Source organism: Oncorhynchus mykiss, chromosome 6, assembly GCF_013265735.2.
Source record: "Oncorhynchus mykiss isolate Arlee chromosome 6, USDA_OmykA_1.1, whole genome shotgun sequence".
Lineage (NCBI taxonomy): Eukaryota > Metazoa > Chordata > Actinopteri > Salmoniformes > Salmonidae > Oncorhynchus > Oncorhynchus mykiss.
Genome location: NC_048570.1, coordinates 29,517,450 through 29,649,601, shown reverse-complemented (window position 1 = coordinate 29,649,601; position 132,152 = coordinate 29,517,450). Strand labels below are relative to the sequence as shown.

General features: G+C 42.6%; 7 protein-coding genes, 1 non-coding gene and 2 pseudogenes across 17 annotated transcripts in view; 3 read left to right on the top strand and 7 right to left on the bottom strand.

Moving 5' to 3' along the window:
• Nucleotides 1-2,849: 2,849 nt before the first annotated feature.
• LOC110525691 (B-cell CLL/lymphoma 7 protein family member A) lies at nucleotides 2,850-11,808 on the bottom strand. Of its 3 annotated transcripts, none has more exons than XM_021606039.2 (6): nucleotides 11,523-11,808; nucleotides 10,575-10,656; nucleotides 10,232-10,328; nucleotides 9,949-10,128; nucleotides 6,637-6,740; nucleotides 2,850-3,845 (listed from the first exon to the last, which is right to left on the bottom strand). In XM_021606039.2, the coding sequence occupies exons 1-6, from the start codon at nucleotides 11,612-11,614 to the stop codon at nucleotides 3,771-3,773; spliced, it is 630 nt and encodes a 209-aa protein (XP_021461714.1). In that variant the 5' UTR covers nucleotides 11,615-11,808; the 3' UTR covers nucleotides 2,850-3,770. The 3 variants fall into 3 exon arrangements, with proteins under 3 accessions (XP_021461714.1, XP_036835697.1, XP_036835696.1); XM_036979802.1 differs by lacking the exon at nucleotides 11,523-11,808 and adding an exon at nucleotides 11,336-11,462; XM_036979801.1 differs by lacking the exon at nucleotides 11,523-11,808 and adding an exon at nucleotides 11,305-11,450.
• Nucleotides 11,809-28,174: 16,366 nt separating this feature from the next.
• On the bottom strand, nucleotides 28,175-33,092 carry psmd9 (proteasome 26S subunit, non-ATPase 9). The gene is made up of 6 exons (XM_021606038.2): nucleotides 32,827-33,092; nucleotides 32,471-32,570; nucleotides 32,102-32,295; nucleotides 31,854-31,955; nucleotides 31,603-31,691; nucleotides 28,175-28,373 (listed from the first exon to the last, which is right to left on the bottom strand). Exons 1-6 carry the CDS (start codon nucleotides 32,950-32,952, stop codon nucleotides 28,346-28,348), a joined length of 639 nt encoding a protein of 212 aa, XP_021461713.1. The 5' UTR covers nucleotides 32,953-33,092; the 3' UTR covers nucleotides 28,175-28,345.
• Nucleotides 33,093-40,042: 6,950 nt separating this feature from the next.
• On the bottom strand, nucleotides 40,043-41,869 carry LOC110526542 (annotated as a pseudogene).
• Nucleotides 41,870-46,831: 4,962 nt separating this feature from the next.
• gtf2h3 (general transcription factor IIH, polypeptide 3) lies at nucleotides 46,832-51,544 on the bottom strand. The gene is made up of 13 exons (XM_021606037.2): nucleotides 51,393-51,544; nucleotides 50,981-51,060; nucleotides 50,771-50,877; nucleotides 50,505-50,650; nucleotides 50,329-50,391; nucleotides 48,716-48,745; nucleotides 48,559-48,587; nucleotides 48,394-48,468; nucleotides 48,252-48,305; nucleotides 48,100-48,168; nucleotides 47,875-48,010; nucleotides 47,757-47,793; nucleotides 46,832-47,635 (listed from the first exon to the last, which is right to left on the bottom strand). The coding sequence occupies exons 1-13, from the start codon at nucleotides 51,406-51,408 to the stop codon at nucleotides 47,566-47,568; spliced, it is 912 nt and encodes a 303-aa protein (XP_021461712.1). The 5' UTR covers nucleotides 51,409-51,544; the 3' UTR covers nucleotides 46,832-47,565.
• Nucleotides 51,545-52,792: 1,248 nt separating this feature from the next.
• On the top strand, nucleotides 52,793-54,186 carry LOC110526522 (annotated as a pseudogene).
• Nucleotides 54,187-55,034: 848 nt separating this feature from the next.
• On the bottom strand, nucleotides 55,035-60,122 carry LOC110525687 (transmembrane emp24 domain-containing protein 2). 4 transcript variants are annotated; one of them, XM_021606034.2, is made up of 6 exons: nucleotides 59,627-60,122; nucleotides 57,572-57,764; nucleotides 57,362-57,382; nucleotides 56,457-56,564; nucleotides 56,107-56,257; nucleotides 55,135-55,985 (listed from the first exon to the last, which is right to left on the bottom strand). In XM_021606034.2, the coding sequence occupies exons 1-5, from the start codon at nucleotides 59,804-59,806 to the stop codon at nucleotides 56,133-56,135; spliced, it is 627 nt and encodes a 208-aa protein (XP_021461709.1). In that variant the 5' UTR covers nucleotides 59,807-60,122; the 3' UTR covers nucleotides 55,135-55,985; nucleotides 56,107-56,132. The 4 variants fall into 4 exon arrangements, with proteins under 4 accessions (XP_021461710.1, XP_021461709.1, XP_021461708.1 ...); XM_021606033.2 differs by having other exon boundaries at nucleotides 55,135-56,257; nucleotides 59,627-60,117; XM_021606036.2 differs by lacking the exon at nucleotides 57,362-57,382 and having other exon boundaries at nucleotides 59,627-60,102.
• Nucleotides 60,123-62,741: 2,619 nt separating this feature from the next.
• On the bottom strand, nucleotides 62,742-73,571 carry LOC110525686 (vacuolar protein sorting-associated protein 33A). Its single transcript, XM_021606032.2, has 13 exons — nucleotides 73,368-73,571; nucleotides 73,052-73,117; nucleotides 72,736-72,863; nucleotides 72,417-72,603; nucleotides 72,160-72,276; nucleotides 71,864-72,038; nucleotides 71,490-71,686; nucleotides 66,498-66,624; nucleotides 66,202-66,269; nucleotides 65,130-65,267; nucleotides 64,871-65,008; nucleotides 64,399-64,567; nucleotides 62,742-63,412 (listed from the first exon to the last, which is right to left on the bottom strand). The coding sequence occupies exons 1-13, from the start codon at nucleotides 73,467-73,469 to the stop codon at nucleotides 63,219-63,221; spliced, it is 1,806 nt and encodes a 601-aa protein (XP_021461707.1). The 5' UTR covers nucleotides 73,470-73,571; the 3' UTR covers nucleotides 62,742-63,218.
• A 432-nt stretch (nucleotides 73,572-74,003) lies between these two features.
• LOC110525685 (rabphilin-3A) lies at nucleotides 74,004-122,819 on the top strand. 2 transcript variants are annotated; one of them, XM_021606031.2, is made up of 19 exons: nucleotides 74,004-74,306; nucleotides 109,946-110,126; nucleotides 110,913-111,006; nucleotides 112,274-112,285; nucleotides 112,695-112,823; nucleotides 113,038-113,167; nucleotides 113,353-113,436; nucleotides 113,731-113,896; nucleotides 115,553-115,738; nucleotides 115,873-116,052; nucleotides 118,104-118,183; nucleotides 118,349-118,423; nucleotides 118,684-118,793; nucleotides 118,973-119,099; nucleotides 119,201-119,257; nucleotides 119,391-119,545; nucleotides 119,762-119,843; nucleotides 120,031-120,127; nucleotides 120,235-122,819. In XM_021606031.2, the coding sequence occupies exons 3-19, from the start codon at nucleotides 110,933-110,935 to the stop codon at nucleotides 120,363-120,365; spliced, it is 1,875 nt and encodes a 624-aa protein (XP_021461706.1). In that variant the 5' UTR covers nucleotides 74,004-74,306; nucleotides 109,946-110,126; nucleotides 110,913-110,932; the 3' UTR covers nucleotides 120,366-122,819. The 2 variants fall into 2 exon arrangements, with proteins under 2 accessions (XP_021461706.1, XP_021461703.1); XM_021606028.2 differs by having other exon boundaries at nucleotides 115,550-115,738.
• trnaa-ugc lies at nucleotides 84,400-84,475 on the bottom strand. The gene has a single exon. It is a non-coding gene; the product is annotated as a tRNA-Ala (tRNA).
• A 5,802-nt stretch (nucleotides 122,820-128,621) lies between the features above and the next one.
• Nucleotides 128,622-132,152, top strand: part of LOC110525684 (group 3 secretory phospholipase A2) — an 18,789-nt gene continuing 15,258 nt past the window's right edge. For 2 of the 4 annotated variants that reach the window (XM_036979798.1, XM_036979797.1), the window contains exon 1: nucleotides 128,925-129,558. In XM_036979798.1, coding sequence (XP_036835693.1) covers nucleotides 129,039-129,558 — 520 coding nt within the window. In that variant the 5' untranslated portion in view covers nucleotides 128,925-129,038. Of the gene's footprint in view, nucleotides 128,790-128,913; nucleotides 129,559-132,152 lie in introns of those variants that run through there. The other 2 variants (XM_036979799.1, XM_036979800.1) reach the window with 2 other exon arrangements.

Here is a 132,152-nt window from a genome sequence, read left to right as displayed (position 1 = left end):
CATTGGCCATGCTGTCAATGAAGCATGATTTGTGCCACGCACAAAACAACTTAATTTGGAAATGCAAAATCTGACTTTAGTGAGTTTAAGACAACTGGGAACTCTGGAAAAATTAACCGAGACTGGGAAAATACGTTTTGAACTTTCATCCAACTCCGAATTGTAAATCCGGAACTCTGCCTCTTTTTAGAGATCCTGGTTTGAGTCCAGGCTCTGTCGCAGCTGTCTGCGACCCAGAGACCCATGGGGCGGCGCATAATCGGCCCAGAATCGTCAGGATTAGGAAAGGGTTTGGCCTGCAGGGATGTCCTTGTCCCATTGCACTGTAGCCTTACTTGTGGCGGGCCAGGTGTAAGCACGCTGACACTGTCGCCAGGTGCACAGTGTTTCCTCCGACACATTGGTGCGGCTGGTTTCCGGGTTAAGTGGGCATTGTGTCAAGAAGCAGTGCGACTTGGTTGGATCGTGTTTCGGAGGACACATGGCTCTCGACCTTGGCCTCTCCCGAGTCCGTACAGTAGTTGCAGCGATGAGACAAGACTAACTTCCAATTGGGGAGAAAAAGGGGTAAAAGTAAAAATAAATAAAAGTTATACTAAGTGTATGTTGTGTAGTAAGCTGTTAGTAGCCTATGTGCTTCACCCTAATAATTTGGCCTATTTCCACCTCTTAATTTCAAATACTGTTTTGACATGGTGGTGCACATGTAGCCTATAACCTGTTTTTGAGAAATGTAATTATTGAAAATTGTAAGAGATTTCATTGTCTGCTTGTAAGACCCCTTTATTTATCTTATGGTTCTGACTTGGTGTACAGGGATAACACTAAGAACCGCCCATGTTCTGAATTCTGTCGCTTTACATTTGAAAAGTGCTGAACAAATAGTTATATTGACTATATCCGCCCTAGCTCGCTCATTAATGTCTTAATCGAAATTACAGATTGCCTCATCTGCTTTTCGTCCCATTATGCCACAGTTTGTACATCTCAATTGTCAGTAGAAACCACATTTGTTTAAGCAAGTCAGCCATATCAGCCATGTTTTTTTAAAGTCAGTAAATGATGCTGAATGAACTGTTTTGCTGCCAGACAAGGCTCCGATTATAGCCAGGTGTGGCAGTGGTAAGGTGTTGGGACAACTCGTGGGCACTGTTTGTCACTGTTATAGTGAAATGAATGTAATGTTTAGTGTTGTGTGGTGACTTTGCTGGCATGCATCCCACATTTCTTCATGCTTCATCGTCACTGATATCCTCAAAGATGGAAGGCAGGTGGGAGGCAAGATCAGGTGGGACCATTCTAGCCAATGACAGGGCAAATAAGTGTGTGAACAGGCTATAGAGCTAAGATCTTTGTATCTGTGCCATTACAGCGTCTGAGACAACCTCAATGGTGCTGCCTATGCTGTCTCCATTTTAAAGTAGCGCATTCTTCTTCATTGGCTGATTGCTCCCAACTCAGGAATTCCCACCCAGTTGACTACTTAAATCAACATGCATTTGTCACATGCTTCGCAAACAGGGTAGACAAGGAATAAATACACAATGAATAAATACAACTTGGCTATATACACAGGGTACCAGTACCGAGTCGATGTGCAGGTGTAAAGGGTAATTGAGGTAGATACAAGATGCCCTCAATGGTGCAGCTGTAGAACTTTGAGGATCTGAGGGCCCATGATAAATCTTTTCAGCCTCCTGAAGGGAAAGAAGCATCGTCATGCCTTCTTCGCGACTGTGTTGGTGTGTGTGGACCATGTTAAATTCCTTAGTGATGTGGACACAGAGGAACTTGATCTCAACCCACTCCACTATTGCCTCATCGATGTGAATGGGGGCGTGCGTTGCCCTCCGTTTCCTGTAGTCAACGATAAGCACCTTTGTCTTGTGGACGTTGAGGGGAAGGTTGTTGTCCTAGGCACCACACTGGCAGGTCACGGACCTCGTCCTTATAGGCTGTCTCACCATCGTCGGCGATCAGGCTTACCACCGTCTTGTCGTCAGCAAACTAAATGGTGTTGAAGATAGGTGCGGCTACGCAATCATGGGTAAACAGGGAGCACAGGAGGGGCCTAAGCACGCACCCCTGAGGGGCCCCCGTGTTGAGGGCCATTGTGGTTGATGTGTTGTTGCCTACCCTCACCACCTGGGGGCGGCCCATCAGGAGGTCCAGGATCCAGTTGCAGAGGGAGGTGTTCAGTCCCAGGGTCAAGCTTTGTGATGAGCTTGGAGGGCAGTATGGTGTTAAGTACACATCCTGGTAATCCATCTGGCCTTGTTAATGTTAACCTGTTTGAAGGTCTTACATCGGCTAAAGAGAGCGAGATCAGTCACCCGGAACAGAGTCACTGGTCACATACACATATTTAACATGTTATTGCCGGTGTAGCAAAATGCTTGTAAAAACAAAATACTGCAAAGTTGCTTAGGAGCTTGAAGCAGAGCTGCCATGTCTGTTGGCGCCAGCATGCATGGTTCAGTGTTGCTTGCCTCGAAGCAAGCATAGAAGGCATTTAGCTCATCTGGTAAACTCAAGTTACTAAGCAGCTCAAGGCTGGGTTTCCCTTTGTAATCCGTGACAGTTTGCAAGCCCTCAATGGCAATGTCCTCCATCTCTATGACAGGCACAACTCCATTAGTCTTTTTTTCCCCTAAAGTTTCCAAAATGCCATGTGCATCTACTTATCAGTGCATTCATAAACTAACCATTACAAAAAACTTTTATTTGATCAAATAAGCCTTACATTAGCCTCTTCCTCTCTGACTCAATTCTGGAAGATATCCATATTACAGGTTTCTAAACTAGAGCTATGTGCATTGTAGCTTTATATCGGTGGCAGCTGCATAACAAGTTTTTTTTTTTTGTAGAATTGTTTTATTTTAAAACCTTTTACATGACGAAAACAATTAATATTTGTGGAATAAATTATGCTAGTTAAACCCCACTCAAATGTATTCCAACACTAATAAAATAATAATACAAATAAGGGTCCCAAAAGAAGACATTCAACATTTGACTTTGTAGGACTAATTGAATAAGGCATTTTTAGTTGGGCAAAGGCTGACGAGGAAACAACTATTTAGGCCACTTACACTTCGCAAGTAGAGGTTATACTTATTGTTTAATCTATACATAGTGTTGCCAGCACTGCTGGACTTCAGTGAGGTATTCAAAGAGCTATAACCAAGCAGCCTACATTTGCACTGAAAAATGCTTTGAAAAGGTTAACAAAAACTGGGCAATGGGCACTTGATATACCAGAGTGAAGTATACACACACACTATAGAAACAAATCTACACACATTATTCTGGCAATTCAAGGCACACAAACCTGGAAGTAGGCCTATGCTACAAGCTACAGCTTTCACACAAGGAGAAAGGGAAACCAATATGCAACCAAGTGCCACTAATTAATAAAAAATGTAGGTGTTGTCTTATAGTTAAATTAACTAATGTCTAACTGTCAAAGTAATAAAAAGGTTCCAAAAACAGCAGAACCAACAGATCATAAAAGGATTCAAACAGTGTGTTGACCCTCCTGAGCAAAACAACAAAAGTGACTAAATCAAAATACTGTATGTACATACACTTTGGCGAAGAACCAAAACAATAGCAGGTGTTAGTGGCAAAATGAGAGGGGGGTGGGGGTGCTGGACTCCTCTGGGACCATTGCAGAAGAAGAAAGAGATGAAGACACGGGAGAGGTTAGGACACCTGAAGTGATTAGGAAATAGCGACAGGTTGAGGAATTGCTGATGGGAGAAGATAAGTTAGATTTCCTCAAAATCAGCTGAGGGAGTTTCCAACTTGCCCTTCTTATTGGGAGGAGTGCCATCTTCAGATTCCTGCAAAAAATAAAACAAATCATTTCAGAAAAAGTAAGCTTTTCATATTAAAATACTTGCTGTCAAACGAGTTTCATTATACTGCATCAATAAAATGTATAATTGACAAGCATACAGTACCAGTCAAAAGTTATTTGTACTATTTTCTACATTATAGAATAATAGTGAAGACATAAAAACTATGAAATAACACATATGGAATGATTTAGTCCACAAAAAAATGTGCTAAACAAATCAAAATATTTCAATTAATAGGTGCCTTTGTGGAATTTCTTTCCTTAATGCGTTTGAGCCAATCAGTTGTGTTGTGACAAGGTAGGAGTGGTACACAGAAGATGGTCTTTTGCCAAATAAGGCTAAGTCTGTATTGTGGCAACAGCTCAAATAAGCAAAGAGAAACAACAGTCTATCATTACTTTAAGACATGAAGGTCAGTCAATCTGGAAAATGTAAAGAACTTTGAAAGTTTGTTCAAGTGCAGTCGCAAAAACCATCAAGCGCAATGATGAAACTGGCTCTCATGAGGACGGCCACAGGAAAGGAGGTATATCTGCTGCAGAAGAGAACTTCATTAGTTACCAGCCTCTGAAATTGCAGCCCAAATAAATTCTTCAGAGTTCAGTAACAGACATCTCAACATCAACTGTTCAGAGGAGACTGTGTGAATCAGGCCTTCATGGTCAAAATGTGGCAAAGAGACCACTACCAAAGGTCACCAATAAGAAGAAGAGACTTGCTTGGGCCAAGAAACACAAGCAATGGACATTAGACCGGTGGAAATCTGTCCTTTAGTTTGATGAGTCCAAATTTTTTATCTTTGGTTCCAACTGCCATGTCTTTGTGAGACGCAGAGTAGGTGAACTGATGATCTCCGCATGTGTGGTTCCCACAGTGAAGCATGGAGGTGGTGGTGTAATGGTGCTTTGCTGGTGACACTGTCTGTGATTTATTTAGAATTCAAGGCACACTTCATTTACAAAATAGCTTCCAATACTCTACTCAGCAAACTGGATGCAGTCTATCACAGTGCCATCCGTTTTGTCACCAAAGCCCCTTATACCACCCACCACTGCGACCTGTATGCTCTAGTCGGCTGGCCCTCGCTACATATTCGTCGCCAGACCCACTGGCTCCAGGTCATCTATAAGTCTATGCTAGGTAAAGCTCTGCCTTATCTCAGCTCACTGGTCATGATAACAACACCCACCCGTAGCACGTACTCCAGCAGGTACTGGTCATCCCGAAAGCCAACACCTCCTTTGGCCGCCTTTCCTTCCAGTTCCATGACTGGAATGAATTGCAAAAGTCGCTGAAACTGAAGACTTATATTTCCCTCACTAACTTCAAACATCAGCTATCTGAACAACTAACCGATCGCTGCAGCTGTACATAGCTCATCTGTAAATAGCCCACCCAATCTACCTACCTCATCTCCATATTGTTTTTATTTACTTTCCTGCTCTTTTGCATACCAGTAATTCTACTTGCATATCATCATCTGCTATTTATCACGCCAGTGTTAATTTGCTAAACTGTAATTACTTCGCTACTATGGCCTATTTATTGCCTTACCCCCTCATGCCATTTGCACACACTGTATATAGACTTTCCCCCCTATTGTGTTATTGACTGTACGCTTGTTTATTCCATGTGTAACTCTGTTGTTGTGTTGCTCTGCTTTGCTTTATCTTGGCCAGGTTGCAGTTGTAAATGAGAACTTGTTCTCATTAGCTTACCTGGTTAAATAAAGGTGAAATAAAAAATAATAATATATTTTTTTAAAGGCACACTTAACAAGCATGGATCCCACAGCATTCTGCGGCGATACGCCATCCCATCTGGTTTGCCCGTAGTGGGACTATTTGTTTTTCAACAGGACAATGACCCAACAACTCCAGGCTGTGTAATTTGACCAAGAAGGAGAGTGATGAAGTGCTGCATCAGATGACCTGGCCTCCACAATCACCCAACCTCAATCCAATTGAGATGGTTTGGAATAAATTGGACAGCAGAGTGAAGGAAAAGCAGCCAACAAGTGCTCAGCATATGTGGGAACTCCTTCAAGACTGAAAAGCAGTCCTCATGAAGCTGGTTGAGAGAATGCCAAGAGTGTGCAAAGCTTTCATCAAGGCAAAGGGTGGCTACTTTGAAGAATCTCAAATATAAAATATATTTTGATTTGTTTAACACTTTTATAGTTACTACATTATTCCATGTGTGTTATTTCATGGGTTTGATGTCTTTAGCCAGCAGCATACCACCGCTGGCTTGCGTCTGAAGCTAAGCAGGGTTGGTCCTGGTCAGTCCCTGGATGGGAGACCAGATGCTGCTGGAAGTGGTGTTGGAGGGCCAGTAGGAGGCACTCTTTCCTGTGGTCTAAAAAAATATCCCAATACCCCAGGGCAGTGACTGGTGACACTGCCCTGTGTAGGGTGCAGTCTTTTGGATGGGACTTTAAACGGGTGTCCTGACTCTCTGAGGTCATTAAAGATCCCATGGCACTTATAGTATGAGTAGGGGTGTTAAACCCGGTGTCCTGGCCCTCAAACCATCATGGTCACCTAATAATCCTCAGTTTACAATTGGCTCATCCCTCTCCTCTGTTACCATTCCCCAGGTCGTTGCTGTAAATGAGAATGTGTTCTCAGTCAACTTACCTGGTAAAATAACATATAAATGTACTATTATTTTACAATGTAGAAAAACCCTTGAATGAGTAGGTGTATCCAAACTTTTGACTGGTACTGTATACAAAGACATTCAAGTCTTGGATGGTTGTGGAAGGGAGGACCTGAGAATCTTGAGGAGTGTCTGAAGATGGTTCATTCCCCCCTGTGGACCTTCCGTCCCTCTTGGGTGTGCTTGTGTTGGAATACTCTGAGGAGTGAACATTTCCTGCAATAACAGAAAGTATGTTTCAGGCATAACCATGGCAGACATGATGATTTAAGGAATTCGTTAAGGAAAAGAAGGACAAGGCACTACTTCTGTAACAGTTCTGATTAAAAGTGAATTATTAAAATAGGCAAGTACATTTTCTGTTACATGCAGACTACACGCGTGCATCCGTCATTACTGTTTTGTCCATCCACACCAGACGCAATCATGACACGGAGGTTAAAATATCAAAACCAACTGTGAACCAACTACAATGCCATTGGAAAGTAATCAGGCCCCTTGACTTTTTCTACGTTACAGCCTTATTCTAAAATGGATTAAATCGTTTCCCCCCCTCAATCTACACACAATACTCCATAATAACAAAGAAAAAATTGGGTTTTTAGACATTTTTACAAATTACAAATTATTTTAAAAAGTATCACATTTATATAAGTATTCAGACCATTTACTCAGTACTTTGTTGAAGCACCCTTGGCAGTGATTACAGCATTGAGACGCTATAACCGTGGCACACCTGTATTTGGGGAGTTTCTCCCATTCTTCTCTGCAGATCCTCTCAATCTCTGTCAGGTTAGAATGGGAGCGTTGCTACACAGCAGGTCTCTCCAGAGATGTTTGATCGGGTTCAAATCCAGGCTCTGGCTGGGCCACTCAAGGACATTCATTCAGAGACTTGTCCCGAAGCCACTCCTGCATTGTCTTGGCTGTGTGCTTAGGGTTGTTGTCCTGTTAGGTGAACCTTCGCTCCAATCTGAGGTCCTGGGCTGGTTTTCATCAAGGATCGCTCTGCTCCGTTCATCTTTTCCTCGATCCTGACTAGTCTCCCAGTCACGGCCCCTGAAAAACATCCCCACAGCATGATGCTGCCACCACCATTCTTCACCTTAGGGATGGTGCCAGGTTTCCTCCAGATGTGATGCTTGGCATTCAGGCCAAAGAGTTCAATCTTGGTTTCATCAGACCAGAGAGACTTTCTCATGGTCAGAGTCCTTTAGGTGCCTTTTGGCAAACTCCAAGCGGGCTGTCATGTGACTTATGAGGTGTGGCTTCCGTCTGGCCACACTACCATAAAGACCTGATTGGTGGAGTGCTGCAGAGATGGTTGTCCTTCTGGAAGTTTCTCCCATCTCCACAGAGACACTCTGGAGCTCTGTCAGAGTGACCATTGGGTTCTTGGTCACCTCCCTGATCAAGGCCCTTCTCCCCTGATTGCTCAGTTTGGCCAGGCAGCCAGTTCTAGGAAGAGCCTAGGTGGTTCCAAACTTATCCATTTAAGAATGATGAAGGCCACTGTGTTCTTGGAGACCTTCAATGCTGCATACATTTTTTGGTAACCTTCCTCAGATCTGTGCCTTGACACAATCCTGTCTCTGAGCTCAGTTTGTCCGGGGAGATAAACATTGGGTTGTTATTTTACCTGACATAATTATGGTTCTCTTTTCAGCTGACTCTTTGTAGAATTTCTACCCATAGTCATGTTTCTCTACTCTGACTATTAATCCACAGAAAAAGTGAAACCTAGTTAGTTTTCTTTAATTTATCTCTCCTCTTGTCTTTCAAGCATCCACGTGGATTTGAATCTTCCTGATATCCAATGAGGGGACTTGCAGCGTGTGGAACGTCATAAATAGAACAAAATTATATTTTAGCGTTTGGCTTTGCAGACACGTTCGCACGAGCGGTGTGGGTTAAATTATTGAATAACATGTGTAAATGTATTTTGCAACACTCATGCAACTTGGCCGTTGAGGGTTGCATGTTATTCTTCTCTTTACTATCCACAATACTTTCAACTTCAGACGTGGCATGAGTGACCTTGCCCGGGGTGTATTATCACAGATCTTGGTAGACGAGGTCTGATTGCAGCATGACCTAGCAAGATTTATTTACCTGTGTTTTTTCCAAAATAATATCACCAAATCTGAGTGATAACACAAATACCTTATTGTAACTGACTTAAAACTCTACATGACAGAACCATCTTGTGGCAAAAAAGCAAAGTTGTGTGTATGTACAGAACTGGCTGCGTCACGTGATATATTGTTGTCTCTACCTTCTTGCCCTTTGTGGTGTTGTCTATGGCCAATATTGTTTGTACCATGTTGTGTTGCTGCCTTGCCATGTTGTCTCTCTTGTCGTGATGTGTGTTTTCTCCTTTATATGTTATTTATTTTAATCCCAGCCCCAGTCCCCACAGGAGGTCTTTTGCCTTTTGGTAGGCCGCCACGGTAAGAATTTGTTCTTTAACTGATTTGCCTAGTTAAATAAATAAATAAAAGAACAAGGGGTTGGTATTGAATTATGCAAAATACTACTCACGGGTGTTTAGCTTGCTACTTGGTGAAAACTACATCAATGACAAGTTAGCACACTGTAGTTTGAGGAGTTTTGCACTCCGTCCTGAAACGGCATTGGCATGGCAAACCGATTTACCAGCTCATTACACCAAAAACTACAGTAGGCCTTAGTGAAATCCTCTGTTCAACCCCACAAGAGGAAACAATCTGTTTGCCTGTCTAGTACATAACAGCTAAACTTTTATCAAAATATATGAGAAACTCGTTGCCCAGAGTACATGCTCAGACGTGAATAAATCTCTCTCGGTAGATGCCCATTTTTACAATACTGTTATGAGGCATGTTTAGCATTTCATATCTTCCATACCCCCATCGTTGATTATGGTTTGTCAATATGTATCGCTAGCCTGAAAATCTTTAACAAAAACTTGATAAATTGTTTCAAGCCATTCTCTGTATGCTGATGGGTTAATTCATAGAACTGTTCCCAATGCTGCCATTGACATTGGTGAAGATGAAATAACATTTGTTTTCACGCATGACTAAGTCACTTTGGGGGGGGGGGGGGAGGAGAGTGATAAATGGCATATTATTTTGTTCACCAAATGTTCCTTATGAATGCCATCTCTATAAGCCATAATATGTACACTTTTGACCTTGACAGCTGTGCAATTGCCTTTTTTTTTTACTATTCCGGGATTATGTGGGCTGTATAAAAGCATTCTGCCTCAAGTTAAGTCTTATTGTTTGACAAGTTGACACTAGTCTTAGAAAATACCTCAAGGTAAGACAAGAGCACAGCTTTAATGAGGACAATATGCTGTATGCATGGTATAGTTTCATATAGTTTAGTTGAAACTAAGGCAATGCTCTCCCTTTCTGTGCTAGGTAGCATATTGACTGACCACTCTTGCTGTCTGTGCTCTTCAGCTGCTCTTTGCCAGGGGACTGGCTCTGGTCGCTCTTAGCCTCGTTGCTGTCACTCTGGGAAGTTGCCGTGGCCTCTGGGGCAGGGCTGGCACTGTTGCTGTTTTCCTGCTTCATCGGGGAGCAGTCAGCAATGGAGCTCTGGTTACTGTTATCATCTAAGAGATACGGAAAGTAAAATTAAGATGTTTACAACTATTATTGAACATCAGTTTGAAGTATTTTGCTCTTTGTTGGCACAAGGTGTGAATTGGCTCTTACCATGCATGTCCATCATTCCAGGAGAGGAGCTGTTTTCTGGTGTTGTGACCTCCGACCCATACTTGTCATCCTTGCCTTTCTTCTTATTTTTGCTCTTCTGCAAGATTGCACATACAATGCTGTAGTTGTGCTATTTATTATGTATAACATATTACATTGTATTTTATCTCAATATAATCACTTTGTATAGGTCATATCAGAAGGAATTTGAAAGGAGATGAAAAAAGGAAGCATAATGGTGATCAACCACCTTACTTCTGTAATTTAACTGTTTCTAGTTTCATTCTACACTCACCATAAAAATAAAAATAAATTGGTGCCCCCAAACACCCTGCGGACTTACATCATTTGACTTGGGTTCGGTTACTGGCACCCACTTGTAGATTCGCAAGGATGTGTCACCGACTGTTACCCATTTCTTCTCCCTGCATTAGATACACAAGGAATGAGGAACACTTGTTTGCATTTGTGTATTAATTTCAAAATGTCAACAAAACACCACAATAATATTTTTGTTTGCTATCACTTTAAATGTCAATTCCCCGTAGAAAATGCCCTTCAATATTTCTGTGGAAAGTTCATTTGAAAGTTAGGAATGTACGTACTCGTAGCCATTTGAGATATATACCAACGAGTGAGCCTACAGGCGAATAGCCTAAACTAAATTATTTAAATTAAATTTAGTGGTGATTACATTTAGGCTACTAACACATCCACATTAATGCAAATCTATAAATTGCAATTTTATTAAACTATAGGACCATCCAAAATAAAATTGTTAAGCAATTCGGTCTTCGCACAGTTCCTCTTCCCACCAGCACCCCACGCGCTCCCTATATTTGTAGGACACAAAAACCTCTCCAAGCGCTAAATTTAAAACCCCGCGAACATAGAAACTATTCTAACTATTGACCGCTGTCGTCGAACGGCGGCTGTGATGTTATTATTGATAACATTCGAGCGGTGAAAAACCAGTAGCCGACAAAGCTTCTCAAGCCGGCAGTACATGTACTATGCTAGAACGGCAAAGGCTTCATGTGACTGCAACGAAATGGCTTCTAGGTTCAACCCACAATATTTTCTGAATAGATGTAATATTCCCACATGATACGTGTTTAAGCGACCTCCTCCTCTGACCAGGGCACGGGAGCGCAGCGCACATGAGCCGGGATATCATCCGACCGAATTTCATTCAATATATCTTTCGTTTCATAAATTTGTTCTTCTCCCGGTCTCTCCTCCCCCACTAGCAATGCTGCTCTCGGGTCTTAGATAACGCGTTCCCTCTTACCAATTTCGTACTTTATCAACAGCAGCCATAACCCGCTTGATGTCATCTTTCGCCCTACTCCGTGTCTCCGCGCGGACCGACCTGCCCGACATAGCTGCTATAGGTAAAATATTTTCTTAAACTCGCCGGCAGTTTAGACACAATGCAAACACACTGAAACGAGCTGTAGGAGGAAGTAACGCGCCTGCGCCAAGGACAGCGTTCAGAACAAGCAAAGCGCGTGCACGCCCAATTTTTTTTGTGTTTTGTAGACAGACAGCCTGAACAGAAGTTCCACTACTTCAGACAAAAGTTTTACAGTATTTAAGTCTCCCAGAAAACAAAAGTTAATGCATAGACTATACATTAATTTTAAAAAGTATAATTACTTGGAACAAAACAATTAAAAACATTTGCAATAAAATGTGTCATTTAATTTCTCATGTCATAACATATGCTGTATTCAATTGATCTTTATTAGCCAATCATAGCCAATAAAAGGTCACATCAAACTGCACCCATGAGGAAACCTGTATGTGTGTGCTTCATGAACTAGATATTTCCCATGAGTCTTTTACAGCACTCTTGCCACCTCTCCGTCATGATTTACATCTCACTCTTGCCACCTCCCCGGTCAACAACAAGACCCAGGCCCTCGCACGGTTCTGCCTGGGATCTTACCTCAGAACCCCGAGGCTGATCCCAGTCAACCTGCGAGCCCCAGTCTATTTTCTGCTCCCCACACACTATGTCCAGCTCCAGAAGTTAAGACATTTTAAACTGGAAAAAGAAGCAGTCACGGTTTTAACTAAACACGGCTCTCTTCTTTCTCTTGTGCAGGAGCGGGAACCAATGTGTACAGCTTGCTATAGGTGAGCCCACAACGGTTTGGCGCAACGTGGCCCATCTTACTCTGCTGAATTGGCACCAGGACCTGTCCTGGATGGTCACCCACAAGATCCTCCCAGTCAGGGCCGTTATGCACTCCCGGGGCATTGCGAGGACATCCGCGTGCCCCTGAACAGGCTGTGGCTAAGGTGAGTAGGTGAGGCACTTGCTCTGGGAGTGCGGAGCCGCCAGGGACCTGTGAAGGAAAAAGGCCCCTGATCTCCCTGTGTCTGCCAGCAGGGGAGGACCTAACGCACCAGCTCGTGCTGTATGGGGTGGGCTGAAGGCCTATTCCACAAAGGGCCTTCACCAAGCTCTGGCCCACCCTTATGTCTCAAGGAAGCACTGTGGTCCTCCCACAAACTGCTGGTAGCGAAACGAGTAGAGACTACCCCCAAGGCAGTGGCCATGGTAGCCACGGAAGCCCTGTGGTGGTATAGAAGAAAGGGAGCCTCGACACCAGGCGAAGGGTCCCCCACATCACCCAAGGTCCCGGCGGCCACGACCTGACAGCGCTGCGGCACCTAGAGCGATGCGCCTAGGGGAGGGATCTCCTCTGGGCCCCGACAGACAGGACTTTGTTTTTTACATGTACTTTTTTAACCTTTATTTAACCAGGTAGTCTAGTTGAGAACAAGTTCTCATTTGCAACTGCGACCTGACCAAGATAAAGCAAAGCAGTTTGACACATCGACACAGAGTTACACATTGAATAAACAAACATACAGTCAATAATATAGTAGAAAAAAAGTCTATACAGTAGGTGCAAATGAAGTAGGATAAGGGAGGTAAGGCAATAAATAGGCCATGGTGGCAAAGTAATTACAATATAGCAATTAAACACTGGAATGGTAGATGTGCAGATGAATGTGCAAGTAGAAATACTGGGCTGCAAAGGAGCAAGATAAATACACTGCTCAAAAAATAAAGGGAACACTAAAATAACACATCCTATATCTGAATGAATGAAATATTCTTATTAAATACTTTCTTTACATAGTTAAATGTGCTGACAACAAAATCACAAAAATTATCAATGGAAATCAAATTTATCAACCCATGGAGGTCTGGATTTGGAGTCACACTCAAAATTAAAGTGGAAAACCACACTACAGGCTGATCCAACTTTGATGTAATGTCCTTAAAACAAGTCAAAATGAGGCTCAGGAGTGTGTGGCCTCCACGTGCCTGTATTACCTCCCTACAACGCCTGGGCATGCTCCTGATGAGGTGGCGGATGGTCTCCTGAGGGATCTCCTCCCAGACCTGGACTAAAGCATCCGCCAACTCCTGGACAGTCTGTGGTGCAACGTGGCGTTGGTGGATGGAGCGAGACATGATGTCCCAGATGTGCTCAATTGGATTCAGGTCTGGGGAACGGGCGGGCCAGTCCATAGCATCAATGCCTTCCTCTTGCAGGAACTGCTGACACACTCCAGCCACATGAAGTCTAGCATTATCTTGCATTAGGAGGAACCCAGGGCCAACCGCACCAGCATATGGTCTCACAAGGGTTCTGAGGATCTCATCTCGGTACCTAATGGCAGTCAGGCTACCTCTGGCGAGCACATGGAGGGCTGTGCGGCCCCCTAAAGAAATGCCACCCCACACCATGACTGACCCACCGCCAAACCGGTCATGTTGGAGGATGTTGCAGGCAGCAGAACGTTCTCCACGGCGTCTCTAGACTGTCACGTCTGTCACATGTGCTCAGTGTGAACCTGCTTTCATCTGTGAAGAGCACAGGGCGCCAGTGGCGAATTTGCCAATCTTGGTGTTCTCTGGCAAATGAAAAACGTCCTGCACGGTGTTGGGCTGTAAGCACAACCCCCACCTGTGGACGACGGGCCCTCATACCACCCTCATGGAGTCTGTTTCTGACCGTTTGAGCAGACACATGCACATTTGTGGCCTGCTGGAGGTCATTTTGCAGGGCTCTGGCAGTGCTCCTCCTTGCACAAAGGCGGAGGTAGCGGTCCTACTGCTGGGTTGTTGCCCTCCTACGGCCTCCTCCACGTCTCCTGATGTACTGGCCTGTCTCCTGGTAGCGCCTCCATGCTTTGGACACTACGCTGACAGACACAGCAAACCTTCTTGCCACAACTCACTTGTGTGGGTTGTAGACTACGTCTCATGCTACCACTAGAATGAAAGCACCGCCAGCATTCAAAAGTGACCAAAACATCAGCCAGGAAGCATAGGAACTGAGAAGTGGTATGTGGTTATCACCTGCAGAACCACTCCTATATTGGGGGTGTCTTGCTAATTGCCTATAATTTCCACCTGTTGTCTATTCCATTTGCACAAGAGCATGTGAAATTCATTGTCAATCAGTGTTGCTTCCTAAGTGAACAGTTTGATTTCACAGAAATGTGATTGACTTGGAGTTACATTGTGTTGTTTAAGTGTTCCATTTATATTTTTGAGCAGTGTAAATAAATACAGTATGAGGATGTGGTAGTTGGATGGGCTATTTACAGATGCAGTGATCTGTGAGCTGCTCTGACAGCTGGTGCTTAAAGTTAATGAGGAAGATATGAGTCTCCAGCTTCAGGGATTTTTGCAGTTTGTTCCAGTCATTGGCAGCAGAGAACTGGAAAGAAAGGCGGCCAAAGGAAGTGTTGGCTTTGGGGATGAACAGTGAAATATACTTGCTGGAGTCCGTGCTATGGGTGGGTGTTGCTATCGTGACCAGTGAGCTGAGATAAGGCAGGGCTTTACCTAGCAGAGACTTGTAGATGACCTGGAGCCAGTGTGTTTGGCGACAAGTATGAAGCGAGGGCCAGCCAACGAGAGCGTACAGGTCACAGTGGTGGGTAGTATATGGGGCTTTGGTGACAAAACGGATGGCACTGTGATAGACTGCATTCAATTTGTTGAGTAGAGTGTTGGAGGCTATTTTGTAAATGACATCGTCGAAGTCGAGGATCGGTAGGATGGTCAGTTTTATGTGGGTATGTTTGGCAGCATGAGTGAAGGATGCTTTGTTGCGAAATAGGAAGCCAATTCTAGATTTAGTTTTAGATTGGAGATGCTTAATGTGAGTCTGGAAGGAGAGTTTACAGTCTAACCAGACACCTAGGTATTTGTAGTTGTCCACATATTCTAAGTCGGAACCGTCCAGAGTAGTGATGCTGGATGGGCGGGCAGGTGCAGGCAGCGATCGGTTGAAGAGCATGCATTTAGTTTTACTTGCATTTAAGAGCAGTTGGAGGTCACGGAAGGAGAGTTGTATGGCATTGAAGCTTGTCTGGAGGTTAGTTAACATAGTGTCCAAAGAAGAACCAGAGGTATACAGAATGGTGTCGTCAGCGTAGAGGTGGATCAGAGAATCACCAGCAGCAAGAGCAACATCATTGATGTATACAGAGAAGAGAGTCGGCCCGAGAATTGAACCCTGTGGCACCCCTATAGAGACTGCCAGAGGCCCGGACAACAGGCCCTCCGATTTGACACACTGAACTCTGTCTGAGAAGTAGTTGGTGAACCAGGCGAGGCATTCATTTGAGAAACCAAGGCTGTTGAGTCTGCTGATAAGAATGTGGTGATTGACTGAGTCGCAAGCCTTGGCCAGGTCGGTGAATACGGCTGCACAGTAATGTTTCTTATCGATGGCGGTTATGATATCGTTTAGGACCTTGAGCGTGGCTGAGGTGCACCCATGACCAGCTCTGAAACCAGATTGCATAGCGGAGAAGGTACGGTGGGATTCGAAATGGTCGGTAATCTGTTAATTAACTTGGCTTTCGAAGACCTTAGAAAGACAGGGTAGGTTAGATATAGGTCTGTAGCAGTTTGGGTCTAGAGTGTCTCCCCCTTTGAAGAGGGTGATGACCGCGGCAGCTTTCCAATCTTTGGGAATCTCAAGCGATACAAAAGACAGGTTGAACAGGCTAGTAATAGGGGTTGCAAAAATTTCGGCAGATAATTTTAGAAAGAGGGTCCAGATTGTCTAGCCGGGCTGATTTGTAGGGGTCCAGATTTTGCAGCTCTTTCAGAACATCAGCTATCTGGATTCGGGTGAAGGTAAAATGGGGAGGCTTGGGCGAGTTGCTGTGGGTGGTGGAGGGCTGTTGATCGGGGTAGCCTCAGTGCAGCTGGGCAGGAGGTGCTCTTATTCTTCATGGACTTTAGTGTCCCAGAACTTTTTTGAGTTTGTGCTACAAGATGCACATTTCTGCTTGAAAAAGCTAGCCTTAGCTTTCCTAACTGCCTGTGTATATTGGTTCCTAACTTCACTGAAAAGTTGCATATCACGGGAGCTATTCGATGCTAATGCAGAACGCCACAGGATGTTTTTGTGCTGGTCAAGGGCAATATCTGTTCCTGGTTCTACATTTTTTGAATGGGACATGCTTATTTAAGATGGTGGGGAGGGCACTTTTAAAGAATAACCAGGCATTCTCTACTGACGGGATGAGGTCAATATCCTTCCAGGATACCCGAGGCAGGTTGATTAGAAAGGCCTGCTCGCTGAAGTGTTTTAGGGAGTGTTTGACAGTGATGAGTGGTAGTCGTTTGACCGCAGACCCATTACGGATGCAGGCAATGAGGCAGTGATCGCTGAGATCTTGGTGGAAGACAGCTGAGGTGTATTTGGAAGGCAAGTTGGTTAAGATGATATCTATGAGGGTGGGGTTTCGGGTTGTACCTGGTGGGTTCATTGATCATTTGTGTGAGATTGATGGTATCTAGCTTAGAATGTAGGATGGCCGGGGTGTTAAGCATGTCCCAGTTTAGGTCACCTAGCAGCACGATCTCTGTAGATAGAAGATTTTTAACAAATTTAAATGTAATACTCGAATGCTGTTTTATGCCGTTTTTATGTGTATAAACGATGTAAATGAAAATGAGCTGTTTTTAAAGGAAATTGATAAATATAAACTTTTCCAAAAGAAAAAAACATGTAATTTCTATACAACTTCTGACCCTGAGGGGGGGACAACATTCCCTCTTGGGAGGAGGGAACAATCCCCAGGAAATCATTAGAAAATGTTTCCATGCAAATCTCCTCCAGGATCTCACAATCCAGCATGTCTTCTGAATCTGTCCCACACACACACACTTTTAATGGTGGACTATCAAAGCTGTGTAGTTTCCGTCTCATTTTCACATTTTTAGACACTACTCTGAGCTCAACATTGTGATACATACCATAACATTCAATGGCTTCCAGCTCAGATCTCCCCCTCTCTAGATACTGACACTACCCTGCATAAAAATATACAGGCACAGCAAACAGGCTTGTGGAGACTAAGAAAATGCAGATTTACAGGCAGCTAGCCTAGCACATCAATGTCCTGGAAGAGTTCCAGCAGCTCGTCCCTGTTCACTACATGCTCTCTCATCACCCAGGACCTGGAAAGTGTGAAGCAACTACTTCCTGGAGATGCCAAATGCTGGCAGTTGGTTGACGTACACCTTAATAAACTCCTTCAGGTCTATGTCGGTCACATATTTCACAGTCTCAGCATACCTGCTGAACTTTACTTCGTTCTGCATGTCCTCCAGCTGGAGAGAGTCATGATCAACAAACATTATTTCTATACTGAACCTAACTCATTGTTATAACTCATTATAACTTAAAACATAGTATAACAAAATGAGTAACGAAAACAGAAAATTATCAGTAATAAATTAATCAATCGTTTCCCACATTAGCCTAGTCATTGGATTTGTCCTCATTAAGGACTTTGTACCTCTTGCTCAATGGGGAGGAAGCCCAGAGCCCTCATGATAAAGGGGACCTTTGCTAGTGGGATTCGGGTGGACACCTGTCGGATCTCCATGGAGTCAATGCCTTGTTTACACAGCTGACAGTAATAGAAAAAGTCCTCCATTTCCTAAAGGCAAAAATGTAAGTGTCAGAACAAACGCACAAGTATTGTACAGCCATAACTGATGTACCCACTCTATACAATTCTGACTATTGATGGTTACATGGTAAAGATATCAGTTTGACCTACTTTAAAGGAGTTCTGTTTCTAATGCACTAAACTCACTTTAAACAAATCTCCCATGAGAGAACTTCAGTCAGACCCCCAGCAGTGAAGACATTTAGAATGTCATTGGAGCAGGCCATAGCAGATACCCCTGTTGGGTGGCAAAAGAACTTGGGGGTTCCCATCAATGGGCAGAGTCTCGAGATCCACCTTGAAAAAGAAGACATTATGACAAGTGACAATGAAACCAGTATCTCTTTATTAGGCAAGAAATACACACAAGCCTGGCCCCTAAAATAAAGACTTTCATACATATTTGGTCTGACTGAGGAGGTAGTTTGATACAATTGGGCGTGAATCAACACTTACCTTGTCTTTTGTAATGTATGCCATTTAATGAGAGCTAGGGTCATGATCCTTCATTTGTGGCCTTCATACTACATCCCAGTGACACAGAGATGCCGTGAAATAAGAGGACTAATCATATTTTTACAGGGTGCTGACCTGCACATCTTGGTGATGCTGTTGAAAAGCTTCACTTTGTAGAGGCCAGAGGCGGTGAGCAGGAAATCCTCTGTGGTGAGGGGTGTGCACCAAGCCATACAGGTGGGCCCAACGCTCTGCTCAATGCGCTCAGGATCATCAGCTCATTCTCATTGCTATTCTCCAGGTCATTCTCCACCTAATGAATCACCACACACCAAAGCAAAGTTATCCAACGTGATTCAGCATGCCTAGTGGTTCAGCAAGTAAAGAACCACTGCATGTAAGTAAACCAGAGCCCTACTAAGTGTGAGGGTCTGGTCCATGCCCAGGGAGAATAGTCTGGGTTGGGTGCTGTCCAGGTACACCCCAATTAGGAAGTCCCTGATGGGCTCATAGTGGGAGTGATGCCTCACCAGGTACTTCCAGCACTGCACGCTCCTACCAGTGTACAAGCCAAACACCATCACCGCTTTTCCAGCATCCTGACAGTAGCAACAAAACACGAGGAAAACGTGCAATTTGTTAGCTTCAGTTTGATGATAATGCTTCAAGGTAGAGGGCTCAAACCTGTTACTTTCCAATCCCAATGCCAGAACCACAGTGTCTGCTCACTGCTGTGGCCAGGTAGAGGGAGTCTGGAGAGAAGGTAATGTGAGTGGCTGTAGTTGAGTAGCTCCTCTGCCTCACTCTGCAATGTGCAAGCATCCATATACATGGACATCACCACTTGCAAATCCAACTGCCAAGTATAATCCTGTTCACTGACACACAGGATAGCCTGGTCAAAGCTGAGCCAACTCAAACAGAGAATGTTGTTTTTAAGGGGAGTTCTCTGTATACCACAAATCAAATGTGAGAATATCAATGTGAGATCTTTCTTCATATGCATATAGTTTTACTTATAGGAAATTAAACTGACAAAAGCCTCTGGCCTGCTAGGTCACCTTGGGGGGGGGGGGGGGTCATAGGCGATGCACTGAATCTGCCTCTCCTTCTCAAAGACCCTGCTGCAGATGGACACCTTGCGCTCATAGTCCCACGCCTTCAGGGTGCCACTGTGGCTGCCCAAGGCAACAACTGGTTGCTGGGGGTGACATGCCACAGCATGCATTGCCTCGCAATGCTTTCGCAGCAGCGGCTCCATCACACTGCCCTGTGCTTTCACATGTATCACCCTCGAGCTGACTGTAGACAGGACAAAATTCCTACAGACAAGAGAGGGATTAGGACAAAGCAGATACGTTTCACATACACTGGGGCACCAGCTGGCATCACACTGATTCTCACCGGATAAAAAACATCTTGGCTTACTTACAAGCCCTTAACCAACAATGCAGTTTTAAGAAAAATAATAGTTATGAAAAATATTTACTAAATAAACTAAGTAAAAAATAAAAGAGCAACAATAAAATAACATATGGAAATTGCTCCCCAGGACAAACCAGACTTGTCGGTCTGCAATTTATTTTCTGAGGTCTTGGCTGATTTCTTTGGATTTTCCCACCATGTCAAGCAAAGAGGCACTGAGTTTGAAGGTAGGCCTTGAAATACATCCACAGGTACACCTCCAATTGACTCAAATGATGTCAATTAGCCTATCAGAAGCTTCCAAAGCCATGACATAATTTTCTGGAATTTTCCAAGCTGTTTAAAGGCACAGTCAACTTAGTGTATGTAAACTTATGACCCACTGGAATCGTGATACAGTGAATTATAAGTGAAATAATCTGTCTGTAAACAACTGTTGGAAAAAATGACTTGTGTCATGCACAAAGTAGATGTCCTAACCGACTTTTCAAAACTATAGTTTGTTAACAAGAAATTTGTGGAGGGGTTGAAAAACTAGTTTTAATTACTCCAATCTACGTGTATGTAAACTTCCGACTTCAACTGTATACTCCGTCTGTCACCAGGCCTCGACGAGTCTCCCCCTGGTGGCTGACCTGCTGTACGCCACAGGGGGTACAGGTTAGTTGAGGTAATTATATAGTTGAAATCGGAAGTTTACATACACCTTAGCCAAGTACATTTAAACTCAGTTCTTCACAATTCCTGACATTTAATCCTAAAAAATTCCCTGTCTTAGGCCAGTTAGGATCGCCATTTTATTTTAAAAATGTGAAATGTCAGGATAATAGTAGACAGTGATTTATTTCAGCTTTTATTTCTTTCATCACATTCCCAGTGGGTCAGAAGTTTACATACACTCAATTAATACGCGGTACGGGTCGGTCATGGTGCCGACTGTGAAAATCCCTGGTCAGCGAAGCGTCCAAGATGTCCACTGCAGGAACCCAGCACCGCTCCTCTGGGCTGTACCCCTCCCAGTCAATGAGGTACTGAAGACGCCCCGCCCGACGCCTCGAATCCAGGACTTCATGGACCGTGTACACCGGACCTCCCTCGATGTCCAGAGGAGGAGGCGGGGCATCACTGGGTCCAGCCTCAGCGAAGGGACCAGGCACCACTGGCCTGGTGAAAAGTTGGTTAATGCGGTAATCAGCAAGGAGTTGCAAACAGTATGTTACCTCATTAACCCTCCTCTGGACTTTAATAGGCCCCACAAACCGCGGGCTCAGCTTCCAGCAGGGCAGGCGGAGGCACAGGTTCCGGGTGGAGAGCCAGACCCGGTCTCCTGGAGAGAAGACAGGCACCTCACTGCGGTAGTGGTCGGCCTGTTCCTTGTGCCGATGCACAGCCTGCTGGAGACGAGTGTGCACAGCGTTCCAGGTCTCCTCAGCGTGCCGAAACCCCTCGTCCATCGCAGGAGCTTCATTCTGGCTCGGATGCCAAGGTGCCAGGGCCGGCTGATACCCCAACACGCACAGGAAAGGAGTGAGGTTCGTGGAGGAGTGGCGGAGGGAAATCTGCACATACTCAGCCCTGGTAGAAAATACGCCCACTCCCCCGGCCGGTCCTGACAGTAATATCTCAGGAACCTGCCTGCTTCCTGATTGACCCTCTCCACCTGCCCATTAACTTGAGGACAGTACCCGGAAGTGAGACTGAGCGTGACCCCCGGGCGTTCCATGAACGCTTTCCATACGCGTGAGGTGAACCGAGGGCCACGATCTGACACAATGTCCTCCGGGATCCCGTAGTGCCGGAAGATGTGCGTTAAAAGAGCCTTCACAGTTTGCATGGCCGACAGGAGCCCAGGCAGAAGAAAGAAGGCAACATGCTTTGGGGTTCTGGACAGGTGTCTTTTATACTGATAACAAGTTCAAACAGGTGCCATTAATACAGGTAACGAGTGGAGGACAGATGAGCCTCTTAAAGAAGAAGTTACAGGTCTGTGAGAGCCAGAAATCTTGCTTGTTTGTAGGTGACCAAATACTTATTTTCCACCATAATTTGCCAATAAATTCATTAAAAATCCTACAATGTGATTTTCTGGAAAAAAAATTCTCATTTTGTCTGTCATAGTGGAAGTGTACCTATGATGAAAATTACAGGCCTCTCTCATCTTTTTAAGTGGGAGAACTTGCACAATTGGTGGCTGACTAAATACTTTTTTTGCCCCACTGTATATATCTAGTTGAATACAAATGTTTATGATAGAAAGCTAGATTCAGTTTTACCAGTGCATGAGTTTTTACTTGGGGGGCTCCCGAGTGTCAAATCGGTCTAAGGCACTGCATCTCAGTGCTAGAGGCGTCACTACAGACCCTGGTTCGATTCCAGGCTGTATCACAACCAGACGTGATTGGGAGTCCCATAGGGCGGTGCACAATTGGCCCATCGTCATAAATTAGAATTTGTTCTTAAATGACTTGCATAGTTAAATAAAAATTGTAATAAATAAGAAAACATGAGGGGATTGCTTAGGTAACAGTGTCATTGAGGTGTCTGGGTAGACTTGAGAGAGTCAGAATCCCATGTATTTTAGACTGATCATCTGTCTTCGTACGCATTCTGTCCACTGACAGTCAAGCCTTTCAACCTGCTCTTTACCATTCTCCTCTTCTCTCTGATGCAAATCTTCTCCATCCTTGTCTGCCTGCTGCTTTGCTTCGGTGCTAGTTGTGGCCTGCTGCTCCTCTGGAGGGATTGGCAAGGGGTCATTACTCTCGGTTCCAATGCCTAACATGACTCAAGTATTCGCAGACCTACTGTGTTTTCAGACAAATACCATCTGAAATAGATGGGTACCATGAGGACAGTAGCTATCAACAACAAACAGATTCAATGCTTAGCTGTCATTTTGTAATGAAAAATATACAGTGCATTCGGAAAGTATTCAGAACCCTTCCCTTTTTCCACATTTTGTGACATTACAGCCTTATTGTAAAATGTATTAAATATTTTTTTCCCCTCATCAATCTACACACAATACCCCATAGAGACAAAGTGAAAACAAGTTTTTAGAAATGTTAGCAAATGTATTAAAATACATTAAGCATTTGCTATGAAACTCGAAATTGAGCTTAGGTGCATCCTGTTTGCATTGATCATCCTTGAGATGTTTCTACAATTTGATTTGAGTCCACCTATAGTAAATTCAATTGATTGTATATGATTTGGAAAGGCACACACCTGTTTATATAAAGTCCCACAGTTGACAGTGCACGTCAGAGCAAAAACCAAGCCATGAGGTCATAGGAATTGTCCGTAGAGCTCCGAGACAGGATTGTGACGAGGCACAGATCTGGGGAAGGTTACCAAAAAATGTCTGCAGCATTGAAGGTCGACAAGAACACCATTCTTTTTATTTTTATTTTTTTACCCCTTTTTCTCCCCAATTTCGTGGTATCCAATTGTTTTAGTAGCTACTATCTTGTCTCATCACTACAACTCCCGTATGGGCTCGGGAGAGACGAAGGTTGAAAGTCATGCGTCCTCCGATATACTGCTTCTTAACACAGCGCGCATCCAACCGGGAAGCCAGCCGCACCAATGTGTCGGAGGAAACACCGTGCACCTGGCAACCTTGTTTAGCGCGCACTGCGGCCGGTTACGACAGAGCCTGGGCACGAACCCAGAGTCTCTGATGGCACAGCTGGCGCTGCAGTACAGCGCCCTTAACCACTGCGCCACCTGGGAGGCTCCTCCACCATTCTTAAATGCAAGAAGTTTGGAACCACCAAGACTCTTCCAAGAGCTGGCTGCCCTGCCAAACTGAGCAATTGGAGAAGGGCCTTGGTCAAGGAGGTGACCATGAACCCAATGGTCACTCTGACAGAGCTCTAGAGTTCCTCTGTGGAGATGGGAGAACCTTCCAGAAGGACAACCATCTTTGCAGCACTCCCCTAATCAGGCCTTTATGGTAGAGTGGCCAGATGGAAGCCACTCCTCAGTAAAAGGCACTTGACAGCCCGTTTGGAGGCCCCTAAAGGACACTCACACCATGAAAAACAAGCTTATCTGGTCTGATGAAATGAAGATTGAACTCTTTGGCCTGTATGCCAAGCGTCATGTCTGGAGGAAACCTGGCACCATCCCTACTGTGAAGGATGGTGGTGGCAGAATCATGCTGTGGGGATGTTTTTCAGCGGCAGGGACTGGGAGACTAGTCAGGATCGAGGGAAAGATGAATGGAGCAAAGTACAGAGAGATTCTTGAATGGAGCAAAGATCCAGAGTGCTCAGGACCTCAGACTGGGATGAAGGTTCACCTTCCAACAGGACAACGACCCTAAGCACACAGCCAAGGCAATGCAGGAGTGGCCTTGAGTGACCCAGCCAGAGCCCAAACACGATTGAACATCTCTGGAGACCTGGAAATAGCTGTGCAGCGACGCTCCCCATCAAACTTGACAGAGGTACATTTTTTATACACTGCTCAAAAAAATAAAGGGAACACTAAAATAACACATCCTAGATCTGAATGAATGAAATATTCTTATTAAATACTTTTTTCTTTACATAGTTGAATGTGCTGACAACAGAATCATACACAAATTAATCAATGGAAATCATATTTATCAACCCATGGAGATCTGGATTTGGAGTCACACTCAAAATTAAAGTGGAAAACCACACTACAGGCTGATCCAACTTTGATGTAATGTCCTTAAAACACGTCAAAATGAGGCTCAGTAGAGTGTGTGGCCTCCACATGCCTGTATGACCTCCCTACAACACCTGGGAATGCTCCTGATGAGGTGGCGGATGGTCTCCTGAGGGATCTCCTCCGAACGGGCGGGCCAGTCCATAGCATCAATGCCTTCCTCTTGCAGGAACTGCTGGCACACTCCAGCCACACAAGGTCTAGCATTGTCTTGCATTAGGAGGAACCCAGGGCCAATCGCACCAGCATATGGTCTCACAAGGGGTCTGAGGATCTCATCTCGGTACCTATTGGCAGTCAGGCTACCTCTGGCGAGCACGGAGGCCTGTGCGGCCCCCCAAAGAAATGCCACCCCACACCATGACTGACCCAACGCCAAACCGGTCATGCTGGAGGATGTTGCAGGCAGCAGATCGTTCTCCACGGCGTCTCCAGGCTGTCACGTCTGTCACATGTGCTCAGTGTGAACCTGCTTTCATCTGTGAAGAGCACAGGGAGCCAGTGGCGAATTTGCCAATCTTGGTGTTCTCCGGCAAATGAAAAACGTCCTGCACGGTGTTGGGCTGTAAGCACAACCCCAACTTGTGGACGTCGGGCCCTCATTACCACCCTCATGGAGTCTGTTTCTGACCGTTTAAGCAGACACATGCACATTTGTGGCCTGCTGGAGGTCATTTTGCAGGGCTCTGGCAGTGCTTCTCTTGCTCCTCCTTGCACAAAGGTGGAGGTAGCGGTCCTGCTGCTGGGTTGTTGCCCTCCTACGGCCTCCTCCAGGTCTCCTTATGTACTGGCCTGTCTCCTGGTAGCGCCTCCATGCTCTGGACACTACGCTGACAGACACAGCAAACCTTCTTGCCACAGCTCGCATTGATGTGCCATCCTGGATGAGCTGCACTACCTGAGCCACTTATGTGGGTTGTAGACTCCGTCTCATGCTACCACTAGAGTGACCACTAAAGCTACCACTAAAGCACCACCAGCATTCAAAAGTGACCAAAACATCAGCCAGGAAGCATAGGAACTGAGAAGTGGTCTGTGGTCACCACCTGCAGAACCACTCCTTTATTGGGGGTGTCTTGCTACTTGCCTATAGTTTCCACCTGTTGTCTATTCCATTTTCACAACAGCATGTGAAATGTATTGTCAATCAGTGTTGCTTCCTAAGTGGACAGTTTGATTTCACAGAAGTGTGATAGACTTGGAGTTACATTGTGTTGTTTAAGTGTTCCCTTTATTCTTTTGAGCAGTGTATATATATTTTTGGTCCCATTTTCATCTAAGCCTACACTGTACAGGACTGAACAATAAACCTCATCTTTACTCAGTTACCAACAACCATAAACATGCTATTTATATCCGTTCATATTCTAGTTGTTCTAGATGGACACTGCATGCTGAATATCATTGTGAACAGATATAGCCAATAAGGCTGGGAATTGCCAGGACCCTCACGATATGATCACCATACTTAGATGCCGATATGATATGTATTGTGATTCTCACGATTCTTTAAGCATTGTGATTCGATACTGCAATTTTATTGCGATTCGATGATTGTTAGTTTAATTTGCTTTTGCAGAAGCAGCAGATACTCTTTCTGGGGTCCACACAAAAAAAACAGAACATGACAAGTAACAAAACACTGATACAATGACAGTCACACAAATTTAAAATACCACGATAAACAAACAATACAACAAGAATTGTGTGTGTGTTTGTGTTCCCTCACAGTTCCAAACATATTGCTCACCAAATGTTTATTTTTTGTAATTTGTTATTATTATTAACCCATCCATATTTGTCCCTCTTCCAAGTACACATCTTTTTTTTTTTTACAACTTTTCTGCTACATATACAGTTTAAGTCAGAAGTTTACATACACCTTATCCAAATACATTTAAATTCAGTTAACAATTCCTGACCTTTAATCCTAGTAAAAATTCCCTGTCTTAGGTCAGTTAGGATCACCAATTTATTTTAAGAATGTGAAATGTCAGAATAATAGTAGAGCGAATTATTTATTTCAGCTTTTATTTCTTCCATCACATTCCCAGAGGGTGCAGAAGTTCACATACACTCAATTAGTATTTGGTAGCATTGCCTTTAAAAATGGTTTAACTTGGGTCAAACGCTTCAGGTAGCTTTCCACAAGCTTCCCGCAATAAGTTGGGTGAATTTTGGCCATTTCCTCCTGACAGAGCTGGTGTAACTGAGTCAGGTTGGTAGGCCTCCTTGCTCGCACACTTTTTCAGTTCTGCCCATGATGACCACTCCAATACCTTGACTTTGTTGTCCTTAAGCCATTTTGCCACAACTTTGGAAGTAAGCTTGGGGTCATTGTCCATTTGGAAGACCCATTTGCAACCAAGCTTTAACTTCCTGACTAATGTCTTGAGATGTTGCTTCAATATATCCACGGTCCTTTTGCTGTTGTTCTGGGATTGATTTGCACTTTTCGCACCAAAGTGCGTTCATCTCTAGGAGACAGAACGCTTCTCCTTCCTGAGCGGTATGATGGCTGCGTGGTCCCATGGTTTTTGTACTTGCGTACAATTGTTTGTACAGATTAACGTGGTACCTTCAGGCGTTTTGAAATTGCTCTCAAAGATGAACCAGACTTGTGGAGGTCTACAATTTTTCTTTCTGATGTCTTGGCTGATTTCCTTTGATTTTCCCATGATGTCAAGCAAAGAGGCACTGAGTTTGAAGGTAGGCCTTGAAATACATCCACAGGTACACCTCCAATTGACTCAAATTATGTCAATTAGCCTATCAGAAGCTTCTAAAGCCATGACATCATTTTCTGGAATTTTCCAAGCTGTTTAAAGGCACAGTCAACTTAGTGTATGTAAACTTCTGACCCACTGGAATCGTGATACAGTGAATTATAAGTGAAATAATCTGTCTGTAAACAATTGTTGGAAAAATGACTTGTGTCATGCACAAAGTAGATGTCCTAACAGACTTGCCAAAACTATAGTTTGTTCACAAGAAATTTGTGGAGTGGTTGAAAGTGGCAGAACGACAGATTTTTACCTTGTCAGCTCGAGGATTGGGATTCAATCCAGAAACATTTTGGTTACTGGCCCAACGCTCTAACCACTAGGCTATCTGCCGCCTATTGTTGAGTAACTTTGCCTGAAACCAGAAATTACAATGGCCCCCCAAGCTAAATTGCTTAGGCTTTGTGGAAATTGTAAATGTCTCTAATATCAAAAATGTGTCAAATGTTTTTATTTTATTTTTAGCTGTTACATCAGGTGAGGAGTTGGGCAAATGGAAATGTCAGACGAATATTGAAAAAATATATATTTTCACACTGAAAGCAATATGTAAACTCAAAGAAAAGAATGTTAATATGTTTTTATTAGAACATTAAATTGACATTGAATCAGTTAAATGTCAATCTTCTAATTTATGGGCTCAAACAATTCCTTTACTCATAGCCATCCAGTGGCATAACAGTAAGGTTGGTGTTAAAGTTGAACCCTTACGATCTTGCTGGTCATATGGTCCTTATCATCTGTGGAGGGGCACAATGTTACATCTGTTGGGAAAACAATTAATAAGAAGTCAATAGTTTATCTTCTACAGTTGTCATGGTGCTGGCTAGCCAAATTAGTATAGATTTAGTCTGGATAAAATAAAATCCTGCCCAAGAATTAATGGCAAACCAGCTTTTCAAGATAGCTAGCTCATTTGAGGAGTCACTTGAAGCGTGAGAGGAATTGGAGATTGAGGAATACAGCAGTGCTGAGGCAGAGGGCTCGTAATGAGGACGACTGGCTACTGTTCTGAACTGTGTGGTGAGCTTTCTGGCAACCAGATCTGCTAGAGCATCACCCAGGTGGGTGCTACACAGAATTGAAGAGGAGAAGTCTAGTAGCTACGTCCAATGACTATAAAAGTCAGGCTGGTTCTCAGACTTGCCCTCTACAAGATCATCAGCAGACACAATCACCATCATCTACCATCCTCTGACCAGCTACCGCCACTAAAGCCATAAACGGACCCTCTCCATGAGGCAGCTTTTAAAGACTTGGCCTCTATTAGTTGACCAGTCATATAATATTGCTTGTTGGTTTTCTGCTCGAAGCGGTTTGAGATTCTATGAAAAGCACTATAGAAATTAAATACATGATTAATTATAATTTAGCTAACAATGCCAGCTAGTGGTTTTGATTGGTATACATTGGCCTACATTGGGCGGTTTCTATGGACTCCTTCACTGAAGAGGGGGACTACAATTCAGTGGCGAAGTGGCAGTGAGGAATTCATTTCTCAAGAGTATTCATCCAAAGTTATGAGTAGACTGTATCCTGAGTGAGAGCATGGTGAGATAAAATACAAGGGCCTCCCCAGTGGCGCAGTGGTCTAAGGCACTGCATCGCAGTGCTAGCTGTGCCACTAGAGATTCTGGGTTTGAGCCCAGGCTCTGTCGCAGCCGGCCGTGACCAGGAGACCCATGGAGCGGCTCACAATTGGTCATCTGGGTTAGGGGAGGGTTTGGCCGGCAGGGATATCCTTGTCTCATCACGCCCTAGCGACTCCTGTGGCGGGCCGTGCGCGCTGACATGGTCGCCAGGTGTACGGTGTTTCCTCCAACACATTGGTGCAGCTGGCTTCCGGGCTGGATGGGCATTGTGTCAAGAAGCTGTGCGGCTTGGTTGGGTTGTGTTTTGGAGGACGCATGGCTCTCCGAGTCCATACGGGAGTTGCAGAGATGAGACAAGACTGTAACTTCTCCCAATTGGACACCACGAAATTCGGGAGAAAAAGGGAGGGGTGAAAAACACACTATTTTTTTTTTTAAACGACATCTCCGACAAATGACATCTCGTTCCACAGGTACGGACATCAAGAGCTACCTGCCTACCCCCAGATGACCTGATCTGGCTGCTCAGCTCCTTCTGTTGGCCACCTGCACCCCCCTCTGCCCAAGCCTTGTGCTATTGACTGTCGCTCCATGTGTCGGATGCTTAAAGTACTCAGAACTTTGTATCCCAGACCTATACTCATGTCATTCATATTTTTATTTGATGTTTGTTTTGCTTTTCAAGCAGTCTGAGATTTGTTTACTTGTGTGTACTGCAATTCAGCTTTTAGCTGCCAAGTATGGCTTACATGTAAAATAGTTTATAAACTACTACTACTAACAAATATCTCAGGTGATGAATTAGAGTGCCTTCAGAAAGTATTCATACCCCTTGACTTAGTTCACATTTTCTTGTGTTACAGCCTGATTTCTAAATAGATTAAATATTTTCTCTCTCACCCATCTATACACAATGACAAAATGAAAATATGTTTAGACATTTTTGCACATTCATTGAAAATGCAGTATTCAGACCCCATGCCTGAAAATACAAAGAGTTGTACTAAGTGATATGTTTGGGGCCAACACGACACAACGCTTTGTATTCAGGACATAAAGATACATTCTTTGACACATTTTTTAGTGCCTTATTGCAAACAGAATGAATGTTTTGTAATATTTTTTTTATTCTGTATATTCTTCCTTATTTTAACTCTTTCATTTAGGTTAGTATTGTGCAGTATTTAGGTTAGTATTGTGTATCTTTGTAGGGACTGGGTGTATTGACACATCATCCAAAGTGTAATTAATAACTTCACCATGCTCAAAGGGATTTCAATGTCTGTTATTTCTTTGCCCATCTACCAATAAGCAGTGGTATCTATACTCCACTATTTATATTTTTGACTACTTTTACTTTACTACATTCCTTAAAATAAAATATTGTACTTTTTACTCCATACATTTTCCTTGATACCCAAAAGTACTCGATACATCTTGAATGCTTAGCAGGACATGAAAATGGTCCAATACACTCACTTATCAACCGAACATCCCTGGTCATCCCTACTGCCTCTGATCTGGCGGACTCACTAAAACACACATGCTTCATTTGTAAATTATGTCTGAATGTTGGAGTGTGCCCCTTGCTTTCTGTAAATAAAATAAAAACAAGAAAATGGTGCCATCTGGTTTGCTTAATATAAGGGATTTTAAATAATTTATACTTTTACTTTTGATACTTAAGTATATTTTAAAACAAATACTTTAAAACTTTAACCCAAGTAGAATTTTACTGGGTGACATTTACTTGAGTCAATTTTCTATAAAAAGGTAGCATTACTTTTACTCAAGTATGACAGTTGGGTACTTTTTCCACCACTGCCAATAGGTGCCTTTCTTTGCAAGGCAATGGGAAATCTCCATGGTCTTTGTTGCTGAATCTGTGTTTGAAATTCACTGCTCGACTGAGGGACCTTGCAGATAATTGTATGTGTGGGGTACAGAGATGAGTTAGTCATTCAGAAATCATGTTAAACATTATTACTGCACACAGAGGGAGTCCATGCAACTTATTATATGTGACATGTTTAGCCAATTTTTACTCCTGAACTTATTTAGGCTTGCCTTAACAACGGGTCTGAATACTTATTGATGCAAGACATTTTTGCTTTTAAATTTTATGAATTTCTTTAAAACAAATATATATATAAAAACATAATTCCACTTTGACATTATGGGGTATTGTGTGTAAGCCAATGGCACACAATCTCAATAATAAATATTTCATTCAGGGTGTAACACAGCAACGTGTGGAAAAAGTCAAGTGGTGTGAATACTTTCTGAAGACACTGTATATGATGTGTATTTTGGCATGGCTTGTATTTTAAATGTGAACCACAGTAAAGTTAGATCAAATAGTAATCCGTCTAATCTCTACCTCAATAGGTAGGACACTCACCCCAGTAAACCTCTGCCCGACCACCGCTGTGGGGTAAGTCCCATTTGGGTCTTCTGGCCATTTCGAATCACTGTAACGTTTAATGGTCTCTAAGGAACAGAAAAGACAACATGTCACGCATGGTAAGTTATCACTGTAGTGACTTCATATTGCTGTCATAATGGCACGTTACCCCGCCAATGATTAGGTAATTTGGCACAATAAAATACAACTGGTTATAACAAGATTATTATAGTCACAGGTGAACATACCCCTTCACTATGCTGAACCACTGAGGCAATATTCTGCAGGTTCTGGAAGTTCCCTGTGTTGATGGATCCAAATGCTATGATTTCATCACTAATTCGCAAGCCCTATGGGAATAAACAAATGTATCACAACTGGAAAAAAAAACACTCTTAAGTAACCCCAAACAAACACACAAAGTAAATAACAATGTCTGTGTTGTAAACAAATTCTATATAGGTTTTAGGTCGATCTAGAAACTGTAAACACTCACAGCCTGACAGGCAGGGGAGCCTTGTGAGACAGCATCCACACGGGCAAAGGGAGAGGGCAGGGTGACCTCCTGCTCCATGGACTCAGTCTGGGATTCTGCCTGGTCCTGCTCGCGCTTCGCCTTCTCTAGAGCATGCAGCCTGTGCAGGGCCTCCTCGATTTCCACCATGATGGCTTTGTGATCATTCTGTAGACCTGCCACATCGACATGGTGGCCATAGTTAGCCGGAGGAAAAAATACAGTAGGCAGTAGCACACACGAACAATGGAACCCCTTACATACTACACTGTAAATAGTTTCTGACTGTTGTCAAGAAATTTGTCAGTTAAAACATGTTATATTGCGCAGCAGTGCTACAAGCGCTCTTACAAGAAATAGTGTGCCTTGCTGTTCTGATCTGGTACACATTAACATCTGCGCGAGGGAATCCCTCTGCATCAACCAAAGGACCTTCCATTCCAACCTCTTGCTAAAAGAGAACACACAAATTATTGACGGGGAATCATATTTCTTGCGTCATATAATAGCCTCACAACACGCACAAACACGTTGTTTCTAACGTTAGATAATACAGACTGAATAAAGCTAGCATTGATTGACGTAACTTAGCTACAACATATTGGAAAAATAACCACATTTGAGCTCGCAAGCTAGCGTTAGTTCGCTAACGTCAGCTGGTCCAAAATATAAACAAACAACGTATCCATGTAACGTTACAAACGTACATCTTCCAAAACGTCGTAGTAAGCTTTAATTTGTTCTTCAATAGTGTCTTTCTTTTTTATAAGACTTTGGACATCTTCCATTGTTATTGTCGAATTTCCATCGTTGTTTTCCTCCGTCATCTTCATGATTCTCTCTCGTCCGGAAACTCAATAACGACAACTACCAAACGGTGAATAACAAAAAAAGTCAGACAAGTTAAAATACTTAGGCCCGGTTGCTATTTCCGGTTTATTCTTCTTCTTCGGTGGGGTTTATCGGCGGTTGGCATCCAACGTTATGGTGCATTACCGCCACCTACTGTACTGGAATGTGGGCCAGAGACAGGGAGAAACTAAATCCTACCTGCCAGCATTGCTCTAAAAAAAGATAACAAAATATTTAAGACTATATCTAATGACGTTCTACTCAATATACTCTTTAAACTAATTTCCTGTATCCCCTTGTATCCCCACACTGTATCTACACATTTTTATTTTTTAAAATTTTATTTCACCTTTATTTAACCAGGTAGGCAAGTTGAGAACAAGTTCTCATTTGCAACTGCGACCTGGCCAAGATAAAGCATAGCATTTCGACACATACAACAAGAGAGAGTTACACATGGAATAAACAAAACATACAGTCAATAATACAGTAGAGAAAAAAAGAAAAAAAAGTATATATACAGTGAGTACAAATGAGGTAAGATAAGGGAGTTAAAGCAATAAATAGGCAATGGTGGCGAAGAAATTACAATATAGCAAGTAAACACTGGAATGGTAGATGTGCAGACGATGAATGTGCAAGTAGAGATACTGGCGTGCAAAGGAGCAAGATAAATAAATAAATACAGTATGGGGATGAGGTAGTTGGATGGGCTATTTACAGATGGACTATGTACAGGTGCAGTGATCTGTGAGCTGCTCTGATAGCTGGTGCTTAAAGCTAGTGAGGGAGATATGAGTCTCGAGCTTCAGCAGTTCGTTTCAGTCATTAGCAGCAGAGAACTGGAAGGAAAGGCTGCCAAATTAGGAATTGGCTTTGGGGGTGACCAGTGAGATATACCTGCTGGAGCGCGTGCTACAAGTGGGTGCTGCTATGGTGACCAGTGAGCTGAGATAAGGCGGGGCTTTACCAAGCAGAGACTTGTAGATGACCTGGAGCCAGTGGGTTTGGGAACGAGTATGAAGCGAGGGCCAGCCAACGAGAGCATACAGGTCGCAGTGGTGGGTAGTTTATGGGGCTTTGCTGACAAAACGGATGGCACTGTGGTAGACTGCATCCAATTTGCTGAGTAGAGTGTTGGAGGCTATTTTATAAGTGATTACCAAAGTCGAGGATCGGTAAGACAATCGGTTTTACAAGGGTATGTTTAGCAGCATGAGTGAAGGATGCTTTGTTGTGAAATAGGAAGCCAATTCTAGATTTAATTTTGGATTGGAGATGCTTAATGTGAGTCTGGAAGGATAGTTTAGTCTAACCAGACACCTAGGTATTTGTAGTTATCCACATATTTTAAGTCGGAGCCATCCAGAGTAATGATGCTGGACGGGCGGGCAGGTGCAGGCAGCGATCGGTTGAAGAGCATGCATTTAGTTTTACTTGCATTTAAGAGCAGTTGGAGGCCACGGAAGGAGAGTTGTATGGCATTGAAGCTCGTCTGGAGGTTAGTTAACACAGTGTCCAAAGAAGGGCCAGAAGTTTACAGAATGGTGTCGTCTGCGTAGAGGTGGATCAGAGAATCACCAGCAGCAAGAGCGACATCATTGATGTATGCAGAGAAGAGAGTCGGCCCGAGAATTGAACCCTGGGGCACCCCCATAGAGACTGCCAGAGGTCCAGACAACAGGCCCTCCGATTTGACACATTGAACTCTATCAGAGAAGTAGTTGGTGAACCAGGCGAGGCAATCATTTGAGAAACCAAGGCTGTTGAGTCTGCTGATAAGACTGTGGTGATTGACAGAGTCGAAATCCTTGGCCAGTTCGATGAATACGGCTGCACAGTAATGTCTCTTATCGATGGCGGTTATGATGTCGTTTAGGACCATGAGCATGGCTGAGGTGCACCCATGACCAGCTGTGAAACCAGATTGCATAGCGGAGAAGGTACGGTGGGATTCGAAATGGTCGGTAATCTGTTTGTTAATTTGGCTTTTGAAGACCTTAGAAAGGCAGGGTAGGATAGATATAGGTCTGTAGCAGTTTGGGTCTAGAGTGTCTCCCCCTTTGAAGAGGGGGATGACCGCGGCAGCTTTCCAATCTTAGGGAATCTCAAACGATATGAAAGAGAGGTTGAACAGGCTAGTGATAGGGGTTGCAACAATTTCGGCACATAATTGTAGAAAGAGAGGGTCCAGATTGTTTAGCCCTGTCACAACTTGACCATAGAAAGCCTGTATTTTCTATGCTAGAGTAGGTTAGGGCATGACTGGAGGGTTGTTCTAGTTTATATTTTCTATGTGGGGTCCTAGGTTTGATTTTCTATGTTGGTGATTTGTATGATTCCCAATTAGAGGCAGCTGGTTATCATTGTCTCTAATTGGGGATCATACTTACAGTCGTATGAAAAAGTTTGGGCACCCCTCTGAGGCTGCATAATTATTTACTCTGTCGTCACAGAAAATGATCACAGTGGCATGCCATTAATTTTCTAATAAAAGCTGAGTACTGGGGTATTGTCCAGACAAAGATGTTTAGTGTAGCAATATTAAGTTGTTTGAAATTAAATCAGATGTGAAAAATAGGCTATGCAAAAATGTTGGCACCCTTGTCATTCTGTTGATTTGAATACCTGTAACTACTTAGCACTGATGAATTGGAACACACAATTGGTTTGGTGAGCTCATTAAGCCTTGAACTTCATAGACAAGTGCATCCAATCGTGAGAAAAGGTATTTAAGGTGGCCAATTGCAAGTTGTTGTTCTCTTTGACTCTCCTCTGAAGAGTGGCAACATGGGGGCCTCAAAACAACTCTCAAATGACCTGAAAACAAAGAGTGTTCAACATTATGGTTTAGAGGAAGGCTACAAAAAGCTATCGCAGAGATTAAAGCTGTCAGTGTCCACTGTGAGGAACGTAGTGAGGAAATGGATGACCACATGCACAGTTCTTGTTAAGGCCAGAAGTGGCAGGCCAAGTAAAATATTGGAGAGGCGAAGGATGGTGAGAACGGTCAAAAACAGCCCACAGACCACCTCCAAAGACCTACAACATCATCTTGCTGCAGATGGTGTCACTGTGCATCGTTCAACAATTCAGCGCACTTTGCACAGGGAGAAGCTGTATGGGAGAGTGATGCGGAAGTAGCCTGTTCTGCACACACGCCAAAAACAAAGTCGCTTGAGGTATGCAAACGCACATTTGGACAAGCCAGCTTCATTTTGGAATAAGGTGCTGTGGACTGATGAAACAAAGATTGAGGTGCTTGGTCATAACAAGGGACGCATGGCAGCAAAAGAACACAGCGTTCCAAGAAAAACACTTGCTACCCACAGTAAAATTTGGTGGGGGTTCCATCATGCTGTGGAGCTGTGTGGCCAGTGGCGGTACTGGGAATCTTGTTAAAGTTGAGGGTCGCATGGATTCGTGCTTCTTCACCTGCATTGCTTGCTGTTTGGGGTTTTAGGCTGGGTTTCTGTACAGCACTTTGAGATATCAGCTGATGTACGAAGGGCTATATAAAATAAATTTGATTGATTTGATTGATTGATTGATTCCACTCAATATCAGCAGATTCTTGGGAATAATGTTGAAGAATGAGTCACAAAGTTTAAGTTACGCCGGGGCTGGATATTTCAACAAGACAACGACCCAAAAACACTGCTCAAAATCTACCCGGGCATTTATGCAGAGGAACAAGTACAATGTTCTGGAATGGCCATCCCAGACCTGAATATCATTGAGAATCTGTGGGATGATTTAAAGCGGGCTGTCCATGCTCGGCAACCATCAAACCTAACTGAACTGGAGATGTTTTGTAAGGAGGAATGGTCCAAAATACCTTCATCCAGAATCCAGACACTCATTAGAGGCTATGAGAAGAGTCTAGAGACGGTTATTTTAGCAAAAGGAGGCTCTACTAAATATTGATGTGATTTTTCTATCGGGGTGCCCAAATTTATGCACCTGTCTAATTTTGTTTTGATGCATATAGCACAGTTTCTGTTAATCCAATAAACCTCATTTCACTACTGAAATATTACTGTGTCCATCAGTTATTTGATAGATCAAAATAAATTGCTGATCCAAACACCCAATTATTTATAAACGGAAATCATGGAAATTGTCAGGGGTGCCCAAACTTTTTCATACGACTGTAAGTAGCATTTTTTCCACCTGTGGGTTATGGGATATTGTTTATGTTTAGTTGCCTGTTAGCACTATTGTTTGCTTCATGTTTCATTTGAGATTATTGTTTTTGTTTTGCTGTGAGTTTCACTTAGTAATAAAAAGATGTGGAACCCAGATCACGCTGCGCTTTGGTCCACTTATTATGAAGATCGATGTCAAGCCCGGCTGATTTGTAGGGGTCCAGATTTTGCAGCTCTTTCAGAACATCAGCTATCTGGATTTGGGTGAAGGAGAAATGGGGAGGCTTAGGTGAGTTGCTGTGGGGAGTGCAAGGCTGTTGACCGGGTAGGGGTCGCCAGGTGGAAAGCATTGCCAGCCCTAGAAAAATAAATTTCTCCACCATCACTTTCCATATCTTGCTTTTTGCCTCTGCCTTGCTCATTGAAACTAACACATCAACATCCCCACTACTTAGTGCATGTTTAGCCAGTACATCAACTGCCTCGTTCCCTTCCACTCCCACATGAGCTGGGACCCATGTAAATATTAACTGTATACCCATTTGTTTACTCCTGCCATGGGTTTGTACCTTAACTTACTCCAACCACTGCAAGGCCAACAGTATGGCCATCATCTCAGCCGTATATACAGCCAGATGATCTGTAATACGTTTCCTGACTCTCATCCCACATTCCTGCACTACACATGCTGACCCAGTACGTCTTGTCCTTGGATCTTTTGAACCATCTGTGTATATGGCCACAAAATTCTGATACACAGTATCAAGAATTCTCTTAAACAAATCAGATGGACAACAGCCTCTTTATCTTTCTGTATTCTCTCCAACACTTCTAGAACTACTACTGGAGGTGGGAGTAGCCATGGTGGATTCACAGGGATAGATACCGTTGGACTAAACTCCCTTCCATACAGCTCCATCTCCTTCACCTGGGAATTACCCACCCACCCAAAGCTTGTGTTCTGTCTTTGCTCATGTTCCCAGCATGCCTGTAAAATGCCTGTAAAATCCCTGAGATAACCATGTCTCTGTAGGCTGACCCAATAACTAATTGCCAGCTGCTGTCTCCTAATATGCAATGGCATTTCCCCCATCTCCACCTGTAGTGCAGCCACTGGGGACTTCTGAAACGCCACACTACAAATTCCAATGATGTCCGGGCTGCCGAACCATACGCTATACTTCCATAGTCTACTACAGATTGGATAAATGCAACATATATGGTCTTCAATGAGGCACGCCCAGCCCCCCACTCCTTCCTTGTCAGACAGTGCATCACATTTAGTACCTTCTTACACTTTCCCACCACTCTCTCAATGTGTTCTGCCCAGGGCATTCTAGTATCAAAGGATACCCCAAGGAACCTGAAGGCCTCCACCCTCTCCAAGTTTCTCCCATATAACCTCAAGCATTCCTCATCTCACACCTTCCTCCTGGTAAAGAACACTGTCTGAGTTTTCTCTACAGAGAACCTGAATCCCCACATTACTGCCCACCACTTTACCTCATCAATTGCTTCCTGTACCTTCCTGACTATGTATGGCACATTTCTTCCTCTCTTCCATGAGGCCCCATCATCTGCAAATAACAACCTCCCAATATCCGGCTGTACCTGAGAGTAAACATCATTGATCATGATTGAGAACAACACTCCACTGTGGTGTACCATTATCCACCATGTAGCTGCCTGAGATAGACTTCCCCACCCTCACCTGGATAGACCTTCCAAACAGGAAATCCTTTATCCAGTTGTACGTTCTTCCTCCTACCCCCATAATATCATGCTTGATTAACAACCCCTCCTTCCACATCATATCGTATGCCTTCTCCACATCAAAAAATACAGTTACAACAGTCTCCTTGTTCACCTGAGCCTTCCTGACCTCTGCTTCTGGGTCCATTGTTCCCTTTCCCTTCCTGAATCCGCTCTGATGTGGCGATATTAACCCCCTGCTCTCCAGGAAGTAAGTTAGCCTCTCCGTTATCATACGCTACATAATCTTACATACATGTGATGTTAAGGTTATTGGCCGATAGCTTTTTGGCCTCGTTGGGTCCTTCCGGATTGGTTCCACTAATGCCTCCTTCCAGCTGCCTGGTAGTTTCCCCTCCTCCCACACTCTGTTGTACAACACCAATACCTTATCCAGTGCTTCATCACTAAGATGGGCCAACATAACATAGCACACCTCATCTTTCCCATGCGAAGTTAATCCAGCCTTTCCTATTGCCCTTTTCACCTCTGCCATGGTAAATGGTGCATTCTTTCCTGTTTCTATGTGTCACAAACATGTTAAATGACTAGGTTTTCACTGCAAGACAGAAGCCAGAGCTAAAATGGCTATAATATCAATATGCATTTGGAAGAAAATCAGTTTTTTTGTAAGGTTAATTAAGCAATGCAGCTTGGCTTTACAGCTCAACCTGATACTCAAGACAACCGGAAGAACTCAGATACAGACTACAAAAATAAAATAATGTCCACTTTCCTTATACATTTTTTTATATAATTAGATGTTCTGCTGTACATCCACTAATTTCTTCATTATCTTTGGTAACTTTATTTGAAACATGTAAACAGTGTACTCCACAACAGTGATTACATGGAATACAATCAGCTTTAATCCTTTACAAGAGCAGGTATATGCAAGGGATTTTAACTGTACCTTTAACATAGTCTAAGTCTTATATTGGAAAGTAACATGTAAACCATAATCACAAACCATTGAATAAATGATTTTGCTTTGACCTCTTATTTACAGGGTTTATCATGGAATGGTTTCACATTTTATTCACAATCTTCATTACTATTTTATCACATTGTTTGCATAGGCACTTAGAATACTAAGTGAAGATAAACCTAAGAAATAGGATAGCAGCAATCAACAGTAAGTCTGCTCACTACCCCAGTAAGTGCTCAGTTATTACAAAAATACTTTCCTACTGTCCTGATATTCGACAAACGTCAGGGTCCGAGACATAGCTTTTTTTCTGACAGCATATAAGAGCACATATCTCGTAATTAGGAAAGTGACTTGTGCAAAAGAATAAGAGAACCTAAAAACGTGGTCAAGAATGTAAACATTGACGACTGCTCTTTGTGATCTGTGAAACCAAATAGCAGAAATAATTGCCTGTGGTAACAATGGTTCCAAGATCAGCACTTGCCATCAGGTTGTGCATTTTATGTCCAAAGTTGGCATCAAGGAATGTTGAGGTCTGTTTGTCTTTGAGGATCCCACCAAACTAAAAAATTGTGCCATTATTTGGTGACTCTGTTATCAATTAAGCTGCTTCCTATAGTCCTACAGAAATACTTATTGTTGTCAATCACATGTAACTCACCAATATTTACTCCACAAAGCTCACACAAGCATTAAGAACCAGGGTCAAGGGGTTGATCACTGTACCCCAGTCTTAATATGGCTAACACTCTGTCTCCGTTAGACAAGTGTTGTTGTTGGACTCTTGACCCTCTAAAAATAGCACTGACTGGTCTTTGACATCATCTGCCTGTGCAAGAGTAGAGACAGAATAGCTTTGCAAAAACTCTGACTGGGTTTTAATTTGTTCTTGTGCCAGAGCAGACTGGGTTGTTACCTCACCCTACCTGTGCCTGGACTGACTGTACCTACGGCTGTAGCTGCTCTTTGAGGGAGTTCATTCCTTGGTCCACCTTCTTCTGTCTGCCCTTGGGCCATCTTTTGCCTCTCACTTCCCCTCTTGGAGGGAGCACGGCGACCCAGAATAGAACTCCTCTGGGATAAGATTGAGTGCTGGCCCATCCAGCTTCTCAATGAAGGCCACTGCGCAATGTTAAATTGAGGACAAAATGAGAAAATTACCAAAAAGGACTGTCGTAATCTCAGCACGAAGACTATGTACAATCAACAAGTGATGCATGTACATACCCTTATCTCACCAAATTGGTGAAGTAGTAGCCAAACTCTCCTGCCATGAGGCTGTGAGGGAGGCCCAAGTAGATCACATATTGCATGTTAGAGTGAAGCCGGGGTGGGTAAATCAGGCCAGACAGGAAGTTGTCAGCATTTGCTGGCTCACTATTGGAGGTGGAGAGAGCCTGGAAGACATTCTGACTGCACTTCCATACGCATGTAAACTTGTCCTGTTGTGCTCGCTTGGCATCCATCTCAATAATGGCTGACAATTGTGAGTGTCACACAGTTAGTACACAGGAGAAACTTGAAATGGTCTGGAAATGTTTTAGTCAAACTAATTTAATCATTTGGCTTTCTTCATACTGACATTTATGTGTCTCTGGTGCCATGTTTTATCCAAATAAAGGAACACTGTCTTCTGTTACATTACAATTAGTCATTTAGCAGACACTCTTATCCAGAGCAACTTACATGATCTTAAGATAGCTAGGTGAGACAACCACATATCTCAGTCACCTGTTATAGCAGGCAGAAAGGGATCACTGACAACCTCAGCCCTCTCATCAGGAAATGGCAGTCTCAGTATGTGGGGGGTGACCCAGTTTAAAGACTTGTCAATGTTAAATTCTAAATTAAAAGCAATTGTAAACTAAGTTGAATCACAATAGTAGATGAGTCCTTAACATTGCTAAGGAAGATATTGGTGATGTTAGATAGACAATGGTCAGGGGAGGGGGTTTGCCATAATAACCACACACATCGTTGCATAGAAACTCTGTATGAGCGCCTCAGATCCAGCGTTGCTGCTCTGCTGCCATATTTCAGCTCTCTTTTACTCCCACTTTGTGACATAGCAAACACAGGTCAAAGTCATTGCATAATTGTTTAAATACTTTGAACAACTCATAGACAAACATAGGCAGGATGTAAATACAAACACAGATAGAAATACATGTTTTACTTAGCATAGTTGCAGTTAATATAACAATCAGCATGTAGCTAGATCAAAATGATCATAATAAAAATGACCAGTAAATGATTAATAAAATAACTAATATGATGCCAGTTGATCAAGCATAACCACTGATTCTTCTCCGACTAATTCAGAGGTCATGTCTGACAGTTCAATAAAATATATTCTTTAGCTAAATGCATTCTTGTTCAGCAAAGCAATCTTAATTCCTGGTAATATAAAATAACTTGTCATATTTTTGCGCTAGCTTACTATACCTGCACCAAAACACTACTATTTTCCCTTCATACTTTGTTGTCAATCTTCTTTTTTCAGACCCTTTATTTCTATGACTGATCAAAACTCCTTCTCGTCCTTCTACATGTGGTGGGCAATATGTATGAAACACGAATCGCAATAAAATCACAGTATCGAATCACAATAGATATAGAATTTAGAGAATCGCAATGCATATCGTATTGGCACCTAGGTGATTGTCATGAAATCAGTTTTAACCATGGCAGTAGCAAGAAAACTAACAAACAGATACAAAGAAAATAGTACCACAATAACATAACAATAACGAGGGTATATACAAGGAGAACCGATACCGAGTCACTGTATGGCAGTACGAGGAAGTTGGTGCTGATATGTACATGTAGGTTTGGTGAGGTGATTGATTGAAGTAGTATGTACATGTATTATTGCAGTAAAACGTGTCTGACGTTTCTCATTACCATAACACTCCTTCAGATTTTTTTTTTTACATAGTATCTCATAAAATACTTTGATTATTCTTTGTATGATAACTAGTTTAAAATATATCGCTAATTCTGTACCTTTCCATAATTTTCACCCTAATTATTAATATACAGGACGTGACTCTTATTCTGAAGGATTCCAGAAATCCGTGACCCGGAAGTACTTGTTTCACGGAGGAGGTTTGATTTGCTTGGTCTTGGTGTTTTCAATCTATCCGGGAACTCGGGAAAAAAACGAGGTCAAGCCATGACGTCAGTGATCTGAAGGTTGGCAAGTTGGCGCTCTTGGAAGATTCGTTTCTGACTTGGAATTCCGAGTTGAATGAACAATGTTTCGCAGTCATAGCTCGTTTTTGTTGTTGTCTTGAACGCACTGAAGTCAGAGATTTCCGAGTTATTTTGAACGCGGCATTTTGGTTTCCACTAGTTACCACAGCCACAAAGTCAAAATTGGCAATATCGTAAACGATTTGTTAGATCAGTCACAATTTACCTATCATATATCACGGTTTTGGTGCTTTCGAAAAAGACCTCCGATAGAGCTATAAAGAACGGACGTGTTTTTACCATGGTATTTGTACCTTTATTTAACTAGGCAAGTCAGATAAGAACAAATCCTTATTTACAATGACGGCCTAGGAACAGTGCCCCTTGTTCAGGGGCAGAACGACCCTGTCAGCTTCGGGATTTCGGCTACTGGCCCAACGCTTTAAACACTAGGCTACCTGCCGTCCCTTATACAATGGTATAGTCTGAATCATGTAAATGTAACATGGTTTTAGCCTTGAAGTTTGTTGGTACTATGGTACTGCCATGCACCTAAATAATACCATGGTATAGATGTGGATCATGAAAATACAATGGTTTTAACCTGCATTATACATTCTACCAGGATAACGCACAAGTATGATAAATGGCACCCAAAATTATAATATGGTATCATCTTTATTACTTGTGCGTTAACATAGTACAATGGCAGTATAATATATTAAATTAACAAACCTCCAAAGGTCAAACGAGGTTGGATGGTATTATATTGATGGATTTATATACCAGTATGGGTAAGATTCTGATGAAGTCAGAGGCATGCTACTATTGTTGGTCCTAGTTTGTCTGTAACATCTAAGAAAAAGGGAACTAGTTGCTGTGAAAAATGGGTAATACTTTCTGTGTTAATAGTACAGTTTTTTGCTCATGTTTGGGTTCCCTGTGTTTCCAAACTGAAATGTTGGACAATGTGAGATATATGGTCGCGTAATCTTTGGGATTTTGTGATCGATCATTTACAGTATTTAAAGTCATGGGGTGTTGTGCTTGTCCGCCCACAGAGGGAGCCGCTCGCTCTAGTGGTTGCTTCACGCACTCTCACTGAGTGGCTCTCGCGTTCAGTGTTGCCATGTTCGCAGTTTTATTGCAAAATTGGAAAACGATGTCGCCGGTTTAAATGTATTGGTTGCGGGTATTTGGGCTATTTCTAAGTTGCACCGCGGCCGCCATGGAATTTCTCTTAAAAAATATACACTGCTCAAAAGAATAAAGGGAACACTTAAACAACACAATGTAACTCCAAGTCAATCACACTTCTGTGAAATCAAACTGTCCACTTAGGAAGCAACACTGATTGACAAATGTTTCATGCTGTTGTGCAAATGGAATAGACAACAGGTGAAAATTATAGGCAATTAGCAAGACAACCCCAATAAAGGAGTGGTTCTGCAGGTGGTAACCACAGACCACTTCTCAGTTCCTATGCTTCCTGGCTGATGTTTTGGTCACTTTTGAATGCTGGTGGTGCTTTCACTCTAGTGGTAGCATGAGACGGAGTCTACAACCCACACAAGTGGCTCAGGTAGTGCAGCTCATCCAGGATGGCACATCAATGCGAGTTGTGGCAAGAAGGTTTGCTGTGTCTGTCAGCGTAGTGTCCAGATTATGGAGGCGCTACCAGGAGACAGGCCAGTACATCAGGAGACGTGGAGGAGGCCATAGGAGGGCAACAACCCAGCAGCAGGACCGCTACTTCCGCCTTTGTGCAAGGAGGAGCACTGCCAGAGCCCTGCAAAATGACCTCCAGCAGGCCACAAATGTGCATGTGTCTGCTCAAACGGTCAGAAACAGACTCCATGAGGGTGGTATGAGGGCCCGACGTCCACAGGTTGGGGTTGTGCTTACAGCCCAACACCGTGCAGGACGTTTTTCATTTGCCAGAGAACACCAAGATTGGCAAATTCGCCACTGGCTCCCTGTGCTCTTCACAGATGAAAGCAGGTTCACACTGAGCACGTGACAGACGTGACAGAGTCTGGAGATGCCGTGGAGAACGTTCTGCTGCCTGCAGCATCCTCCAGCATGACCTGTTTGGCGGTGGGTCAGTCATGGTGTGGGGTGGCATTTCTTTGGGGGGCCGCACAGCCCATTCTAACTCTCCTGTCTGATTTATCAATAGTTATGCACATGATTACAAATGGCTCATTCACCCCCCCCCTCCACAGATCTATACTGTAAATGAGAATGTGTTCTCAGTCAACGTACCTGGTAAAATAAGGGTATAATAAAAATAAACATGCACATAGGGGATTTATTTACAATTATAAACATGGTTCGAACCCTGAAAGCTGTGGTATAATAGACCATATACCACACGTATGACGAAACATTTACTTTTTACTGTTCAAATTACATTGGTAACCAGTTTATAATAGCAATAAGGCACCCCAGGGGTTTATGGTATATGGCCACAATATAGCTGTATCCAGGCACTCCGGGTTGCGACGTGTTTAAGAACAGCCCGTGGTATATTGGCTATATACCCTACCCCCTTGTGCCTTAATGCTTAATCATAGCAGTCAAACAAGTTAAATCGACATCCATTGATGGAAAATGATCTAGTCAGTTTAATATGGATGAATTGTCTTTTCTCTTGCAACCTATTTAAATTGGTTAATTATGTCATAGCTTGCAACAATTATTATTTAGAGGAAACCCGAATGTTGCTTCTAACATCGTTACTATGATATTCATTGGCTCGATAATGGAAAAGGGTGTATTGTATAGTTCTGGCAACTCCTCTCTTGCTGTGAAAAAAAATGTATTGGACAGGGGGGAACTTTGTGGCAACAGTTTGGGGATTGCCCTTTGCAACTTTTCCAAAGTTGGAAGCAAATAATCATCTAGAATATCATAGCTTTAAGATTTCCCTTCACTGGAACTAATGGGCCTAGCCCGAACCATGAAAAACAGCCCCAGACCATTATTCCTCCTCCACTAAACTTTACAGTTGGCCCTAAGCATCGGGGCAGGTAGGGTTCTCCTGGCATCCATTAAACCCAGATTTGTCCGTCGGACTGCCAGATGGTGAAGCGTGAATCATCACTTCAGATAACAAGTTTCCAGTGTCCAATGGCAGTGAGCTTTATACCACTCCAGCCAATGCTTTGAGCATGGTGATCTTAGGCTTATGTGAGGCTATTCGGCCATGGAAGCCCATTTCATGAAGCTCTGGACTAACAGTTCTTGTGCTGATGTTGCTTCCAGAGGCAGTTTGGAACTCAGTAGAACATGTTGACAATTTTTACTCACTTCAGTACTTGGTGTTCCCGCTCTGTGAGCTTGTGTGGCCTACCACTTCATGGCTGAGCCATTGCTGACCCTGGATGTTTCCACAATAACATCATTTACAGTTGACTGGCTCAGCTCTAGCAGAGCAGAAATCTGACTTGTTTGAAAGGTGGCATCCCATAATGGTGCCACGTTTAAAGTCACTGAGCTCTTCAGTAAGGCCATTCTACTGCCAATGTTTGGCTTTGGAGATTGCATGGCTGTGTGTTCGATTTTATACACCTGTCATTTACAGGTGTGGCTGAAATAATTTGAAGCGGTGTCCACATACTTTTGTATATATACACACACCAAGGTACTGGTGCAAATACCATGATATTTTCCTGCCATGGCAGTACAATGGGGAAAAAATGACCATGTCAGGAAATACCATGGTATTTTCCTGCCAAGGATAGTGACCGAAAAACCATGATCGTACCATGGTATTAAGGGGTAATAATCAGCTGCCTGCCTGATGACCACCGTGGTAACTAGTGACGACCATTGACACTAGGAAAAACATTTTATTTAATCTTTATGGAATTAGTTTTCACTTTACAAATGGTAAGAGGGTATTGTAAAAAAAAAAAAAACAATTCAGAATGTTGGTATGAGTGGATGCAAAAATGTATAGGAATTCATATTAAGTAATATTAGGCCAGATTTATTGATTAACAAATTCTGTATTTAAAAGTATCAAAAACATGCATGTAAAAAATGGTGAAATGTGACATAAAATAAAAAAAAATTGGAGCCATTATCTTTTTTGTGATCATAAACCGAGAGCCATATGGTGGATTCATGACGGAAACTCGGAACCTCAGAGTAAAAATGTACCTAGGTTATTTGTGTAGAGCTTCCCGTTGGTTTATTCTGATACTGTCTGAGTGGGAAACTCGGGTATCATTGTATCCAAATCAAACATGTCACGAATCAAGCATTAGCATTATGGTGGCCAACTCTGTTGTAGTGGTGTTGTGCAGGCTTTTGTTCCTTTGTTATTTTGATTAGTTCAATCAGGTGTGTTACTGCTTGCCTGAAACAAAAACCTGCACCCACACAAGCCCTCCTTGTATTAGTGGCCATCCCTGGCCTAAACCAATATTTCCTCTTGACATAACCTGCGGTTTACCAAGGAGGGTGATAATACAGTAATACCTTACCAAAAGAAAACCGTGGTAATCTTTTAAAAAAAACGTTCCAATAACAAAGGTCCATGTACAGTGTTCATTTGCATGTCACGTTGATGGCTTGAGTTTCTTCTTCTTTGACTTCACCACCTGGGGCAATGGAATTTTGAAGGCAGTCCTACAGGGAAAAGGCATTTGAAGATGACTAAACACATTTGCACAGAAACAAAAATAATTACCACCTGTTCCTACTTCCCCTAATGTCTATTACAACAAGAGTAAAGGTCTGTAATACTCACTCGCACGTTGTGCAGATGGGACTGAAGTTGCAGAATACTTCAAGAGAATAGGGTTTGTTCATTAGAAATTCAATCATTATACAACTTTTATACAATGAGAAAACAAAATATAACTCACTTGACAAACACACTGAGCAGACATAACCAATCTCAATGAGGTTTCTGTGGCAAAAGCATGCTGCTCTGTAATCCACATGTACAGGAGGTGGCAGCACCAGTTGGGAGCGTTGGTCGGAGTCTGGCAGGAATACCCACTACAGGTAAAAGAGAATGTAACCAATGTCACACAAAACATAAGACATAAAAGCTAATCAATCTTTATCTCTATCATTTTTATCCTCACCAGAAGATATTGTGCCAAGGCAATCTTCTGTGGTATCTTCAAGTACAATCCTCCAGTTATGTCACAGGCCTGTTAAGACAAATACAGTAAAAAATGGTGAACCTACTGAAAATGTTTGTGCACATCTATATGATAAAGCAATCAAAACTTGCCTGCTGGAGGAGACCTGAGTCCGAGTCCAACACACAGGCGTCTATTAGGATACTCTGTAACAAGACAAGACAAAATAGAGACACAGTTTCTTTATTAAACATATGCTAAAGAAAGCGAAAGCTGAGAAGAAAGTAATTTTACCTGCTTCTGAGCAGCGAAGATCACATTCATGAAGTTCATGTATTGCAAGGCACAGTCTTCTGCTGCTTTAACGACCTATTTCGCAAAAACACAAAACAAATATTCAAACCACACTCACCAAAAGAGTAAGCTACCCTTGTGAAACTGACTCCAGTGAGGTCTTACCAATATCCTTGACTTCATTTCTTGTCCGGCTGAAAAAAAGCAGGGAAACATGACTGAAAACCATGACTGGTATAATGACCATTACAAAATTGTAAGATTGAATCTGATGGAATTTATTAACACTTTATTAACCTAGCAATTGAAATGCTCTGAATACCTTCCAGCTCCTTTGCAACTCTATGGATATCTGAATATTGAAAGTAAAAGAAACATACAAGCATCCAGCTCAAATTTGATGAGGGGAATTTTATTTATAATTTACAAATCGACAAAACACCAACAAAAACCAGCCATTTAAAAACAATTCAGTGGCTGCGCATCAAAGTTCTCTAGAACCCTCTTCCTGACAACTAAAGGTCTGAAGCTTCTGCGCATGTGCGTGATTCTCTACTTCACGCAGTTTCTGCTCTACTCATTCGGCTTCCCAGAGAACAGGTGACTCTGGCAAATGGTGCTTATTTAATAAAGTTGGATTAAAGCTGAATCAATGTCTGCAAGATCACATAATGACAGTATTCTGCACAACAGAACTGAATATAATAGCATAACGTTACTGTAAGACAAAAACAAACAAACATTTATTTATTATTATTATTTTTTATTATTATTTTTTGTTTGAATTTTACCCCTTTTTCTCCCCAATTTCATGGTATCCAATTGTTGTAGTAGCTACTATCTTGTCTCATCGCTACAACTACAACTACAGCTACAAGAGACGAAGGTTGAAAGTCATGCGTCCTCCGATACACAACCCAACCAAGCCGCACTGCTTCTTAACACAGCACGCATCCAACCCGGAAGCCAGCCGCACCAATGCGCCGGAGGAAACCCTGTGCACCTGGCCACCTTGGTTACCGCACACTGCGCCCAGCCCGCCACAGGCTGGTGCGTGATGAGACAAGGACACCCCTACCGACCAAGCCCTCCCTAACCCGGGCGACGCTAGGCCAATTGTGCGTCGCCCCACGGACCTCCCGGTCGCGGCCGGTTACGACAGAGCCTGGGCGCGAACCCAGGGACTCTGATGACACAGCTGGCGCTGCAGTACAGCGCCCTTAACCACTGCGCCACCCGGGAGGCACAAACAAACATTTATGATATTTTCCCCCTTATGATAGTGCGAATGGTCGTATTAAATAAAAAATGTAAGTGTGAAACGTCAATCAGTTTCATGGGGATATATATTTAGATGTTCTTGAGTTATCAACAGTGTTGTTCCAAAGTAGCCTACAGGGTTGTTTTGAATTATGTACGGTGACTAAATTTAGAACAGATGGTGTTAAAGTAGCATACCTGTGTTTTGTTTCAATCAAAGCACATATTTTGCCTAGTAGCGCATGTTGTTGGGTTTTGACCGCACGAGAGAAAAATGGGACCAGCAGCACAATCATCCTAAAATCTCATAAATTATTTATTTTTATTTTCTTACAGTAACGTTAAACTATGCTATTATATTTGGTTCTGTTATTGACTACTGTCATTATGTGATCTTGCAGACATTGATTCAGCTATGACCTAACTTTATTAAATGAGCACCCTTCGCCAGAGCAGCCTATACTCTGGGCAGCTGAACGAGTAAAGCTGAGAATCCCGCATATGCGCAGAAACTGCTGACCTTAAGTTGTCAGGAAAGGGTTCCAGAGACTGATGTGCAGCCTTGCCCAAAATAATTTCAGGGAAATTGATTAATATCTGCTCCAAGATGGTGATTATGCTGCTGTTCTAATGTAAATGCATTGTAATGACTATGCATTTTAATGGAAAGGATACAGCAGAGAGCTTTAGCAAGTGATCCCGCCAATAGTGTGTCTGTCTGGTTTCCCTTCACTTCAGCTGAAACACATAACAAAAGTGAGGATTTTATAAGAGTACACAAAGGGAGTTGACAAACACTGCTAACTTTGTTATTTTTTTGGCAATGCACAAGGAAATTATTCTGCACTTACTTCTTGACATGAGATTCTTGATCTCTTCTGCAATGAAGTCATTGGCAACTGACAATAGCTCATACTTGCCATCCCCACTTGTTGATGCATTGTCATCCCCGTGACCATCTCCAGATTTCCAGAGCTTACAAGGATACAGAAAATGACTGCAGCATATGACAAGGAAGGAAGAGATTTGTAATTAGATTGGAACATAAAATCACCGGACAGAAACCAACATTTATAAGTATTCTGTGTATCTACTGACAAGTGACAAGTTTGAATACCTTTCCTGACAGTGGCTGGCAATTATCGCCAGCTTGTTGGTCCTAGTCATGACCAGGTGGGAGTTTCCCATCACCATGACTGCATCCAGACACTTGGACAAGGTGAACTAAGAGAGGAGAAAGACAAATCATGCATATCTCAGTCTAATATATTCTTTGAAATAGAGGCTAACTCTGTAGACAATTGCACAATTAATAATAGTTAAATACCTGAGGTTCTCGATTAGCTTGCTGACCCCACCATATGGGATTGACATCCACAACAATGACCAGAAGACTGACTTCATCCTCTGCAGACAAACACAGAAGTTAGCTTGACCGGTGGCTATGGTTGTTATGACAATAACTAACTTATGCCTTTTCTCATGCATTCATTTTATATCAGTGATTAGTACTACGCCAACGTTACTAATTTCTAGTTAGCTAGTGATTAGCACAAACTAGCCAATGTTAGCTAGCTAGCCAGCTATTTCATTTCTTCATAAAACTCATTCAATGCCAACAAGCTTGTAAGCCAATGTTTTCACTATATATGTTACACTTCCAATGTTTTAACATATTCATTATTGTTTGAGATTATGATTGATTATGGTTAAATCTCTATTATGGTGAATTCACTTACCCGACGCCATCACCATAAGTTAACATTGCTAACTCCTCCAGCGTGCCCAAACTAAAGACCCGCCCATTTCTCCCTAAAACAACCAATAAGAAATTAGTTGTACATCATCAAATTGCGACATCTGATATTTATGCCGCGTTTATAACACCTGGGAACTCGGAAATCTCTGACTTCCGAGCGTTCTCGAAAACTTGGAACTCGGGGAAAAATGAGCTCGGACTGAGAAAAAGGTCCGTGCTATTCGTGGTCCTTGGGACGTCTCTATCCCATTTAAGCTTACATTTAACATGGTTAGGGCAAGGTTTCTCAAACTCGGTCCTCGAGTGCCCGTTTTGGTCTTTGCCCTAGCACTATACAGCTGATTTAAATAATAAACTAATCATCAAGCTTTGATAATTTGAATCAGCTATGTAGTGTTTTTTTCCGGAATGCCCAGTTGCGTGAACGCACTGAAGTCAGAGACTTCAGGGTTCCCAGTTGATTTGAACGCGGAATCCATAAAAAAAAACGAACAAACATTTACCTTAAACCCAGTATAACTGTGACAGAATTAGTTATTTAAACGTATTTTATTTGACGCAAATCAAGGATTGTCTTTTCTCAGTCCACAGCGCAAGAAGGTACACTTGAATGCGCATAATTCGCGTCAGAGGAGGACAAACGTGGCTGTTTAATGAGCGCGAGCAAGTACATGACTAGTAGCTCGCTAACGTTAGATAGCTGGAGAACGAAGGACTATGTAGCGTAGTTGTCAGCAAAAATCCATCTGGCACATACTAGGTTAGCTGGCTAGAAAGTTTATTCTACAAATATTCAGGTATCATCTTGCCCGCTTTCTGCTTTTGTTGAGGTGTGGACTTGTTTGACAGAATGGACAAAGATGGTGAGTTTAGGTGTCATTGAAGAACTTGATGAGTAGACATGCTTCTCATATGGTCCCACATAGCAATATATACATGGTCTTGCCTGTAGTTGATTTCAGATGGGGGTTGTTTCCATGTATGCACAACACACTATTCACTTTTTAGTGAGAGTGTAATCAAGTAGATTTGCACTTCTATATGGTTCATATTTCCATATGACTGACCTTCCCATGGCCATCTCCTATCAGAGCTGGTGGAGTACTTCAGGACACACGAGACAGGACCCTGAGGTACCCTCTGCTGGAATTCCTCAAAAGAGACCAAAGTCAGATTTACTTAAAGACAAGACATTACTTTTCTACCCTCCTTCACTTGTTATACTGATGTGTAGTGAATCAAGAGGCAAATCTTTTGTCTGATGGTTACTGAATTCAATATATTTTCCTCATCACTGCTGAAGGGTTGGCACTCGATTTGTCAATTATTAGCAAATAGACAAGTTGTGGTATTGATTGGTTGGGTGCTTTATGTCCCTGAGTTGGTGAGACCATCCTGGGCCTGAGAGAGAATCTGACCCAGACCATTGGGTGTCTGGAGGAGGCGGACTCCTCTGTGGCTGTCTCGTCTGGTGGCAAACTGTTCCTCCGCTTCATCAGCCTCACATCACTGGAACACCCTGTGAGTAGAGGACTATCACCTATCCCTCTTGCTGCAACACCTAGGCTACTCTTATACACTCCGAGCTCACTTTACCGTGATTTGACATATATTCAATGGCGAGAGAACCTTGAGTTGTACAACGTACCATCATGATTTGAGATGTCATTCTCAGAAATGTTTTATTTGTCCCCCGAACAGGATCTCTCTCAATGCAAGAAAGCTATGGTAGAGAGAGGAGAGCTCTTTCTAAAGAAAATATCCCTTTCCAGGAGTAAAGTAGCAAAACTGTGCCATACCTTTATAAAGGATGGAGCTGTAAGTATTTCTATAGAATTTTGTTTTTCGAATGAAGTCTCAAACCCGCTCCCCTGGAACACATGGTGATTCTGCCTCTGACAAACACTGTTCTCTATTGCCATTCACAGAAAATACTGACACACTCCTCCTCTCGGGTGGTTCTTAGGGTACTGGCGAGTGCAGCAGCCGACAAGAAACGCTTCATTGTCTATGTCACTGAGTCACAACCAGACTGCAAGGTACTGTGTATATTCTGAATTGGATAACACACCAATTAGACAATCTTATGTTTGTCCTTGGATGATACCAGTTACAACACATCATGGGTTACCCTGTGTTCTGCAACCCACTTGACAGATTGGCACATATCAACTGACTGTGTGATCAAAGGCTCACAACAAGCCTTTCTACGTTGTGGCAGAAAGCTTCACATTTGTCAGACTCTTCCCTCTAAACCAGCAAGATGTCCCAGACCGATTTAAGGTAAATGCACTAAAATATGGTCATTAACATTCATCTTTAATTTACAATCTGTAGAAACGGAGAATAGAAAGGTTCAGAACTTTTGTCAAACATTCCAGCACAGTTAAAGTATATGGCAATTATAAAATCAAAACTGGATGGTTTTCTGAGATAGATGGGAGGAGTGAGGGTAGCTGAAGGGTGGGACTAAACAAATACAAATTAAAAAAGAGAGAACTAAATGTAAAATATAGTTTCCGTAAAGTGTAGTATGTAGACGGAACAAAAATATAAATGCCAACAATTCCAATGATTTTGAGTTAGAAGGAAATCAATCAATTGAAATAAATTAAGCCCTAATCTATGGATTTCACATGAATGGGCAAGGGTGCAGCCATTGGTGGGACTGGGGAGCCAGGCAGAATGAGTTTTTCTCCACAAAAGGGCTTTATTACAGAAAGAACTACTCCTCAGTTTCATTAGCTGTTCGTGTGGCTGGTCTCAGACCATCCAGCAGGTGAAGAAGCCAGATATGGAGGTCCTGGGCTGGCGTGGGTACGCATGGTCTGCGGGTTGTGAGGCTGGTTGGAAGTACTGAGAAATTCTGTAAAACGACAGAGGCGGCTTATAGTAGAGAAATTAACATTCAATTCTCTGTCATCCCCTCTGGTGGAAATTCCTGCAGGTCCGCATGACATTTTCAAGCTCCCTCAATTTGAGACTAGTGGCATTGTTGTGACAACTGCACATTTGTCCTTTTGTCCCTAGGACAAGTTGCACCTGTGTAATGATCATGCTGTTTTAATCAGCTTTTTGACATGCCACTGTCAGGTGGATGGATTTTCTTGCACAACATTTGAGAAATAAGCACTTTGTGCGTTTGGAAAATTTCTGGGATCTTTTATTTCAACTCATGAAACATGGGACCAACACTTTACATATTGCATTTATTTTTGTTCAGTGTAGAAGCTATGTATTGTTGTCCATTTTACTCTAATTAGGGGAGGTAGGATCAGAGTAAAATAAAACATTTCAAATCTATGGAGGATTGGAAATGATGCAGACAATTACATTGATAGAACCCACAACCTACAATATTAAAGCTGTTCCACCCCTAAAAACAATTCAAGGTCATTGGGCTGTAGTTATTTTATGTGATAACTTGTGGTCTCACTTCGCTCTCTCTCAGTATAAAGCAAATACTCTGAAGGCAGTGGAAGATCTAGCACAAGAACACCCCATGATTGACTACACACTGCCATTGCCGATTACACTTCTATTCACAGACCTGGGGGTTTACACTCGTTCTGCAGTCAGTGACGAACTTATTAAGCTGTACTTGTAAACCACCACTAGAATAGAATAAACACCCATCAAATGGATTCATTTAATTCAGATATTAACAAGTCACCTTTCAATATGCATATCACTAACAACATTAAACCCATAGTGAGTCAAGACATAATACAATGATTTTATTATTAGTCTTGGATTTAAGGAGAAACTCACAAAAAGCAGGTGTTTTACTTTGTATGAACATTTTCCCCCTACTTGCTTTACTGGAGTTTGAAAAGGTTCTGCTGACCCATGGGAGAGTATATAAAACTACTGTACTAATTAATTACAAAATAATCAATCTCAAGAGGACAAGGAAAAACTTTATTATGAACTGGATTTGGGTCATAAATGCATCTACATTTTAATTTGACTCTGAAAGTCTGAGCTCTGTATCTGTTGTGACCAATGTCACCCTCTGCTAACCCAGCATAAACATTGAACATAACTACCAATACAAAGTAGAATAAAATCTGTACAAAATTGTCCTCATTTGATAAAGTACAATACTAGAACAATAAATGCTCAAGCAACTACTTCAAACTGGCAACAATAGCTCAGATCTCACACCAAGGCTTTTCTTATTCTGCATCTTACCCCAAAATGTAACAGTCTTAAATACATACAGTACGATTATATGCCATTACTTTTTCCATTAAATATGCATTGTGCATACTGTGACTGATTGGCACGGTAGGTGTTAAAACAAAAGTTATTTGTACAACAAAATATACTCCCTAAAAAACATCTAGAGCAAGCTGAACAGTTGTCTAACTATCATTCCAAGCCCAGTGTTGTATTTAATGTGTGCACAACCTCCTCCTGGCATAGTTTTCGGGCAGTGGGTTTGAATGCATAAATACTCTTCTTGATCAAAAATGTATAATACCCTCTTCAGTGCTATTGATATCAAAGTCTGAGGAGTCAATGCAAAGACAGTTCTCCTCGATTGGAAAAACATACATTGTACCATGGCCTGAAGTGCGAGAAGAGGAAAACAGACATGAGATTGGATAAGGAAAAGGCTTTTCAGAGGTTGTTTGATTTCCAACTTTGTAGTATGGTGCGGCTAATGGTTCAAGTTATTGATGACTCACGTTGGAGTTGGAAAAAAAGCCATGTTTTACACAACTCTCCGCACCTCGAAAAATCTCTTCAGGTAGTAGATCTGTCCCAGGGTCATGGCTACCAACACAAGAGCTTCAAAGAAGGACCAAAGCACCACTCGGCTGTTTGTGTTGTCATTAACTAGAGGTGAGGGGGAGGGAGAGAAACAGGACAATCCTTCAAACAACTACTGCCACTGAACAATGCATTCACTAAGCTGTCAAAATTGGGTGTTCTTTACATAAATGCTGTTTGGTTTTGTTCATACGTTATTCATTTTCTATTGAAATAGCACATTGCTATGTTGTTGAAGAAAGAAGTAACACAGAAGTGGTCTTACTTGCTCTGTGTATTCTCTCTCGGACCTCCATGTATTCCTGTTCGTGTTTTACTGCCGTCATGGCAACTGCTAGCTCATTAATCATCTCCTCCAGCTTGTTCTGGTGGGCTGTGAACAATAACAGTACACCAAATATTACACCGTTAAAGAAACCAAGAAGCACATGCACAAGTAAATCAAGTAAAACTCAAATCCAAGGTTTATTGTAGATGCTGGTTAAAGGGATGTAAGGACTTTCAAGCAATAAACTTGTGCAGGAAATGTTTGTACATCACACAATAAACACCATCAGTAACTGTCAGTAAACTGTGACATCCATGTCTCTGCCAATATCTTGTGCATACCTATTGTGCAAAATTGTCCTTTTAACTAATCTTGACATTAACCTTATACTTTGTCAGGTACATTTAAAAAATGTAAGTGGGTTTTCTACATAAAATAACTGCAGTAGCAAAATACTTGGATAAAACTAAAGGCACAGTATGAGCTGGTAGTGCTGTACAAACTGCTGCATTGACTGGACACACGTGTACATGGATTGGATACCAGATTTCTTATTGAAACTGACCAACTAATCATTTTGAAAGACTGAGGGGGAAGAAGAAAGAAAAAAATGTTGACCCAATTTGTTCACTTACTGCCCATAAGGCAGAGGCAGGGGGGGCATACATTTCCAAAATCCATTCACCAGTCTCAAGTCATTGCTAGGCAACAGGTGAGTGTCCATAAAGCAAAAGACAAAACAGCACAACCCAGGCAATTAATAAAACTGCACTATTTAAATTCCCTGTGTTTATTAAGTAATTAAGTATCTGGGATAAGCAACACTACAGAGAATGAGGTCATTATCTCCAAGAGCATTGAAGAATGACCATCTCTGACCTCATGCAATAGTGTTAACCTACCGTCCCAGGTGTCTCCACCACCTGGAGGGAAGGGGCAGGCAGAATGAGAAAAGGAGGAATATGATAGAACAGAAGGAATATAAAGGAAAACAGGAGAAAATGAAAGTAGCACAGTGTTCCCCAGAACGTAAAAACATTGACGGTGAGATGATATTCCTAACATCAGTCAGTGTAGCCATTGCTGCCTCGTCAACCTTAACCTCAGCCTACCTTCCGTCTCCATGCCGTCTCCCTTGGGGGCCTCTCCGATGTCAATGGTAAACATGACAATCTTGGGCGTCATGGTGGACATCTTATTGCTAAAGCAGAACTTGTATGTGCCATCCATATGGGCAGCCACAGAGTACTTTCCACTGGATTCTCTGTCTCCTTTATAAATCTGCTTCCCATCTGGACCCGTGATCTGCAAATGAAAAGCAACTTTTTATTTTTTCATTTTACCTTTATTTAACTAGGCAAGTCAGTTAAGAACAAATTCTTATTTTCAATGACGGCCTAGGAACTGCCTGTTCAGGGGCAGAACGACAGCTCGGGTGTTTGAACTTGCAACCTTCCGGTTACTAGTCCAACCCTACCCTGCCTGGGGTAGCCAGGGTGGCAGTTACTTAGTAGTTGATAATCTCCTGTTAAAGGGATAGTACAGCCGAATTACAAGATGACCAATTGGTTTCCTTACCTTGTAAGCAGTCTATGGCCAATCAATCCATGCTTTGGTTTTATTTCCCTTGCGCTGTTTCCAAATGCTAAAATTTTTGCATTTGTGGCACAAATCCCATTTAAGTCATGGTACCGATATTAGCATTTTTCGTGCATCATGTTTTTCGTGCATCATGTCCAAACAAGTATCTAAAATTGATTCTGAAGCTCAACAAAGTCACTTATAGATAATTTGAACATGAACATTGTGCCGGTATTAGCATTTTGGGTGCACAATATACTTGAATGGGGCTTCCGAGTGGCGCGGAGGTCTAGGACACTGCAGTACCAGGTTCTAATCCAGGCTGCATCACATCCGGCCGTGATTGGGAGACCCATAGGGTGGCGCACAATTGGCCCCGCATAGTCCGGGTTTAGCCGGGTTAGACCTTCATTGTAAATAAAAATTTGTTCTTAACCGACTTGCCTAGTTCAATAAATGTTACATTAAAAATGTATAAGTGGGATGATAGTAGGGCAAGGAAAACAATATATAATTTGGGTGAACTATCTCATTACTGTTAGGAATACAGGTAATTTAGTTATGTTTTGACTGGACACCAGAATTAAAGGCACTACATGGTCAATCCAACATCTGCATTGGCCATGCAGCATTTATGGCGATATGGCCTCTGGAGAGGTCAGGGCATTCATGCTTCGTGGAGCAGGGCAGAACTGTTGTGAAGGAAGTTGTCGAAGTGAGTTTGTGTTTAAACAGGACCTCCAGCACCCCCATCAACCAATCATGTCAATGCGGAGCTGGGATATGGAGCCCTCCGCATCGTTACAAAATTTGGGAGGCGCATGCCATGCACATGGCTCAAATTGGGCCTCTGCATGCCGCTGGAGGCTTCGCAATTACGTCACACCCTCCACACTTGGAGCCCTCGACCACATTTTCGGATCAAGCACAAATGGGCTCTTAGACAGAATGCTGCCCAAATCCACCAACACAAATATATGAATTATAAATAGCCATAACATGAAATCATGCCTTGGCTCATGTTATTCAAATTATAAGAACTATGTAAAACAGGATAGTAACTACTTAGAAAGCTACTAACTATTATTATATGGCACAACTTCAGTGACGTTTGCAAGGTGATGCTGCTACCTAGGCAGGTTAACGTTAGTTGGCCAGCTCGCAAAAAAAGTTAGCGATCTAAGATACTTAGCCACTAACATCCAGAGTGTTTTCTAATATCTCCGACATAGCTTGGAAATGTAGCTAGCTATCTATTTACCCACCCAACTTAGCTAACAATACAATTGTCAGTATTCTGTACCGCAAGGTGTAGACTTCGCTACAAGTACATTATATGCCAAGACAAGACCAACTGTTAGCATTATTTTTAGCCACACGTACTAACTCATATTGCTAGCTAGTAAACTAGTAGGACGAGTTTAATGGCTTGCTAGCTAGCTAGGCTAACGTTAGCTAACTCAATTGCTCATATTTAGCAAGGCCCACATATTCCAAACCTAGCTAATTGAGCTGCTGCAGGGACCGATTTCGCGCAAACAGATTTAGAAATATGTGGGGCACCTTCCACAATTTAATGGGCTTACCTCCACATCGATGTCAAGGAAACCGCCTTCGGCCACCTCAAACATAAGGCCCATCTTGGTACCAGAGTTGACTCGTTCAAATAAACATTCTTCTGCATGAGCGTCTATGCTTACAAAATAACCTGACGCTGTTGCGGACAACATAGCTGCAATTACCATAAACTCGGAGAGGGTAAACATAACTGCTGTTGTTTTTCGCAACTATCTATGTGGAAAAAGACGCTAAAGCGTACTAGTAGAGCTAGCCCTCGCAAGCCACTGATTTGTGGAGGAGGAGTTAACACTACTGGTGACTAGTGGAACGCGGACCCGTTCTTCACACCTCAGTGAACGCGTTTTACTTGAAGATGGTGCCACATAAAGACGGGAAAACGGGCCGCGTCGACGTTTAAAAAGCTATTGGATTTCCACTCCGTACTAATACACTACACCCTCAATTTGACCGGGGCCCTGGTGCAAGACCTGTTGTAGGCCTACGTATCATAATCTAGTACACCGGCGGATTGTAATTTAGCTGCAGATGAAGATTTCGCCTGCTGTAATTCCTTGTTCTGCGTTTGCGGCACACTAAACTTTCAGCACCATGGACAGCGCCACGATCAGCGCAAACTTTGAGTTAGCTACGCTGTGCATTTTATTTGAAATGTTTAATGAGTACATAATAATTAGAGTTTGCACATAGGGAAATCCATCTTCTTAGAAACATGGCTAAGAAACAAGTTTACACCATGAACACATGACCAAAGCATTTCTTTGAACTTTCTTCCCTTTGCGAACCAGCCCCCCCCGCACCATAATAACAGATAAACAAATGTTCTATACAATATCATACAACATAGCCTGCTTCTGCTATTATCTGGAAACCTGCTTAAGCCGGTTATATCCGTAATTATTATTATTAGGCTGTAGACCTACAGTCTGGCTATTTTGAACAACAATAGGCCTACACAAGTGCTTTTATAACAGTCATACTATAATAGAGAAACTCATCAAGTCCCCCTTTTTATTTTGCAACCATGAAGTATGTTGTCCAGCCTGCTAAGAGCAAAGCGCCTAACAACACTGTGTAACTGAAGAGAACAACTTTCAGAAGTTCTTTAAAGGTCCGAAGGAAGCAGACAAACATTGGCTCCATCTCGTACAGGTATTCAATCACCCAATGAGTGATGTAGTTTGTAGGATCTGTCTGCTCTGCAATCCCAGGCCCTGAAAAGATTTAAAGGATTTTAATTTGGTCCCCCATTGGGTATACAGTAGAACCTATATCAGCAACTCATATGCATGGCTAAAAACTGCAATAGTCAAACCATTATCTTATACATAATATATTTGCAAATTGCTCCAAATGCTTTTGGTCTCACTCATAGCAAATGATCATACATTTACTTCAGACACATACAAGCTATAAGAAGTAGTCTGTATATCTAAATTGGTAATTTCAACTACTGAAATATACCCCTTGATATTTGAAGAATACAGTAATGGCTTATAGCGTGTCAAAAAAAACAATAATTATTTGTAACGATACAAAATATTTTAGAGAACCAATAAGGAGAAGAGCTGCTGTTTGTAAACACTGGAGTGGATGGTTCCCCCACTCAGAAAGTAATTAAGCAACTTTATCGATTGAAATGATCTTCAAATGTATTTATTTTAAAGTTTTCTCTCAAGGAATGTAATTCCACATGCACATTTTACAGTGCACAAATAGCACAAATTCCCTGCACTTGTAGACGATACAACTTCGATTAAATAGGCCTATGAAAGGTTGTAGGCCTACAAAAGTCAAAATAATGTACGTCTAAGGGCTCTCTCTATTCAATCTGTATCACTGAAGCGTTACATTGCGCAATATACAATTTAAGGTAATTTCCGACAGATGCAGCGTTTACCTTGAATGCAGCCTCCGCTGACGCTCGAACATTAACAAAATTTCAATCACGCTGTAACGCTGAACTTCCGCAATATGGATCGAATAGAGCTCTAAAACAAAATATAGCAATAGCCTAAACACATTTATTCAGAAGGAACTATTTAACGGATGGTGCACCAAAAACAGCAAAGCCCCACTTCTTTCTCAGCTAAAGTAATTTTTGTTGCTTTGATAACCTATATCATCTGTATTATTATCAAATTGTTTACTAAACTATACAGTTTATACTTTTTTCAAGTATCTGAAAGTTTATAACTGGACATGGATACAACTAATGAACTCATTCAACATATCGTTACAACGTTGTCAGTATTTATAAACGGCCTAAAAATGGTTAGGCTACTTACCCAATCGGAAGCCTATTGGTAGCCTATTTTTAACTTCTTGGAAATCGCATCTGTTGCAGATGCTCCCAGTGCACGGGTTTCGATGTGTTCAATTGTGTGTTATCATGCATTTGACAAACCGAAAAGAAAATGCCATACCACATATATCTTCATATGATATTTCACACTCAGTTCCTGACTCTTCGCTATAGGTTGAAGATAATATATATTATTTTCGATCTGGACTGTGAGTTCACAAAAATCTCAGACAGCTGTCAGCCTGTCAATACCCGTCCCCCACCGACTACAATACCCCGCTGAGCATAGCGCAGTGCACGGACAAACCATCGATCTAGCTAAGAGATCAAACCCAACTCCCCCGCACTTATCCTCTACCCGGAACACGGAGCAAATGGCCTCCAAATTCAATCAGCGTCCTGCGCTGTCAAATCATGGACCTTTATTGGGTAAGATATCCAGACAGCAGAGGGCGATTATCGGCTGATCGGGAGGCCTGTTATTGGGCTAATTTAATTTTTCCTTGAGAGAGCTGGACTGCTGAAGGCTGACTGGGCTCACAACCTTTCCGCTCCACTCCTCCCTGCCTGCATCATTCTGTCCCATCTTAATTTTCTTCTACAGCATAAACAACTCATAAAGTAACAATACATGTAGCCTAATTAATCGTTATCAAGGATTTTAGATCCTACATGTTGAAGGTGGAGCAAGGAGGGGCTCCATAGTGTAATGGAGGTGCAGCCAAAGTCTGCTGTACATCAGACATTTGGTCACATTGTAGAGTGGAAGGATACATGTTTAAATGGTCAGTATTTTAGAGACCTGAGGTTAACTCTGGTTATAAAAGCAGTAATAAGCTGTCAATTACACATTTTATTTACAGGATTTTTTACACAAATACTGGAAAGGAGAGAGAAAAGCCCTATACTGTACAACACAATATATAGGTTGAAATCACTAATAAACAATAATAATAATAATACAAACAACTACATTTCAGCCTCTGTATAAATACAGTATTATTATTTTACAAAGATCTTAGAACCTTTCATATGATCATGCCCCAAGTAAGAGGACATCTTCTTGGCTCAATACAGTGACCACAACAGGTGACAATGGAGAACTACATTTAGCAAGCTGTGAGAGTTGCAGAGGAAAGACGTTGACAATTGAGGAGCTGACTTCTGCTGAGCTCAATCAGACACACTGGCAGAGAGCTGGAATATGGACATTAAAAACAAGCGGCAAGCTCTTTTGTTCCGAATATTTGTTGGGTCCAGTGCATCTGTTCCCCCTGAGGGGGCAGACAGCAGACTCAGGAGGCCTGAGCCTCAGGGCGGTCCATTAGGGATTTGATCCAGCTCGTACCATTGATGAGCTTGGTGGTGGCAATGATGTATTCTGTGCCACCATCCTCCATCTGAGACAGGAAGCGCAGGGCAGCGATTTCCGCGTACGTCACCCCTCCCAGAAAGAACACCAGAGTGGTCCTGTTCTCCCCCTGCTGGCCTGTGGGTGGGGAAAGCACAGTCAAACAGGGTGGAGATCAAAGGGTGCCTCATTCTCAGATGGTGTCTCAGGGGGAGTTGGGATATGGAAAAAAATAAAAACAATTTCACACATACGTATAATACACTTGTACATGTATGAAACAGGACAAATATAAGCACCCACCAAATTATCATTACTTAGCAGAATATGTTTGTTTTGACCCAGATCCTTGGGCTCACGAGTGGCGCAGAGGTCTAAGGCACTGCATCTACATTCCCTGGTTCTAATCCAGGCTGTATCACATCCGGCCGTGATTGGGCGGCGCACAACTGTCCCAGCGTTGTCTGGGTTTGGCCGGGGTAGGCCGTCATTGTAAATAAGAATTTGTTCTTAATTGACTTGCCTAGTTAAATAAAAGCCAACATTAAACAAAAAAGTCCCCACCAACACACTATTCTCTCAAATCGCAAACAAACTCCGCCCTCCTCTTGCTACAACAGCCTTGTTTTTTGTCAGTCTTCCATTATCACCTTTCTAGAACAAAGACATGGCAGACATGTAAGATCAAGTCAACTGTCCAATACCCAAACTCAGTTCTAATAACATTGCATGGTGTGAAAGGCATCTCACCAAATTATTTATCTTCATGTCAATAAAATGTCCAAACTGACCCTGAAGTCAGTAACCCACAGTTATAATGCTTAAGATGAGAGGGATATTCCACACCCTGGTCACCAGTGCCTTTTCTCCTCCTCTGTCATAAACAAATACATGTACACAAACAATTACCCAGACAGACACACACTTAATGGTAAGGTCCAGTTTGGTTCACTGTGTACAATAAATCAACTGCTGCTCTAAGACATCTGACAGGACAGGGAAAAAGCCCGTTCTTATCTACAGCCAGCAGATCACCACACCGGTGATCATTCACCCTGCCTGTCAATAGCTCAGCTTGTTGAGCAAGAGAGCAACTGGCTGCCTTGGTCTCCTGCAGTCCTTACGTTTCTTATGGAGACCAGCAGGCAGCTGTTGTCTCTCCTCAAAGTGTGGACCAGGGAGCATCTTCAGAACCTCCTCGATGCTGCGCCAGCCGGGCCTGGCCAACACCTGGGTCAGACGGATGCTAAGAGGAGCATAGCCACTGTACACATAGGAGATGTCGTTGGGGTTCTGGATGAAGATGACACACACAAGCTGGGTATCAGTACAGACAATACTACATACAAATCCCACTCTCACAGTCAGAGGAAAAACTACACATGACTTTTGGGAACGTTGTTTTACAAATAATTTTTTTCTCTCAACTTTCTTAATGACAAAAACAACTCAACTCCATTATTGTGCAATTACTAAGCAATGACTATATTACTAACGTGTCACTAGAATAATTACAGTGTTGTTACACCGGAGTTAGTGTTAATCCCCATCCCCTCTCCCAGACTGCATTATGTCTCTCTCATGGGATTCATTCACCTGTTCATTGGCATCCTCCATCCAGAGTTTGAGTGTCTTCCTGATGGTGGGGTAGTTATTCCTGGTGCTTGTCTGGGGCTTCAGAAGACCCGTCTTCTCCAGGTTGTTGAGGGTAAGCATGTGTTCATATCCATAAGTCTGGAGAAAAACAGCACAGGTCAATCATGTTGCCACAGTAGCATTCATCACATCTTCAAAATGACCATCACTCGTTTAAAACCACTGACTTATTGTAATGTAATCAGAAAAAAAAATGCACCTGCAGAATCTCCCTCTTGTAGTAGTCCAACAACTTCTGCTTGAGGCCATTGTTGCAGACCGACTGCATACAGACCAGCCGCAGGATTTTGATTAGGGGATCCTTCTGGGCGATGCAGTCCTCTATGTATGTGTTAACCTGTGGAATGGGAAATAGGGGATGTTGATTAGCAAGACTAGAAATTAGTGCGCACGCACGCACACTGACACACACACAGCCCAAAAATATATTTATTTAGTGAAGGCAGCTTTCAGGGTCGACCCTAGCTTTTTGGGGGCCCTAGGCAAGAATTGGTTTTGGGCCCCCCCCACCTTGCTGGTAAAACATTTAAGTGAGCCCCCTCTACGCCCATGGTTTTAAAGCACATTTTGTGAAATTGTACACATTTTGCCATGGGGCAGAGAGAAAATGTTGCCGTTTTAAAGCAAGTTTCCTATAATTCTACAAAGTTTGCCATGGGGTGGAGAGAAAAATGTTGCAGTTTTTAAAACATGGCATAACTGAACATACCATAACTGACTTATGCCATGTTCATATGATATCTGAGTGAGAGTGACTAACAAAATCAGGGCCACTGGGCACATGCCCTGCATGCCTGGTCAGTAATCATTCGGCCACGAATACTACAAGGTGTAAATAGCCTCTCAAACAAACTCCGCCCTAATTCTGCTACAACAGGCTTGTTTATTGTCAGTCTTCCATTATCACCTTTCTAGAACAAAGACATGGCAGACATGTAAGATCAAGTCAACTGTCCAATACCCAAACTCAGTTCTAATGACATTGCATGGTGTGAAAGGCATCTCACCAAATTATTTATCTTCATGTCAATAAGATGTCCAAACTGACCCTGGAGTCAGTAACCCACACTGATAGTCACATTGAGACGTTAGAAGAGAAGAACTGGTGATGCACTACTACATTTCAACATTCCACCTTGTGTATTCTACTATTCTAACTCTCAATTTTTTTTTTTGTTAAATGTATCTTTTGTTTGCGTCCCCCCAGCAGCAGCTTACAATATTAGAGCTAACCACATGTCCATCAAGCACTGAAAACATTGTGTACCTACCTTGTCTGTATCGACTCCAGTCATAAACTCCTGCTCCACTGTCAGGTTATCAAAGAAGGCCTCAGACGCTGTATCAGAGAGAGAGAATATCCATTTACCTCCGTTACAGAGTATCAACAGCCGTCTTACTCTAAACTGTATGCCACACATACATGACATACTGATATACTCTACCACATTCAATTCTATCAAGATCGGATTATACTGTAGGTATATCTTGTATCAGGAAGAAAGACAGATAGAATGGAGGGGTGTTAGTTGGACATGAAAGGAGGAGTAAAGGTTGTTTTTCTCACTGGTGATGTCCTTGATGAGCTCAGCTATGGAGGTGTGATTGGCCAGTGAGCTCCGTGCTGCCTGCATGTGGGGCAGCTGGGACACAAACTGCTTTATCTCGCCCACTGTTTTGGCACTGTGCCGCTCCTGCAAAACAAATTCAATTAAATAACATTAAAACACTGGGGGAAAAGTTGACAGGTCAGTCGTAGACAGTTTAAAAATCACACATTACCATGAGTCAGATACTGGATGCTGGAGGTTTGAAACAAGGAAAATGTATGATAGATTTTTAACAAGGACTGTGTAGCGTAACATACGGATGATGTGAAATGTGAGAACCGTTTGAGATGACTACAATCACGTAGGAAATTACAACAAAAATATCTACCTCTCACCTACACAATAAACAGACATTAAGCTCAAAGCAAAGATGTTGGGATGATTTCAGATGAAACATATCGTATAGACTGCTGCCATGTAGGCATAACAGTAGTAAGAAAAGGGCTTGTTGGCTGGAGAACAGCTGATGCTCTCACTGATACAATCATCCAACTAGAGAACATAAACTTGGATTAGGAACAGGTTTGGGCAGGACAGAAATGTAAGAATACATCAACACCCACCGGTGTGGGACGTCAGCCTAATTATCACATGCAAAGCATCCAGTGACAGTTATGATGCCAAAAAGGTATCTTGCTGACAGAAATGTAGGCCTGTAGGGAGATGACCTAAACACAGTAGAAAACTGCTTTTTTTGTTGCTCTTATCTGACATTCTTGTGTCATAAAAATGTTGTTTTACGGTCTTAGTCGATAATACTAACTGTCAGCTGGCTTTACTTTTTACCACTGGAAATCCACCTTCTGAAAAGTCTACCTGGCACATCGAAGGTGATTAATAAGAACACAAATTGATTTGATTAGAGAAAATCGGTAGCCAATGTAATTACATTTACATTAGAGTAGTTTTAGCAGACGCACTTATCCAAAGCGACTTAAATTAGCTTTAGAAAAGACTTGTCATTTTCAGCCTGTACCTGATGAGCTCAACAGTACTGAATGGGCTTGGGCTGGACCAGAATTTCTCCGAATTGAGTCAGGTCCGAATCATGTAACAAACAAAAAAAGACCTTGCGTATCTGTTCGACTACTAGTGCACCTTGGACTCCACTACTACGTTCTCTAAATCTCTCTTCTTCTCAGCAGCGAGCAGGCACAGGCACCAACAATGTGTATGCTGTGTGATGACATGATGAATGATTAATTGATTGAGATATACTGAAGTAAGTTACGTTAAGACAGCTAAAAAAATGACACGCTCTCACAGCTCGATAGTGGATATCTTATACCAGGCTACTATAGCCTAATAGGACTAATAATAATAATACTACTTAGTAGGCTATTACAATGATATTCATAATTGTAATACTAATAATAACAATAAGAAGACGATCAAGAAGAGGAACAACAAGGAGGGTAGGAGCAGGTGCCAAACAGGTCAGTTGAATTAATTTTGTTACCGTTTGGAACAGTGTAAACAACACTAAAAACACATTTTAAGAAATCCCAGAGTCTGTTCTAACAAAAACTAGTTTTAAAGCCTTTATTATGTATTGCAAAAATTCTAAAAACCGAAGCATTTGTGAGATGCGATTGCTTTAGTCGACATGTTGTGGAGCTCACGGAATCAGTTTTTACTCAAAGACAGGAAACAGCAGCAGGATCTGTCTAATTTCTGAAGCTATATGGATGTTTTATAAAGCCTGTCATATTTAACAGTTGTTGATCATAAAGGTGAATTTTCCTGTATCCTCGCTTTTCTTTAATGTTTTTGTGACCAACATTTTTTATCAGTTTGGTTATTTTTATTTTTCAGAGGGGGGGGTTACAGGTACAAAAACAATCAAATAAATGCCTACAAAGATAACCCAAACCCATTCCCGCCACACCCGGAAACCATGCTTCCCACTCCACCTAATAACACTAATGTTATAACTTCCAATAGTAACTGTATCCACTTCTTAAAATGGGTGAGAGTGAGGTGGTTGCCATCTTAAAGGACACTATTTTGTTCACAGCAATGCTGCCTGCCAGCAGTAATCTTCTATGATTGATTGAGAGATTCAAAAATATATCATAGACGGATGCAAATGGCTGCCCTCCAAATCTCAAGGCATTATTGTGAAATATTGGAGTACAAGAATGCCATTTTGATTCCCAGTTACAGTCGGAAGTTTACATACACCTTAGCCAAATACATTTAAACTCAGTTTCACAATTCCTGACATTTAATCCTAGTAAAAATGTATTGTCTTAGGTCAGTTAGGATCACCACTTCATTTTAAGAATGTGAAATGTCAGAATAATAGTAGAGAGAATGATTTATATAAGCTTTTATTTCTTTCATCACATTCCCAGTGGTCAGAAGTTGACATACACTCAATTAGTATTTGGTAGCATTGCCTTTAAATTGTTTAACTTGGGTCAAACGTTTTGGGTAGCTTTCCACAAGCTTGCTTTTTCAGTTCTGCCCACAAATTTTCTATAGGATTGAGGTCAGGGCTTTGTGATGGTCAGTCCAATACCTTGGCTTTGTTATCCATAAGCCATTTTGACACAACTTTGGAAGTTGTGTCAAATGCTCTCCATCCACCCTCCACTGAGCTCGAGCTGTTTTGCAAGGAGGAATGGTAAAAAATGTCAGTCTCTCGATGTGCAAAACTGATAGAGACATACCCCAAGCGACTTACAGCTGTAATCGCAGCAAAAGGTGGCGCTACAAAGTATTAACTTAAGGGGGCTGAATAATTTTGCACGCCCAATTTTTCAGTTTTTGATTTGTTAACAAAGTTTGAAATATCCAATAAATGTTGTTCCACTTCATGATTGTGTCCCACTTGTTGTTGATTCTTCACAAAAAAATACAGTTTTATATCTTTATGTTTGAAGCCTGAAATGTGGCAAAAGGTCGCAAAGTTCAAGGGGGTCGAATACTTTCACAAGGCACTGTATAACGATGGTCATTATGGCCAAACAGTTCTATTTTTGTTTCATCAGACCAGAGGACATTTCTTCAAAAAGTACGATCTTTGTCCCAACGTGCATTTGCAAACTCTAGTCTGGCTTTTTTATGGTGGTTTTGGAGCAGTGAGTTCTTCCTTGCTGAGCAGCCTTTCAGGTTATGGTGATCTAGGACTCGTTTTACTGTGTATATAGATACTTTTGTACCGGTTTCCTCCAGCATTTTCACAAGGTCTTTTGCTTTTATTCTGGGATTGATTTACACTTTTCGCACCAAAGTACGTTCATCTCTAGGAGACAGAACGCGTCTCATTCCTGAGCTGTATGATGGCTGCGTGGTCCCATGGTGTTTGTACTTGCGTACTATTGTTTGTACAGATGAACGTGGTAACTTCAGGCATTTGGAAATTGCTCCCAAGGATGAACCAGACTTGTGGAGGTCTACAATTTTTTTTCCTGAGTTCTTGGCTGATTTCTTTTGATTTTCCCATGATGTCATTTTCCAAGCTGTTTAAAGGCACAGTCAACTTAGTGTAGTGTAAACTTCTGACCCACTGGAATTGTGATACAGTGAACAATAAGTGAAATAATCTGTCTGTAGGACATCTACTTTGTGCATGACACAGACTTTCCAAATCTATAGTTTGTTAACAAGAAATGTGTGGAGTGGTTGAAAAATACATTTTAATGACTGCAACCTAAGTGTATGTAAACTTCTGACTTCAACTGTACATTGTTTTATCAATTTTGCACCAAATAGAAATTGTGTGAGCAATAATAGGACCAAAGCGTAGTTTACATTGTTTAAGATAGATATATATATATATATGAGAAGAACACCTCTTCCAGACACCATATTTCTCTATATATTCAGCCCGGGGGCAGAAGAATCTTGTCTAAACCAATTTAGGACGGGGCAAAAAGCTAGTGGCTGGAAATACAATTTGAAGTTTGGTATGGAATCTTCCTACGTCTTTCCCTCTTGTAAATGTGTTAATTTTATCCGGGATCGTTTACCTTGCTATACACATTTTATAACCACACTATGAATTTTATCCCAATAACCAAAAGAGGGAGCGCCATGGGAAGCATTGAACTACAGAAATTCAGCCATGGCAATATATACATTTTGACAATAGATATTCTACTGGTTAAAGCAACTGGAATATTATTCCATCTACTGAGGTCGGATTTAATTGATTTGAGCGCTCTGTTAAAGTTTCTACCAATGGTTTCATTTAAAGAAGGAGATATTCCCAAATATTTCAAATGGGAAACGATTGGATTATATAAGTAGAGATGGAGTCCTCCATCGGGGTCTTGAGAGGCAGTAGGGCTGATTTGGTTAGATTTATTTTACAACTTGAGATGGAGCTGAATTGATCTATGACCTTCAATGCATTTCGATGCGATTGAGATACATTGTCTAGATATCGTAAAATATCTTCTGTGTATAATGAGATGATCAGTAGATTTTAGATTTTAGAGATTGACGAATTGCCTGGGCCAGAGGTTCCATGGATAATAAGAATAGCAGTGGTGGAATTCAATCGCCTTGTCTGCTGCTTCTAGTGATTCTGAACGGAGCAGATTAGATATTGCCTGTTATAACTATGGTTGAGGGATTGGCATATAGTATTTTAATCATATTAATGAAATTGGAGCCAATTCCCATATGTTCCAAGAAAGAAACCCCTAGCCTTTCTAAGACAAGGACTCATCTCTTCACTCCACTGCCGCTCGCCTCCGCCGCATTGTTCTCAGCGTCAGTTTAAATCAACATATTTTCAAAAACCAATGGCTTCATAAAATGTCTGATGTTGGACGGGGCCTGGGCTCGGGCTTCAGCTCTCCGGGCTTGGCTCAAATTGTTAAGTTGATGACAACTCTAGCTAATGTGGTCTGGCATTAGGACTTATCTGAGTGGTTTTCAACAGTCGGCTGCCCTGTCTGTGTGTGTCTGTGAGTGTGTGTTGGGATGAGGCCAACCTCAAATGCAGCAGAGATGATCTTGGCCTTCTTGCTCAGTGCAGCCCCTACGCCATTGAAGTTTTTGTCCCGTATCTCAGCATATAGCTCCTCTGCGGAGTTGAGCTGCATCTTCTTGGGCTCTGTGGGCAGGTCTTTACCCGCCTCACCCTGCTTCTTCTGGGCAGAAAACTTCTCAGGAGGCAACTTCACATAACCTGTTTGCAGACGCATGCACACAGAATAGACAAACATGCAGACAAAGGTCACAAAACCACATACACAAATCGACAGAAACCTCTCAAGATGTCTGTATTTGAATCTATATGTCATTGAATATGTCTGTATTTAGCTTATTATTGATTTTTCATGCATTAACAGAGGCCCATCCTCACCGTTGGTAATTCCATAGACTTCGTCAATGAGGCCCTCGTATGTGAGCTGTGTGGCCAAAGGGGTGAGCAGGTCTACATTGCGGTCAAGCAGCAGCAGTGAGTCAAACACAGGTAGGATCTGAGTCTGGCTGCCAGCAAACTCCCTTTTCATCCTGAGCATCATGTTAGCTACATGCTTCACAGGAAAAAGACACTAGTTTAATTTCCAACACAATGCATTTATCCAAGAGTTGACTGTTTGTTTTAAAACAAAATGTGGACATTTAAACTCCAAATGAAGCCTTTCCAATACTCACCCGTGCACACTCCCCTTTCCCAAATATCTGGGGGATGGTCCCATACAGAGCCTGGAGAGTCATAAGGCCCTTGGCAGTGTGGTACAGACTTGTCTGGTCACTTTCCAGATAGCACTCCTAAAGGAGCCAGGCGGGGCACATGAATGGGTAATTACACCATACAATACAAAATATAGCTTTGTACCTGAGCCTTACTGGGCATATGCATACACTGGGACGTGTGTAGTGTCTATGTGCATGTCCCTGTCCTAACTTACCCTGAATGCCCCCTCAGACTCCATGGAGAGCAGGTCTCCATCATAGGGGATGAGGTCTAGGATGTACTCGTCTATGTTGATAAACGAGCCCAGGACCCCCTGCTCTTTCAGCCGCTGCTCACAGAGCATGCTCCGCCGTGGCACAAACAACATGTGGAAATCACGTGGGGAATGCATCTTATCCTCACTGCAGAAACACACATTGAACACAAGAGATACGCTATATGAGGGTAAGCAAACCACATTCACCCATATGCAATACTGGCTGCAGCATTACTCCAAAATCAATACAAGTGTTTAGTGCCAGTGAGATACTGACCTGATTACATTTTCAGCTATAATATCCATCAGCTCAAGCCTGGGACGGACAAAGAAGATGATATTTTTCACGTCAGCAGCAGGGAGACGCCCCCCTTTGAGGGTGAACATCTTCTCCACCTCATGTTCCTGGAGGATATAAAGAAGACACAGATCTGTCAACAACCAGTTTGGCATTTTGCTCTTGCTGTAATGTGAGCCTTCTAAAGCCTATGCAAACACAAGCATTCATTGTTGCTTTTCTGTCAGACCCCCTTATAAAAGTGTTACTGTAGGTCTACAGTACACACAGAAGTACACATTTTAGTCAGTCTTACCTTCAACAATGAATATTGTGCTATCAATCCAAAGGGTCCAGTCAGGTATTCATCCCACACAATAGCCTATGGACAGTCAACAACAATTTGACACATAAACACTATTTGAGGTCCAAAATTGACACTTGAATCCACTGCATCTAACTGCTAGCTAGCTAACGTTACTAACTATGTGGATTACTATGTACCACAACAAACCCATCATTGTTTAGATGGATGATAGCTTAGCATGCTAGCTAGTGTTGAACAGAAACATTCAGATTAAAACAAGGTAAATGAGTTTGTAATTTCTAAACTTTTAATCCAGACGTTTTACCTTGCTTCCTCCACATTTGTCCAAAAACTCACGGAGCTCCTTCCGCGCTGCTTCCCTCAAAATGTTTAAATTTACTCTTCCATATGATAAGTGCGCAGACATTTTTGCACGGACTGTGTAGGGAGTGTCAGGTGACTTCTAGTGGTAAAGTGTGTGTGTGCACCATGTGACCGACAAGAGGTCGTCTCTGAGCTGTAATAAATATTCTGTCCAATAGATGGCCTTATATATACACAATGAATCCTCAGTTATACCGCAACTGTAAAATCAGATGCGGTGAAAGGCATTTAGTGACGGGCAAACCATTTAACATGCACAAATCAATTTAAGACCAAAAATCGAGGATAAAGTGTGGCAATAGTATAACGATGTGCGACAAAATGTTGTTGATGACCATGGCCAGTTGATTTTACATATAAAACACAGACATGCAACTAATGTGGCCTTTTGATGGAGGGAAAACAAAAACTTCATATGTTACCCCGATCTGCAGGCTGATTGAGCATCCATGAAAATAAGGTTGACGTCTAGGCTATTAGACCGTTTAACTGAAAGTGTTTACTTTCATTGGGCCAGTGTAGCCAATCAATTAAATAGTAAGTTGAAATTTAGAAACACGAAACGAAGACTAATTTAAAGTATAACCAGGTAAGAGTCCACTACTTGAGCATCAATGATAGCCTACATGGATGCAGGGGTCTCCTTCCCAGGGTACCAAGGGCTTACCACTGAGGAGAGGAGCCCACGCAGGGCGTATAGTGTGGAGATTGGTCCTGGCGACTGTGTTATAGGAATTGAGAAGCACCCCTTGACAAAAAAAAATGGCTTGTGACAGGCGTTGCATGCGCAATGAACGGTTTGCGGTTGATTCCAGTACAGTATAAAATTAGTCCGCATCATTCCCTGACATCTTCCTTCAATAGAGGGCTGAAATCTCAGGTAGGCTTGCTACGGTTTTCTAAAGGTCTGCATCTATTGTAAGCAATAGGCTACATTTCACGTATTGCAGTTCAGGGTGCATCAATTAAAGATTTTTTTTGTAAAATGCAGTTACATTAATAAAATAACATTATGTATACATATGAGGACTGGCTGGTTCTAAATCACAGATTCTCCATCACTTATGATTAAAAATGTATAGAGCGCTGGGCTTCAGTTTATTTGAATAATCTCATTGAAAATGTATTTGAAAGAGAAAAGTATCGAATTGTATCACATAGACCTATGGTATGCAATATGATGCTATCTGTATAAAAATGACCCGATGGAGCAGAGTTTTATCTAGATTTTTGAAAACGTTCCCGAAGACGAGGTTGAGTGAATAGATTGCGTTTTATTTCGTAGCTGTAACAAATGCTTTTACTGAGGGAAATGACTTGACCACCAATAGAATGCTATTCCATAGAGCCTACTAAACAATAAGCTTTACTGACGTCATTTTATGCTTAGCATATGTCACTTCAATAAAACTGATATTACAGTCTGTCTGTTGTAAAATACATAGGCTAATGATTACTTGCCGTATTTACATTTCTTATCCACTTCATTCATGAATAATGTGGTCCATGAATAACCACTGATGGTGGTAAAGCTTCCTGTAGCCTCCATTCCTCCATCAATGTCTACACACATTGGTGGCAGACTACAATTCATTCTCTCAGGTCTGGATGCTTCCTTGTTGCAGTTGGGTTGTGGGAGAAGAGCCCTGGTATGTTATTTGGGAGATACTGTGGTTGCAGTAAGCTTCCTCACATCTCATCCCTGGGCGTTGCTGCAGGATTTGAGAGAATCACATCAGTACTTGATGTGCCACCGCTCCAGACCTGACTAAAATCATGGAGATTGATTTTAAGGCTCATGCTTTCCTGATGGTTGCACCATTGTTAGTCAGCTGATGTTTGGTATGTGATGTTTTAACCTCCTCCCCAGAGCATATTTAGAACGGGGTTGGGTGGCCAGAGTTATCTGAACCACAACTGTATTGAGGTTAAAATCAATCTAGGGGCAACACTGACTATACTGAGAAACCTTGAAATTATGATAGTACTCCCAATACCACCATCCCCAACTCTTGCCAAAGTCTTGAAGCACGGGAATTAAATGGAGGAGGGGAGATAAGACTGAATGGACTGCTTGTGATATCTGCAATTGCCTCCTCATATATGAGCAACCACCCATAGCAATTGGTTGACACCCTTGTGCTCTGCCCCCCCCCCCCCCCCTGCTTCTCTCACTACCACACTCTATGTGCATAAGCTGCTGCAGAGAAAGAGAATGGAATGTGGAGAGAGGAGTAAAAATGTCTGTGAAGAAAGAGGGGGATTAAGGAGGGGTGATTAGCTTCACACCATATGTATATACACACACACACATACACAGTGACAAGAAAAAGTATGTGAACCCTTTGGAATTACCTGGATTTCTGCATGAATTGGTCATCAAATTTCATCTGATCTTCATCTAAGTCACAGCAATAGACAAACCTAGTGTGCTTAAACTAATAACACACAAATTATTATTTTCTTCTCTATATTGAATACATCATTTAAACATTCAGTGTAGGTTGGAAAAAGTATGTGAACCCCTAGGCTAATAACTTCTCCAAAAGCTCATTGGAGTCAGGAGTCAACTAACCTGGAGTCCAATCAATGAGACGAGATTTGAGATGTTGGTTAGAGCTGCCTTGCCCTATAGAAAACACTCACAACATTTGAGTTTGCTATTCACTAGAAGCATTGCCTGATGTGAACCGTGCCTCGAACCAAAGAGATCTCAGAAGACCTAAGATTAGGAATTGTTGACTTGCATAAAGCTGGAAAGGGTTACAAAATTATCTTTAAAAGCCTTGATGTTAATCAGTCCATGGTAAGACAAATTGTCTGTAAATGGAAGAAGTTCAGCAGTGTTGCTACTCTCCCTAGGAGTGGCCGTCCTGCAAAGATGACTGCAAGAGCAAAGCGCAGAATGTTCAATGAGGTTAAGCAGCTAAAGACTAACAAATATCTCTGGAACATGCTAACATCTCTGTTGACTAGTCTACGATACTTAAAACACTAAACAAGAATGGTGGTCATGGGAGGACATCACGGAAGAAGCCACCACTGTCCAAAAAAAACATTGCTGCTTGTCTGAAGCTTGCAAAAAGGCTCATTGATGTTCCACAGCGCTACTGGTAAAATATTCTGTGGACAGGTGAAACTACAGTTGAGTTGTTTGGAAGGAACACACAACACTATGTGTGGCGAAAAAAAGGCACAGCACACCAACATCAAAACCTCATCCCAACTGTCAAGTATGGTGGAAGGAGCATCATGGTTTGGGGCTGCTTTGCTGCCTCAGGGCCTGGCCAGCTTGCTATCAGACGGAAAAATGAATTCCCAAGACAAGACATTTTGCTGGAGAATGTTAGGCTATCTGTCCGCAAATTGAAGCTCAACAGAAGTTGGGTGATGTAACAGGACAATGACCCAAAACACAGAAGTAAATCAACAGAATGGCTTCAACAGAAGAAAATATGCCTTTGGAGTAGCCCAGTCAGAGTCCTGAACTCAACCCGATTGAGATGCTGTGGCATGACCTCAAGAGAGCACTTCACACCAGACATCCCAAGAATATTGCTGAACTCATACAGTTTTGTAAAGAGGAATGGTCCAAAATTCCTCCTTACCGTTGTGCAGGTCTGATCCACAACTACAGAAAACATTTGGTTGAGGTTATTGCTGCCAAAGGAGGGTCAACCAGTTATTAAATCCAAGGGTTCACATACTTTTCCCACCCTGCACTGTGAATGTTTACACGGTGTGTTCAATAAAGACATGACAACATATAATTGCTTGTCTGTTAGTTTAAGCAGACTGTGTTTGTCTATTGTTGTGACCAAGATGAAGATCAGATCAAATTTTATGACCAATTTATGCAGAAATCCAGGTATTTCCAAAAGGTTCACATACTTTGTCTTGCCACTGTATATATACACAGTTGAAGTCGGAAGTTTACATACACCTTAGCCAAATACATTTAAACTCAGTTTCACAATTCCTGACATTTAATCATAGAAAGAAATTCCCTGTCTTAGGTCAGTTAGGATCACCACTTCATTTTAATAATGTGAAATGTCACAATAATAGTAGAAAGATGGAACGGTTTTCTAGGTGTGAAGGAGAGTCGGACCAAAATGCGGCGTGTCTATTGCGATCCATGTTTAATGAACACACTAAACACAAACACTACCAAAACAATAAACGTAACTTAAACCGAAACAGCCTATTCTTGTGTAAACTAACACAGAACAAGGACATCATGATACTAAGGACAATCACCCACGACAAACTCAAAGAATATGGCTGCCTAAATATGGTTCCCAATCAGAGACAACGATAACTGCCTCTGATTGAGAACCACTCCAGACAGCCATAGACTTTGCTAGATAACCCCACTAGCTACAATCCCAATACATACACACCAAAACCCCAAGACAAAACACGCCACAATACAAAAACCCCATGCCACACCCTGGCCTGACCCAATACATGAAGAAAAACACAAAATACTTAGACCAGGGCGTGACAGAACCCCCCCCCTAAGGTGCGGACTCCCGAACGCACCTCAAAACAATAGGGAGGGTCCGGGTGGGCGTCTGTCCATGGTGGCGGCTCCGGCGCGGGACGTGGAACCCACTCGGTCAATGTCTTAGTCCCCTCTCCTCGCGTCCCTGGATAGTCCAACCTCGCCGCCGACCATGGCCTAGTAGTCCTCACCCAGAACCCCACTGGACTGAGGAGCAGATCGGGACTGAGGCAGCTCGGGACTGAGGGGAAGCTCGGGAGTGAGAGAAAGCTCGGGAGTGAGAGAAATCTCGGGAGTGAGAGAAAGCTCGGGAGTGAGAGAAAGCTCGGGAGTGAGAGAAAGCTCGGGAGTGAGAGAAAGCTCGGGAGTGAGAGAAAGCTCGGGAGTGAGAGAAAGCTCGGGAGTGAGAGAAAGCTCAGGAGTGAGAGAAAGCTCAGGAGTGAGAGAAAGCTCAGGAGTGAGAGAAAGCTCAGGCAGGTAGGTAGGTCTACCAGATCCTGGCTGGCTGGCAGGTTTCAGCAGATCCTGGCTGACTGGCAGATCCTGGCCGACTGGCGGATCTGGCGGATCCTGGCCGACTGGCGGATCTGGAAGAGTCTGGCCGACTGGCGGATCTGGAAGAGTCTGGCCGACTGGCAGATCTGGAAGAGTCTGGCCGACTGGCAGAGTCTGGCCGACTGGCAGATCTGGAAGAGTCTGGCCGACTGGCAGATCTGGAAGAGTCTGGCCGACTGGCAGATCTGGAAGAGTCTGGCCGACTGGCAGATCTGGAAGAGTCTGGCCGACTGGCAGATCTGGAAGAGTCTGGCCGACTGGCAGATCTGGAAGAGTCTGGCCGACTGGCAGATCTGGAAGAGTCTGGCCTACTGGCAGATCTGGAAGAGTCTGGCCGACTGGCAGATCTGGAAGAGTCTGGCCGACTGGCAGATCTGGAAGAGTCTGGCCGACTGGCAGATCTGGAAGAGTCTGGTTGACTGGCAGATCTGGAAGCTCCATGCTGACTGGCTGCTCTGGCTGCTCCATGCTGACTGGCTGCTCCATGCTGACTGGCAGCTCTGGCTGCTCCATGCTGACTGGCTGCTCTGGCTGCTCCATGCTGACTGGCTGCTCCATGCAGACTGGCTGCTCTGGCTGCTCCATGCTGCTTGGCGGCCCTGGCTGCTCCATGCTGACTGGCGGCCCTGGCTGCTCCATGCTGACTGGCGGCCCTGGCTGCTCCATGCTGACTGGCGGCCCTGGCTGCTCCATGCTGACTGGCGGCCCTGGCTGCTCCATGCTGACTGGCGGCCCTGGCTGCTCCATGCTGACTGGCGGCTCTGGCGGGCTCCTTGCAGACTGGCAGCTCTGGCGGGCTCCTTGCAGACTGGCAGCTCTGGCGGCTCTATGCAGACTGGCAGCTCCTTGCAGACTGGCAGCTCTATGCAGACTGGCAGCTCCTTGCAGACTGGCAGCTCCTTGCAGACTGGCAGCTCTGAACAGGCGGGAGACTCCGGCAGCGCTGTAGAGGAGGAAGGCTCTAACAGCGCTAGACAGGCGGGAGACTCCGACAGCGCTGGAGAGGAGGAAGGCTCTGGCAGCGCTGGACAGGCAAGGCGCACTGTAGGCCTGATGCGTGGTGCTGGCACTGGTGGTACTGGGCCGAGGACACGCACAGGAAGCCTGGTGCGGGGAGCTGCTACCGGAGGGCTGGGGTGTGGAGGTGGTACAGGAAAAACCGGACCGTGCAGGCGCACTGGAGCTCTTGAGCACCGAGCCTGTCCAACCTTACCTGGTTGAATGCTCACGGTCACCCTGCCAGTGTGGCGAGGTGGACTGGGCTATGCAGGCGAACCGGAGACACCGAGCGCAAGGCTGGTGCCATGTAAGCCGGCCCAAGGAGACGCACTGGAGACCAGATGCGTAGAGCCGGCTTCATGGCACTTGGCTCGATGCTCACTCTAGCCCGGCCGATACGCGGAGCTGGAATATACCGCACCGGGCTATGCACCCGTACTGGAGACACCGTGCGCACCACAGCATAACACGGTGCCTGCCCGGTCTCTCTAGCCCCCCGGTAAGCACAGGGAGTCTGCCCAGGTCTCCTACCTGGCGTAGCCATATTCCCTGTGAGCCCCCCCCAATACATTTTTGGGGCTGACTCTCAGGCTTCCATCCGCGTCGCCGCGCTGCCTCCTCATACCAGCGCCTCTCAGCTCTCGCCGCCTCCAGTTCTTCCTTGGGGCGGCGATATTCTCCAGGCTGATCCCAGGGTCCTTCTCCGAATAATTCCTCCTCCCATGTCCATTCCTCCTTTTGTTGCTCCTTGGGGCGGCTACATTCCCCTGGTTTAGCCCAGGGTCCTCTCCCATCGAGGATTTCCTCCCATGTCCAAAAATCCTTATTACGCATCTCCTCTTTGGGCTGCTCCTGCCTGTTGATACGCCGCTTGGTCCTTTTGTGGTGGGTGATTCTGTAACGGTTTTCTAGGTGTGAAGGAGAGTTGGACCAAAATGCGGCGTGTCTATTGCGATCCATGTTTAATGAAGAAACACACTAAACACAAACACTACCAAAACAATAAACGTAACGAAAACCGAAACAGCCTATACTTGTGTAAACTAACACAGAACAAGGACATCATGATACTAAGGACAATCACCCACGACAAACTCAAAGAATATGGCTGCCTAAATATGGTTCCCAATCAGAGACAACGATAAACACCTGCCTCTGATTGAGAACCACTCCAGACAGCCATAGACTTTGCTAGATAACCCCACTAGCTACAATCCCAATACATACACACCAAAACCCCAAGACAAATCACACCACAATACAAAAACCCCATGCCACACCCTGGCCTGACCCAATACATGAAGAAAAACACAAAATACTTAGACCAGGGCGTGACAAGAGAATGATTTATTTCAGCTTTTATTTCTTTCATCACATTCCCAGTGGGTCAGAAGTTTACATACACTCAATTAGTATTCGGTAGCATTGCCTTTAAATTGTTTAACTTGGGTTAAATGTTGCGGGTAGCTTTCCACAAGCTTCCCACAATAAGTTGGGTGAATTTTGGCCCATTCCTCCTGACAGAGCTGGTGTAACTGAGTCAGGTATGTAGGCCTCCTTGCTCGCATACGCTTTTTCAGTTCTGCCCACAAATTTTCTATAGGATTGAGGTCAGGGTTTTGTGATGGCCACTCCAATACATTTTTGTTGTCCTTAAGCCATTTCCATCCTCATGTATTCATCTATTTTGTGAAGTGCACCAGTCCCTCCTGCAGAAAAGCACCCCCACAACATGATGCAGCCACCCCTGTGCTTCACGGTTGGGATGGTGTTCTTTGGCTTGCAAGCCTCCACCTTTTTTCTCCAAACAATACTATGATCATTATTGCCAAACAGTTCTATTGTTGTTTCATCAGACCAGAGGACATTTCTCCAAAAAGTACAATATTTGTCCCGATGTGCATTTGCAAACTGTAGTCTGGCTTTTTTATGGCGGTTTTGGAGCAGTGGCTTCTTCCTTGCTGAGCGGTCTTTCAGGTTATGTTGATATAGGACTCATTTTACTGTGGATATAGATACTTTTGTACCTGTTGTGGCAGGTACTACGTGTCTCCTTCCTGAGCGGTATGACGGCTGCATGGTCCCATGGTGTTTATACTTGCGTACTATTGTTTGTACAGATGAACGTGGTACCTTCAGGCGTTTGGAAATTGCTCCCAAGGATGAACCAGACTTGTGGAGGTCTACAATTTTTTTTCTGAGGTTTTGGCTGATTTCTTTTGATTTTCCCATGATGTCCCATGATGTCAAGCAAAGAGGCACTGAGTTTGAAGGTAGGCCTTGAAATACATCCACAGGTACACCTCCACCTCCAACCTCGATGTCAATTAGCCTGTCAGAAGCCATGACATAATTTTCTGGAATTTTCCAAGCTGTTTGAAGGCACAGTCAACTTAGTGTATGTAAACTTCTGACCCACTGGAATTATGATACAGTGAATTATAAGTGAAATAATCCGTCTGTAAACAATTGTTGGAAAAATTACTTGTCATGCACAAAGTAGATGTCCTAACCGATTTGCCAAAACTATAGTTTGTTAACAAGACATTTGTGGAGTGGTTGAGTTTTAATGACTGCGACCTAAGTGTATGTAAACTTCCGACTTCAAATGTATGTATATATACAGAGAGAAGAGGGGTGGTCATGGAAGAGGTAGAAAAACAAATATAGGAAAGAGCCAGATAAGTGCTCTGCAAGCGAACTGCATAATTTAAAGCTGGCAGATACAAGGCAGATGTACCAAAATCCACCCCCTAGGCACAGTTCAACTAGTTTTGATTTACATTTGGTTAAGTTGTCAACTAAAGTGACTTCCACGTGAAACCAACAAAACAATTCACCATATCTCATTGGATTTAGGTAAAAAGTTGGGTTAAAAAAATGAAATTACTTTTTTCACATCCAATCAGTTTGCCATGTTGATTCAATGTCATCACATTGACTTTTTTGGTTGAAATGACATGAAAACAATGTTGACGCAACCCGTTTTTGCCCAGTGGGCAGTATCTTTGGGCTTGTTTTCATGGTTTCCCTCTCAGACCAGACACTCTTAGGGGACTTGTTCTTATTCAATTCTATTTCTAGCCCTGCTGGAAGGCTATCAGGCTGGAGGCATTATTTGGGTTGAAATGCAGGCTCAGGGTTTTCCCCATCACACATATACGGAACATAGAGCCGGTATATCATTAGTAATTAGTCATGTGTTTTGGACTCCTTGTGAGGACACACTATTTTCCCTAAGCCCTAACCATAACCCTTACTCTTAATCCTAACCTTAACCCCAAACCCTAACCCTAATTCTAACCCTAAAACACATTTGAACCTTAACCCTAAACCCCCTAGAAATAGCGTTTGACCTTGTGGGGACTAGCAATATGTCCCCAGTTGATAAAATGTTTGTTTACTCTTCTTCAAGTATAGTTAAACATGTCCATACACACACTGTGTTTGATTGATCAATCACATTGTTTTCTGATCACCCTGTTACCATGGTCACAGTTGGTAAAGGTAGTTCTGTTCCTCTTCATGTTCTTTGGAATCCATTTTGGAAAAAGTCAAAAGCCTAAACTCTATGACTGCTGTACACAGTTTGTTGATTTGATAGCTTTGTGAATGGTTATGTATGTGAGTGTGGCTTTGTGGCAAAAGGGAGTGAGATGTTTTGAAGCGTACTTCTGAGGATCATCAAGGCGTGGGATCAGGATCGATTGGCAGAGTGGGTTCCCCAGGACACTTATCAGAGCTCTCCAAAAGCAGCCGTAGTGATGAAGAGAGGGGCCATTGATGAGAATAACTCCACAGTCCACCCAAGAGAGAGGTTTAGAATCAGAACTGGCCATATCGTTAGCCTGGATTGGATGGGGGTTGAATATGTGTTAAGTGGCTCACACCCCAATAGAGAATCAGTCCAATAAATACAATTATAACAGGTCCTCTTGTGTTTCCACTGGCTCCATCTCTCTACCCTTTAGCAGCATAGAAAGACCAACCTGTCACGGTCGTCCTCCTCTTCATCTGAAGAGGAGAGGCGAGAAGGATCGGAGGACCAAAATGCGGCGTGATATGTGTTCATGTTGAATGTTTAATTAAAGAAAGAACTGAACACTGAAACACTATACAAAAACAGTAAACAAAATAACAACCGTGACGCTAATGCGAGCTGCGCTGAAACAAGCCATCAACATAGACAATCACCCACAAATGCAACCCAGGCTACCTAAGTATGATTCTCAATCAGAGACAACTAATGACACCTGCCTCTGATTGAGAACCATACTAGGCCGAAACATAGAAATGCCCCAAAACATAGAAAAACAAACATAGACTGCCCACCCAACTCACGCCCTGACCATACTAAATAAATACAAAACAAAGGAAATACAGGTCAGAACGTGACACAACCTGAGCTGTGATGATGGAGAGGACCACTGCGGACCCCAATATACAGTATCACCAAATGGCAGGTCATTAAGAAAATTTGCTCATCAATAGGCTTTCCTAAGGGAGTTATTGTAGAGAGGGGGTGAGTGTAGAGTAGTTCTGCTTAAGCCTATTAACAAGTCAGTGACCAAGCGGCTTCCCATGCAATAGTACGGCTGAACCTACCTTTTATATCAAAGGGTGCATTATCCTGGGTTATTGAATATGCACTATGCAGAAATCGCACCGCCATCTCATGGTTACAAAAATTCTAATAGTTTGCCTAATTTCGGTGCATGTGACAAAACAAGCATGTATAGTGCAGAGAATAATTGTGTCATCTAAACTGCTGTGGAATATATTTTACATAACCAAAACTATTGTATTTTCAGCTGTTTGAAGCTGGTGTACAAAAATCAAAAGTAAAAGAAGCAAAAACAAAACGTTAGAACAGGAAGCATAGAAATACCACACATTTTTTATTTTTCTATACTGGTCCCCCATGGGAATTAAACCCACGACCCTGGCATTGCAAGCACCATGCTCTACCAACTGAGCCATACGGGACCACAACACAACATTTCACCTCAAGAGGGATGTATCAGGGTCAGAATTGAGATGCTTAAACTGTCCCTAGACCCCTGCCCCTCCTATCTGAATAGCAGAATTCTAGATGTTTTTTCGGTGTGGGTTATTTACATTTATTTAACCAGGTTAGTCTTGTTGAGATCAAAAATATATTTTTCAAGAAAGACCTGTGGGTGCGAGTGGGCTCTTTGTTAGCAAACGGACCTGTTGAAGACACTCAGGTAGATGGTGCCTGCTAGTTTTCTTGCGGGCCAGAGGGAGTGTCAGATAGCCAGCAGCGGAAGTGTGCCAGCTCCTCACAGCTGACATCCAGCAGAACAGCCGGGGGTCCGGCAGAGGCATCACCATTATCCTCAGAGAGACAATAGAGACGAAATGGAATACGATTATATTTCCCTCCGCCACCTAGGTCACATACAATCATCACGTCTAGATCAATAGCCATATGTCAATGTTTGTGTGCAACAATATAAAGCAGTAGATTTTGACAATGGAAAATGAGTGGCTTGATTTAATGCCCCATGCATGTCTTATTATGCCTGTCTCCTGGAGAGGTAGAGAGAAAATTAGGAGAAAATGACTGACCTACAACTCTTGAGTTGAATTTCCACGTCCCTCTTTTCAACTCTGGGGTACGGCAAGGATGAGTCACCAGACTGTGAGCTGGGAGCAAATCAGGGACGAGGAGCCCATCCTGAAATATAATCAGGTGGGTGCTGCCTTTATGATGAATGGTGTCTGCATAATGCTTGCATTTTCAGGTTGCCAAAGTCAAGAGTGCAATGGTTCTACGACTCAATGTAAGTAGGCCTACACATGCACCAGAGTATATTGGAATCAAAAAGACCTTTTTGCAGAAGATACCTGTATATTAATACTAGTTTCCATGATGGTAAGAGATCACCGATACAATTGAATCCTATTTATGTTTTATTTGTATGTGTGGGAGTGTGTACATACCACTTGTAAGTGTGTGTGTGCCAGCCCTTTCCGGTCCCATCTCTCATTGGCTCTATGTGGATGAAATGGCTGTGTCTGCAGGGTAACGACAGCGCAAGGGCGGGAGGATCGTTCCTCTTTGTTACCTAACAGGGTTGGATCTGGATATATGCCTCCCTAGAGGAAGTGATGGTGGTTGTGAGAGGTAGGGATGGCCATTCCTCACAGATGGCAACACAGATGGTCCCTTTCTTCCCTGTTCATATGACTGAAAACAGGGAAAATATTGTATGTGACATGTACTGTATGTCATAGTCCTGGAAGACCCCCACCACCTGCTAAACCACAGCCACAGCTCTCACCAACAGGCATACCAACAGGCTCCCAAAATAAGCCAATTTCCTCTCCTCTACCATCCCTCCTTCCTTCCTGCCAAGCTCCCGGCTCATAACGTTCTGAAAACCATGTTTCTTAGAACCTGGTGAGAGCGTGGTTGTCCTATGGTTATTTTGCATACAACCTTTCCACAACTTTCTAGGAATGCTGTAGTATAGTTGCTTGGTATTTCATTACTTTAACAGAACGTTTCCTCAAAGTCCAAACATGGTTACATTTAATTTACATTTTGATAATGTTCTAAAATAGTTCAAAAAGCAACGTTCTTCTGTGGGAATTTCAGTACTTCAGCGTAATGTTTCCTACAGATTTACTCATGGTTATATTTAAAGTCATGTTCTCAAATTATTCCAAGAACATTAACAAACAACTTTCTTCTTTGGAAATGTCAGTACATCAGCATACTGTTTCCTACAGGTTTCCTCATGGTTCCAACAACGTTAAGCAAGCTTTCCATAAAAACCACAAGGAAACGTAAGTAACACTCAGAGAACGTTCAACAAATCTTTTTAAAGATGCACTATGCAGAAATCGTCCCGCAAGTTCCTGGTTGTAAAAATTCTAATAGTTTGCCTTATTTCAGTTTATGTGACAAAACAAGCATATAGTGTAGAGAATCATTGTACCATCTAAACTGCTATGAAATATATTTTTTCATTACCAAAAATATTGTATAGTGTGGAGAATCATTGTACCATCTAAACTGCTATGAAATATATTTTTTCATTACCAAAAATATTGTATAGTGTGGAGAATCATTGTACCATCTAAACTGCTATGAAATATATTTTCCATAACCAAAATTGTACTTGCACATCATCATCTGCTCATTTATCACTCCAGTGTTAATCTGTTAAATTGTAATTATTCGCTCCTATGGCCTATTTATTACCTACCTCCTCATGCCTTTTGCACACACTGTCTATAGACTTTCCTTTCTCTACTGTGCCATTGACTTGTTTGTGTTATTGGCTTGTTTGTTTACTCCATGTGTAACTCTGTGTTGTTGTCTGTGTCACACTGCTTTGCTTTATCTTGGCCAGGTCGCAGTTGCAAATGAGAACTTGTTCTCAACTAGCCGACTTGGTTAAATAAAGGTGAGAAAAAAAAAATTCTAGATCTATAACACACATTTCTATGTGAATTCTGTCGTGCATGCTGGCTCCATCCTGGTGGGGCAGTGGACTAATTCCATGGTTAGAGAACAGAAGATCATAGATCAACGTTTTAAGGAAGGTATTCAACAACCTCAAAATAACCTATATTTTCTATTCTCAGAGTGTTAATAAAACCTCAAAGGAAAACTTTCCAAGGAACCAGAGTAAAATGTTCTCAGAACCTCCCTACAACCTAAAAATAAACGGTCCCAGAACAGGGAAAATGTTCACTTCTCTTCTCAGAACATTTAAACATGTTCAGACACACAATTTCGGAGAGCTTGCAGATAGAGTATGAATAACTAAAGTACACTATGGCCTGAAAAAAGAAATAGAGAACCCGCTACACAGGAGTGAGGAGCCTTGCGGGATGGATTGGGAGTTGTAAATTATTTGTAAAAATGCAGAGAGATGTTTTCATCCTGCAGTAGAGGGCTAATCGGCGCAGTGCTTTATAGTTCTGTCTAACTGTAGGCCTCAGGGTTGCTATCTCATAATCACACCCTCCTCTCCTGATGGAAAACGTGCCAGGCTAATGGAGAATGGGCTTTTTCACTCAAACCAGTGGCCTCCCCAGCCCATTTCCCCTTAACACCCATGCTCTCTAACGCCAGCAGGACTGTTTGATCCCAATTGATGACAAAGATACAATTTTGTTAATGGAATGTGGGTATTCATCGGTTGTAATGATAAGGTTGATGAGATCTAATAATGGAAGGATGAGGATGAATGAGCCTAAGTGTAAGTGAGTGTGAGCATAAGAGAGTGATTCTGACCATGCACATCATTCATCAAACTACAGATGTCAGATCTTAACTTGATCACTCTTTTGTCACAGAGAACTTTACTGCTGCATCGGAAAATTAAAATGAGATCTTATGAGTTGTGAGTTCCTGAAAAAAAGCGGCTATCTTTCTCTCCATATGCGGGGGTAGTCGAGTCATTGGGATCTGTACTTGCTATCCAAATAATTTTCTCTCTCGCTCAAACGCTATTACTGCAACATTCTAATGTACAAAAATGTATCAGAAATGCACCCATACACATCAACAACCGTCGTTTTACAGCTTAATAACAATATAGATATTGGTCTCCACTAGGCTATGACATACAAGTGTCAAGTGTATGGTAAGGTGAAAAGTAAGCAAAATTGTGGCCTGGGGTGGCATGGTGGTTAGGATCGCTGCCTTCAGCGTGGCCACGCACATGTATGTCTATCTTGTCGGCGTGGTTTATTTACAGATTCAAATATGGAGAGTCCAGGTATATTTTACCCCTGCTCTCGATAAGAAATGACCATGCTAGATACTTTTGGGTAACATAAACAGGATACAAATAAAATAATACCAACAGGCTACACCAACATTAGTTTCCATTCATACAAAGTCTCGGGTAAATTGCCACAGTAGATTTGCCTTGGTAAACGATTAAATACTTTATTTATATTATACAGAATGCTTGTCAAACAGATAATCGCCCTTAGTCTGTTCAAAAAGGGGTAAATTGTGGTGATTACAATACCAACCAGAGAGCGAATATATCTTAAAGACTTCGGTTGCAAGAAGGATTTAAAGACCCTGCATGGGCAATCTGTTGTCTGCATTGGCGTGCAGCGTTTACAGTGATACGGCCCCCAGCATTCATACTTGCGCTTCGCGGAGCACCTTGGAGGTGTTGAGCAGATCTGTTGTGAAGGAGGTGAGTTTGTGTTTATACAGGACCTCCCGCCCCCACCTACCGTCAACCAATCATGTCAATGCAGAGCTTTACGGAGCTTTTCGGAGCCTGACGCATTGTTAAAACATTTGGGAGGCGCACTGCGATGCGGTACAGAGCTCAATTTGGCCTCTGCATGTACAGAGCTCAATTTGGCCTCTGCATGCCTCCGGAGGCTCCGCAATTGCGTCACACCCTCCATATGGAGCCTCTGACCACATTTTCCGATCAAGCATAAACTGGCTTTAAGGGTAACGCCGAGATCCTATTTTAGGGAACGGTAGAGGTGACCAATAAGGGTTACAATTAAGATCAGCGGTGAGGGTGAATTTAGCGCGTATTGATGGTTTCACGAGACATCAGATGGCGATAATCTAGTACCATCGATGGTTGCAATAGGCCCCTTGTTCTTTGATTATATTCCAATACGCTACATTCTGTAGGCCACCCAATAGCCCATCCATTGTCACATAATGAAAGTGAAAAACAATAATAGGCTACTGTGTTTCTCTGGCATAGTTCGGCCATCAGTTGAAAGACAGATGTAGGCCTACTGTAGAAGATAAACTTTCCTCCAGTGTGGATGCTCGTCCACATTTTGTAGTTAGGCTATGTATAATTTGTCAATATACACTACATGACCAAAAGTATGTGGATACCTGCTCGTCGAACATCGACATCCAAAATCATGGGCATTAATATGGAGTTGGTCCCCCCTTTGCTGCTACAATAGCCTCCACTCTTCTGGGAAGGCTTTCCACTAAATCATGGAACATTGCTGAGGGGACTTGTTTACATTCAGCCACAAGAGCATTAAGGGAGGTTGAGCACTGATGTTGGGCAATTAGGCCTGGCTCGCAGTCGGCGTTCCAATTCATCCCAAATGTGTTCGATGGAGTTGACGTCAGGGCTCTGTGCAGGCCAGTCAAGTTCTTCCACGCCGTTCTCGACAAACCATTTCTGTATGGACCTCGCTTTGTGCACAGGGGCATTGTCATGCTGAAACAGGAAAGAGCCTTCCCTAAACTGTTGCCATAATGTTGGAAGCACAGAATTGTCAAGAATATCATTGTAGGCTGTAGCGTTAAGATTTTCCTTCACTGGAAAGAAGGAGCATCGCCTGAACCATGAAAAACAGTCCCAGACCATTATTTCTCCTCTACCAAACTTTATAGTTGGCACTCTGCATTGGGGCACGTAGCGTTCTCCAGGCATCTGTCCAACCCAGATTCGTCCGTCTGACTGCCAGATGGGGAAGCGCGTGATTCATCACTCCAGAGAAAGTCCAATGGCGACGAGCTTTACACCACTCCAGCCAACGCTTGGCATTGCACATGGTGATCTTAGGCCTGCATGCAGCTGCTTGGCCATGGAAATCCATTTCACGAGGCTCCCGATGAACAGTTCTTGTGCTGGCGTTGTTTCCAGAGGCAGTTTGGAACTTAGTAGTAAGTGTTGCAACCGAAGATAGACGGTTTTTCTATTCGCTACGCGCTTCAGCACTCGGCGGTCCCCTTCTGTGAGCTTGTGTGGCCGATGTTTCTCCTAGACGTTTCCACGTCACAATAACAGCACTTACAGTCAATCAGCGCAACTCTAGCAGGGCTTGTTGGAAAGATGGCATCCTATAATGGTGCCACATTTAAAGTCACTGAGCTCTTCAGTAAGGCCATTCTACTGTCAATGTTTGTCTATGGAGATTGCATGGCTGTGTGCTCGATTTTATACACCTGTCAGCAATGGGTGTGGCTGAAATAGCCAAATCCACTAATTTGAAAGGGTGTCTACATAGGGCTGTGGCAGAAATTCCTTTTTTTAGCCGGTAATTGTTAAGCAAATAACTGCTGGTCTCACGGTAATTGATCCTTAATTAACATAAACACATTTAGCATCTTTTGGATTCCACGCATAGCCTACAAGCCACTGATGCTGACCTTTGGAACATCTACATTTTAAAAAGTCTAATAAATCCATATAATGTAGTCTACACCACCACAATTAACCCATTATTTATTTTAGACAGATCTAAAGAAACATAATATGAAGAAAATGTAGTCTATTTCAGAAGAACAGAATAGCATAATCTAAGTCCTTATGTTAGGCCCTGATCTGGCTATGCCATATGGCTGTGGCTACACTAGTTCATTTAGCAGACAAGATTTGCTTAGAATTCCCTGGCATTATTTTATATTTTTTATAGTATGAACATATCTGAATGAAATAGACAGGATATTTTCTCCATGTGGCTATTCTGTGTTGAGCGGTTAACAAAGAAACAGGTCCTCATACAGTGGGGAGAACAAGTATTTGATACTTTATTTTATTATTTTTATTTTACCTTTATTTAACCAGGCAAGTCAGTTAAGAACAAATTCTTATTTTCAATGACGGCCTGGGAACAGTGGGTTAACTGCCTGTTCAGGGGCAGAACGACAGATTTGTACCTTGTCAGCTCGGGGGTTTGAACTCGCAACCTTCCGGTTACTAGTCCAACGCTCTAACCACTAGGCTACCCTGCCACCCCGCCACTGCTGATGTTGTAGGTTTCCCTACTTACAAAGCATGTAGAGGTCTGTAATTTCTATCATAGGTACACTTCAACTGTGAGAGACTGGATCTAAAACAAAAATCCAGAAAATCACATTGTATGATTTTTAAGTAATTCATTTGCATTATGTAAATAGACATTTGAAAAAAAAGTAGCAAGGCTATATACAAACCTCTGTTAGTCAGGCTTATTGAGGTAGTATATACAGTGGGGCAAAAAAGTATTTAGTCAGCCACCAATTGTGCAAGTTCTCCCACTTAAAAAGATGAGAGAGGCCTGTAATTTTCATCATAGGTACACTTCAACTATGACAGACAAAATTAGGAAAAAAAATCCAGAAAATCACATTGTAGGATTTTGTTATTAATTTATTTGCAAATTATGGTGGAAAACAAGTATTTGGTCACCTACAAACAAGCAAGATTTCTGGCTCTCACAGACCTGTAACGTCTTCTTTAAGAGGCTCCTCTGTCCTCCACTCGTTACCTGTATTAATGGCACCTGTTTGAACTTGTTATCAGTATAAAAGACACCTGTCAACAACCTCAAACAGTCACACTCCAAACTCCACTATGGCCAAGAACAAAGAGCTGTCAAAGGACACCAGAAACAAAATTGTAGACCTGCACCAGGCTGGGAAGACTGAATCTGCAATAGGTAAGCAGCTTGGTTTGAAGAAATCAACTGTGGGAGCAATTATCAGGATATGGAAGACATACAAGACCACTGATAATCTCCCTCGATCTGGGGCTCCACGCAAGATTTCACCCCGTGGGGTCAAAATGATCACAAGAACGGTGAGCAAAAATCCCAGAACCACACGGGGGGACCTAGTGAATGACCTGCAGAGAGCTGGGACCAAAGTAACAAAGCCTACCATCAGTAACACACTACGCCGCCAGGGTCTCAAATCCTGCAGTGCCAGACGTGTCCCCCTGCTTAAGCCAGTACATGTCCAGGCCCGTCTGAAGTTTGCTAGAGAGCATTTGGATGATCCAGAACAAGATTGGGAGAATGTCATATGGTCAGATGAAACCAAAATAGAACTTTTTGGTAAAAACTCAACTCGTCGTGTTTGGAGGACAAAGAATGCTGAGTTGCATCCAAAGAACACCATACCTACTGTGAAGCATGGGGGTGGAAACATCATGCTTTGGGGCTGTCTTTCTGCAAAGGGACCAGGACGACTGATCCGTGTAAAGGAAATAATGAATGGGGCCATGTATCGTGAGATTTTGAGTGAAAACCTCCTTCCATCAGCAAGGGCATTGAAGATGAAACATGGCTGGGTCTTTCAGCATGACAATGATCCCAAACACACCGCCCGGGCAACAAAGGAGTGGCTTCGTGAGAAGCATTTCAAGGTCCTGGAGTGGCCTAGCCAGTCCTCAGATCTCAACCCCATAGAAAATATTTGGAGGGAGTTGAAAGTCTGTGTTGCTGGTGTCTTTCAGAATAATTTTAGAACTCTATTTTTTTTTTTTTATAACTGTTTTTATTTTAGGGTTCCCCCCACCCTCCCCTTTATCATTCTTACACAAGTAATGCTGAAGGCTCAAGTTTATACTACGCCATCTACTGGTATAACGTTGTTATTGAATGCAGTTCTAAAACAAGCTCTAGACTTTTATTTTGGAAATGAACCGGAAGCTGCAAAGCAACTCTAACGTCTGGGCTAGAGTTTCTTGATTGACTAGCAAACTTCGACTAGCTACGTTCGGTTCATGTCCTTTGCAGATGCCACATTACTGACAAAGGTTTGGATCTGTTACCAAGTAAAGGGAGACGTAAAGTAAGAATTGAACGTGTAAAAGTTAATTCATAGTCGTAACATAGGGTTTGTACGTATACAGATCTAATTTAACGTTTACGTTTCATTTTTCACACATTACTTTTCTTACGATCCTAGCAATTTGCGTATGAATTTTTTTACGATCCTAACGGATCGTACATTCAACCTTTTGGCAGGTTTCTCGCTCCATACAATACTGCAGACACTGTCATCTGAACCATCCGATTGGCCAGCGGTAGACCTATAGTGCACTTGATTTTGTCACGGTTTTATGTATGTGAAAGAGAGTCAGACCAAAATGCGGCGTGGCTATTGCGATCCGTGTTTAATGAAACAAAGTAAACACGAATCAAATACAAAAACAATAAACGTAACACGAAAACCGAAACAGCCTAATACTGGTGCAAAGTAACACAGAGACAGGAACAATCACCCACAAACACACAGTGAAACCCAGGCTACCTAAATATGGTTCCCAATCAGAGACAATGACTAACACCTGCCTCTGATTGAGAACCATATCAGGCCAGACATAGAAATAGACAAACAAGACATCCAACATAGAATGCCCACTCAGATCACACCCTGACCAACCAAAACATAGAAACATACAAAGCAAACTATGGTCAGGGTGTGACAGATTTGTTCTCTGGGCCTGCCGGGAAGCCAGAGTTTGTATCTTCAGACACAGGAAATGGTTCAAAAGGGCAACAGCGCAGGGCAGCTGAATTGGGTGCACCTACCGCAACAGCCCGAGACAAAACAAAAAAAATGAATTGGAACCACAGTTAAATTCCACAGTCAGAAACCACAGTCATAACCACAGTCAAATTCCATGTGACCATTTAATTACAGTAACTAGGCTTCTCCAAGCTCTGATGCTGCTGATGGTCATGACCGAACTTGCTAATTGCCTTGTACTCAGCACTCTACAGTCCATCTAATCACTCTGACATCAATGGAAATGTAATCAAAAATCTAATCAAACACTTTGAGAGCCCATGAGGTCATGTTGCTCAACATTTCTATAGGCTATGCAATTTCGTGGGAAAACAGAGTGATGGCCTCTATTCAAAAGAGGAGTATCCCATCAGCTTTCTATAAGCTAGGCCTACTGTATTTGTTTCTCAACTTTCTCAATATTAAGCACATTGCTTCTCTTTACAACAGGAGTATAGCCTTCCTGGCTGGCATGAAAATTAACCACGGGAAAAACATCCTCCATTTGCTATTAAAGTGCATGATCATTTTTCGAATCATAGTCACACACCTCATGTAGCCTAGCCCATAGGCCTATACGTTTTGATAAGGTTTGTATCACAACTAAAGTGACCAAATAACTTCTTAAAATTAAGCACATGAATCCACTTTACTAGTGGTGTAGAGTTAACTTGCATACATAAGCACATGGACATTTTTGCAGTCAGCATGCCATTTGCATGCTCCCTCAAAACTTGAGACATCTGTGGCATTGTGTTGTTTGACAAAACTGCATATTTTAGAGTGGCATTTTATTGTCCCCAGCACAAGGTGCACATGTGTAATGATCACGTTTAATCTGCTTCTTGATATGCCACACCTGTCAGGTGGATGGATTATCTTGGCAAAGGAGAAATGCTCACTGAAAGGGATGTAAACAAATTTGTGCACAATATTATTGAGAAATAAGCTTATTGTGAGTATGGAAAATTGTATTTATTTTATTTCAACTCATTAAACATGGGACCGACATTTTACATGTTGCATTTAAATTTTTGTTCAGTATATACAGTGCCTTGCGAAAGTATTCGGCCCCCTTGAACTTTGCGACCTTTTGCCACATTTCAGGCTTCAAACATAAAGATATAAAACTGTATTTTTTTGTGAAGAATCAACAACAAGTGGGACACAATCATGAAGTGGAACAACATTTATTGGATATTTCAAACTTTTTTAACAAATCAAAAACTGAAAAATTGGGCGTGCAAAATTATTCAGCCCCTTTACTTTCAGTGCAGCAAACTCTCTCCAGAAGTTCAGTGAGGATCTCAGAATGATCCAATGTTGACCTAAATGACTAATGATGATAAATACAATCCACCTGTGTGTAATCAAGTCTCCGTATAAATGCACCTGCACTGTGATAGTCTCAGAGGTCCGTTAAAAGCGCAGAGAGCATCATGAAGAACAAGGAACACACCAGGCAGGTCCGAGATACTGTTGTGAAGAAGTTTAAAGCCGGATTTGGATACAAAAAGATTTCCCAAGCTTTAAACATCCCAAGGAGCACTGTGCAAGCGATAATATTGAAATGGAAGGAGTATCAGACCACTGCAAATCTACCAAGACCTGGCCGTCCCTCTAAACTTTCAGCTCATACAAGGAGAAGACTGATCAGAGATGCAGCCAAGAGGCCCATGATCACTCTGGATGAACTGCAGAGATCTACAGCTGAGGTGGGAGACTCTGTCCATAGGACAACAATCAGTCGTATATTGCACAAATCTGGCCTTTATGGAAGAGTGGCAAGAAGAAAGCCATTTCTTAAAGATATCCATAAAAAGTGTTGTTTAAAGTTTGCCACAAGCCATCTCGGAGACACACCAAACATGTGGAAGAAGGTGCTCTGGTCAGATGAAACCAAAATTGAACTTTTTGGCAACAATGCAAAACGTTATGTTTGGCGTAAAAGCAACACAGCTGAACACACCATCCCCACTGTCAAACATGGTGGTGGCAGCATCATGGTTTGGGCCTGCTTTTCTTCAGCATGGACAGGGAAGATGGTTAAAATTGATGGGAAGATGGATGGAGCCAAATACAGGACCATTCTGGAAGAAAACCTGATGGAGTCTGCAAAAGACCTGAGACTGGGACGGAGATTTGTCTTCCAACAAGACAATGATCCAAAACATAAAGCAAAATCTACAATGGAATGGTTCAAAAATAAACATATCCAGCTGTTAGAATGGCCAAGTCAAAGTCCAGACCTGAATCCAATCGAGAATCTGTGGAAAGAACTGAAAACTGCTGTTCACAAATGCTCTCCATCCAACCTCACTGAGCTCGAGCTGTTTTGCAAGGAGGAATGGGAAAAAATGTCAGTCTCTCGATGTGCAAAACTGATAGAGACATACCCCAAGTGACTTACAGCTGTAATCGCAGGAAAAGGTGGAGCTACAAAGTATTAACTTAAGGGGGCTGAATAATTTTGCACGCCCAATTTTTCAGTTTTTGATTTGTTAAAAAAGTTTGAAATATCCAATAAATGTCGTTCCACTTCATGATTGTGTCCCACTTGTTGTTGATTCTTCACAAAAAAATACAGTTTTATATCTTTATGTTTGAAGCCTGAAATGTGGCAAAAGGTCGCAAAGTTCAAGGGGGCCGAATACTTTCGCAAGGCACTGTATATACTGTATTTATACTCCGGACTCTGACATTGCTCATCCTAATATTTCTAGATTTCTTAATTCCATACTTTTACTTTTAGATTTGTGTGTATTATTATTATTGCACTGTTGGAGCTAGGAATACAAGCATTTCTCTACATCCAAGGGATTCAGCTTTGACCAGTTTTGATAGTTTTGACCAGTTTTGATAGCCTTTAGCCGCACCCTCATACTACTCCTCCTCTGTTCCGCGGGTGATGTGGAGGTAAACCCAGGCCCTGCATGTCCCCAGGCACCCTCATTTGTTGACTTCTGTGATCGAAAAAGCCTTGGTTTCATGCATGTCAACATCAGAAACCTCCTCCCTAAGTTTGTTTTACTCACTGCTTTAGCACACTCTGCTAACCTTGATGTCCTTGCCGTGCCTGAATCCTGGCTTAGGAAGGCCACCAAAAATTCAGAGATTTCCATACCCAACTATAACATTTTCCGTCAAGATAGAACTGCCAAAGGGGGAGGAGTTGCAGTCTACTGCAGAGATAGCCTGCAAAGTAATGTCATACTTTCCAGGTCCATACCCAAACAGTTCGAACTACTAATTAAAAAAATTACTCTCTCCAGAAATAAGTCTCTCACTGTTGCCGCCTGCATCGAATAGTCCCCGCGATATGCAACTGTTCAGGGAAGTCAGGAACCAATACACGCAGTCAGTCAGGAAAGCAAAGGCCAGCTTCTTCAGGCAGAAATTTGCATCCTGTAGCTCTAACTCCAAAAAGTTCTGGGACACTGTAAAGTCCAAGGAGAACAAGAGCACCTCCATCCCAGCTGCCCACTGCACTGAGGCTAGGTAACACGGTCACCACCGATAAATCCATGATTATCGAAAACTTCAACAAGCATTTCTCAACGGCTGGCCATGCCTTCCTCCTGGCTACTCCAACCTCGGCCAACAGCTCCACCCCTCTATTCCGCAACAAAGCCTCCTTCACTCACGCCGCCAAATTTACCCTAGTAAAACTGACTATCCTACCGATCCTCGACTTCGGCGATGTCATCTACAAAATAGCTTCCAATACTCTACTCAGCAAACTGGATGCAGTTTATCACAGTGCCATCCGTTTTGTTACTAAAGCACCGTATACCACCCACCACTGCAACCTGTATGCTCTAGTCGGCTGGCCCTCGCTACATATTCGGCGCCAGACCCACTGGCTCCAGGTCATCTACAAGTCCATGCTAGGTAAAGCTCCGCCTTATCTCAGTTCACTGGTCACGATGGCAACACCCACCCGTAGCACGCGTTCCAGCAGGTGTATCTCACTGATCATCCCTAAAGCCAACACCTCATTTGGCCGCCTTTTGTTCCAGTTCTCTGCTGCCTGTGACTGGAACGAATTGCAAAAATCACTGAAGTTGGAGACTTTTATCTCCCTCACCAACTTCAAACATCTGCTATCTGAGCAGCTAACCGATCGCTGCAGCTGTACATAGTCTATCGGTAAAATAGCCCACGCAATTTTACCTAACTCATCCCCATACTGTTTATATTTATTTACTTTTCTGCTCTTTTGCACACCAGTATCTCTACCTCTACCTGTACATGACCATCTGATCATTTATCACTCCAGTGTTAATCTGCAAAATTGTAATTATTCCCCTACCTCCTCATGCCTTTTGCACACAATGTATATAGACTTTCTTTTTTTTCTACTGTGTTATTGATTTGTTAATTGTTTACTCCATGTGTAACTCTGTGTTGTTTGTTCACGCTGCTATGCGTTTATCCGCGCCAGGTCGCAGTTGTAAATGAGAACTTGTTCTCAACTAGCCTACCTGGTTAAATAAAGGTGAAATAAAATAAAACATTTAAATGAATGTGTCATATTCAAACTCATGCCGAATCTGGCAAATGTGTGCCGGGGTCAGTGGCAGTAACCACTGGACCACACAAGCACTGAGGAAACCAGTAATTGATTCAACCTATTGCTTGCTTTCAACATATAATAAAACAATTGATCTAAAAAACAAACAGATTTTCCATAACAAAAAATACTTTATTATGATCCACATAAGAATTCACACGAGATGCGCTGTAGCCTGCACATAGCCTACATAAGATCCAATGTAGGTACATTGTATACAAACACTGCTTCCAGCTGCCCCCTGGCAGCTATTCTACATATTTGTTCAGGTATTAAAATCCTCCTGCTGCAGGATTATTTTCCTGCGACGAAAGGGGTCAAATTAAGATCCGACATCTGTACATTAAATATTCAGCATTAAGTAATGGATATAGGCATAAACACATGCCTATGTGAATATACTTTTAACTTTACTTTTACTTTTATATTTTCCAGGAAGTAGTCTTGCATAGTTTTGTTTATTACCTTTATGGGGTTTTTAAATGGTCTGTAAAGGGCAAAAACTTGCACAGAACTAAATTCATCCACAAACACAAATATAACTGTACAGTACAGTATATATTTATCTTAAATGAACCCATTTTTACGAATTTGGTGATATAATTGTCAAGCCCATTCAAAAGAATAGGGGACTGACCCCGGAAGTATGATGTAATACTGCGCTACATTCACAATTTATTGCTCACATATGAAGAGCACATGATCCATTCTACTCTATATGCTAGGAAAGTGATGCGGCATTACGTCATGTTTCCGCGCTTTAAAATTATATCATCAAATTCTGCTACCATACGTATTGGCAATTCGTAACATTTACGAATTGGAGGGCGTAATATATCATAAGAAATTGATGATGGACATCCACAAATGAATGCATTTCATACAACAAAATGTAACATATTATACTAAATGAAGGGGAACAAATGTATGTGTACTATGTTACGTCTACCTCTGAGTCCAGATTGACATAACATGCTTCTGTCTGATCCTTCCCAAACCTTGTGTCCTGCAAAACACACCCCAGGTGTGCTAGCTCTGGAATAGTTCAAATACATGCTGGGGGTTCCCGAGGAGCTGGGGCTTCCCGAGGAGAGGTTTGATAACCCCTGTCCTAACCCACTGGTATGTAGACATTTGGTGCTAGTCACAGCTAGAAATGTTAACCTTGCCCACTTGGGAAAAAAATGGTTGAATCAATGTTGTTTCCAGGTTATTTCAACCCCAAAATATTTGTGATGACGTTGAAACAATGTGGAAAACGGATTTGGATTTGAAAAAAGTCGTCAACATAATGTAAGGATTTTGTTGATTTCAAGTTTAATACATGTTAGGTGACAACTCAACCAAATGTACACCAAAACTAGATGTTGAACTGATGTCTGTGCCCAGTGTGTAGATACTTTGTTGAAGAGTGACAATAAAAAGGTTATTTCGGAGTACCTTTGATATACGAACACTTCTGTAAAGATTGCTTTTAAAAGCTTGGCTCCATCAGGCAATTGCCATTTAGATGCTTAAGTGTTTCTTATCACTGAAACATCATATAATATGCTGAAAAGGTTATTGTGCTGAACCGTTGGTTACTCTTACTTGGTTAGCTGTATTTCCATGAACAGAGCGTGTGGTTCACAGCAGTGGAGGCTCCTCAGAGGAGAAAGGGGATTTCTTTAAAAAATAAAAATGGTAAAACATTAAAAAGTTATCCTTTTTAGATAAAACTATACTAAATATATTCATGTCACCAAATAAATTATTAAAACACACTTTTTTTGCAAAGAAGGCATTCAGTAGCTTTAACACTACTCTGTAAGGTAGCACCATGGTGTAGCCGGAGGACAGCTAGCTTCCGTCCTTCTCTGGGTACCTTTTCTTCAATGCAAAACCTAGGTGGCCCATGGTTTTCACCCCCTTCCATAGACTTACACAGTAATTATGACAACTTCTAGGGGACATCCTCCAACCCATCAGAGCTCTTGCAGCATGAACTGACATGTTGTCCACCCAATCAAAGGATCAGAGAATGAATCTAGTACTGAAAGCATAAGCTACAGCTAGCTATCACTGCAGTGCATAACATGTGGTGAATAGTTGACTCAAAGAGAAAGAAAGACAATAGTTGAACAGTTTTGAACAAATTCATTTCTTCCAAAATGAAGGAGAAGCAAGAGAGAAATTTTGCCATTTGTTTCACTTTCAGTTTCATTTATTTAGCTAGCAAATGCAGCTAGCTAGTTTAGCCTACTCAAACTCCCTGCTCAAACATAGTTATGCTATGTTAGATAGCTGGCTATGACTATCCAACACAACACTGGAACTCTTCCAAGTCAAGATAAGCTTTTGGTTTTACAAATGTATTGCCACCGGGGCCCGCCGGTGTAAGTGCTAAACTGCTTACAGACTGTGCACTGTAACGTCACTGCATGACTGTAGTGGGTTTACTAACGCTCTAGTTCTATTAGCTATGTTGACAATGATGTTACATTAGCTAATATGGTGACAACGATGTAGGCTCTGTGTAGCGGTTATGATATGGTTTGGCTTGGAAAGGTTTTTTCACCTGGTCACATACAGAGGATGTGTTGTGCATTGAAGTCCATAAGCGAAGGGAATAGGTGGGAGGAGGAGAGCGCATCTACCTGAGAGAAGGAATACACCGTGGCTGTTTTGAAAGTGAACTGTGTTTACGTGTGATCAGGGGTGTATTCATTCTGCCGATTCTGTTGAAAAACGTTTCTTAAACGGAAGCAATCAGAAAGAAATGGGGATAAACATGCTTGCATTTGTCCAATAGAACCTCTCGTTTGCAACTGTTGGATTAATGATTACACCCTAGATCAGATAGATGCAGGCAAGAGTGTGCAAGTTGGAATTGAATGTGTCTGTCCATATGTCACTGTCTGTCGCCTAAAAACTTTCGACCAGTGTGCATCTACGCTGTAAACTGGCTAGGTTTTAGGAACCTCATGATAGTTAAAGGGAAAATGTGAGTATCATGTAGTAAACCTATTGCTGTTACATTGCACTGGGTGAATGGAATATGAATGAGTCATCCAATATGCTGTAATAGAAATAAGGCCATGCGCATAAAAAAATGTTTGTGGCACCGACCGCCACTGGTTCACAGAGTATGCGTGTATGGATTTCCAAAAAGTAATCAACTTAAGGGCATTTCGTCATTTTTCACCAAATGTTTTACCTAAATCAAGTGTCATTTTTTGTTGATTTCACATTGAATTCACGTTAGTTGACAAGTCAACCGAATGTAAATCAAAACTAAACGTTGAACTGACGTCTGTGCCCAGTAGGTAGCCTCTCACTACTGCCAACAGACCCTTTGGCCAAAAGCCTTTTTTATACTGAAATTGCTGGCTATGTCCTCGATCAGTCCAACTGTGCTGAAACCAGCAAGCGTATTTCTGTAACCACCCGAATAAAACCTTCCAACCCTGGCCACTGTTACATGCAGTATGTTACGGCTCGGTTGGATTGTGGGAAAAGGGTTTAATAAGGGTTGGGCTTGGGGGACTTGTCAGCACTGCTACACATGAGTGGTCTTTACAGGATAGCATCCTGTACCAACCAATCAGGATGATTATAGTGGATTTTGTGAGATGTGAAGTTGGGGGAGTCGTTGATGGTAATATACAGTAAATGCCAGGGTGATTGTGGTGTTGCTGGTCCTCTGCTAACAGCATTTCCAGGTTTTACAGCTGAAAGGCCAGCTCAGCTCAGCATCAGGAGGGTGTGGTTGACAGACAGTGCATCCAGCCAGAAGCAGAGAAGAGGCACAAGCCTCTTCAGCAGCTGGTTCTGATGTAGACTTATTGAAAACTCTGAGGGCATGGTCCTTTCTTAGCATAAAGTAACTTAAGGGCAGGAATGAAATATTTAATGTGGAAAAATTTGCTTTTGAGCCTCTCACACCATTATTTTTGACATGTTCATTTATGGTTGGTTGTGCACTGAGTGTACAAAACATTAGGAACATATGCTATTTCCATGGCATAGACTGACCAGGTGAATCCAGGTGAAAGCTATGATCCCTTATTGATATCACTTGTTAAATCCACTTCAATCAGTGTAGATGAAAGGGAGGAGACAGGTTAAATAATCATTTTTAAGCCTTGAGACAATTGAGACATGGATTGTATATGTGTGCCACTCAGAGGGTGAATGGGCAAGACAAACGGTTTATGTGCCTTTTGAATAGGGCATGGTTGTAGGTGCAAAAGGTGTTGTGACTCAATACATGGAAGGTGTTCAAAATATTTTGTTCACTCAGTGTAATTTTAGTCTTGTTGGAGAAAAAGCCCCTTGAATAGAATAGTGATTATAGCATTAACTTGACATCACTATCTGGGATTGGGTGTTGACGCTCAGCAATACACATTTGTCACATCAGCCCTCAGCCAATGGCAAGCCATGAAGGTGGGTGGTGGTTGGTGGCTGCAGCAGCAGTGCCCTGAAGCCGGACCGAGGCTTTGAGTCAAGCTCCACCCCTAAATTTAAATTCTGGGAGTAACAATGGGAATGCTGCCCTGATAAATTAATAATTAAAGTGAAACCAATCATGGGAGTTTACACTGATCTCAGAATCTCATTAACCCGCTTAAGAAATGTATATCTCATCTCGGAGGAGAGGCCAGAGAGAGAGGGAGAGGGTGTCTTGGCAGAGTGGTGTGTCCATTGCAGTCAGAGCTTCAGGAAGGGTACTGTATGAGGTGTCTCCAAAAGCCCCTCACGTCTCACCCTCCCCAGTTTTTAAATATGAAACAGGTTTTTATAGTCAGTGTCCAAGTCATACTACAATGAGAGCAAGTTAGTCATTCTGTACCTAACATCACTGTAATTCAGTGTAGGAGCATCAAGGGAACCTGAAATGATCCCACTCTCTGTCGCCATATCTTTTATATTCTGGTTTTCTATGTTTTTTTCTGTATTATTATTAAGAACAGGTACACCTGTAGGTGACCTTAGGTAGTTTAACATCTAGACAGAAGTAATATTTAAAATGGGATTTTTTTTTACAGAAACAGATATTGTCTCTCTCTAGCCAGCAGGAGGCAGATTGTGCAGTCAATGTTTCTACCTGTTCTTGATTATGGTGATACTGTTTATCAAAATGCAGCTGGCTTACTCTTCAACCCTTGGATGCTGTTTTACATAGCGCCCTTCGTTTTATCACAGGAGACAGTTTTATTTATCATCACTGTATTTTTAACCAAAATTATGGCTGGACATCTTTGAAGTCACGTAGAGCACATCGTTATGCTCTTTTTGTTTACAAAGCCCTGCTCCACAAAGATCCGAATTACCTAACATCACTGTTAAGATTTTAAATGGCACGCTATCAAACCTGTTCACAGGGTGACTCCTTTGGTGTCTAGAGAGATAGATAAATCAGATTTTAATTCCCTTGCACCATACGTGTAGAATTATCTACAATACACTTTAAAATTGGAGGAATTAGTTCCTCTAGGGCCTTTCAGATGGTTGTTAGGGGACATTTGTACTGAAGAATGTGTCTGTTTTTTATGATTGTGTTTTGCTTTTTGTGTATTGTTGTGTATAATAACATGTATTTTATTGTGTATATGAATGTGTAGTTTAATGTGTTTATTGTATTTTAATGGGTATTGTGGAGCTATACAGGGCTCATCTGGAAAGAGAACTTGGTCTCAGCATTGACCCCCTGCCAAAATTAAGGTTTAATAAAATTCATCACTGAGATACCATTGGCAGAAACAGGGTTTGGCTATAACTCTGTCTCCAGACATATCTTTAAATGTTAGTGAACACAGTCAAATTTGAATAAGTCTGGCAAAACGTACTGAACAAGTAATGGACAGTAGGATGCTATAGCTAATAAAGAAAATGGTGGCTTACAGGTTGGCTTGGTAGGGACTTGTGCCTGGTATCTTGAATGACACAAACTAGTATTGACTATCCTGTTAGGCCCTTGAGTGAAGTCGCAGGTTTCAAAATTGGTCCTCTCCACCCCTGTAAGAAATGGTACAGTACGGATGCTGCTGAGGGGATGACTGATGGTAATGATGAAGGAGATGATGATGTGAATCAATGTTGGTGCTCTAGTTTCCCCCATCTCACCCTCCGTCTTCTATTATGCTTTCCTGGCACAGCTTCACACTGTTCTGCATGGTTGTTTCTCCATGATCCTGTCCCCAGGCACCGCTGTGCTGTGCCGTGCATATCGCTGGCTCTCAAACCTTCGTCTCTGTCACATTTAGAAAAATGCAGGGGAAATGCCAGCTGCTTCTAAAGGCACAATACAAAATCTGAATGACTCATCACTTGAAGAAGATGAATGAAAGACGAGCTGGTGTACTCTCCAACACTGAGTGAGAGTCATAGAAGAGATGACGCAGACTGAGTGTCAACCTTGCATCATACTCATTGAGACAGATTCGTTCAGACCCTCACCTAGTGCTGTGAGAAGACTATTGAAGCCTGTCGAAGGGTCAATAACCAGAATGTAGTGTCCTTTCTCTGAATGAATCTTCTGAAAGTCTCTGCCAGCACTGACAGAAAAACTTCTTCAGCGGAGGCATTTTCTCTCACACTCTCACCGCAGTGACGCAACAGTGTTTATCTTCAGCGTTACAAAACTTTGTCTGGGTGAGAGCTCTTCCTCCAGGGTCCGTGTGGTGTACGTCTGAGTACACCTTCTTCTCCTCTCTATCTGCCTTCCCAGGATAACCATCCTAAACAAAAGGGGGATGATTAAGTTTGTGCAATGACGGAGAATCAGGGTTGTGAGACTCAACATATATACAGTGTTATGCATTTTTGTTGTTTACTTAGGGAGCTGGACAGGGGGAAATATTGAATGGAAGCCAGACCACTGGGCAAAAACTGGTTGAATCAACATTGTTTCCACGTCATTTCATTAAAAAAAATTCTATGTGATGACGTTGTATCAACACTGGTGATGCTAGTGAACAAGCTGGTCAAGCTGGTCTGGCAAAACCCGCCCATTATTATCATATTTCCCAACATGCTCTATTGCAATTTTTTTGTGTGTGTTTTTGCATGTATATTGATTGATTTATTAATCGTATGCTACACAAAGATGAATGACATACATTTTTCGAAACTATTCCAATCTTTTAGTTGGATTTATTGCATCCGTTACTTTAATTTTTATTTCACCTTTATTTAACCAGGTAGGCTAGTTGAGAACAAGTTCTCATTTACAACTGCTACCTGGCAAGGATAAAGCAAAGCAGTTCGACACATACAACAACACAGAGTTACACATGGAATAAACAAACATACAGTCAATAATACAGTAGAAAAAGTCTATATAAAGTGTGTGAAAATGAGGTAGGATAAGGGAGGTAAGGCAATAAATAGGCCATGGTGGCGAAGTAATTACAATATAGCAATTAAAACACTGGAATGATAGATGTGCAGAAGATGAATGTGCAAGTATAGATACTGGGGTGCAAAGGAGCAAGATAAATAAATAAATACAGTATGAGGATGAGGTAGTTGGATGGGCTATTTACAGATGCAGTGATCTGTGAGCTGCTCTGACAGCTGGTGCTTAAAGCTAGTGAGGAAGATATGAGTCTCCAGCTTCAGTGATTTTTGCAGTTCGTTCCAGTCATTGGCAACAGAAAACTGGAAGTAAAGGCGGCCAAAGGAAGAATTGGCTTTGGGGGTGACCAGTGAGATATACCTGCTGGAACGTGTGCTATGGGTGGGTGTTGTTATCGTGACTAGTGAACTGAGATAAGGCAGAGCTTAACCTAGCATATACATATAGATGACCTGGAGCCAGTGTGTTTGGCGACAAGTATGAAGCGAGGGCCAGCCAACAAGAGCGTACAGGTCACAGTGGTGGGTAGTATATGGGTATTTGGTGACAAAACAGATGGCACTGTGATAGACTGCATCCAATTTGTTGAGTAGAGTGTCGGAGGCTATTTTGTGAATGACATCGCCAAAGTCGAGGATCGGTAGGATGGTCAGTTTTACGAGGGTATGTTTGGCAGCATGAGTGAAGGATGCTTTGTTGCGAAATAGGATGCCGATTCTAGATTTAATTTTGGATTGGAGATGCTTAATGTGAGTCTGGAAGGAGAGTTTACAATCTAACCAGACACCTAGGTATTTGTAGTTGTCCACATATTCTAAGTCAGAACCATCCAGAGTAGTGATGCTGGATGGGTGGGCAGGTGCAGGCAGCAATCGGTTGAAGAGCATGCATTTACTTTTACTTGCATTTAAGAGCAGTTGGAGGCCACGGAAGGAGAGTTGTATGGCATTGAAGCTCGTCTGGAGGTTAGTTAACACAGTGTCCAAAGAAGGGCCAGAGGTATACAGAATGGTGTTGTCTGCGTAAAGGTAGATCAGATAATCACCAGCAGGAAGAGCGACATCATTGATGTATACAGAGAAGAGAGTCGGCCCGAGAATTGAACCCTGGGGCACCCCCATAGAGACTGCCAGAGGTCCGGACAACAGGCCATCCGATTTGACACACTGAACTCTATCAGAGAAGTAGTTGGTGAACCAGGCGAGGCAATCATTTGAGAAACCAAGGCTGTTGAGTCTGCTGATAAGAATGTGGTGATTGACTGAGTCGCAAGCCTTGGCCAGGTCGGTGAATACGGCTGCACAGTAATGTCTCTTATCGATGGCGATTATGATATAGTTTAGGACCTTGAGCGTGGCTGAGGTGTACCCATGACCAGCTCTGAAACCAGATTGCATAGCGGATTCAAAATGGTCAGTAAACTTTTTGTTAACTTGGCTTTCGAAGACCTTAGAAAGGCAGTGAGGATAGATATAGGTCTGTAGCAGTTTGGGTCTAGAGTGTCTCCCCCTTTGAAGAAGGGGATGACTGCGGCAGCTTTCCAATCTTTGGGAATCTCAGACGATATAAAAGAGTGGTTGAACAGGCTAGTAATAGGGGTTGCAAAAATGTTGGCATATCATTTTAGAAAAAGAGGGTCCAGATTGTCTAGCCCGGCTGATTTGTAGGGATCCAGATTTTGCAGCTCTTTCAGAACATCAGCTGATCTGATTTGGGTGAAGGAGAAATGGGGAGGCTTGGGCGAGTTGCTTTGGGGGGTGCAGGGCTGTTTACCGGGGTAGGGGTAGCCAGGTGGAAAGCATGGCCAGCCGTAGAAAAATGTTTATTGAAATTCTCAATTAGAGTGGATTTATCGGTGGTGACTTTGTTTCCTAGCCTCAGTGCAGTGGGCAACTGGGAGGAGGTGCTCTTATTCTCCATGGACTTTACAGTGTCCCATAACTTTTTGGAGTTTGTGCTACAGGATCCAAATTTCTGCTTGAAAAAGCTAGCCTTAGCTTTCCTAACTGCCTGTGTATATTGGTTCCTAACTTCCCTGAAAAGTTGCATATCACGGGGGCTATTCGATGCTAATGCAGAACGCCACAGGATGTTTTTGTGCTGATCAAGGGCAGTCAGGTCTGGAGAGAACCAAGGGCTATATCTGTTCCTGGTTCAAAATTTTTTGAAAGGGGCATGCTTTTTTAAGATTGTGAGGAACGCCCTTTTAAAGAATAACCAGGAATTCTCTACTGACAGGTCAATATCCTTCCAGGATACCCCGGCCAGGTCGATTAGAAAGGCCTGCTCGCTGAAGTGTTTTAGGGAGCATTTGACAGTGATGAGGGGTGGTCGTTGACTGCAGACCCATTACGGACACAGGCAATGAGGCAGTGATCGCTGAGATCTTGGTTGAAAACAGCAGAGGTGTATTTGGAGGTCAAGTTGGTTAGGATGATATCTATGAGGGTGCCCGTGTTTACGGATTTGGGGTTGTACCTGGTGGGTTCATTGATCATTTGTGTGAGATTGAGGGCATCAAGCTTAGATTGTAGGATGGCCGGGGTGTTAAGCATGTCCCAGTTTAGGTCATCTAACAGCACGAGCTCTGAAGATAGATGGGGGGCAATCAATTCACATATGGTGTCCAGGGCACAGCTGGGGGCAGAGGGTGATCTATAGCAAGTGGCAACGGTCAGAGACTTGTTTCTGGAAAGGTGAATTTTTAAAAGTCGAAGCTCGAATTGTTTGGGTACAGACCTGGATAGTAAGCCTGCAGAATTCTGTCTATCTCTGCAGTAGATTGCAAATCCGCCGCCTTTGGCAGTTCTATCTTGTCGGAAAATGTTATAGTTAGGGATGGACATTTCAGGGTTTTTGGTTGTCTTCCTAAGCCAGGATTCTGACACGGTGTTACGACTCTCGTTGTTGGAATGAAGAGTGGACCAAGGCTCAGCGTGGTAGGCGTACATCGTCTTTTCATTGATGACACCAAAAGCAAAACAACACCGACAAAAAAAATAAAAAAAGCACACAGCTCTGTAAGGCTAAGAAACTATACAGAAAACAAGATCCCACAAAACCCAAAAGGAAAATGACAACTTATATGTGATCCCCAATCAGAGACAACGATAGACAGCTGCCTGTGATTGGGAACCACACACACACACACACACACACACACACACGGCCAAAAACAAAGAAATAGAAAACATAGACTTTCCCACCCGAGTCACACCCTGACCTAACCAAACATAGAAAATAATAAGGAACTCTAAGGTCAGGGCGTGACACACGGCTAGGACATCCAGGTTGGCAGAGTGTGCTAAAGCAGTGAATAAAACAAACTTAGGGAGGAGGCTTCGAATGTTAACATGCATGGAACCAAGGCTTTTACAGTTACAGAAGTCAACAAATGAGAGCACCTGGGGAATAGGAGTGGAGCTAGGCACTGCAGGGCCTGGATTAACCTCTACATCACCAGAAGAACAGAGGAGGAGTAGGATAAGGGTAATGGTTACTGAAATGGTTGTTCCAGTTTAGATGGTCTCATTTATTCATAATTCTAATCCTGGCAGACTTTCTGAATGCAGATTTGGGGTGAATAGAAATTCCAATAGTTGGATATTCCTACTCTGGCTGGATTCCAATAGGAATTAAATATACCTTTGCAAGCCAGCATAATGTGACTTGAAGTCCTGAGGGGTCCACTGTATTAGGGAGCAACTCTTAAAGTAAGACCTACGTGATGTACTGTCTTTAATAATTAAACACTTTGATGCTGGTGACCAGTTTATGCATGGTATGCTGGTCACCAGTGTCCAAAACAGAGAGAAGGCTGGTCACCAGCATACCATGCTGGTCATCAGTGTCCAAAACACAGTGTATGCTGTGATCAGCCTATGCTCGTCTATGCTGTTTTTTTCCAGCAGGGTAGTGAGACAGGTTCCAGGCCAATACTATAAAGGCATCCTCCTACAGTTTATATACAATAGTACTCATTGTTTGTTGTGCATTCTGCGGGTGATTTGAATGACCAATAAATGTAAGTCTTAATACAGGAGTTAATACTGTAGATCAGAATTACCCCTCCCCCTCTCTCTTTTTCCCCACTCCCCCCTCTCTCTCACTTCTAGCTATGTTCTGGAGTGCTACTATGGAGTGATTGCTTGTAGCAAACTGAAGACAAATGAGATTTATAGATTTTTCCCCCCTCACAGTTTCTTTTCTCTCCCTCTTTTTCTGTCTTACCCCCTTACTCTCTCCAATCATGCCACAACATGTCTCAGTTCCCTGCTATCATCAGATTTGGACAGAGGAGACTCTATCTGAGCCAGGCTACTGTGGAAAGAGGATTGTTGACCCTCCCTACCCACCCTGCTCATTCCCTGAGGACCCACCCTGTTGCTGGTTGGGTGTCGCTCCCCGCTCTGCCTGGTGGTGGCCCTCGGGAGCTTTGAGCGCATAGAGGTACGTTCAGTTCTCTACACTCCTATTGATTTCTGTAATTTCCTGTCACATTGTTCCATTCGATTAAATTGCTCAGTGGTTGCATCACAAACATTAGTTGGTCTGTAAAAATTGTCTAGACATTGGGAGACATGGTTTATCGATCGTTACTGTAAAGTTTTACACAGATCACATAAAGGCAGTTGATATTGTCCTTATTCATAGCCCTTATTGTTATTGTAATGTACTGTGTCAGTATCAGACTCTTACATCAAATAGAATAAGTATGTCTGATGACAAGCCAATCTGAGGTCAGTGAATTTCCTGGCCCACACTCTTAGCATACAGAGGGTTCTGCCTGCTGAGAGGGCAGCAATATTAGTACTGAAGTCAGTAACATTTGATTTGATTGGAAGTTAGTGCTGCTTAAGCAGGGAAGATTAAATGTGACCGTCAATTTGATCAATTGACAGTTAGTTAATGCTTTCCTGCATGGATTTGATGTATTGATTTGAGTTGTGGTATAGATGAGATAAGATAACTTTTAATAAACAACTCATTATAATTATCTAACTCATAATAATTTAATGTGTGACTAAATTGATTACATAGTGAGGAACAAGATTAAAATTGTTCATGTTGTTTCCAATGAAGGAATCAGAGAATGTAAATGCTCATCTTAAAACCTAGCCTAAGTGATTTAGGGCAAAGAGTATCTGTAGCTAAGAATTCCTTCTTATATGTATAATTCATCATGTAACTTTGTGTGTGTGTGTGTCTCGTCTTTATCTGCGTGTCCACCTGCAGAGTTCAATAGTGCAGCAGCCATGACGAACGCAGTGATGGGCGGTAGCTCGGACCGCTGGGTGCCCAACGATAGGCAGATGAGCATGCATGCCAAGTAAGCACGGGTGGCAGAACAACAGCACCATGCTGTTATCTCTGCACTGTAAAAAAATTAGTTTTATTTATTTGAGTTATTTTGACCTAGCCAGTTGGGTTGTGTGAATAACCCAACATGTTGAGTTGTTGGGATTACCGAAACATGGGTTAATTTAACCAGTTTTTATTCACTTTCATGCTGGGTTGACCCAGCAGCTGGTTCTTTTTAATGTAATTTTCAGGAGGCGGGGCTTATTAGTAGCGTGGCTTTCTACATTATTTTTTGGCCATCCATGAGAGCAAATGTCATACCTATTCATCATGTTAAGTTTGTACACTGCAGAGCCTCCCAAGTGGCGCAATGGAGATTCTGGGTTCGAGTCCAGGCTCTGTCGCGACTGGGAGACCCATGGGGCATTGCACAATTGGCCCAGCTTCATCCGGGTTAGGGGAGGGTTTGGCCGGCAGGGATGTCCTTGTCTCATTGTGCACCAGCAACTCCTGTGGCATGGCGGGCCGGGCGCAGTGCACCCTGACAAGGTTGCCAGGTGTATGGCATTTCCTCCGACATATTGATGCAGCTGGCTTCCGGGTTAAGTGGGCATTGTGTCAAGAAGCAGTGGGGCTTGGTTGTGTTGTGTTTCGGAGGACGCTTGACCATCACCTCTCCCGAGTCTGTACTGGAGTTGCAGCGATGAGACAAGACTGTAACTACCAATTGGGGAGAAAAAGAGTAACAAAAATACAAATAAAATGTTTGTACGTTGCAAATGTATATTTTTCAAACATAACATATTATAATATAACATGATTATTTACATTATGTACTAAAGTGGTAACTATCCCAACATTGGGATTTGCGTGACTCCTACTCCTTATGTGACTTCTACACGTGTGTAAGCCTCATTAAAGCTGGAAGTGTCCAACCTTAATATGTGATAACAATACAACTGAACAGATGAACGAGAATGACATTTGCTCTCACGGGTGGCTAAAAATAACTTAACATCTGAAAGCTACACCCTTCCTAAGCCACGCCTACATTCTTATGGTCTAACCCACTGGGACATATCTCAACCCAGCAGTTGGGTCATCCAAACAACCCAGCAGTTGGGTCATCCAAACAACCCAGCAGTTGGGTCATCCAAACAACCCAGCATTTATTTTAGTGTTGGTCAATTGCCTGCTACATGGTGCTGTTAACCCCTCCATGCTTTCCCAGGCACCAACTTATTTTCTCCTCTCCTGTCTGCTTCCTTTTAATCTCTGCCATGGCTGGGACTCAGTGATAAGGAACAGTAAGTAGTACAGCTCTCCCTCCATCTCTCCGTCTACCTTATCCCCCCACCCTCTCCACTTTTTCAATCTACTATTTGATTGTATTTAGAGTGTGTCTAGGGTATGTACAGGTAAATGTATATTCTCTCCTTAATTATTGTATGTTCACATATGTTTTGGACACAGGTAATGAAGGGTGTTTGCACAATGTGCACATGTGCATTAGGCCATTATGGTATTTGTTTTATTACGTTGTCTACTTTGTCTCTGTCTATTGTATACCTCTGTCAATTCTTGTGTTTGAGTGTTATTTTGCATATACATTTGATTTCTCACTGTATGTCTGAGTGTGTGACCCTGACGTGCTAAAAATGCATGCATGCAGCATGGGTGCCTCAGCCCCAGACAGTTTTCCTGTGTGGTTGTCAGGGGCAACTGGACCAACCAGGCCAGGCCTGGTCCCGACGCTCCGGACCTGACTGACGAGGAGAAGGAGATCATTAACGGTGTGATCGCCCGTGCTGAGAAGATGGAGGCCATGGAGCAGGAGAGAATTGGGTGAGGACTAAAGAGACATTCTGAAATAATGGATTAGAACTCCATTGCACTGCCAACCTCAGTGTTGTTAAATCTCAGCTCTGCAAAAATACTGGACAAGATGATAGAATTACACACACGTCATTCAATCAGTTGGACTATTAATACCACATTTACCCAACTTGGATGTTCTACTGGTAATTGGCTGTAATGAAAGTTGTCCTGGCTGCTGCAGGCGCCTGGTGAACCGTCTAGATGACATGAAGAAGACGGTGTGTGGGGACGGGGTGAACCGCTGTCTGCTGTGTGGGGAGCAGCTGGGTGTTCCAGGGGTCAGCTCAGTGGTTTGTGAGGACTGCAAAAAGGTAGGGGGGTTGGAAAGATTGGCTTTTTTCCCCTTCCTAGATGGCAAAGACGCTTTGCTTTTGCTGTGATGAACCATTACGCACCATGTTAGGCCACAATTGACCCTGAGAAATGAAATGGTAATATATCTGTGACATTGTAAACATTAATACCTCTTTGTGAACCTGTGTCTTTTCTCCTGTAGCACATGTGCACCAAGTGTGGAGTGCAGAACGGCAGCCGGTCGCGTTCTGTGTGGCTCTGCAAGATCTGCAGCGAACAGCGAGAGGTGAGTATTTGTGCGAGACACACAGGGTGACAGGGATGTGTCATAGCATGACATTTGTTACGCTATGTGTCATAGTGAATTAAAGGACGTGGTGGGTGAAAGATACAGAGTGATGATTCACTTCTGTGAGACAGAGGGATCAGGGAGATTAAAAGTGAGTGTACTGTTGGTGTCAAGGTTAAAGCTTATATGACGCAGGCCATTATTTACGAACCCCAGGAAGACTATCTGTTGTCATGGCGTCAGCTTGATGGGGATCCAAATAAAGATGAAAGATTCTAAATCATCTCTTAGGTGTGGAAGCGATCTGGTGCCTGGTTCTTTAAAGGCTTTCCTAAGCAGTTCCTGCCCTCGCCCATGCCCATCTCCAAGTCCAAAGAGTCAAGTGCCCAGCGAGCCCCAGAGCTAGCATCATCTGACCCCAGGGCTGCAGCTGGTCATCCCCAATCACAGGCCAGAGGTAAGCAGGCCGCATGGAGCAGTGGGAATGGGGGTTGTGTCAGGTTGATTGCTTTCTTGGCTTGTGAGAATGGCAAAGCAGATATAGACATGGTCTGTTTTCAGTAGCTGGCCAGGCAGAATAAAACCCATTCAGCTAACTAATTATAGCTAAAGGGGAATGATGTTGTCCTGAAGTCCATATTCTATTCTAAAAGATAAAAGCGATGGAAACCCCGAACAGTATCTACAATGTTTTATTTGTTTTATCTTTTGTACTGTTCTTTACTGATGGTGTCGACTATGAATATAGTACTACTGTTTTGTTGGGAACATATCTCAGTGGGCCATGCACACTCGGGAGAGGTCTTAATTCATGAACATGTGCCACGATCAATATGACTGAAGTCTTATACAAAACAATAGAGTTGACGGGGCAAAAATAAGAGTGTAGGTGTGAGAGAGAATCAGTGTCTGGTGCTGCCTGTCTCCCAGGTCCAGAGGAGAGTCAGTCTCCTAGTGCTAGCCAGCGGGGAGCAGGTGAGTCATTCAGTCATTAACCTTATAGCCACCATCTCAATGCACCGTCTCACCAGTTTAAACAGACAAACATCACCAGATGTTGGGCCCTCCACTGGCTCCCAGTCACTCCTAACATTTATTTGAATGATTCATTTGTCAGCATTACCATAAAAGCCCAGGTCTGTTTCCCAGAATGAGCACTGCCACCTCCTCTCAGACAGCCAGATCCAGGGGTGGGTGGGTTGACTTAGGCAGTGGGAAGTACATTCTGGGGCAAGGCTGGCACCTCCAAGGGGCTCTGAAAAGAGAGGTGGCATAGAATCTGCTCCCACTTGCAGCAGTGCCATTAGAATCGCAGTAAGATATCCTCAAAAAAGAAAGCTGAGGCCTCCCGGGTGGCGCAGTGGTTAAGGGCGCTGTACTGCAGCGCCAGCTGTGCCATCAGAGTCCTGGGTTCGCGCCCAGGCTCTGTCGTAACCGGCCGCGACCGGGAGGTCCGTGGGGCGACGCACAATTAGCCTAGCGTCGCCCGGGTTAGGGAGGGCTTGGTCGGTAGGGGTGTCCTTGTTTCATCGCGCACCAGCGACTCCTGGGGCGGGCTGGGCGCAGTGTACGCTAGCCAAGGTGGCCAGGTGCACAGTGTTTCCTCCGGCGCATTGGTGCGGCTGGCTTCCGGGTTGGATGTGCGCTGTGTTAAAGAAGCAGCGGCTTGGTTGGTGGTGTATCGGAGGACGCATGACTTTCAACCTTCGTCTCTCCCGAGCCCGTACGGGAGTTGTAGCGATGAGACAAGATAGTAGCTACTACACAATTGGATACAACGAAATTGGGGAGAAAAAGGGGTAAAATTCAAAAAAAAAAAAAAAAAAGCTGGGGGGGAAAGGTAGAGAAAAAAATCCAGGCTTTAGGAAGTGATCAAGGTTGCCTGCCACAGTTGTACTGTATGTAGGTCAATGCCTGTGCAATGGAAAATCTGCAACATTAAAAGGATTCACAGAGACTAGGGAGCCATATGGATTCCACTGCAGGGCAGTCTCAGTGATATGCTGATGTGTGTGTGTGTGTGTGTGTGTGTGTGTGTGTGTGTGTGTGTGTGTGTGTGTGTGTGTGTGTGTGTGTGTGTGTGTGTGTGTGTGTGTGTTAATGTGTGTAGCAGGACCAGAGGAACTGGGGCATGCTGGCAAACCACCTGTGGCCCCTAAGCCGTCAGATGTTCGCATGGCCACTGGTGGGACTGGTCATGGTTACAATGAGGGAGGTGCTCAGAACAGCCCAGTGGTGCTGCAGAAGGCTGTTCCAGTCCAGAGCTCCAGGCCCCCTCCAGCAGCATCGGCCCAGCAGGGTATGGCAAAGATGGACCCACATCACCAGGCCAGCCCAACACTGACACACACGTAGTATTTATAGAGGATAGAAATATGTAGTGTCCATCAGCACATAAAAACACACTAATCATTATCATGGTTATGGTTGTAGCTCCACTGGAGACGGAGGGAGGTGGCTACTCCACTAGCGGTGCTCCAGTGGAGGAGAGAGTGCCTCCTGCATTGCGGGAGGAGAGGAGACAGCCAACCACCTACAACCCCGTTCCTGCTCGACAACAAGCCCCTCCGCCTGAGGAGGAGGATGCAAACAGCTATGACTCAGATGAGGCCAGTAAGTGACCAGCCTGTCCTTCCAGCTAGACCTCTTCAATATGGGCTATGTGTCTACTGTTGGATTTCCACCTTACTCAAGACTTCAGTGATCTCTCTCTCTATGGCTTCCAGACTGTTTTAAGTCAACATACACTGAGTGTACCAACATCACTTAGTTGTGGTTTACTGGGCATATATCACACCTCCTCGGGCCGTATTGCTTAAATAGACTCAATATTAGGAAGATGTTCTTAATGTCTTGTACACTCAGTGTATAAAGACTCCCCACTGGGCACATACATCAATTGAACTTCTATTCCACGTTGGTTCAATGTAATTTCATTGAAATAACGTGGAAACAATGTTGATTGAACCGGTGTTTGCCCTGTGGGTCTGCTCTTTGTATTTCTATTTGTTTACGTAGTCATTCAGCAGACACTTTTATCCAGTCTGTTGTAGCATCTCCATGCTTGATCTCTTACCCCTTTGAGTGGATGGCCTTTGTAGCGTTCTAAGCATATCAATCATCTAATAATACTAGCAGCCAGCATGCATCCTTCAAGTAGAATTCATGGAGATGTATTGGAGATGATATACGATAACGACCGTATATTATCCAAGCATGTGAATCAATATCTTGGAAGTAAAGTAGAAGAGAATGTAAAACAATTCAATAGTGAGACAAACTCTGTCATGGAACAATTTGTATGTATGTCTCCTTTGCGTGATAGGAATCGTGTCATGACAGTCGTACGCCATGTTCCATTCCTCAAATGGTCTTTCCTTGCGCCCTGGGGGATGAGGCGTTCATTTACTTCATGGAGGTCCGGGAATTTAGAACAGAACACATTATTTGGGATAAGAGAGCGCTGACGGGATCTAGATTTCCCTTGTGTTTGAATAGTTCCCTAATGTTATGGTAGAAATAGCATTGGTTCTGGTTCTCTATGGAGTTGGCAGTGCTAGGACAGCCAGGTTCTGTGGTACAGACTGGTTTCAATAGCTCAACTGCTGCTGACTAGATCAGTGTTCAATCTACTCAGAGATGTCCTGGTTCTGTAGGCCTAATGGATTAAACAAGTACATTATTTGTTTGCATCTAGTTACTGTAGATAGCATTATATTACACAAATTAAATGTGTGCATTTTCGCCCTAATCTAATATTCAACTTTCCTGTGCTTTATGTTTTCCTGCCATTTGAAATGTTACGTATTAGCTCAGTGATGTCTAATAGCTAAAGAGGCTGATTGGAGTCAGAGAGATTTAAGTACACAGGCCACTAGAGCTACAGGCTTTAAAAGCTAGCCTCCCAACCATTACTCAGCAATGTGGTGGTTTGGAGCTGTTGGAGGTTTACTGTTTTAGATGAGGGGGATGATAGATTTAAACCTATTGATTATTAGTATCACCCCAGTTTCACCCTCCCTAAACATCCATGCATAGAATCCCATTTAACTTCTCTGTTTTCATGTTCCGTTTGAAGTGGGATATTTTCTAAATGTATTCCTTTGTGAGTCATATTTTTATTTAGTTGATATTACAGTGATATTCTGCTGGTTTTTAATGGAATTTCCTGTTTCTAATCTTTGGACGGATGCATAACCTATTTCATCTGTTTACAGTCCATTTAGTCTGCAGATTTACTGTTGGATTATTTATTTATTTCTCTTTATCAGTTCATCACTTGATTTTCTGTTGTTTGGTCTGCCGTCTGGCGTGAAGCTCATGTCTCTTTTACTGTCGACCAGGCCTCTCCAACCCTGTTCCTGGAGAGTTACCCTCCTGTAGGTTTTTCGCTCCCACACCAGTTGTAACTAACCGGATTCAGTTTATCAACCAGCTAATTATTACAATCAAGTGCGCTACATTAGAGTTGGAGTGAAAACCTACAGGACGGTAGCTGTCTAGGAAAAGGGTTGTAGACATTCTCAATATTTTCTGATACTCTGAGAATCAATCCTAGTCTAGACTCTATTTACAACCCAGTGCTCTCTATATAAGATGTACTGCTAGTGTCTGTGTTCCACTGTTTGTTGTCTGATCTAATGACTGTTCTGGGTGTATTTCAGCCACTCTGGGCGGCTTGGAGTTCAGCTTGCTTTATGAGCAGGAGAACAACAGTCTCCACTGTAGCATCCTCAAAGCCAAGGTATCACCTACTGCACTCATTCACTCACTCACTCTGAGCCAATTACACTGAAGTGACCTGTGTTAAGAAGCTGCTGCTGCAGTAGTTTACTTTTCCATCTTGAATAGGGGCTCCTGGTCCCTGCTGTCCTGTCTGGTGACATAAAGAGTCTTGTCTTTCCCTCAGGGACTGAAGCCCATGGACTCCAACGGACTGGCTGATCCCTATGTCAAGCTGCATCTATTGCCAGGGGCCAGTAAGGTGATAGAATTCACTTTCCTTATTTTCAACCTGGGAGTTAATATATGTTTGTGTATTTGTTATGGTATGTGTTATTATTCAGAAAAATGTGTAATGCTAGGATACACACCCATTAGCTCAAGCCTGCCACCATAAGGATTATCCATTCTACTACACATAAAGATCCCTTGCCTCTCTCCAGCCTCAGATATAGAAGTGCTGAAGACCAGTTGATTGAGTTTCTTATCTTTATTTATTGTATCTACTCTCATGTGCTGCAGTCCAACAAGCTACGCACCAAGACCCTGAGAAACACCCGTAACCCTGCCTGGAACGAGACCCTGGTCTACCACGGACTCACAGACGAGGACATGCAGCGCAAGACTCTCAGGTGGATACTTGAAGCAGAGAAACAACACACGTCTGTTCACTAAACATCAGGATAACCTGTCTCGTTGTCTACATTTGTTACCGTGGTTTTATCTCAGGGCTTAATTGTTTTAATTTACATGATTTCCTCCATAGACGTGATGATCCAATATTATCGATGTACTATCTTGTTTGATGTAGGATCTCTGTCTGTGATGAGGACAAGTTTGGGCATAATGAGTTTATCGGAGAAACTCGCATTGCGCTGAAGAAACTCAAGATCAACCAGAAAAAAAACTTCAACGTGTGTCTTGAGAGAGTTGTCCCTGTGAGTACGTTAACATGCTACACACATTAGATAAATATACAGTAAAAGTCCCATTTGTTTGAATGTTTTATTGGACCACCCTTATCCATATTTTTCCACAGACAAAGAAGACTGCAACAGCTGGAGGGGCTCGAGGCATTTCGCTCTATGAGGATGAGGTATTGGTGTTTGACCTGCATGTGTGGGCATGTAGATTACCGCTACGTGTCTTCATGCAAATCATGTCTTCATGATATGATTTAAAAAAGTTTTACTCTTCCCTCCTCTCTCTCTCATCTCTCTCTCGTCCAGGGTGGGAAGGAGGTTGGAGATGTGGAGGAGCGGGGTCGTATCTTGATCTCCCTCACGTACAGCACCCAGCAGAATCGTCTCCTCGTGGGTGTGGTGCGCTGTGTTCACCTGGCCGCCATGGATGCCAATGGATACTCTGACCCATTTGTCGAAATGTCAGTCTGTTTCACTGTGTTTCCTATCAGGCGTGAATACAAACCAAACTTTTCCAGTGATTAGTATCATTTTTTCACTCAAAATCAATACAAATGTAATTATGTCAAAGTTTTTCATTTGCATAGCAGAATATATCTGTTTTGCAATTTACTTTCCTATCCCCAAATGCAGGATGACGACATCAAACTAATATGATCTATTATATGATATGTTAGATGCCTGAGACCTGATATGGGGAAGAAGGCCAAGAACAAAACAAATATCAAGAAGAAGACCCTAAACCCAGAGTACAACGAGGTCAGCCTCCTGTTGGTCCCTTGCAATAATAATAGAAGATGAAAGTAACCATCTGATAGCAGTACTTTGTTTGTGCTTTTAATGTTTAAATGCCTGTGAAAACATCAATGTATTGATTTGTGTATCGAAGTAAATTACATTTATTGGATATTGTGAGGGGGATGATTTCTCCGTTGTTGTGTTACAGGAATTTAGCTATGACATCAAGCACAGCGACCTGGCTAAGAAGACCCTGGACATCTCAGTGTGGGACTACGACATTGGGAAATCCAACGATTACATCGGTACGATCCATAGGAGATCTGTTTGAGATCTACTATACCTTGTTGAAGTTTCCATCTGTTGTGCCAGCCCTCTCACCCTCCTCTCCCTCCTTGTTGGTCTGCTGTAGGTGGGTGCCAGCTGGGCATCACAGCCAAAGGGGAGCGGCTGAAGCACTGGTATGAGTGCCTGAAGAACAAGGACAAGAAGATAGAGCGCTGGCACACCCTGTTGAATGAGAATCCTGTCAACAGCAACTAACCCCTATTAGAATGAGCAAAGTCCTCATCAACACTCAGCCCCCTCTCCTTTCTCACATTACCCTCTCTACCTTCCCCAAGAACCTTTAATATTGGACTAACCAGTAGTCTTCCTGTCTGGCTGTCTGCATTCTTTCCTGCCCTCAACCCAACCCACCACATGCACCTTTCCATCCTCCCCTGTTGTCCCAGATGTGATATTCCCATCTCATGTCTCTCCCCCTTTACTGAGACTTATCTGGAAATACTCCTCCAGAGGCAAAACATGGTATACTTTCAAATCATCCTTCAAAAACAACTTAGGGATTCAACAATTTAAGGCAAAAAAAAATACATAAATACTTTTGAAGATAATAAAAACAACAGCTTGACATTGCATTATATGGTTGCATTGAGATAATCATAGCAGTTGATGATGTTATATATTGAATTTGACACATCCTAAAGAAAACCAATATTGAAATGCACTAGCACAAAAGATGTTGAAGCAATATGTAATTCTATGTGGGATTACAGCTGCAGCACCCATTGAACTATGAAGTTCATTAGACTGGCAGGTTGTAATCCTTGATTTCTTGTAAAATGACATCATGCAGCAGTATTATTACCACTTGTATGAGCATGCAAAACCACATGAAAACACACGAGGACCCACAGCTGCCCTCTGAACTATTTCAAATGTTCCAAAAGTCACATGTTTATTTAATGATATCTAATGAATATTATGGCATTCTCATGAAGAAGGTTTATATGCTGCAGAATTTCTGAAGTTAAAGATAAAAAATAATCTGGACTCTGGGAATGATTCACAAAAAAATGGACAAAAAACATATATTTATTATTTTTTAATATATTACATACTAAATAGGTAATTCAAGTAAATCATATGTTTTATTTATTTCAGAATCAGTTTAAATATTTGGAATGATAGCACTCCTATTAGAAGAAACTGTGCTCACTTCATGCCAAGTGTTCACTTTGTCCTTATTTGAGTCATGTTTATAGAGGTAGAGGGAACATGTTCAATTTTTGATGAGAATGTTTGCACTGAAAAGTTGAAAATCTGGTTCAGTTCTTTGTTTACAGTGAAGGAAGAGAGGAGACAGGAAAACATTATTTCCCTGGCGAGTAATGAGAAGTATACTATGGCAGGTGTGGTCTAAATGAATGTTTACTGAGGTTTTTTACTGACTGACATTTTTACATTGAATGCACATGATCAGATTTTTCACTGACACTTAAAGCCTGCTCCACCTTAGTCACATTAAATAAGACAACATGGGTAAGGCTATGTCATAAGTAAATGTGCTGCTTGCATGCACTGTGCTCGTGACCCTTGTGTTTTCTGTGGCTGGAGCAGTCACACACCCCAACCCGCTCCTCCCCACAATGCACCCCCCTTTACCCACTCTGGCCGCCTCCATTCATGCGTCATCCTTTTTTGCTGCATCATTCACTCAAAGTTTTGGCGGGCGGCTGTTGACCAATTACCGTAATTCAAAGAAAGCACATCTTATACCATGGAATGACCTCAATTTATACAGCTGTTTGCAAGTTTCTCAAAAAAAACTATGCATGAGAGATCTTGTGGTTCATGATATATACATTGACTTAAGAAACAAATGATATTGTAATTTGATGATTTGTCTCTACCCCTTAACATTGGTCCAAATGCTTTTTTTTAAACACTGAAGTCCACAGCAACATACATGTATTTATGCAGCATGAATATCAGGACTATTATTATCATTAGGCTAACAATGGATAAATGAATTGATGTAGCGGGCTACTTTAGACCCTCTTCAGAGCATCCTCAGCTTGGTAATGTGACAGAGATGAGAGCTAGGACCCTGTACACAGAGCTCAGATAATGCTTAGAGGGCTGATTACTGGGCGTAAACAGTCAGCACATTAACAAATGGATCTCACCGACCAGTTCCTGAAGGTAGACGATTAAAGGAGATTCATCTCATCTATAGAGTGATGCATTTTCACCAAGTGCTCTGTCTCCTCCTTTGATGGGTAAAAACAGGGGCTCCCACAGCCATGAGAGCCTCTGCTGAACTGTATTGTCTTGCTGTCCACCAGTAGCTACAATTTCAACATTATTTTGTTGCGTATGCACTTGGTTTTCACTGGTTCTACTACGGTACTATTGTAGCCTACCTGTTCTGTTTTGTGACCAGTTTAGTGGTCTTTAATCTTAATTCGTTTCTATTCTCTTTTCTGGATAGTAAGTATCGCTAAAGAGGATACAACTGTTCTCCGTTTTGTTCTGCCTACTCTATTTAAATGAATTGTTTGTTGGTTTTATTTATGTCAATTGTAAATAAGTAGTGCATGGACTTGAGAGAAACAAAATATAAGTACCTGTGTATGTTTGCATGTAAAGATTTTACAAAGAGTTAGGTTTACACAGATCAATAAAAGCAAGGTCAGACTTGTGAGATCATTATCTTGTGTACCGTCTATGGTCTTTGTGGGGAGATAGTTTTTTTTTTGTTTTGTGTGTGCTACATGTTGCGTTGTGCCTAAGAACAGCCCATTGGGCATATACCACACCTCCTCGGCCCTTATTGTTTAGAGAAACACTGAGTGTATTAAACATTAGGAACGCCTGCTCTTTCCATGACATGGACTGACCAGGTGAATCCAGGTGAAAGCTATGATCCCTTATTGATGTCACTTGTTGTCTAGATGAAGGGGAGAAGACAGGTTAAAGAAGGATTGTTAGGACGAGACATGGATTGTGTATGTGTGCCATTCAATTCAAATCACATGCGCCGAATACAACAGGTGTTTCACCTTACAGTGAAATGCTTACTTACAAGCCCTTAACCAACAACGTAGTTAAGAAAAATACCTGGTAAGTAAAAAAAAAAACATTCAAAAACAAATAAATACAAACAAATACAAAAAACAAAAAAACAAATACAAATAAAAAAAATTGCTAAGTAAAAAATAAGAAATAAAAGTAACAAATAACTAAAGAGCAGCAGTAAAATAACAATAGCGAGGCTACCGGTACAGAGTCAATGTGCAGGGGCACCGGTTAGCTGAGGTAATTGAGGTAATATGTACATGTAGGTAGAGTGAAAGTGACTATGCATAGATAATAAACTGAGGGTAGCAGCAGCGTAAAAGGGGGGTGCAATGCAATTGCCATTTTATTAGCTGTTCAGGAGTCTTATGGCTTGGGGGTAGAAGCTGTTTAGAAGTCTCTTAGACCTAGACTTGGCGCTCCGGTACCGCTTGCCGTGCGGTAGCAGAGAGAACAGTCTATGGCTAGGGTGGCTGGAGGCCTTCCTCTGACACGGCCTGGTATAGAGGTGGATGGCAGGAAGCTTGGCCCCAGTGATGTACTGGGCTGTTCGCACTACACTCTGTAGTGCCTTGCGGTCGGAGGCCGAGCAGTTGCCATACCAGGCGGTGATGCAACCAGTCAGCTCTCCATGGTGCATTTGTAGAACTTCTTGAGGATCTGAGGACCCATGCCAAATCTTTTCAGTCTCCTGAGGGTGAATAGGTTTTGTTGTGCCCTCTTCACGACTGTCTTGGTATGCTTGGACAATGTGAGTTTGTTGGTGATGTGAACACCAAGGAACTTGAAGCTCTCAACCTGCTCCATCCACTACAGCCCCGTCAATGTTAATGGGGGCCTGTGCAGCCCTCCTTTTCCTATTGTCCATGATCATCTCCTCTGTCTTACTCACATTGATGGAGAGGTTGTTGTCCTGGCACCACACTACCAGGTCTCTGACCTCCTCCCTATAGGCTGACTCATCGTTGACAGTGATCAGGCCTACCACTGTTGTGTCGTCAGCAAACTTAATTATGGTGTTGGAGTCGTGCCTGGACATGCAGTCATGAGTGAACAGGGAGTACAGGAGGGGACTGAGCACGCACCCCTGAGGGACCCCGTGTTGAGGATCAGCGTGGCGGATGTGTTGTTTCCTATCCTTACCACCGGGGGGCGGCCCATCAGGATGTCCAGAATCCAGATGCAGAGGGAGGTGTTTAGTCCCAGGGTCCTTAGCTTGGTGATGAGCATTGAGGGCACTATGGTGTTGAACACTGAGCTGTAGTCAATGAATAGCATTCTCACATAGCTGTTCCATTTGTCCAGGTGTGAAAAGCCAGTGTGGAGTGCAATAGAGATTGCATCATCTGTGGATCTGTTGGGGCGGTATGCAAATTGGAGTGGGTCTAGGGTTTCTGGGATAATGGTATTGATGTGAGCCATTCATAGAGTGAATTTGAAAAACAAAATAGTGCCTCTGAACGGGGTATAGTAGTAGTAGGTGCCATGCGCACCGGTGTGAGTGTGTCAAGAACTGCAACACAACCATGCAATCTCCATAGACAAACATTGCCAGTAGAATGGCCTTACTGAAGAGCTCAGTGACTTTCAACATGGCACCGTCATAGGATGCCACCTTTTTAACAAGTCAGTTCATCAAATGAATGAGCAGCCCAGACAACTGTAAGTGCTGTTATTGTGAAGTGGAAACGTCTAGGAGCAACAATGAGCCGCAAAGTGTTAGGCCATACAAGCTCACAGAACGGGAGCGCCTCGGTTGCAACACTTACTACCAAGTTCCAAACTGCCTCTGGAAGTAACATCAGCACAATAACGTTTGTCGGGAAATTCATAAAATGGGTTTCCATGGACCAGCAGTCGCACACAAGCCTAAGATCACCATGCGCAACGCCAAGCGTCGGCTGGAGTGGTGTAAAGCTTGCAGGCATTGGACTCTGGAGCAGTGGAAACGCGTTCTCTGGAGTGATGAATCACACTTCACCATCTGGCAGTTCGACGGACGAATCTGGGGTTGGCGTATGCCAGGAGACCGCTACCTGCCCGAAGGCATAGTGCCAATTGTAAAGTTTGGTGAAGGAGGAATAATGGTCTGGGACGATTCTAGACGATTCTGTGCTTCCAACTTTGTGGCAACAGTTTGGTGAAGGCCCTTTCCTGTTTCATCATGACAATGCCCCTGTGCTCAAAGCAAGGTCCATACAGAAATTATTTGTTGAGATTGGCGTGGAAGAACTTGACTGGCCTGCACAGAGCTTAAATTGGAGCGCAGACTGCGAGCCAGGCTTAATTGCCCAACATCAATGCCCAACCTCACTAATGCGCTTGTGGCTGAATGGAAGCAAGTCCCTTACAGCAGCAAAGGGGGGACCAACTACATATTAGTGCCCATAAATTTGGAATGAGATGTTCGACGAGCAGGTGTCCAACAACGTTGAATTGACGTCTGTGCCCAGTCGGCAGGCTTCTCTGATTTCTCCAACCGGCAGCAATTTCTCCCTGTCTAGGGTGTTTGTATGTTTATGGGGTTTTTCTAGTCTAGGTGTTTATATGTCTATGGTTGCCTAGATTGGTTCTCAATCAGAGGCAGCTGTTTATCGTTGTCTCTGATTGGGGACCATATTTAGGTAGCCATATTCCTTGGATAGTTTGTGGGTTATTGTCTATGTGTAGTTGCATGTCAGCACTCGTTGTTATATTGCTTCACTTTCGTTTCTTTGTTTAGTGTTTTTTCCCTTCATTAAAAGAAGCATGTATGCTTATCACGCTGCGCCTTGGTCTCATCAATACGATGAACGTGACATCACCGTAGGGATGGTGCCAGGTTTCCTCCAGATGTGACACTTGGCATTCAGGCCAAAGAGTTCAATTTTGGTTTCATCAGACCAGAGAATATTGTTTCTCATGGTCTGAGAGTCTTTAGGTGCATTTTGGAAAACTGCAAGCAGTCTGTCATGTGCCTTTTACTGAGGACTGGGTTCCGTCTGACCACTCCACCATAAAGGCCTGATTGGTGGAGGGCTGCAGAGATGTGTGTCCTTCTGGAATGTTCTCCCATCTCCACAGAGGAACACTGGAGCTCTGTCAGAGTGACCATCAGGTTCTTGGTCACCCCCCCGACCAAAGCTCTTCTCCCCCGATTGCGCAATATTTTCTTGGGGACCTTCAATGCTGCAGACATTTTTTGGTACCCTTCCCCAGATCTGTGCCTCGACACAATCACAATTTGAGCTTTTTGGCCATCAAAGAAAATGCTATGTCTGTTGCAAACCCAACACCTCTCATCACCCCGAGAATACCATCCCCACAGTGAAGCATGGTGGTGGCAGCATAATGCTGTTGGGATGTTTTTCCATTGGCAGGGACTGGGAAACTGGTCAGAATTTAAGGAATGATGGATGGCGCTAAATGCAGGGAAATCCTTGAGGAAAACCTGTTTCAGTCTTTCAGAGATTTGAGACTGGGACGGGGGGGGGCGGGGGTGAATAGTTATGCATGCTCAAGTTCTGTTTTTTGTCTTATTTCTTCTTTGTTTCACAATAAAACATATTTTGCATCTTCAAAGTGGTAGGCATGTTGTGGAAATCAAATGATTCAAACCCCCCCAAAATCTATTTTAATTCCAGTTTGTAAGGCAACAAAATTGGAAAAATGCCAATGGGGTGAATACTTTCGCAAGCCACTGTATACAGTACCAGTCAAAAGTTTGGACACACCTACTCATTCAAGGATTTTTAAAACTATTTTCTACATTGTAGAATAATAGTGAAGACATCAAAACTATGAAATAACACACATGGAATCATGTAGTAACCAAAACATTGTTAAACAAATCAAAATATTTAATCTCCTAACTTTATTCCTTTGATATTAGCATTGTTCCTTATTATTTGAGATAAGTTCAATTCTTATAGCAAACAGGAGTGGCGAGAGAAGGAAACCTTGCCTACATCCTTGTTCCAGCTGGATAGACTGAGAGAAGCTCGGACTATGCCTTGTGTGGCAGAGTATAATGAGTATAATGACTGAATCCATTGAATTACATTTTTCAAATGTTCGGAAGAGACCGTTTCAGCATCCAGTGCCAATGCCATGCGTGGCACTAGTTGGGGAATTGGGTGGGACATAATGTTAAGCAATCTACGTATGTTGTCAGGTTGGTGATGACCAGGAATGAAAACTATTTGGTCTGGATGTATTATTGTTGTTATCACTGCCTCCAAACGTTTAGCCAATATGGAGGACGAGATTTTACAGAAGTGCAATTGGCCTGTATGTGGAGCATTCTGTGGATCTTTAAGTGCTTTGAAGATGACAGATATAATCACCTTCTTCCAGCATAGCGGGAGCTCCCCCTTCTGGAGAGCATGGGAATAGGCCCTCTCCAACAGTGGGCAAATGAGGTCAATACAATTTTTATAAAACTAATTTGAGTAGCTATCTGATCCAGGACTTTTATTATTATTCAATCTCTTAAGTGTCCTCAATCTCTTCCCTTGTTATGGGAACATCAATGTTTTTTGAGGCAGCTTGATCTATTTTGGGTAAATTAATGGAATCCAAATAGGGATCAATTCTGTTGACATCCCCACATGTCTGTGTTAGAGTACAATATCTTACAGAACTTAGCAAAGGCATCAGATATTTATTTTGGTATGTACAGAAAAGGTTTGTCTTAATTAGTGCTTTTAATTTTCTGTACTATTGTCAACCCAGACTGTTTCCTGAGTTGAAATGTCAAAAGTCAACTGGCTCTACTCCCATGATCATAGTATCTGTGTTAAAAATCATAGGTTTCTTTCTACGTTCTCTCTCAGCAATCCATCTAGTACTCTCTTTGCCTCATTTAGCTGTGTTAGATTTTCAGCTATGGCCATCTGTGATTGTTCTAGACCTTATATTTTCTTCTCAAGTTCTAAACATTTGGTACTAGCTTTTTCAAGGTTGAAGAAAATACATAATTTTACTCATCAATATCACCTTAGACCCATAGGTTGTAGGAGAAATCTCTGCTGTATCATTGAATTCAAGGAATTTCATAAACTCTGTCCTGATGTAGCCTTGGAAGCCAGTGTCCCCTACCAATGAGGTGTTGAGCCTCCAGCGATTTGCTGAGGTATTCCTTTCTATGTCCCACATTATAGATACTGGGGCAGGGTTACTAAGAGTAATACTATGAATCTTACAGTCCAGATCCCTATGTTTTTAGATACCAACATCTTTAGTTTTACTCGAGTATGACAATTGGGTACTTTTTCCACCACTTGTAATACAAAATAATGTTTTGATCTGCTGCTCTGCTAAGTAGCTAGCTAAAGTGTAGTCAGTGGCTAGCTAAGCCATTGAAAGCGGACCTTAGAAGTTCAAAACTTTATTCAATTAATTTCAATACAGTTGATGATTTCATCATGGATTAGGCACAGGTCTCTGATCGCGCTGGTCGGTAGCTGACAGTGTAGGCTAGAGATTGTGTGCAGGAGCTTCTTGCAGGAAGTCTTTGTTGCTAATTAGCGTTTAAATTTTGTTTGAGTAAATTGAGACGAATGTATTCATAAATCTCACCTTGTCTGAGAGAGAATTACACGGTTGACAAAACGTCACGCCAAGGTAAGCCTACACCAAACATACACTCAATTTGAAGTGTTTATACAATTCACGGTGTGAAAAATGAATGTCTGAAAAAACATTGGAACCATGTGGGTGTTTTTATGGGTATTATGACGCGTCCACTGTGGCGGACTGAACGAACTAGAGGCAACTAATTTCCGGTTTTTAGGACTACAAACTGGAGAGCTCTATTGAGACGGCTGTTACTTTTTTAATTTATGTATTAATATCATTTAGTCTATTTTTGATATGATAAACAAACGTTTACTGCAATTTGTTCTGTGCTTGTCATTGCTCAGTTTGCTAAGTGCCCATGATGTGAAGATGTCAGCAGGGACCGACGCGCAAAACGCCAACTTCTGCCACAGGACGAGTTTCACTGGACTAGGACACACGCGCCTAAGCTTCCTCCGAAATATGGTCGGGACTCATACATTGATGTTATATGTGAGCGAATGGTCAGAGAAGCAGCTTGTAAAATGCTCAATTAACAACGACCCTGTAGCCACTGCCAGTTACCTGTTTCGTTGCCACCAAACGCGCCCGGAGAGCCTTGTGGAATTATCCCTCTTCAATATCAGGGCGTTGTTGAGTCCAGACAACCTGTGCCCACTGAGTCCTGTCGATGGATTTATCAAACAGACGAAAAATTACCCATTGGAGCAACAACATATTTCGGGTGCAAAATCCCGTAGGAAACGCGCGTGGGTATTTCCTGGGACACTTTGGTGTGGCACTGGAAGCAAAGCGATTGACTACAAGCAGTTAGGTGAGTAGAATAATATTTACACTTCACACATGCTGATCACCAGAGATGTTTTTCAGATACATGTGTCCAATAGACTCAAAATACAGTAGGCTACTTACAGTATAAATGTATCTATACATTTGTAATTCTGTAATTCACACCCTCAACACTTTTTATTAATGAGAAGAGTGAATATTATACTCTGTATGAAATATCACATAATAGTATATACTGTAACGACCCTGGGTTTATAAGCGCGGAAATCGACCCTGCCGCACGAGCATGCTTTTGCGGCACAGTCAACAGCGCGCCGGACCTCGGGCTAGAAGGTCTAGGGTTCGAGACCTGCGCCCTGCTGTTTCATTGCAATACCTTGTCATGTTGTATCAAAGTGGCCTATAACATAGCCTACAGCTAATTTTTTTCAAAGTTGGGAAAGCCTTCTGTTCTTAAAACCATATTTGGGCTGCTTCATAATGTAAAGTATAGTGAAAACAAGAGCCACAAGGATAGCTGTTTCTGGACAACATATGGGACAGTCACAGGACAGAGTTAATAACAAAAAAAATATTTAGCCTCAAATTGGGCACAGGGCACAACCTTAAAGATTTATGAGTTGAAGTTGCCCAGACTTGAATGAAATTTGAGTGCTTTATTTGTAACTTAATTCTCAATTCCATATCTTTCTTTAACCTTAATCTTTATTTTTCTCTCATTCATTTATAGTTTGCATGTATGCACTCTTCACTTTATCATTCCTTATCCCTATTTGTCTGTAGCCTATTTGATCAGGACAACTCATTGGAGTTGCCATGTGTGTACTGTAGGCCTACTTCTTTTCCAGCAAGTACTATATCACATCTTACTTATTGATCTATAACATTAGTGCTTGGTGCTACTACTGACCACCCACTGTAGCCATTAGAGGTCGACCGATTAATTGACAAGGACGATTCTTTAGGGACGATTTCAAGTTTTCATAACGATCGGTAATTGTCATTTTTGGACGCCAATTACATTGCATTCCACGAAGAATCTGTGTGGCAGGCTGACCAACTGTTACGCGAGTGCAGCAAGGAGCCAAGGTAAGTTGCTAGCTAGCATTAAACTTATCTTATAAAAAATAATCACTAGTTAACTACACATGGTTGATGATATTACTAGGTTAACTAGCTGGTCCTGCGTTGCATATAATCAATGCGGTGACTTTTAATTTATCATCGAATCACAGCCTACTTCGCCAAACGGGGGATGATTTAACAAAAGCGCATTCGTGAAAAAAGCACAATCGTTGCACGAATGTACCTAACCATAAACATCAATGCCTTTCTTAAAATAAATACACAGATGTATATTTTTTTAAACCTGTATATTTAGTTAAAATAAATTAATGTTAGCAGGCAATATTAACAAGGGAAATTGTGTCACTTCTCTTGCGTTCAGTGCAAGCAGAGTCGGGGCATATGCAATATTTTGGGCTGCCTGGCTCGTTGCGAACTAATTTGCCAGAATTTTACATATTTATGACATAACATTGAAGGTTCTGCAATGTAACAGCAATATTTAGACTTAGGGTTGCTGCCCGTTTGATAAAATACTGAACGGTTCCGTATTTCACTGAAAGAATAAACGTTTTGTTTTCGAAATTATAGTTTCCGGATTTGACCATATTAATGACCAACGGCTCATATTTCTGTGTTATTTATATTATAATTAAGTCTATGATTTGATAGACCAGTCTGACTAAGCGGTGGTAGGCGGCAGCAGGCTCTTAAGCATTCATTCAACCTTTACGGCGTTTACCAGCAGCTCTTCTTAGCAATGCTTGCTTCACAGCACTGTTTATGACTTCAAGCCTATCAACTCCTGAGATTAGGCTGGCAATACTAAGTGCCTATTAGAACGTCCAATAGTCAAAGGTATATGAAATACAAATGGTATAGAGAAAAATAGTCTACGCGTCATAATTCCTTTAACTACAAGCTAAAACTTCTTAACTGGGAATACTGAACCACCAGCTTTCATATGTTCTCATGTTCTGAGCAAAGAACTTAAACGTTAGCTTTTTTTACATGGCACATATTGCGCTTTTACTTCCTTCTCCAACACTGTTTCTTTTGCATTATTTAAACCAGCTTTAACATGTTTCATTATTTATTTGAGACTAAATATATTTGATGTATTATATTAAGTTAAAATAAGTGTTCATTGTTCATTCAGTATTGTTGTAATTGTCATTATTACATATACAAACATATGTACAGTGGGGCAAAAAAGTATTTAGTCAGCCACCAATTGTGCAAGTTCTCCAACTTAAAAAGATGAGAGGCCTGTAATTTATCATAGGTACACTTCAACTATGACAGACAAAATGAGAAAAAAAATCCAGAAAATCACATTGTAGGATTTTTAATTAATTTATTTGCAAATTATGTTGGAGAATAAACTTTTGTTATTGACCAAATACTTATCTCAATACTTTGTTATGTACCCTTTGTTGGCAATGACAGAGGTCAAACGTTTTCTATAAGTCTTCACAAGGTTTTCACACACTGTTGCTGGTATTTTGGCCCATTCCTCCATGCAGATCTCCTCTAGAGCAGTGATGTTTTGGG

Coding starts and splice junctions, on each gene's coding strand:
- LOC110525691 (XM_036979801.1), bottom strand. CDS start 11,423: ATGAAATTCGGTCGGATGATATCCCGGCTCATGTGCGCTGCGCTCCCG. Junction 10,129..10,231: donor TGGAATGATGGACATGCATG/GTAAGAGCCAAT, acceptor CGTATCTCTTAG/ATGATAACAGTAACCAGAGC. Junction 3,846..6,636: donor ACACTCCTCAAGATTCTCAG/GTCCTCCCTTCC, acceptor TATTTTTTGCAG/GAATCTGAAGATGGCACTCC.
- psmd9 (XM_021606038.2), bottom strand. CDS start 32,952: ATGAAGATGACGGAGGAAAACAACGATGGAAATTCGACAATAACAATG. Junction 32,296..32,470: donor AGCAAGGCACACTATTTCTT/GTAAGAGCGCTT, acceptor TCGATGTGGCAG/GTCTACAGAATGATCACAAA. Junction 31,692..31,853: donor TGGTTCAGCATAGTGAAGGG/GTATGTTCACCT, acceptor TCTGTTCCTTAG/AGACCATTAAACGTTACAGT.
- gtf2h3 (XM_021606037.2), bottom strand. Junction 50,392..50,504: donor CAAGAATCTCATGTCAAGAA/GTAAGTGCAGAA, acceptor TATGTGTTTCAG/CTGAAGTGAAGGGAAACCAG. Junction 47,794..47,874: donor CTGCTCAGTGTGTTTGTCAA/GTGAGTTATATT, acceptor ATTCTCTTGAAG/TATTCTGCAACTTCAGTCCC.
- LOC110525687 (XM_021606034.2), bottom strand. CDS start 59,806: ATGTTTACCCTCTCCGAGTTTATGGTAATTGCAGCTATGTTGTCCGCA. Junction 57,383..57,571: donor AGACGGCATGGAGACGGAAG/GTAGGCTGAGGT, acceptor CCTTCCCTCCAG/GTGGTGGAGACACCTGGGAC. Junction 56,258..56,456: donor AGAGAGAATACACAGAGCAA/GTAAGACCACTT, acceptor CCTCACCTCTAG/TTAATGACAACACAAACAGC.
- LOC110525686 (XM_021606032.2), bottom strand. CDS start 73,469: ATGTCTGCGCACTTATCATATGGAAGAGTAAATTTAAACATTTTGAGG. Junction 72,277..72,416: donor AGTCTGAGGGGGCATTCAGG/GTAAGTTAGGAC, acceptor TGGCTCCTTTAG/GAGTGCTATCTGGAAAGTGA. Junction 66,270..66,497: donor GCTCATCAAGGACATCACCA/GTGAGAAAAACA, acceptor TCTCTGATACAG/CGTCTGAGGCCTTCTTTGAT.
- LOC110525685 (XM_021606028.2), top strand. CDS start 110,933: ATGACGAACGCAGTGATGGGCGGTAGCTCGGACCGCTGGGTGCCCAAC. Junction 115,739..115,872: donor AGCAGCATCGGCCCAGCAGG/GTATGGCAAAGA, acceptor TTATGGTTGTAG/CTCCACTGGAGACGGAGGGA. Junction 119,258..119,390: donor TTTCGCTCTATGAGGATGAG/GTATTGGTGTTT, acceptor TCTCTCGTCCAG/GGTGGGAAGGAGGTTGGAGA.